This window comes from Dreissena polymorpha, chromosome 10, assembly GCF_020536995.1.
Source record: "Dreissena polymorpha isolate Duluth1 chromosome 10, UMN_Dpol_1.0, whole genome shotgun sequence".
NCBI classification, from domain to species: Eukaryota; Metazoa; Mollusca; class Bivalvia; order Myida; family Dreissenidae; genus Dreissena; species Dreissena polymorpha.
In genome coordinates, this window is record NC_068364.1 from 79,730,226 (window position 1) to 79,874,404 (window position 144,179).

General features: G+C 34.7%; 3 protein-coding genes across 4 annotated transcripts; 1 reads left to right on the forward strand and 2 right to left on the reverse strand.

Moving 5' to 3' along the window:
• Window positions 1-5,835: 5,835 nt before the first annotated feature.
• LOC127847006 (probable serine/threonine-protein kinase tsuA) lies at window positions 5,836-78,514 on the reverse strand. 2 transcript variants are annotated; one of them, XM_052378489.1, is made up of 6 exons: window positions 78,409-78,514; window positions 38,118-38,228; window positions 32,466-32,603; window positions 16,592-16,817; window positions 11,758-12,435; window positions 5,836-9,936 (listed from the first exon to the last, which is right to left on the reverse strand). In XM_052378489.1, the coding sequence occupies exons 2-6, from the start codon at window positions 38,223-38,225 to the stop codon at window positions 9,839-9,841; spliced, it is 1,248 nt and encodes a 415-aa protein (XP_052234449.1). In that variant the 5' UTR covers window positions 38,226-38,228; window positions 78,409-78,514; the 3' UTR covers window positions 5,836-9,838. The 2 variants fall into 2 exon arrangements, with proteins under 2 accessions (XP_052234449.1, XP_052234448.1); XM_052378488.1 differs by lacking the exon at window positions 78,409-78,514 and adding an exon at window positions 52,517-52,622.
• On the forward strand, window positions 61,634-88,081 carry LOC127847005 (uncharacterized). The gene is made up of 2 exons (XM_052378487.1): window positions 61,634-61,879; window positions 86,729-88,081. The coding sequence occupies exons 1-2, from the start codon at window positions 61,669-61,671 to the stop codon at window positions 87,772-87,774; spliced, it is 1,257 nt and encodes a 418-aa protein (XP_052234447.1). The 5' UTR covers window positions 61,634-61,668; the 3' UTR covers window positions 87,775-88,081.
• On the reverse strand, window positions 83,199-92,131 carry LOC127847004 (uncharacterized). The gene is made up of 2 exons (XM_052378485.1): window positions 91,911-92,131; window positions 83,199-85,902 (listed from the first exon to the last, which is right to left on the reverse strand). The coding sequence occupies exon 2, from the start codon at window positions 85,899-85,901 to the stop codon at window positions 83,250-83,252; it is 2,652 nt and encodes an 883-aa protein (XP_052234445.1). The 5' UTR covers window position 85,902; window positions 91,911-92,131; the 3' UTR covers window positions 83,199-83,249.
• Between the last annotated feature and the right edge of the window lie 52,048 nt (window positions 92,132-144,179).

The window sequence follows — 144,179 nt, forward strand, 5'->3', positions numbered from 1 at the left end:
ATGTGGCAAAAAATTCCCAATTGCCAACACAAAAAAAATAATTTTTATTTTTTTTTTTAGAAAGAAGTCTTATGTGTACTTTATCTCAATTTTAATTCAATTACATCTAACAAAGTATTATATGATTTTTTTCTTTTAATTTGAATGATTATAAAGAGTTAAATCAAATTTAGTATTTCCCTAAGCAGTGGACTTTTCGTGTGAAAAAAAGGCTAATGAATTTATTTTCCCAATTTCATGAAAATGCCGATAAAATTCCCAATTCCAAAACCATGGGTTATCTTCCCAAAAAGTGGAAAAAAAACCTGTGAGTTATCATCCAGAAACCATTTTACTATTTCAGGTCACCTTGACCTTTGACCTGAAAATCAATAGCGGTCATCTTCGAGTCATGATCAATGTACATGTGAAGTTTCATGATCCTAGGCATAAGCGTTCTTGAGTTATCATCTCGAAACCATTTAACTATTTCGGGTCACTGGTGACTTTAAACTTTGACCTAGTGACCTGAAAATCAATAGGGGTCATCTGCGAGTCATGATCAATGTACCTATGAAGTTTCATCATCCTAGGCCTAAGCGTTCTTGAGTTATCATCCGGAAACCATTTTACTATTTCGGGTCATCGTGACCTTGACCTTTGACCTAGTGACCTGAAAATCAATAGGGGTCATCTACGAGTTATGATCAATGTACCTATTAAGTTTCATGATCCTAGGTATCAGCGTTCTTGAGGTATCATCCGAAAAAAAGTTTAACTATTTTGGGTCATCGTGACCTTGACCTTCGACCTAGCGACCTGAAAATCAATAGGGGTTATCTGCTAGTCATTATCAATGTATCTATGAAGTTTCATGATCCTAGGAATAAGCGTTTTTGAGTTATCATTCGGAAACCAATTTATTGCTTTGGGCCACCGTGACCTTGACCTTTGACCTAGTGACCTGAAAATCAATAGGGGTCATCTGCGAGTCATGATCAATGTATCTATGAAGTTTCATGATCCTAGGCATAAGCGTTCTTGAGTTATCATCCGGAAACCATCGTGACCTTTACCTTTGACCTAGTGACCTGAAAATCAATAGGGGTCATCTGCGAGTCATGATCAATGTACCTATGAAGTTTCATGATTCTTGGCATAAGTGCTCTTGAGTTATCATCCGGAAACCATCTGGTGGACGGACGGACCGACATGAGCAAATTAATATATCCCCTCTTCTTTGAAAGGGGGAGGGGGCATAATCAGAAAACTGCCCCCCTCACAGCAGCCATGCCATTCAACTGACCGGAACCATTTTTAAACTCAACTCTCGTATCAAGGAAACAAATGTTCTGGGCAAATTTCATGAAAATTGGGCCAAAAATGTGAATTCTACTGTGTTCACATGTTTTCACTTTATACATATAGAGAACAAGATGTGTTTGTGAAACACAATGTCCCCCTATATGATGTTTGACCTTGTAGGATGACCTTGACCTTGTGAAGGATGACCTTGACCTTGACCTTTCACCACTCAAAATGTGCAGCTCCATGAGATACACATGCATGCCAAATATCAAGTTACTATCTTCAATATTGCAAAAGTATTAATAAAATAAGCGATTTGGGCCACATATATTTGACCTCTGACCTTGAAGGAAGTCCTTGACCTTGACCTTTCAACACTTAAAATGTGCAGCTCCATGAGATGCACAGTGCATGCCAAATATCAAGTTGCTATCTTCAATATTGCAAAAATATTTATAAAATAAGCGATTTGGGCCACATATATTTGACCTCTGACCTTGAAGGGACCTGACCTTGACCTTTCACCACTCAAAATGTGCAGCTCTATGAGATACACATGCATGCCAAATATCAAGTTGCTATCTTCAATATTGCAAAAGTATTCATAAAATGAGCGATTTTGGCCACATATATTTGACCTCTGACCTTGAAGGATGACCTTGACCTTTCACCACTCAAAATGTGCAGCTTCATGAGATACACATGCATGCCAAATATGAAGTTGCTATCTTCAATATAGCAAAAGTTATTGCAAAATGTTAAAGTTGGCGCAAACAGACAGACCAACAGACAGGGCAAAAACAATATGTCCCCCACTACTATAGTGGGGGACATAAAAATGCCCCTCCCACTGGCGGCCATGTTTTTTAACCGATCCCGACCCTTTTCAAACTCGTCCGAGATATCAATAATACCAATGTTTTGACCACTTTTCATGATGATTGAGCAAAAATTGCGACTACTAGAGTGTTTACAAGGTTTCTCTTTAGCCAAATAGGGAAAACTGCCACTCTATACATTAGAGAAAAATGCCCCGCCCACTGGCAGGCCATGTTTTTTCACCGATCTCGACCATTTTCGAACTCGCCTGAGACATCAAATGAACCAATGTTTTGACCAACTTTCATGATGATTGGGCAAAAATTGTGACCTCTAGAGTGTTTACAAGGTTTCTCTATATCCAAATAAGGAAAACTGCCCCGCCCACTGGCGGCCATGTTTTTCAACGGATCGGAACCACTTTTGAACTCAACCAAGAAACATTAAGACAAACATTTTGACAAAGCTACATGAAGATTGGGCATGAAATGTGACTTCTACAGTGTATAAAAGGTTTTTCTTTTTTTGACCTAGTGACCTAGTTTTTAACCCGGCACAACCCAGTTTCGAACTCGGCCGAGATTTCATTGGGACAAAGCTTCTGACCAAGTTTCATGAAGATGGGACCAGAAATGTGGCCTCTAGAGTGTTTACGAGCAAATGTTAACGGACCGACGGACGGACGGACATACGACGGACAAAGACCGGTCACAAAAGCTCACCTGAGCAATCAGGTGAGCTAAAAACCTTGGAGAAGACTAGAATTTATTTTTTTTTTAACTAGGAAAAAACTAGAAAATGTAGGAAGGTTGAAACAAAAACTAGGAGTTACGACTAAGAAGTTTATTACCTTTGTTACTTTTCTCTACTTGATTACCACACTAACTGTACACATTTGGTACAACAGGACTGTTACGCTGACTAATGGCTATATTCTAGAATGTCACTCAACCTCCACCTCGACTCAACCTCGACTAAGGAAGGCTCGAGGGCGCCTTTGGTTAGTTTGAGTCAAGGAAGAGATTGGTATTGACAGTGTTTACATAGTCGAGGAGAGCTGGAGGAGTGAACAGAGTGTGAATGTGTCTTGTTGAGCATCTATTGTATACAATCCATTCAATAACAAAATGTCAAAATAATTGGTTTATTACATGTGTAATTTACATTTTCCTAAGGTGTGAACAAATTTATTTTGAATAACCCGAGCAACCCTATTTTTTGTTGCGACCCTAAAACTTGTTTTGCTATTTCAGACCAACTTTGTAGCAGAAAATTGTTTTGGGGCATTTTCTTATGTCCAGCTTTACATACTTAGAAAGGATGTTGCATAGACATCATGAAGATTTCTGTCTATGGATATTGTTGGTGCATTATGAAGTAGCTTGTTTTTAAGTAAAAAGGCTGAATGAAAAACAAACAAAAATATGCTTACCTACCTACCCTTATTATTTTTTTCGATTTTAGTGGAAACAATCACCTTTTTTATCATATACTAGTTATATATTACAATCAAATATTTTTATATGAACACAATTTCATTAATGATTTTGTTCAATATGGTATGTGACAAATGTTAATGCTATGTTATAATAACACAGCTTGTTTTCTGAATTAAATATCCTCCTAAATTCACATTTTCTGAAACATGTTCTTCTGAAAGGGTCTCCAAATTAATAATGAACTGCATGTATATAAACTTTCAAGTTTATTTTTGATGAACAAACATTTGTCAAGATCGTGCAAACTCGCTTTAACTGTGAACGTCGTCGAATACATGACCATAGTTGTAAATATGCATCATTATACTATTATAAGTAAATGAGAGGCTATATAACATTAAACGCAATTAATTTTAAACGACACTAATTGATAGGCAACAATCCTCGCATTAAAATATTATCATTTGAAACACTAACTAAAAATCTCACCTGAAAAAATGTCACAAAAAGCGATTGTTAGTACTGACATAAGTGGGTTTCCTCAAATTAAATGTTGTTTACTATATTGTACTTCATGCGCACAAGATTCAAGTGGTATATAAAATTTAAAAAAAGAGCCATCACCAAAGTGCTTCAGAGTAAATATTATATCCATTAACACAAGATTGTGTGGTTTCAAATCCGCGATGCAGCATATTTTTCAGTTTACCCAAGCTTTGAAATAACTAAAACTAACAAAATAAACATATAGTTGTACGAGCTTTCTGTTTCGGTATAAATAAAACACGTTGAGTGAGGCTCGAGGAACAACTTCACTACCTCACCATATCCTCCCTCAGTCGAGGAACCTCGAGCTGTCCTACGTTTGTGAATACCAATGTGAGTGAAAGAGGGGACCATTAGATAAAATCACGTGCGTAATAATTAAACTGATCGGATTTAACTGAGTTTGGGTTGAGTGGAGGAACGTTTCATTATATAGCAATAAGTTTTCATTTGTAGTCATCACAGAACACAGTACAACCTTCAGGTATCACCTATGAAGGCTAGACTATGTGACCAGTGACACCAGACCACACAAAGAATACCAAATACTGTCAGCTCAACAACCTGAAGGTCCTATTTTGAAACAAAATCTCTAAAACACATTAAAAGAAAGTTTTACCTTCTCAAAAAAAAGTGCCAAATTAATGAAAAACTAGGAATACATGTACTAGGAGGTTTTTGACAAAACAAGGAAAACCTAGGAGCACATTTAAAAAACTAGGAAAACTAGGAAATACTAGGAACGCTATAAAGCCTGGAGTTTACAAGGCAAATGTTGACGCCGCACAACGAACAACGCACAAGGGACAGAAGGCGATCACATTGAGCTAAGGTGAGCTAAAAACGCAATTTTTCGATGATTCAAGGGCCGTAACTCAGGAGTGTCTGTGTCAATTTGGCCGATTATCAAACTTGACCAAGATATTATTACCTTACACATTTTCATGAAGTTTAGTGAAGATCTGATGACAATTGCTCCTGTTATTTAGCGGTAACGAGGGAAAAAAAATACGATGATTCAAGGGGCGTTACTCAGGAGTGTCTTGGTCAATGTGGCTGATTATCGAACTTGACCTAGATCTTATGACCTTACACATGTTCATGAAGTGTGGCGAAGATCCTATGGCATTTGCTCGATATATTGAGCGGAAACTAGATTTTTTTTCTGACGATAATTCAAGGGCTGTTACTCAGGAGTGTCTTGGTCAATTAGGCTGATTATCGAACTTGACCTAGATCTTATGAGCTAACACATGTTCATGATAGTGTGGCGAAGATCCTATGACATTTGCTCGAGTTATTAAGCGGAAACGAGAAAATACGCAATTTTAAGATGATTCAAGGACCGTACCTCCAGAGTGTCTGGGTCAATTAGGCAGATTTTCAAACTTGACCTAGATGTTATTGCCTTACACATTTTCATGAAGTTTGGTGAAGATCCGATGACAATTGCTCCAGTTATTGAGCGGAAATGAGAAAAAAACCAATTTCACTGATGATTCAAGGGTTGTAACTCAGGAGTGTCTTCGTAACTTTGGCTGATTATCGAACTTGACCTAGATCTTATGACCTTACACATGTTCATAAAGTGTGGCGAAGATCCTATGACATGTGTTCGAGTAATTGAGCATAAACTAATCCGGAAGGACGGATGGACAGACAGACAGACAGACAGACTTACTAACGGACTGTGCGACTTTAATATGCCCCCAGATCCTATGTTCTACATCGAAAACTCTGAAAATTCCCTTTGAATTATAATATGCATTCTTTGATATCGTAATTTACGTAGAAACAATTGCATGGGACCCAAAAGGTACGATTGTTCTTAACAATAGTTACAGAGCGTTTAAGAGCTTTCACATGAAAGGAAATGTCAAGAGTCTGCTTCTACTTTGATTTCACCGTCGTCACAAACTTTGTAAATTTGGACAACGTATTGTCCAGTTGTGACATCGTCGACCAGCAGTTCTTCTTTGAAAATGGAACTATTTAGCCAGCTTAAAGAATCGTGTGAACTTTCACTCACATGAGTTGAATTCAATTGATCACTTGTTTCGACAACAGCATTCTTTGTGGTTGACGAAATGGCTTGGGCATACATACCCGATTCAAATGGTTCAGTTTTAACTGGCAATATGTTCATTGCACAAGATAAATCGCCCATTGGCGACACAATCGATGGCCTAAACATACTTGTTTCAGATGTTTTGGAACATTCAGCAGTGCTTCCGTGTACGTTTAAATAGCTTTCTTTTGATGATGAAATACTTGTATTTGATTTCTGCTCATCAACCACAGTTGGTATATATCTCATGGCAATACTACCATTTAAGGCATTACCCGTTCTTGACACAAATGATGGCACCAACAAACTTGTTTCAAATGTTGATAAAATACTTGTTTTTGAGGTTTGCTTGACAATCTTAAAGGTTTCTTCTCTCATATTAATACTATCATGTGCGTAATTATCCGGTGCTGACTGTGTAGATAATGTATCCATACGCAGTTCGATGGAATCTGCGTCCACACAAATCAAATCAGGCGTACTAGAGAGACTATCCGTCAATGGCTTTATCATGTATATTTTTATGGTTTCCGTTTCAGTCGGATTGACGTCATTATGCGGTGGTTGCGGCATGACAGAGTTAGACGAAGCGGTTGCTACAAGCTTATTTGCCCTTGAGCCAGATGTAACCACATCAACCTTTGCATTTGCTTGTATGTATCTCAAGTCATTAAGAATCGACTTATCTTCTAATAGATTTATTTGTTCATTTTTACGAATTTCACTTTTCTTCGGAGTACGGGAAGGTAAGGTTGACAAACCTGTTGTTACGAGCTCAAATGCACTTGGGCCATTTGTTACTGCACCAACTTTTGCTAAAGCTGGTTTGTTGCCCGGGCCACAACGGAACTGACCTGTTTTCTATTTGTTTCATCACATTTTTTTTAAGCATTTCAATGGTCCCCCGAGACGTTTTACACATGTTCACCTGATGGACAGTAGAAGCAAAAGTGGAGGTAATGATTAATTGTCGTATAACCAATCCACCGTATTTCCATTTGTTATATGGGTAGAAGAAAACATGTACTATGCTATCTGCAATACAACACCTCCAGTACTCATAGACACGAACAACTTTATGATTGTTCAAAAAGTGCTCTTCGAAAGCCAGTCTGATTAAATGGACCTTGACTACATACCGGACATAAAGTTGTTTCACAACCGTCAGAACACTGTTTAAAAATATAAACCCGTAACCGGTTGTTATTTTTACTGATTTTACAAACATTTCCATGAAGTGCATAATGCTGAAACGTTCTTAATTTTATATCACATGCAGTACAAACAAAATATGAGTTACATGATTTTTCACAGTGATTCTCATCTTTTACAAATGAGTAATCATGCTGTTCGCTGTGAGCTTTCAGTTCTTGTGGGAAATGGTCAGACATTGAAGGAAGAAAACGAAGGAAGTTACAACCTCTCACATTGCAGTAAAACATGGACTGGAAAGGATAAAACGTTTTTTCATACATCTGAGCCACTGCATCCGCGTTAAGGCAAGAATATGAACATTTTGCAGATGGATGCTTATCTGAATGATGACTATCATGTTTTATCTCTGAGCCAGACAAATTATTGCAGTTCCTAACAGTACACAGGAAGTTGGGTTGGAAGAAGGACTTTCGGATTGCGCTTGGAATTAGTCTGTAAATATCGTCATATGTTACACCGTCTATATCAGACACTCCCTCATAACAATGCTCATCAACCTTCATAAAGCGGGGTATCTTCATATGTTCAGGCAAAATTTTTGGATAATTTTCAGTGTCTTCTTTGGATGATGTTGATCTGATGTCCATGACACTCTTTTCGTTTAACGATCGTTGTTTCACAGATTGTTGCTTAGGACTATTGTTAAATCCATTCTTTACATTTTGCACACTGCTAGTCTTCACAGTGTTACTTTCTTTTACTGATCTATGTACACTTTGCTCCAAAGTTATATCTAAACCAAAGGGAGAATCAAGTTTAGTTTTCGCATTCAGATTTTTGTCTGCATATTGGTAACAAGTGACTTCTAGTTGTTGTTTATCAATTTCTTTTTCTTGAAGATCCTTAGACACTGCATTTCTTAATTGTTTATCATTAATTTCATTGCAAACCAGTTCATTATCAGGAGTGTCCTGTAAAATTGTTCTGAACCGTTTGATTGCTCTCTTTTTGTTGAGTTGTAACATTCAACGTTTTTTCGTCATCAGCAGCTGTTGTTCCTGCTTTGTCAGTGTTCTGGATTGTCGCCTCTTTCGAAGCTTGTTTTGTGCCCGATTGTTCATGTTGATCATGTGATGCAGATGTTTCACTTTGCACAGAGCCAGTTTCCTGTACTGTTTCAAAAACCGTTTCTTCCAATGATTTACAAAAGCTTGTTGTATATTGACAAGCCAACCTACTCTTGGGATCTATGTGCATCAGCTTAGGTTTTTTCCAATAACACTTGTGGAACAATGAAGCTTTGCAAAATGTGCAGTATCCCACACTTACATGCTGATCTAGGTGCTTGTACCAGTCAGCTTCAGTTTTGAAAATTCTATAACAGTCATTATTTATCCTGTCCTTTTCATCAAAATTGCACTGGAAAAGTTCTTGAAAGTGGCATGTGTTCATGTGAATCCGCAAGAATCGTTCGTCAAAACAAGTAAAATCGCAGTCTAGTTGCTCACAGTTATAAATTGACGGTCGAGGGGTTTTAAAGTCATGATCACTACTACGATGGGAGTTATAATCTCTTTCATATGAGAATTTATGGCCACAGCACAAAACATGGTTTGGATGAAATCCAGAATTTCTGTGTTTCTCTAGCTCTAATTTAGTTTCAACAATTTTGTCGCATGCACCACATCCATAAAGCTGTTTTTGCACTCTGACGCTGATACCATGGTACTCTTTCACATGCATATTCCAATCAGAACAGGGTCCAAATGATTTACTGCAGTTGTCAAACGGACATTTTAAATCCTTTTCACAACGACCACGCTTAAGGTGAGAATTGAATTCAGCTTGAGAAAGTAAAATAGATTTGCAAGTACATTCCATTACCTCAAAATCAACTTGCAACTTCTTAAACTGTTCACTCAAATACTTGCTGTCAAAAACAGGTTCGTAATCTATCATCGTATTCAAGCACTCATTCTGCAAGTGTATTTCAATTGCTAGATGGTTAGAAAAAGCTTTAATCATAGAGTATTTCTCATGACAATTTTTACATTCTAATTCCTGTTCTTTCTGTTGCAAAAGTGTACCGTTCTGTTCAGCTGAGAAGCTACTCAAAGAGACTTTACTCAAACAGGTTTGATTTTTGTTCATCGAATACGCAACTGCTGCATGGGATGAAGGTTCTGGTGAGGCAGCAGACTGAACTTGTGTTTTTCTAGTATCATATTTCCGTTTCAGAGCAATTTTTGTTGGAGGTGTGTTATTGATTGGCAATGCTTGGTTGACAATTTTATCTGATTCCCCAATAGTGTTAGGCATTATTTCAACAGAGTTATATACATTTGGTATGACTTGCAGTTGTTTCTGACATGTACTGACACTTGTATCCCCATTTATTGTCACAATTGATGTATTTGCTTCTGTCACAAGTTCACTGGAGCAAATTGCACTAATATTTACATCCTTTGCTTCATTTATTACTTCATATGAATAACTGCCACTGTCCTGTTGGAGCATTTTAGCTTTAGGCTTCGCCAGAATCTGAATCTGAATTACCAGCAGTAAGGTTATAAGTATTCACATCTTGCCAATTGTTTTGTCCAGCTTCAGTGCATCTTCTCACTGAAAAACAAACAGTGTAGCCTGTAATATATTATTACATTATATATTATTATATAATAATTACTTATAGCTCAATAAATGGCAGTGACAGAACTCTGCTCCATAATTTCCCCAGTAACACGATACAGGTTTAGTTTTTTTAAATATACTCAGTTCTCACCTATGAGATCTTTCTACCAATCAAAGTTTTCAAGGTTAACCCTAAACAAAGTTAAAATAATAAATACACCATTGAAGGCAACAACGTATGAAAATATGGAAGCAAGCATTGTGACTTCTGAGCACCGCACATACCTTCCATAAGATGTCAAAGATGTATATACCTACAGAAATTTTCATGCAATTTAATTTGAATTTTACATGTACCACATGCAGCACAATTTTTCTTTAATTACTGGTTATAAGCCTTCACCAGTGGCCTCACATGACGATCAGAAGACGTGTGTGACGTGAGTATCTGTAGCTGTAACCTACATAGATAGGTATTTGTGGCATAAAAAAACTTAGAATTTTATTTATTTAGGGCTTGGCTTAAGCTGATTGTTTAAGTACAAACGTTTGCATAATACTGCTGAAGGGCTGGTCAGTTAAAGGTCTTGTTAATTAAAAAGGCAATTAACACGTATGTGCAACTTAAGGTCAATAACCATGTTCGATGTCTTTGTGTCTTTGCACGGACTGACAGTTGTCCATTATGAATCCAGTTAAGCCCTTCTACTGTGGTGACGGGAGTTAAATATTTATGAAATTAGAACTAAATTTGTATCAAGAATTAGAATGTTAACACATTGAAGTTAGTAGCATGCTAAATGTTCATAACTACTAAGCATGTAAATTAAATTAAAATTTGCTATTAAGGTACTGTGTATTTTTTTTTAATATTCCCACTTAAATGTGTACAAGTGATATTTCAAAATGTCAAAAGAGTACAAGTAATGCAAGCATTTCAAAATGTAAACATTTAGTTTCCAACTATTATTACAGTACTTGATACAGAAACGTTACGAAATGTCATATTACTAATATTGTACATTGAGATTAAACATTATGAATATAAAATTATGTTTAATACAATCAAGGGCTGTTTGTAAAACATGCATGCCCCTCATATGATTGTCAGTTGTAGTGGCAGCCATTGTGTGAATACGTTTTTTGTCACTGTGACCTTGACCTTTGACCTAGTGTCCTGAAAATCAATAGGGGTCATCTGCCAGTCATGATCAATGTACCTATGAAGTTTCATGATCCTAGGCCTAAGCATTCTTGAGTTATCATCTGGAAACCATTTTTCTAAGTTGAGTCACTGTGACCTTGACCTTTGGCCTAGTGACCTGAAAATAAATAGTGGTCAATTGCCAGTCATGATCAATGTACTTATGAAGTTTCATGATCATAGGCGTAAGCATTATTGAGTTATCATCCAGAAACCATTTTAATATTTGGAGTCACTGTGACCTTGACCTTTGACCTAGTGACTTGAAAATCAATAGAGGTCATCTGCCGGTCAGGATCAATCTATCTATGAAGTTTCATGATCCTAGGAGTAAGCATTCTTGAGTTATCATCCGGAAACAATTTCACTAATTCAAGTCACTGTGACCTTAACCTTTGTTCTAGTGACATGAAAATCAAAAGGGGTCATCTGCTAGCCATGATCAATGTACCTATGAAGTTTCATGATCCTAGGCCTAAGCGTTCTTGAGTTATCATCCGGAAACCATCTGGTGGACAGACTAACCAACCGACGGCCCGACATGTGCAAAGCAATATACCTCATCTTCTTCAAAGGGGGAGGGGGGAATAAATATAAGTTCAACTTACTGTAAATGTATCCCTGCTGCCCCGTCATGTCTGCCTGGGAACCAGTAGCACCAGTTGGGTCAAAGTTTGTTCCCATGGAAACATTAGCACTCCAGTCCTGGGGTTGCATGGGCTGACCCCCCTCCACACCCTTGATTTCTAAATCATTATCCACTGCTTCAAGCTTCACTCTCACATTTGAATCACTTTCACTCTTCCCAGACATGAAGTTGGTGAAATCTGCCCCTAATTCCAGCCCTTCTTGTTTGATATCACCCTGACTATTTGCCATATTTGACGTGACCAATCCCGATAAATTTTCCTCATTCACTGACTCAGTTTTCACGTTTATATTTTCTCTCATTAACTGATTACCCGTATTCTCAGCACTTTGATTTGAAATGTCATCTAATTCATTTTTGACACTTGTAAGACTGTTGTTAGAAGGTCCGTTGTTGCCGTAGTTAACAGGTCTCTTATAAGGGTCAAACCTAACCCCAGAGTTTACCCCAGGACTGCCCAGCCCCACTGGACCCTGATGCTGCCGGGCCATGTTCCTAGGACCTCGGGGACTGTACCCTCCCCTGGCGACGCGAGGTTGATATAGGGGCGTGCTCTGTTGCTGAAGTTGCATAAGAGCCTCGTCTTGTTCTTTGTGTTCCTTGGCCTTTTTTCCCTCCTGCTTTTTTCTATGATGAGCTGTAAAACCAATAACAAATTAATAATATACACCAAGCCTTTTTCGGATTGGGATTTTTTTCCCCTGAAAAAACAACTGATTTGGGGAAAAAAAATTACATACAAGGGCTGTTTGTAAAACATGCATGCCCCTCATATGGGCTGTCAGTTGTAGTGGCAGCCATTGTGTGAATACGTTTTTTGTCACTTTGACCTTGACCTTTGACCTAGTGACCTGAAAATCAATAGGGGTCATCTGCCAGTTATGATCAATGTTACTATGAAGTTTCATGATCCTAGGCATATGAGTATTCTTGAGACATCATCCTGAAACAATTTAACTGTGTCAAGACACCGTGACTGTTGCCTTTGGCCTAGTGACCTGTAAGTTAAATGAAGGTTATCTATGAGTCATGATCAATGTACCTATGAAGTTTCATGATCCTAGGCGTAAGCTTTCTTGAGTTATCATACGGAAACCATATTACTGTGTTCAGGTCACTGTGACCTTGATCTTTGACCCAGTGACCTGAAAGTTAATAGGGTCATCTGCGAGGCATGATCAATGTACCTATGATGGTTCATGATTCTAGGCATAAGTGTTCTTGAGTTATCATCCGGAAACCATTTTTTAAGATCAGTCACCATGACCTTAACCTTTGACCTACTGACCTGAAAATCAATAGGGGTCATCTGCGAGTCATGATCAATGTACCTATGAATTTTTATGATCCTAGGCATAAGCGTTCTTGAGTTATCATCCGGAAACCATTTTAATGTTTCGGGTCACCGTGACCTTGACCGTTGACCTGAATATCTATAGGGGTCATCTGTGAGTCAAGATTAATGTACCAATGAAGTTTCGTGATCCTAGGCGTAAGCGTTTTTGAGTTATCGTCTGACAACCATTTTACTTGTTTGAGTCACCATGACCTTGACTGTTTTACCTAGTGACCTGAAAATCAATAGGGGTCATCTATGAGTCAAGATAAATGTACCAATGAAGTTTCATGATCCTAGGCGTAAGTGTTCTTGAGTTATCATCCGGAAACCATTTTACTGGTTCGGGTCACTGTGACCTTGACCTTTGACTTAGTGACCTGAAAATCACTAGGGGTCATCAGCGAGTCATGATCAATGTACCTATGAAAGTTCATGATCCTAGGCGTAAGGGTTCTTGAGTTATCATCCGGAAACCATTCTACTGGTTCGAGTCACTGTGACCTTGATCTTAGACCGACTGACCTTAAAATCAATCGGGGTCATCTGCGAGTCTTGATCAATGTACCTATGAAGTTTCAAGATCCTAGGCCTAAGCCATCTTGAGTTATCATCCGGAAACCATTTTTCCGTGTCGAGTCACTGTGACCTTTGACCTAGTGACCTGAAAATCAATAGGGGTCATCTGCAAGTCATGATCAATGTACCTATGAAGTTTCATAATCCTAGGCCTAAGTGTTCTTGAGTTATCATCCGGAAACCATCTGGTGGACGGACAGACCGACATGGGTAAAACAATATACCCCTCTTCTTCGAAGAGGGGCATAAATATGAAAGCAATATGTCAAGGGACATGGAAAGTATTTGGGGTAGTAAGCAAACTTTTACATATGCTGCACTATTCGAAGTAGAAAAGGGGCAATAATTATTACAAAATGCTTGATAGAGTTGTCTGCTCTTGTTTATAGGTTGGGGAATTGTTGGTAAAGAAGTATTCAAAATATGAAATCAATATGTCAAGGGACATTGAAAATATTTGGGGTAGTTCGCAAAGTTTAACATTTGCACGCTCACGCTAACGCAAACGCTGGGATGAGTAGGATAGCTCCACTATATATATTTCATTTATAATAGTCGAGCTAAAAATAAAACATTTGTTGTTTCTTTAACATAGTAAAGCTAAACAGATTTAAGACAAAGCGGCCAATATTGTATATCTTCCAGCATGATCATTCCTACATTGTAAAGGTGACTTCGAGATATCAAAATGAACAGTAGTAAAAGACATTAAATTAAGGTTTAAACAAGATGATACGTTAAATAAAAGCTGATGACCCCGGTGAGTCTCGACAATATTGATTTATTGGTCCATTTGAATAAGTCTTAGTTCAAGCTAAGGTCCATGTCAAGGTTTCAAATGAGGTCATGTAGTGTGGTTGTGCAAAATGTTGAATGCAAGTATCAAAGCTTATTAGTACAAAGCATTGATGTTAAGTCAATGCTCATTTTGGGTTAATGAAGAGTTTGGAAATTATGACTTAGTCATAAAGTATGTCAAGGTCAAAATGAGGCCAGGTAGTGTGGGTGAATTGATAGTGATGTGTTCAAAGAGATCATCCATCAAAGTATAAAAGTTATATATGGACCCAACACATCATTTTGGTAAAACAAGGACTTTCACCCTTCTGAATTATTCCAACAGTTAGTCAATCACATGTCAAACCATGTTTGTTTGATGTGGGTGTGTTGAGAGTGTTCAAACACATCATCCAATACAAGTATCCAAGTCTTGTAGAAAGCAGTATTGATTTTAGACGAAAGCATCAATTTGGCCATTCTTAACTATTCTAAAAGGTCAATACACTGCAACTCCGATATATCGCGGACCGGTATATCGCGCTGTCCAATATATCGTGCTTTGGCTATGGCTCCCAAAAATCCGACGAGCATGATCACTAAATGACATGTTTTAATCTGAGAATTCGCTAAAAGCAAAAAACCGGTTCTAGCTAGTATTAACACCCTATATTTCGTGGCTAACTATTGAACGCAGTGAAGCGTGAAAAAGTGGAATAGTGACAGTGTTGTTTACACAGGGCTGAGGTTGTTTTTAACACTTAAGAAATAACCAATTATTGTCATTGCAATGGTAATAATGGCAGTTTACTGGTATATAAATCGTTAAATTTCGGTACTGGTCATTAATTTCTTAGTCCTGATAAAAAGCGCGCAAAAATTGGCATGGGTGTACTTATTTGTAAATAAACATTTCGTAGCGGGTACAACATTGAGATCATTTAATTTCCATTAAAAGTTTCGTTGAAAATGTCACCTAAAGTACCGCGGTATCTTGCGAATTATGTGGCATTGACATTTCCTCTTAATAAATTATCATTCAAACATGCTGTATATCATTATCGTTACCGTTACGCTGTTTCAATTCCTTCATTAGGACTATTTATAAGGGTAAATTCAAATCTATGCACAATTATATTTTAAACGTTTTTTTTAACGGCAAAAAATTCTTCTTTTTAGCTGATTCGCGAGCGATCGTAAATGAAAATAAAAAATATTATATTCATTTTGTATTTTATGATAAATACAGATACGTATGTAGTTATGAAAATGTTTATTGTAGAATTGGTTTGCAACTATTACTATACAAATATGTAGCAGCGCCATATATAAAATGAAAACATTGGGGAAATTTGACAAATTAACCGCAATACAATTAAGTTAGACATTTCCCGAGTTATATCGCGTGCATATATCCCGCTTGCGATATTTGGACCCCACCAACCGCGATATATCGGCCTTGCAGTGTATCAAGGTCAAAGTGAGGTCATGTGATTTGGGTGTGATGAGATTGCTCTTAAATAATTTCCATGCAAGTATCAAAGCTTTGTAGAAAAGATTATTGATGTCATATGAAAGAAGTCATAAAGGGCTATTCTGGTACAGACAGAAGTTCAAATGAACATACTGACCATAGGCTATTTGCCTCTCTGCATCACTCCATGCCAGAGGCTTAACCACATTCAACCTTTCAGTGTGATCTTGACATTGAGTTGGAGTGCAAATTACCATGCCTTCAGTACATCATCTCAATGACATTATAATTTGAGTTAATTTCATTAAAATCCTCTTTTGGACATACACGAGATATTGGATTGGATGCGAATTGGTGGCTTTAATGAATGCCTTCAGGTGTGGCCTTGACCTTCAGCCAGCATAACTTCTCATGCCTTCTGTGTCAAAAATTTAATGGAATAAAATAAGAGCCATGTTTCATGTAATCAGTTGTTGACACTTTTTTTAATCAGTTAAGAAACAAACATAAATTTTCCCAGAGGAGCTGTATGCATACTGACCAAGATCTACCAAAAACCAAAACATACATTTAAAAGAAAGAAACCGCCACACTCCATCAAGATCAAGATTCTCCACTACGTCTCACCTTGCTGAGCAGGAGTCGCCAGCCTTGGTGCCTGCCCTGGCGTGCCAGGCTGCTGCTCTGTCCACTGCTGCTGTTGTTGTTGCTGCTGCTGCTGCTTCTGATATTGCTTAGACAGGCTCTCATTAAAGGCTATTTCTGCTGCCTCCTGTTTGTCCTGATGTTCTTCATTAATCTTTCTAGCCATGTCCTTATACTTTTCCTTCTCTTCTTTGTCAAGGTTTTGCCACTGGGAAAACATTATTTGACAAATTAACATGGATGTGACACATTAGCAGTAATGTGACACATTAAACAAAGGCAGAACCTTGAATTAACAGATTAAAAATTAGAAAAATTATGTGACACATCAACAGAAAGGAACCCATGAGGTGACACATAAGCATGGAAAACATGATGTGACACATTTACATGGATGAAAAATGATGAGACAGAGTGATCTGATGTGACATATATCAAGGAAACGATGATGTGGCATAAAACATTGAAAACATGATGACATACAAAACTTGGAAAAGGAGAATGTGACACATAACAGGGAAAGCATGCAGTGATATCAATAGGTTATTGAAATATAAACAGAAAGGACCAAGTGACATGTAAACAGGGAAAAATGTGACATGACATATTGGATAAGATGTTGGGCCACATAAACAGGGGGTGAAAACAAGATGTGATGAATTTACATTGAAGTGACATTTTAACTGGAGGACAAAACAAGATGTTACAGATAAACAGGCAGATACAAGGGCAAAAACATGACAGATACATTAACAGTGGGGAAATATTACATGAAAAGTTTAGGAGAAAACCACGTGACATTAACAGGACAAAAATATTGCTGAACATTTACAGTAGGAAAACAAGACGTGACACATAAACATAGGTAAGCATGAATTGACTCATTAACAGAAGAAATCATGATGTGACATGCAAACAGGGGGGAGATTAGGATGCGACACATTAAATGGAAGAAACAAGCAGGCATGAAATGCCCAAAGTCACTCACCTGAGATACAAAGGAACTGACCTGTTCATGCAGTCTAAGATATCATAAGAACAAATGTTCTGACCAAGTTTCATGATGATTGAACAATAAATGAGACTTTCTGATTGTTAACAAGGTTTCATCATAACCAAGTGCTCCAGCTAAAATTTAAAAAGGGCAGGGTGGCTTTTTTGCCAAAAGGGCACTTTCGATGCGCAAAATTTTGTAAAAAGGGCACTTTGAGTGCGAGGACTTTTCTGGAATGCTTGTAATGTAATAAGAGATTTATCAGTTATATGTAAAAAGAATTATTTTTTTTTTTTTTTTGGGGGGGGGGGGGGCAGGGCACCCTCAAATTTAGGCCTAGCTGGAGCACTGAATTAACCATTTAAGAAAGAAAGCCCCGCCCTGTGGCAGCCATGTTTTTACAACCAACTGGAAATTTTTTAGAACTCATCCAAGATTTAATATTCTGGCAAAGTTTCATGAAGATCAGACAATAAATGTGGCTTCTGTGAAAAAGGTTTTACATTAGCCATATACCAAGGAAAAATGCGCAGCCCCCTGCTAGCCATGTTTTTCAACCAACAAACACCATTTTTGAACTCATTCCAAGTATCAATGGGACAACTTTTCTGATCAAGTTTCATGAAGATAATGGGCAACAATTGTGGCCTCTAAAGTGTATACAACGTAAATGTTGACGCCACAGGACGCATGGCGTACAAAAGGCGATCACAAACGTTTACCCCATGAGCACATTGTGCTCAGGTGAGCTAAAAATAAAGACACATTCAGATGAAATCAGACATTTCAACATAACAAAATCTGTGTAAAATTAACATTTTTATCCTACCTTAATTTCAAATTACCTATTTAAAATTATAAACATAATTAACTTTAAAATGTTTTTATTTTGCAATACATGTAATTTGTTCAAGACTTGATATCTTACCCATATTTTTATTTCAGAATCAGAAGTAAAGAAAGAGCATCATGCGCTTGAAATGACAATTGCCTGCAGGGTAAATGATATACAATGATACAACATGCATTTTTTGGGTGTAAAGCATATCAATGATAAGGAACAATCACAGAAAATTTGTCAATACAACTAGAGCTTTGTCACAGACGTGACGAATACCCCCTCATGCCGCATTGACACATACTATTTTGCATGTCGTCTTCACAAAAAACAGCGGACACCATGCTCAATTTTTAAAACGCACTAAGTGACCCCTTGACCTAGTTTTTGACCCAGAAAGACCCATGTTCTAACTTGGCCTTAAGACCATCTCCATAAAACTTCTGTCCAAGTTTGGTGAAGATCTGATGTAAACTTCTTGAATTAGAGAGCGGACACCATGATGAATGTTAAAAAACGCACTAAGTGACCCGTGCCCTAGTTTTAGGCCTGGAATGGCCCATGTTCAAACTTGTCCTAGAGATCATTAAGATAAAACTTGTGACCAAGTTTTGTGAGGATTGGATGAAAACTACTTGAATTAGAGAGCAGACAACATGGTGAGGTTTAAAACGCACTAAGATACCCCGTACCCTAGTTTTTGTCCCGGCATGACTCATATTCAAACTTGCCCTAGACATCATCTAGATACAATTTCTGACCAAATTTGGTGAAGATTGGATGAAAACTACTTGAATTAGAGAGCGGACTACATTGTGATGTTTAAAACGCACTAAGTGACCCCGTGACCTTGTGTTTGACCCGGCATGAACCATATTTAAACTTGCCCTAGACATAATCAAGATACAACTTATGACCAATTTTGGTGAAGATTGGATAAAAACTACTTGAATTAGAGAGGGGACAACATGGTGAGGTTTAAAACACACCAAGTAACCCCGTGACTTAGTTTTTGACCCGGCAAGGCCCATGTTGGAACTTGACCTACACATAATCTAGTTACAACTTCTGACCAAGTGTGGTGAAGATCGGATTTAAACTACTTGAAATAGAGAGCGGACACCATGCTCAATGTGTAAAACGTACTAAGTGACCCTGTGACCTAGTTTTTGATCTGGCATTGCCCATGTTCAAACTTGGCCTTCAGACCTTCTAGATAAAACTTCTGACCAAGTTTGGTGAAGATTGGATGAAAACTACTTGAATAAGAGAGAGGACACCATGCTTAATGTTAAAAAACGCACTGACCCCGTGACCTAGTTTTTGACCCGGCAAGGCCAATGTTTGAACTTGGCCTTAAGATCATCTAGATACAACTTCTCACCAAGTTTGGTGAAGATCGGATGAAAACTACTTGAATTAGAGAGCAGACAACATGCTGAATGTTTAAAGCGCACTAAGTAACCCCGTGACCTAGTTTTTTACCCGAAAAGGCCCATGTTCGAACTTGGCCTAGACATCATGTAGATACAACTTCTGACCAAGTTTGGTGAAGATCGGATGAAAACTACTTGAATTAGAGAGCGGACAACATGCTGAATGTTTAAAACGCACTAAGTGACCCCGTGACCTAGTTTTTGACCCGGCAAGGCCCATGTTCAAACTTGGCCTAGACATCATGTAGATACAACTTCTGATCAAGTTTGGTGAAGATCGGATGAAAACTACTTGAATTAGAGAGCGGACACTTAATACGGACTGACAGACAGACCGACTGACCAACAAGTTCACTCCTATATAATCCCCTTAACTTCGTTTGTGTATAATAATTTAACACATACATATGGAAAAAAAAACTTCTTTTTTTATTGAGTCGTCTTTCATTTTTTTTTTATGAAGGTTTCATTGAATTATTTAGTTTTACTCACAATATTTTGTCTTAATAAAACAAGTAAGATTATGTTTAATTTAATAACATCAACAAGCACCATGAGAAACTGCATTTGCACATTCTATGGTTTAATATTCCTTGTTAATTTCCTATTAAAACCTTATTCATGAGATTGAGCCTTCAGGTTCGACAATGTGTCAAGTTGTTGATTTGTTTTTGAAAGTAACCACCTAATTGTTTAAATTTCATTCTTATCTTGGTTTTCAACTTTTATTTTGCCTTGATTGCATATAGCATGCCCTTGGCGTTTTGAGACAAGTACCTCATGTATTGCGGGATGCTCTGAATGAACTGTCCATAAAGGCGATCAAACTCATTACATTCCGTTTGTTATGCACACTCACTATCCACTATGCCCAAGGCCCTTGTGACAAATAATATTACCAATAAGGACCAATTTTCAAACTTTGTCAAGGTATAGTTTAATTGAACAGCAGTGCTTTTCAACCAAGGCCAATCGTATTCAAACTCAACTGAGATATTCAAAACATATGGCTCAAGGTTTTCTTCAACAACAGCGATTTTGACCCATATATTGACCTTGAAGGATGACCTTGACTTTTCACCACTCAAAATGTACACGTGCATGCCAAATATGAAGTTGCTATCTTCAATATTGCAAAAGATATAGCAAATGTGAAGTTTGACACAAACCAACAAACAGGGCAAACTCAATATGTCCCCCAGTATAAACTGAGGGACATACAAATGTTATGACAAAAGGAAATCACTAAAACCCACCATAAGCATGCTCAGCTGATGTCAGCATAGAGTCAATGTTTTCAGAATATTTATTCTGATAATTTATTTACTTTACAATGAAAACATACCTAACATGTTTAAACATTTTACATGAAATAAACAGAAAGGGCTGTGAACACAACACACACAACATAAATCATAGTACTGACAGTACTGGTATGACGATGCTTTTGAAGAGGATGGATACAAAAGCATCAATTTAAGTTTATCTACATCACCACAATTGTGTATGTGGGCAGAGGTCCAGATAAGATGTGTATTTGCGTAAAATACGCATGCACAAAAAGAAAATACGCATGACCTAAAATTTTGTTGAGTAAAAAAACTCCTGGCTAAATTCGGATTACGCATCGTGTGCAATTTCAATGCGTATTAGCCGTTTATACATGCATATAAATTCATGTAAACATGACTGGTTCCTGTCATTGTGTCCACACTGGGAAAAACGTAGTGACATTACCATCTATGTGGTTCCCGACCTAATTTACTCCTCAGTTAGAACGGTATCATTTAATGTTGGCCCACGATAAAGGCCGATGTTGAAACAACGGGCTCCCCGCTGCACAATCCCCACGCAGAGTTGTCGTTTCATGCTCTCACATTCAACCTCTGACATCAAAAGAAAATCCTACCAGATTCGGTAGGATGTTGTTTTTTTAAGTATTATATTATGAAAAGGAGTATCATTTTATTTTATATTTTAAAAATAGTGTATAAGTTTAGGTTCATAATAATTAAATTAAATTACTTTAATTAAAAAAGTAAAAATTACTGTTTACAAATTTAAAAATAACCGTTGATACTGTAAGACGCCCACGTGGTTCGACTATTATGACTTAGTTGATAATAACGGCAGGGAGATTAGATCATTATATATATATATATATATATATATATATATATATATATATATATATATATGGGTCTTATTTTCAGGTTAAACATAAAACTCTCGTTTTAACAAAGGAAACAATTCTCCGGCAAATTCTTTTTCGGCATTGTTTTCTATGCCGTTGATACTGTTAGACGCGATTATTGTATCACGTGGCTCAGCTATCATCACGTGGTTTTGTATGATGGCAGGGATTTGATCCAGCTATGCAGGTTCCAGTCAAATTTCTGCGCGGAGGTTGCCCGCTGCATTGTTGAGAATCGATGTACGCTTATGGTAAAAACATTTGACATCACATTCGATGAAACCCGAATCGCCCAACGTCAAGCATATACATTTTTTATATCAGTTTATCTCTTGTGTGGCACTAAAGAAAAATCTTTTTCCTTCAAGCACTTTTTAAATGGCAGCCAAAATACACATATAATAAAAAAAAGTTTTACAGATACCACCCTCTTACCAGATAACGTGACTTAGCACATGTTTAACCCGTTAAGATATATTGAATCCGGTTCGCAATCAATGAATCCACTTGAATTATAATGAAATGCGAAAACTTGCTGCTTGCTTGTTTTTCATATGACTGTCACGATCTGTGCCGTCCTGACCGGCAGTCTCTGTCCCGAAAGCGCCTTTCATTTTGTGACGTATGCCGCAGCGTCTGCTTGTGTTTGTGTTTTATTGTCATGTATATAAAACAAAAACTAATGGCGAACCAGTTAAAAATGGTCGATTTAAGTCGACATCATCAGTAGTAACATCGGAAATAATATTACGCCATTTTATTGACAGTATATTAACAGATGTTATAAAATCGGTGCAGAGAAAGAAAACATGACGGAAATAAGGTCACAGACAAGACTATTTCTAATTGGAAAGTAAGTTTTCCGTGGCTCAAAATTGAAACGGACGGCGATGCACGTGTAAGAAATTGAACATAAATACTCCTTAAAATTATTGGATTTTGATTTTTACTCATCAATTAAAAATTTCGTGAGTGAAATACCCCTTGGCTGAAAAAATTATCTGGAGCTCTGTATGTGGGTACGAAAATTTTCGGTCTGAAAAAAAATTGGGACGAAAATTTTGGGTATAAAATTATGCCCAAAACAAATTGGGTACGAAAAAAAAGAGGGTAATTTGGGTACGAAAAAAAAAGTGGGTACGAAAAAAAAAATGGGTACGAAAGCAATTGGGTACCAAAAATTTGGGGTAGGAAAAAATGGGGGGGGGGTACAGGGAAGTAGTACCAGTGGGGAATTTGACCCATATAGAGAAACTGGGAGGCGGGATCAAATATTGCATGGTATATCTTTAAAAAGATATTTGACGTGTATTTTCTGTACCACTTATCTTAAAAAAAACGTTCTGTTATAGTAAAACGTTTGTGGGTTATAAAATTACTTTACTTAGCAGATATAATTCATAACTTGACATGCTCTTTAATTCCACCATGCTCTTTAATTTCACATGTATATCATAACAAACTTTATATTTTGTTGTTTCCTTTCCAAAGTTAATGATGTTTAAATATATTGAAATAAAATATTCATATAGTGCATAAATCTTATTTTGCAAAAAAAGTTACTTTACAATTGCTCAATATTTAAATATCAAATATCTTTCAAAGCATCCACAAAGTTTCAAGGTGTTTTGATTTGGAGTAGTAAAACCAATATGTTATGTATGCATATGTTCATGGCTATATGCATAGTGTTAAAGCACAAAATTAAACAGCCACACATGCCAAGTTTTGGTAGGTCAAACTGAATGTACCACTACATTGCAAAAATAACGCAGGTTTCATCAAGTGCAAAATCAAAGAGTTGAAGTTTTATAAAGTCCTCACATGATACATGATTGCATGTTTGTTAACTTGTTTTCATGTGTGTTTTTCCATTTTTAGCACTTACTCAATCATGCACTAACATGATCATATAATTTAAATTTCATGGCTCAGTATTACACATGTTGTTTTTCAATATTATTTAAAACGAAATAGTTAAAATGATATAAATATTATAAAATTATACATAACAATTTTTGATAACATGTTTGACTTTGATCTGGAATGTTTGCCAAAAAATTTTCTAATAAACTACTATTTTTTGGTGTTTATTCTTACATATTTTGTTAAATTCTAAAGGCACCCCAGATAGTACTGCTTATGTTAAACAAGAGGGCCTGAAAGGCCCAAAGTCGCTCACCTGAGATATCAAGATAGTATTGGGGAAATCTTCTGACCAAGTTTCACGAAGATCGGAAAATAAATGTGGCCTCTAGAGTTTAAATATGGTTTTACTTATAATAGCCATATAAGAAAAATGCCCCACCCCCTGGCAGCCAAGTTTTTCATCCAACCGGCATTATTTTTGAACTCGTCCAAGATATTATCGGGATTTATCTTCTGACCAAGTTTCATGAAGATTGGACAGTAAATGTGGCCTCTATAGAGTGTTAACAAGATTTTACTAAAGCCATATAAGGAAAAATGCCCCGCCCCTTGGAAGCCATTTTTTTCAAGCAAACATAATTATTTTCGAACTCATTCAAGATATCATTGAGACCAATCTTCTGACCAAATTTCATGAAGATTGGGCAATAAATGTGGCCTCTAGAGTGTTAACAAGGTTTTACTATAGCCATATATTGCCATATCAGGAAAAATGCCCTGCCCCTGGTGGCCTTGTTTTCAAAGCAACCAAAACCATTTTCGAACTCATCCAAGATATCATTGGGACAAATCTTCTGACCAAGTTTCATGATGACCGGAAAACAAATGTGACCTCTAGAGTGTTAACAAGATTTTACTAACAACTAACAAAGTTTTACTATAGCCATATAATAAAAATAGCCCCACCCCCGTGGTGGCCATGTTTTTCAACCAACCAGCATCATTTTTGAACTCCTCCAAGATATTATTAGGATGAATCTTCTGACCGAGTTCATGAAGATCGGACTATAAATGTGGCCTCTAGAGTGTTAACAAGATTTTACTAAAGCCTTATATAGCCATGTAAGGAAAAATGCCCCGCCACTTGGCAGCCATGTTTTTCAAGTAAACGTAACCATTTTCAAACTCATCCAAGATATCAGTGAGACAAATCTTCTGACCATATTTCATCAAGATTTGACAATAAATGTGGCCTCATCAAGATTTGACAATAAATGTGGCCTCTAGAGTGTTAAAAAGGTTTTACTCTATTTAGACATATAAGGAAAAATGCCCCGTCCCCTGGCGGCCATGTTTTTCAACCAACCGGCATCATTTGCGAACTTGTCCAAGATATCATTGGGATGAATCTTCTGACCAAGTTTCATGAAGATTGGACAATAAATGTGGCCTCTAGAGTGTTAACAAGATTTTACTATAGCCATATAGCCAAATAAGGAAAACTGCCCCGCCCCTTGGCAGCCATGTTTTTCAAGCAAAGGTTACCATTTTTGAACTCATCCAAGATATCAGTGGGACAAATCTTCTGAGCAAGTTTCATGAAGATTGGAAAATAAATCTGGCCTCTAGAGTGTTAACAAGGTTTTACTATAGCCAAATAAGGAAAAACACCCCGCCCCCTGGCAGCCATGTTTTTCAACCAACCGGGATCATTTTCGAATTCGTCCAAGATATTATTGGGATAAATCTTCTGACCAAGTTTCATGAAGATCGGACAATAAATGTGGCCTCTAGAGTGTTAACAAGATTTTACTATAGCCTTATATAGCCATATAAGGAAAAATGCCCCGCCACTTGGCAGCCATGTTTTTCAAGCAAACGTAACCATTTTCGAGCTTATCCAAGATATCATTGAGACCAATCTTCTGACCGAATTTCATTATGATTGGACAATAAATGTGGCCTCTAGAGAGTTAACAAGTAAAATGTTGACGCCACACAATGCACGATGGACGACGGACAAAAGGCGATCACAAAAGCTCACCATGAGCACGTAGCCCATCAGGCTCTAAGGCGCTCACCTGAAAGCCAAAGGATCTATACTATTCTGAAAAAAATGCAAGCTGATTCATGAAGATTATTTTGGACCAAAAAAAGTGACTTTTAACATGTTTTTTTTATATTTGACCTTGTGACCTAGTTTTTGAGCTCATATGACCCAGCTTCAATCTCTGGCAAAATTTCATTGGGACAAATGTTCTGACCAAGTTTCATGAAAATTGGCCAATAAATGTGGCTAATATAGTGTCAACAAGTTTTCACTGAAGCCATATAAGGACAACTGCCCCCCCCCCTTGGCGGCCATGTTTTTCAACAAACCATAATCATTTTCAAACTTACTCAAGCTATTGTTAGAACAAATGTTCAGATCAAGTTTCATAAAGATTGAATAATAAATGTGACTTCTAGAGTGTTAACAAGGTTTTGTAGTAAATAGCCATTTAAGGAAAAATGCCACGCCCCCTTGCGGTCATGTTTTTTAACTGATCTCAACCATTATTGAACTTAGCCCAGATATTATTAGTTCAAATATTCTGACCAAGTTTCATGAGCATTGGACCACAAATGTGACTTCTAGAGTGTTAACAATGTTTTACCATACAGTAAAGCCATATAAGGAAAACTGCCCCGCCCCATGGCGGCCATGTTTTTCATTCAACTGGAACCATTTTCGAACTCGTCCAAGATATTATTGGGACACATGTTTTGACCAAGTTTCATGAAGATTGGACTAAAAATGTGACTTCTAGAGTGTTAACAAGGTTTTACTATAGCCATATAAGGAAAACTGCCACGCCCCCTGGCAGCCATGTTTTTCAACCAACCATTTTCGAACTCGTCCAAGATATTATTGGCACACATGTTCTGACAAAGTTTCATTAAGATTGGACTAAAAATGTGACTTCTAGAGTGTTAACAAGGTTTGACTATAGCCATATAAGGAAAACTGCCTCGCCCCCATGGTGGTCATGTTTTTCAACAAACCGGAACCATTATCGAACTTGTCCAAGATATCTTTGGGACACATGTTCTGACAAAGTTTCATGAAGATCGGACAATAAATGTGACTTCAAGAGTGTTAACAAGGTTTTATTATAGCAAACTGCCACGCCCCCTGGCGGCCATGTTTTTCAATCAACCGGAACCATTTTCGAGCTCGTCCAAGATATTATTGGGACACATGTTCTGAGTAAGTTTCATGAAGATTGTACAATAAATGTGGCCTCTAGAGTGTTAACAAGGTAAATGTTGACGACGCACGACGGACAAAAGGAGATCATAATAGCTCACCATGAGCACGTTGTGCTCAGGTGAGCTAAAAAAACAACAACAAAGGAATAAGAACGAGTTTTAGATTTTGTCTCAAACATAAGCAAAACTACCAAGCTTTGACAAGTGTTAAACACCTGTACATGTACAAAATCAAAACCATAACAAAAATAAATACAAGAGAGAAACAAGAGCACCGCCTTGAGGGTGCAGACCGCTCATCTATTTTTAGCTCACCTGATTTCTCAGGTGAGCTTTTCTGACCGGTCTTTGTCGGTTGTCCGTTCGTCTGTCCATCCGTCCGTTAACATTTGCTTGTAAACACTCTAGAGGCCACATTTCTTGTCCCATCTTCATGAAACTTGGTAAGAAGCTTTGCCCCAATAAAATCTCTGCCGAGTTCGAAACAGGGTTGTGCCGGGTCAAAAACTAGGTCACTAGGTCAAAAAAAAGAAAAACCTTGTAAACACTGTAGAAGTCACATTTTATGTTCAATCTTCATGTAACTTTGTCAAAATGTTTGTCTTAATGATATCTTGATCGAGTTCAAAAGTGGTTCCCGTCTGTTGAAAACATGGCCGCCAGTGGGCGGGGCAGTTTTCCCTATTTGGCTACAGAGAAACCTTGTAATCACTCTAGAAGTCACAATTTTTGCCCAAATATCATGAAAGGTGGTCAAAACATTTATTTAATTGATATCTCAGACGAGTTCGAAAATGGTCCAGATTGGTGAAAAAACATGACCGCCAGTGGGCGGGGCATTTTTCTCTCTATGTACATAGTGGCAGTTTTCCCTATATGGCTATAGAGAAACCTAGTAAACACTCTAGAAGTCACAATTTTTGTCCAATCATCATTAAAGTTGGTCAAAACATTGCTTTTATTGATATCTTGGACGAGTTCTACAACGGTTCGGAATGGGGAAAAAACATGGCCGCCAGTGGGCGGGGCATTTTTCTCTATATGTATATAGTGAAAACGTTAACACTCTAGAAGTCACATTTCTTGCCCAATTTTCATGAAATTTGGTCATCTGACCACATTTGTTTCTTTGATACAAGAGTTCAGTTCAAAAATAGTTTCAGTCAAACCTTGTGATTGAACACTATGAAAGTCACATTTTTATGCCCCCCCTTCGAAGAAGAGGGGGTATATTGTTTTGCTCATGTCGGTCCGTATGTCTGTCCACCAGATGGTTTCCGAATGATAAGTCAAGAACGCTTAGGCCTAGGATCATGAAACTTCATAGGTACATTGATCATGACTCGCAGATGACCCCTATTGATTTTGAGGTCACTAGGTCAAAGGTCAAGGTCATGGTGACCCGAAAAAATAAAATGGTTTCTGGATGCTTACTCAAGAACGCTTATGCCTAGGATCATGAAACTTCATAGGTAAATTGATCGTGACTCACAGATGACCCCTATTGATTTTCAGGTCACTAGATCAAAGGTCAAGGTCACTGTGACCCGAAACAGTAAAATGGTTTCCGGATGAAAACTCAAGAACGCTTATGCCTAAGATCATGAAAGTTCATAGGTACATTGATCATAACTTGCAGATGACCCCTATTGATTTTCAGGTCACGAGGTCAAAGGTCACGGTGACCCGAAATAGAAAAATGGTTTCTGGATGATAACTCAAGAACGCTTATGCTTAGGATCATGAAACTTCATAGGTACATTGATCATGACTTGCAGATGACCCCTATTGATTTTCAGGTCACTAGGTCAAGGTCACGGTGACTCAACTTAAAACAAGAGCACCGCCTTGCGGGTGCAGACCGCTCATCTATTTTTCTTTTTAAAGGTGTAGGGACCTATTTCAATTTCAATCACAAAGGAGGGAGGGGTGGAGTGGAAAAGGGTGTAAATCGTGGGGGTCTGGTCATTTATTAAATGATCTTCCAAAAATGCAAAAAAATGCAAAAAAAAATATTATTTTTTTAGGTGGGGGGGATTCTTGGGTTGGATGGTTGGACAGTATTTCAAAAAAAAATTATAAAAATAAATATCTGTTTTTTACCATGTTTGAAAAAAACAAGAGATGTGTTTGTCAGAAACACAATACCCCTATTGCACCTCTTTGAATTTTTTTTTTTTTACCTTTGATCTTAATGGATGACCTTGACCATGAACTTCCACCACTCAAAATGTGCACCTTTATGAGAATGCCGCTTTGAAATTATTATTTTTTACCTTTAACCTTGAAGAATGACCTTTACCTTGAAGGATGACCTTGACCTTGAACTTCCACCACTCAAAATGTGCAGCCTCATGATAAGGCCGCTTTGATATTATTATTTTTTGACGTTTGACCTTGAAGGATGACCTTGACCTTGAAGAATGACCTTGACCTTGAACTTCCACCACTCAAAATGTGCAGCTTCATGAGAACGCTGCTTAGAATTATTTTATTTTATTTTACCTTTGACCTTGAAGGATGATCTTGAATGACCTTGACCTTGAACTTCCATCACTCAAAATGTGCAGCTTCATGATAACGCCACTTTGAATTTTTTTATATTTTTTTTAACCTTTGACCTTGAAGGATCCCTTGACCTTGAAGGATGATGTTGCCCTTGAACTTCCACCACTCAAAATTTGCAGCTACATGATAACGCCGCTTTGAATTTTTTTTTTACCTTTGACCTTGAAGGATGACCTTGACCTTGAAGAATGACCTTGACCTTGAACTTCCGCCACTCAAAATGTGCAGCTTCATGAGAACACAGATTTGAATTTTTTTTTATTTGACCTTTGACCTTGAAGGATGACCTTGACCTTGAAGGATGACCTTGAATTTCCACCACTCAAAATGTGCAGCTTCATGAGAACGCCGCTTTGAAATTTTCTTTTATTTTTTTTACCTTGACGGATGACCTTGACCTTGAACTTCCACCACTCAAAATGTGCAGCTTCATGAGATACACATGCATGCCAAATATCAAGTTGCTATCTTCAATATTAAAAAAGTTATGGCCAATATTAAAGTTTTCTGACGGACAAACGCCATATATTTGACATTTGACCTTCAAGGATGACCTTCACGTTCATCTTTCACCACTCTAAATGTTCAGCGCCATGAGATATATCAAGTTGCTATCTACAATATTGAAAAAGTTGGGGGGGGGGGGGGGAATTGGGGGGGGGGGCGTAGGGAATGGTTTGGGTGGAGTCTATTGTGGTATGTCAGGTAAGAGTTGTTTTGACAAAGTATCAATCAAATCTAATCATAAATAAAGAAGTTATGTCAATTTTAGCTAAATTTAATAATTTGACCTCGAGAGTCAAGGTCATTCAAAGGTCAAGGTAAATATCAACTTGCCAGGTACGGTACCCTCATGATAGCATGAAAGTATTTGAAGTTTGAAAGCAATAGCCTTGATACTTTAGTAGTCAGTGTTTTTTTTTTCACAAATAGGGGAATGGTGGTGGGGCCCGACCAAAGGGGAAAAACGCGTTGTTTTTTAGAAAAAGGGAAAAATAATAAAAAAATCACTCTTTTATATGTTATGATATTTATTATATGAATACACATGTTTATATGAATGTAATATTCACAGCTGAATTTCTCTGTCCTTTTTCTTAAATATATATATATATATATCAATGATTTTTTCAACACTAGTTTCAGACATTTCAGCCTTCATGCACAGTCTCAGTTTTCCTAGCCATATTGAGTCTAATCCGGATTTTTTAATCAATAAAATGGCAAATTTGAGCATTTTTTTCAATAAAATGGACCAAAGTGGAATGTTTTTATCAACAAATATTGACACAATATAGATACATCAGGCCTTTTCCTGACCATTTTGGGAAAAAAGGCAATTTATATGAAAAGTCCAGTTTTGGGAAAAAATAATTTAATATAACTCTCCATAATAATTCAAAAACATATTAATTTGTTATATACTTTGTTAGTTGCTTATGAAATAAATTTGAGATATATTAATCATTAGAGAGTTCTTTCTAAAAAAAAATAATATATATATATATTTATTTTTTTAACTTCTGGAGGGGATTTTTTCTACAAAATAGGGGGAAAATATACTCTTTTTTGAGGGGAATGAGGCCCATATTGCCATAAAAAAACACTGGAAGTTAAGTGGATCTATACACAAAATTTAACCATTCAAAGTTACTAAGTCAAAAAAGGGCATAATTACATAAACATGACAACCAGAGTTATGCAACTTGTCCTTTGCTGTCCCCTTATGATAGTTTGTGAGTGTTACAAGTCTGAAAGCAATATCTGTGATACTTTAGGGGTAAAGTGGACCAAAACACAAAACTTTACCAAATTTTCAATTTTCTAAGTATATGGGACCCATAATTCCGTCAAAATGCCAGTCAGACTTACATAACTTTGCCTGCACAGTCCCCTTATGATAGTAAGTAAGTGTTGCAAGTATGAAAGCAATAGCTTTGATACTTTAGGAATAAAGTGGACCTAAACACAAAACTTAACCAAATTTTAAATTTTCTATCTACAAAAAGGGCCCATAATTCCGTCAAAATGCCAGTCAGAGTTACATAACTTTGCCTGCACATTCGCATTATGATACATGTTGCAAGTAAGTGTTGCAAGTATGAAAGCAATAGAAAGAACATAGTGTTCCTAAACACAAAACTTAACCAAATTTTTAATTTTCTTATTATAAAAAGTGAAAATAATTCTTTAAAACATGCACGCCAGAGTTATCTAACTTTGCCTGCCCTGTCCCCTCATGATAGTAAGTAAGTGTACCAAGTATGAAAGTAAAAGCTTTGATACTTAAGAATAAAATGAACCTAAACACAAAACTTAATCAAAATTTTCAATTTTCTAAGTATAAAAAGGGCACATAATTCCCTCAAAATGCACGCCAGAGTTATCGAAATTTGCCTGCCCTGTCCCCTTATGATAGTTTAAGTAAGTGTACCAAGTTTGAATGCAATAGCATTGATACTTTATGACAAAAGTGGATCCAAATGCAAAACTTAACCGGACGCAGACGCCAAGGTGATGACAATAGCTCATAAATTTTTTTTCAAAAAAATAGATGAGCTAAAAAACAACATGCAGAACTCATGCCATCTCTCGCAGATACAGGGGTGAGTGGGGTATTCTTGTTGCAATGACAACACAATATACACAACAGCAGGTCACATGACCCCATATCTTGTGTCATATGACCACATCCAATACCGTACCTTTGTGCCCACCAGGCGGCTAATTTCGCCAAAATCACATTCGGGGTTTTCTTGTTTAACAATTTTTCGGAATTCCCGAGAAAATACAATGTATCCCCTGGTCTGGCTGCGTCTAACATCAGGGATTTGGAGTTTTCCCTAGAAATAAAGGATTGATTAATAAATCAATGGAATACTAGATCCCATAAACTGTCTACAATATAAAATGACAATCTGCAATCCAGAATCTGTGAAACAAAAATTAGATATTTTAAATATTTTAAAGGGCTGTACCAAACACACTTTCAACATAAGTTGTTTTTTTCTTGAAAGATAAACAATAAAGTATTTGAATAGTAAATTCAAGAAATTAGAAAAAATATTTTCAACGTTTGGTATAGTCCCCTTAAATATGAATGCTGACAATGAAAACTTGAGACACTAAAATAAGACATTTCTCTGCTTTAATCAAATAACACTACATTACAGGGACCAGTTCACAGAATGACCAATTCATCAATTTAAAACTTAATTTTCCCAGGTTCCAAAATCAACTAAGATTTTGATCTTATACATGTACTTGAACTCATTAGTAATGATACTTGAATTGTTATGTCAAAACATTTGTCATTTTGGTCATTTTGGTACCTCTGTCCACTAGCCCCTTTCAAGGGAAATACAATACAGACAAGAGGGCCAAGATGGCCCTAGTTCGCTCACCTGAAAGGAGTCGGTTCATTCAATCTTTATCAAATGTCAAACTTGACCTAGATATTGTCCAGACAAGCATCCTGGTCAAGTTTCATCATTATTTCATCTGCCAGTCATGATCAATGTTCCTATGAAGTTTCATGATCCTAGGCGAAAGCATTCTTGAGTTATCATCCTGAAACCATTTTTCTGAGTTGAGTCACCGTGACCTTGACAGCCTTTGTGTGAATACGTTTTTTGGCACTGTGACCTTGACCTTTGACCTAGTGACCTGATAATCAATAGGGGTCATCTGCGAACCTAGGCATAAGCGATCTTGAGTTATCATCCAGAAACCATTTTACTATTTCAGGTCACTGTGACCTTGACCTTTGACCTAGTGACCTCAAAATCAATAGGGGTCATCTGCGAATCATGATCAATGTACCTATGAAGTTTCATGATCCTAGGCCCAAGCGTTCTTGAGTTATCATCCGGAAACCACCTGGTGGACGGACTGACATGTGCAAAGCAATATACCCCCCCCTTCTTCGAAGGGGAGCATAAAAATATTAAGAACTTTTAAAGTTATTGCAGGATCCAGAAAAAAACACCATTATCAGCACTATTTCTAATCTATTTGTTGCCATAGCAACCACAATTTTTGACATAGGAACAAAATGAAATGACGGGCATAATGTCCATTATGCCATCTATCCATGTTCCAAGTTTCATGAAAAAATATTAAAAACTTTAAAAGTTATCGCAGGATCCAGAAAAAAACACCATTTTCAGCAGTATTTCTAGTTTATTTGTTGCCATAGCAACCACAATTTTTGACGTAGGAACAAAATGAAATGACGGGCATAATGTCCATATTGCCATCTATCCATGTTCCAAGTTTCATGAAAAATATTCAGAACTTTTAAAGTTATCGCAGGATCCAGATAAGTGTGAGGGATGGACAGAGACAAAACCATAAGTCCCCTCCGGTGAAACCAGTAGGGGACTAAAAAACACCTTCGCTATTTGCTCAAGACAAGAAGACTATGTTAGTTGTCCGTTTTTTAACCCATTTTTGGGACACGTGACCTTATTAATTTACAAACTGGAATGATTTGAACAATTTTTATAGAGGACTAGGCCACGACTTTTTTTTTTATTGGTTTACAAAAATTATTTTGAAAATGGTCCATCGGGCGGTCGAAAAAAAAAAAAAAAAAAAAAAACATCATTGGAAAAAAAAGTTAATGCTAACATCAGAACAAAGACAACATATCTTTTATAACCTTAACACAGAGACAAAAAATCAAATTATGCAATGAAACACATCTATATCTTCAAATGAAATGAGTCACCTAAAAGCACCTTTTGTAACATCAGGCAATTTTAAACACTCCATTAAATGACATGCGTTCTTCTCCCATTAAAACGAAAAACCGCGCTTCATTTCCGTAATTCGATGCGCACCATTACGCAATGCGATGCCCGTTGCATAAATCTTATATAAGATAAACTACTCATACACAAAGTTTGTGTTTGCTCTTATTGGACTTATGACATCGTCCATGAAAAAAAATCGAGGTAGATCGATCCCCGCGTCGTCGCGGTAATGTTTGTTAAAGTTGTTGTTGTCGTGAAAACTCGTTGATTTACAACGCAACACGTCTTTTTTAAACTGACGCGAATTAATACAATCATATTTGTCAACTTGGCTTTTGCTTTATTTTGATAATTTAAGGTAGTGCACCTCTAATGATTTCCCGCGATTTCTTCGAAGGTTGAAGAGCCTACTATTAGGTGCCGTAGCCTAGTGGTTAAGGCGATAGACTAGAAATCTTTTGGGATATTCCCGCGCAGGTTCGAATCCTGCCGACGACGTATACTTTTTTGCGACGCGTTTGATTTATTTTCTAACGTAATTTGATTTAATATGGCATATAAGCTATATTTATTGTTAAATATGTTGCAATTTTTATGCACATTTTTCAATTATTAAAATTAAAACAACGTTATGGCGAAATTGGGTGATTTACTGTTGAAAATACGAACCATGCATGTTGCATTTTTATTTTTATTTCAAAAAGTAAACGGTAAATCTGTCTAGTTCTTGGTATTTTTGCTGTATATAGTGTTTCTATAAAAACTAAGTTTAAAATATGACTTAAATGATACTATTTTGAATTTTATGACACTTTGTTTTTAACCGACCCAATTTTTACTTGGCTGAAATCACTTACATTTCATGGTGCTCTTCCATAGATAAAAATTTGTAAAAAATAAATGTCTGTAAAAGAATACTTATTTCATCTTGTTTAAACTTTAAACACCTTTACAGCATCTGTACACACCAACTGCATGCCCATATTTGGAAATTTGAATGAATTATGGAACTTTTATATACCCCAGGGGTGAAAATAAACTGGACAAAAGCCGAGCGTGGGGGTGGTTTTGAAAAAATCGGTATATTTTTTTTTAAAGCATGGAAAGCCTACCTACAAATTTGCATGTAGTTCAGTGAAATGATGCTGATTAAGAAAATAATTAATTAGATTATATTTGGATATGTGCCCATTAGAGGTGCACTACCTTAATCCAAAGTTTAATGTTAGCAAGTGTTTTTACTGGAATTGTAAACAAGGAGCCAGTTAAAGTCTTCTGAAAATGTGCAGTCTGTGTGAATTGACAGTTTGACGTCATCAAAGGAAAGCCGCTTGCTGTCTGAAGCAATAAAGCGACGAATTTCGCGCCGACAAAATTGGCTTCCTTTGTCTAGCAATCAACATGCCGAACCAATCGTGCGTTTGTTTCTCAATTGCAATCCTCCAATTTAATAATAGCACGTGCATAGCTCCGCCTTCGAATCTTTTGCAGAGAACGGAGGCGGAGTTTAACGGTTAATTGAGCTAGTATTTTTAATACGCAAGTTGAGTTCCGATTTGCCGAAATTTCTCGGCCCTAAGCATTAAAACGACAAATACATTTATCAATGATTTTCCGAGATATACCGATTTGTTCCGATTTCCAAACTTTCTGTACAGTTCCTATAAACTATGGCGGACGTGTGTACAAAATTCCTAAACACATATATCGTAAATAATGGCAGTGTTTTATTGGATTATTTATACTAATTATCAAATTGCAAGGTAATACTTTTTTATCTACTATAATATCGGGTATGTTTAATATAATAAACATGTTAAACAATATAGTTGCGTCACAGACTCGGAAATAAATTTTGATGCGGTCGACATTTTACTGACGCTGATTTTCCTATTGTCTGTAATTAAATAAATTTTGAGAAGTGCCCATAAAAGGACTGGTACATACTGTGTCACATTGAAAAATATCCCGATCTCTGTAATATATGTGAACCAATCGTTGATTGTACTTACTTGATTTTATTCGCAACCGTACTCAAACCGGGTCGTTTTTTTTTTTCTCGTTTCGCTCGTTTTTTAGTGCGGTCGGGAATAAAATATATAAAAAAAAGACGATTTTCCGATTTTATTTTTTTTCCCATTTTCCAAAAATTAGGGTCGGCGGTTTTGTAAACCAAGAAATATAAAAGTCGTGGCCCTACCTAATCAGCAATTTTGTTTGTCCTATTGGGAAAAGTACCCGTACTGGTCCAATTGGGAAAAATTGAGTCGTGAAAACCTCAAAATTGGGGAAAATTGAGTCGTGAAAACCTTGAAATTGGGAAAATGCGCCATGAAATCTTCAAAATGGGAAATAAGTGTATTTGATTTTTTTGCTAACAAATACCTTAAAATTGAGAATAACTGATGTCAAGTTATTAATATTATATTTACTAAGGTTCTAGCCATAGAGCTGCATAAGTAAATTAATTAAAGTTCATTAAAAAAAAATATTTAACCTTCATTTGGGAAATATGTAATTTTTCCCAGATTGGGAAAATGCAGTTTTCCGGTACTTTACAAAGAAGGAAAAAAATCGCTGCTAACGAATACTCCCATTAAGTTTTGGCACATTATGCCCTGCCATTGAGATGTTGTTTTAAAAAAAGATGTCAATTACACTGACACACGAATGGTCTGCAGGCATCACAATATCCCCTGAGCAAAACATGAGCTAAAATAGCTACTTTAAGAGAAAAACAGGAAAATTGTCCCCTTGAATTTAGAGCATTCTACAAAAGCTGACAACAACAGCTCAACATTTTATTTCCTAGAAACATATAGATTATAAGAACTTTGACCAACTTCAGCTGCTGATCCCAGATTTAATGATTACATATTATTAAATAAATGAGCTAGAAGGGTACAGCTGTAAAGTATGATGACAGCAATTACGCTGAAAAGATTACTTGACTTTTCCTGTTTGTCTACCTTCACTTATTATGATTGTTCATAAACTTCTGTGGCAACTTTGTACAAAACCAAAGGGGCAGGCCATAGGCAGCACCAAAGTAACCTTTAACACTGGAACAACAATTGGGATATTGATTATCTTTTGCAGCGACTTAATGCAATGGATACATCTGTACAGGATAAGTAGAGTACATGTGTATGATCAAAGAAAAATATATAAGAAACATCAATCTTTACTGCAAATTATAATCATGTTTACTATTATATCAATAACAAGAGCTTGCTTTCTTTCCTTAGACTGATTTCTGACAGAAGAAGAATCATCAGCTAGAATGATTTTATCAGAAGCATACAAAGTGTAGAACCAGAGATTGATTTCCCTTTTGAAAAAGTACCTGTACTGCACCAATTAGGAAACATTTGCGCAAAAAACTATGATTTTGGGGAATCAAGGATTTTGGAAAGAAACTTTGCCTCCTTTTGGTCATTACTCTGATGACAATTGTGATTTTTTTCTCCATTGGAAATGTGCCATTTACAGATGCTTTATAAAGAAAGAAGAAAATCACTGTGAACATCACTGTCACCATGGAGAGCAAGCTGGTTGCATCACGATGATCCGCATCAGTTACTATGGTAACTTATGTACCTGATACTCAGTGGTGACCATAGAAGTGGCAGTTGATGAGGTAGGGATCATCACTCTCATCCGCTTGGATGGGGGTTGCTGGCCATGTGTAGAAGCTGAATCATTCATCGTCTATAATCATACAAGTCAGCAAAGTTTATGCAAGTTGTTAAGACATTTCCTGAGTATGTCATACATTTCTTAATTTTACAGATTTGAACAACAGGAACTAAACTTAGGCTCTAAAATGTTAAAGTAAAACAAGAGGAGTCTTTGTTTGGACAAAAAACTGTGTATATCTTAATTATATTAATATCTGTTACACTAAATATCAAAGCTCTATACTTTTGTATTGCTCAGTAGAATTTTCAAGTCATTAATTTTAAAAGGATTTAAAATCAAGATGTGTTTGTCAAACTTTGTGAAACACTATGCCCACCAGTAGGTATCCTGGCTTACTTATGATTACTGGCACTCAAAATTTGCAGCTCCATGAGTTACACATGCATGCCATATACCAAGTTGCCCAGTTTCTATGTTCAATAAAGCAAAAGTGTACATTAAATGAGCGATTTTGACCCATATCTTTGACCTTTGACCTTGAAGGATGACCTTGACCTTTCGCCACTCAAAATGTACAGCTCCATGAGATACACATGCATGCCAAATATGAAGTTGCTATCCTCAATAGTGCAAATATGAAGTTGCTATCTTCAATATTGCAGATTTTGACCCATATATTTGACCTTTGACCTTAAAGGATGACCTTGACTTTGCACCACTCAAAATGTGCAGCTCTATGAGGTACACATGCATGCCAAATAACAAGTTGCCAAGTTGCTATGTTCAATATTGCAAAAGTGTACATTAAATGAGCCATTTTGACCCATATATTTGACCTTTGACCTTGAAGGATGACCTTGACCTTGACTTTTCACCACTCTGACTCAAAATGTGCAGCTCCATGAGATACACATGCATGCCAAATATCAAGTAGCTATCTTCAATATTGAAAAAGTTATGGCAAATGTTAAAGTTTGACGCAAACAAACAAACAAACACACAAACAAACAAACCAACAGACAGGGCAGAAACAATATGTCCCCCAATATATACCCGGGACATTAAAAAGTCTTCCCAATAAAAGGGTTGTTTGTAAAAGTTAAAACACGCATGCCCCCAAATGGGCTTTCACTTGTAGTGGCAGCCATTGTGTGAATACGTTAGAAACCATTTTACTGCTTCAGGTCACTGTGACCTTCAACTATAACCTAGTGACCTGAAAATCAATAGGGGTCATCTGCCAGTCATGATCAATATACCTATGAAGTTTCATAATCCTAGGCCTAAGCATTCTTGAGTTATCATCCCAAAATTTTACTGTTTCAAGTTACTGTGACCTTGACCTTTGACCTAGTGATAGTGGCAGCCATAGTGTGAATACATTAGAAACCATTTTACTGCTTCAGGTCACTGTGACCTTTGACCTAGTGACCTGAAAATCAATAGGGGTCATCTGCCAGTCATGATCAATGTACCTATGAATTTTCATGATCCTAGGCATAAGCATTATTGAGTTATCGCCCAGAAATTTTACTGTTTCAAGTCACTGCAACCTTGACCTTTGACCCAGTGACCTGAAAATCAATAGGGGTCATCTGCCACTCATGATCAATGTACCTATGAAGTTTCAAGATCCTAGGCGTAAGTGTTCTTGAGTTATCATCCAGAAACCAAACTGGTGGACGGACCGACCGTCAGACAGACAGACTGACATGAGCTAAACAATATACCCCCTCTTCTTTGAAGGAAGGCATAAAAATATGAAGAACTTTTAGAGTTATCGCAAGATCCAGACAAGTGTGACGGACAGACAGACTGACAGACAGAGCGCATACCACTGAAACCAGTAGGGGACAATAAAAACATGTGTTAAGTTGCAATTGAATACCTGTGGTAGAATCAGAGTATAGTATTTAGTGGTTCCTTCACCTGATTTAAAAAAAGGGCCATAATTCTGCTAAATTAAAGTTCAGAGTTATGAAACTTCGTAGTGACCCCACACAATGACCCTGAACACATATTTTAAGTTCCAAATGTATAATTATGTAGTAGCAAAAATCATATGTAGATGTTGAATGTTTTTTTACCTAAGCATTTTGCATACGCTTACAGAAGAAAAGCCTGAATTATTTAAAAAATGACCAAGCCAAAATTTAGAACGGCTATTTACTCTTAAATTATGTCAGCTTGCAAATGTAAATATTTAAACAAAAGAGCCAAAATTCACCTTTTTGAACTCAACCAACATATCATTAAGACAACCACTTTGACAAAGTTACATGAAGATTGGACATGAAATGTGACTTCTACACTGTATTATGAAAACATTAATAGTCAAAGGGGAGTAACTGGTAAACTTAAATGCAATATTTAGAAGAGTTGTCACCTATGTTACATGACCTTAATTCATGATTCAAGCCTTTTTTACTATTTAAATATAAGGAAAACTGCCCATTCCCCCTGGCAACCAATTTTTTCAACAGAGCGGAACCATTTTCGAACTTAACTCACGTATCTAGGAAACAAAAGTTCTGACCAAATTTCATGAAGATTGGACCAAAAATGTGACTTCTACAGTGTTCACATGTTATCACTATATACATATAGAGATAAAAAGCCCCCCCCCCCCCAATGGCGACCATGTTTTTTCGACGATCTGGACCATTTTCGAACTCGTCAGAGATATCAATAAAACCAATGTTTTGACCAACTTTCATGATTATTGGACAAAAATTGTGACTTCTAGAGTGTTTACAAGGATTCTCTTAATAGCCAAATAGAGAAAACTGCCACTATATACATATAGAGAAAAATGCCTTGCCCACTGGCGGCCATGTTTTTTCACCGATCTGGACCATTTTCAAACTTGTCCAAGATATCAATTAAATCAATGTTTTGACCACCTTTCATGATGATTGGGCAAAAAAATTCTAGTGTTAACAAGGTTTCTCTATAGCCAAATAAGGAAAACTGCCCCGCCCACTGGCGGCCATGTTTTTCAACAGACCGGAACCACTTTTGAACTCAATCAAGATATCATTAAGACAAACATTTATACAAAGTTACATGAAGGTTGAACATAAAATGTGACTTCTACAGTGTTTACAAGGTTTTTCTTTTTTTTGACCTGGTGACCTAGTTTTTGACCCGGCACAACCCAGTTTTGAACTCGGCCGAGATTTTATTAGGGCAAAGCTTCTGACCAAGTTTCATTAAGATGGGACACCAAATGTGGCCTCTAGTGTTTACGAGCAAATGTTAACGAACGGACGGACGTACGACGGACAAAGACCGGTCAGAAAAGCTCACCTGAGCAATCATAACTTGACAGCCAGCTGGGGGGGGGGGGGGCCGGGCCCCTGGGCCCAGTGCCTGGGTAGGGGCCTGAGCTTGATACTAAAACGCATATATAATTTGTATGCATGACTGTGAAAACACCACATTGATTAACTGTTACCTTTCTCTCGAGTTATATATTTAGCACATTTCATAATAGAATAAGGTCGGGTAATATTGTCCGGTAGTATTTATCGAACACATTTAAATTATTGTTATTTCTATTACGTATTTGATAAAAATAACGTCATTTATGATGACATCATACATCTAACATTTTTTCGAAGAGCGACTTCTACCGGTTCCATTCAGCGCTTTTTGTTTTCAGACAATGAAAATCACACCTTATCTTATTGTGAGAGCTTTATCAACATCTGTAAGGTAGGTACCAAATCATTGTTAGTCATAAAACACCTGTTTAATGCTATAAAGTGCTGAAATAGTTAGAAATGATAGGTTGTATCCTTAATATAATGATTGTTAATCGTTAATGCCAAAAAAATCACTGTTGTCTGTTTACTTGAATGGTCGAAAATTGCCACTCAGAATTGTCAATTGCGGGAAATATCGTCCATGCTGAAGTAAGTATACCCCAACAGGGCCGACTATATATTGCCTCTTGTATTTTGCAGAATCATGGCAAGCAACTACAAGCATCAAACAAGATGTGTTTGTGAAACATGTTACTTTTTTTTATCTTTGACATTGAAGGATGACCTTGACCTTTCACCACTCAAAATGTGCGGCCCCATGAGATACACATGCATGCCAAATATCAAGTTGGTATCTTCAATATTGCCAAAGTATTCATGAAATGAGTGCTTATGGTCACATATACTTGACCTCTGACCTTGACCTTTCACCACTCAAAATGTGCGGTTCCATGAGATGCACATGCATGCCAAATATCAAGTTGCTATCTTCAATAATGCAAAAGTATTCATAAAATGAGCGATTTTGGCCACATATATCTGACCTCTGACCTTGAAGGATGACCTTGACCTTTCACCACTTAAAATGTGCAGCTCCATGAGATACACATGCATGCCAAATATCTAGTTGCTATCTTGAATATTGAAAAAGTTATTGCAAATGTTAAAGTTGGAGCAAACAGACCAACGTACAGACTAACAGACAGGGCAAAAGCAATATGTCCCCCACTATAGTGGGTGGGGGACATAAAAAGCGACAAACATATTTAGATGCCAATTAAAAACTTGCTATAACTATGGCAAAGAGTGGCGCTTTTTCGAAGCAGAAGGCAGTCAAAATATTCGGGATCCCTAAATCCACTCTAACGGACAAACTTGCAGGTCGAACACCAGAGCATAGAGCAAGACCTCGCCCTTCCTGACAGCAGCCGAAGAAAATGCATTGGTTAAGTACTGTACAGGGAAGGCATCCATCGGTTATCCAGTAACACGCAATAAACTTTGCCCTGAGGTAAAAACAATCCTTGTGATGGTCGCGCAAACCCCTTTCGAAACAATACCCAAGGTAGAGATTGGTTTAATGCATTTAAAAGTCGGCACACTGAATAAACTGAAAGAACCCCTATGAAGCTTGGAAATCAATGAACTGAATGCATGCCCGGGTTGTCATCCGTCGGTGAGTGGATTCGCTCTAATTCCTGTTGATCCGCACGACATATTACCTGCACAGGGGACGCAATAACCTAAGAGATACCCGCAGAGCAAGTTTGCAACTACACATTCCTCTGCAAAAGATGCATGTAACTGAATCGTCCATTGTAAGGGAGTTCAGGGGGGTAAAGATATTTCATTTAGATGTATTAAAGACAGTAATTTTCATGTAGGGCTATTTTTAACGAGCACAACAGTACATACCTCATGAAAATCGACCAACAACTCTCTGAGTTGCGGGATTTTAAGAACATTAGGGGTACGCATATTTTGGTGAAAAAAAGACCCATGTCTTCATTAACACAATCACATATGCTTCCATTATGGCACCAAAATAGACAAAACACACATAATTTATGCTGTATTGGTCCAAATTTTACTTTAAAACCCATCTTAATATTTAAAGGCCCTATAAAGGTGACAAATCCAATTACTGTTAACGTATAGAAATTCGTCTGTATGAAATTTCGTGGTTTAATAAAAAACAAACTAATTCGTTGACACATAATTTCGTTGATTGCAAATTAAAAAAAACAACTTATCGTTGAAACGTAATTTTGTGGATTTCTAATTTTTGGGAAAGACTGACCGTCATAATAATTAAACTGTTATTAAAACAACCAGAGTTATAACGAGGCATAATCTGCTAATCTGTGTTGTCAGCAAGACTTGAGGTTAATGTGCACTGAAGCATTAAAGTGTTGCTGCTAATTGTCGATAAGAGCGATAAAGCGGCGCACTGGTGGGGCCCCGCTCGCGTATTGCAATCAATGTTGTTTTGACAATATTTGCAATTCACGGCGCAATCGGTACCCTAGTAGTAATAATTGAGTAATAAGGTCCCCAAAATACATGTGTGAAAAACGTTAAGTCTCTTAACTAAAATTGGCACGAATTGACATATGTGAGAAATCTGCAAACTGTTGACGATGATGAATACAAAAGAAAAACTCATAGATATAGTGTAATGTGACCTACTGAAGTTAAGTAAATATTACAAAAACAAATATCTCTGATAACAGACAACAAAAGAAAATGTCCGAAATGGCATTAGGAATGTATAAATAATCGTTGGTACTTGAATTCGTGGTACAGCAGACCAACGAAATCCACGAACATTCACACCACACGAAATTTAATGGTTTTACAGTATTATGCATATAAACTGATCTAATTTTTACCGGATTTCAGTTACTCTTGCATAGGAAATGCTAACAACACAGCTTAAGTGCAACGTTGTCAAGGGTTATGGAAGATTTACCCATTTCATTATTGGAATAAATGTTTACAACTTTGCAACTAACGTGATGTGTAGCCCCAAAGCGGTGACATATGCTAAAAATAGCCAAAATAACATTCAATTTTAATTCTATTTGAAACAACTTTTTTACCAGCAGAAAGTAACTAACTAGATCACTACAAACGTTTTAACCATTTAGAAGAGACCTACATTGTGAGTGATACCGGAAAACGTTGAAAATCAACGATATAATAAAATAAATAATATTTTTGGTGACCTGAGTCACTTTCACTTTCCCGAGTAAACAGCGATGTAAATAAACTGATTGTTTGTAAACACGATTGACTTGGAGGACCCTGTATTTTGAGCTCAAAACAAGTTGTATTGCTCATATTTTTATGGTAATGCCCAATAGCATAAATATACTGTTTCTTGATAACCTTTATAAATAAAATGTGGAAAAAATATTTTAAAATCGGTAAATGATTACAGATCATCACCTTTATAGAGCCTTTAAAAGTTATATCAGTGCTCACGCTGCTGCCAGACATTATCGCCAATGGCGATTATTTAATCCAACTGGCTATTATTTCTTAAAATTGTCTAGAAAAAATGGCGATTATTTAATCCGCTTACATCAAAAATAAATTTGCCTCTACAAGTTTTCCGGCGATATGAAACGCCTGTAAATCGGACCATCATACAGGAAAAATCGATAACGCGATTACCCATGTACACAATCAACCCTGTGTATTGTCAGACGCGCGTCAATATCTTCCGTGACATCACCTAGAGCGTTTTTCTAAATCAGTGTCCGACAGAAGTGATATATTTCGGGAAAAAAACGTCTTTAATCTACCAGTTCTTAACAAATTATCGGTAACTGTTAGATTTTCGTTATTTTTTCGCCAATTATTATTTAAGTGTCATTATTGAAAATCACCGCAAATAATGTCGGCTGGTTTACTTTTTCACACCATTTTTTTCTGAAATTAGATTACGTTGAACATTTCTTGACTAAATTATTGTTTAATCGACATCAACTTATTATCACCGTCATTACCGCTATCTCTCGTCTGCTTCAATATTTCTTGATGTGTGATAATGATTTCAATTTTTTTGTAATTATTTTGTTAATACGTTGCTCAAATGATACCGTAATTGCTTTAGTCAGCGGGCGCTAATTGTCGTCTGCTTTAATTATTATAAAGAAGCCGATTTTGTTATTTTTCTATAATGTGAATTTTGTCGCTCAAAATACTAATTAGCATTAAAAACATTTGACACTTCTCAAAGGTTTTAAGTAAACTTGAGTTTTGCAATGTTTGGAATTTTCAATTGGTCTTTCATGACCCCAATCGGTCTAGGACCAACAAAACCAAAAAAAATATGATCCCTGCATATATATATATATATATATATATATATATATATATATATATATATATATATATATATATATATATTTTGATAAAAAAATACATTAAGATAAAAAAAGAAAGAAAATCGTGAAAATAAAAATTATTGTCAATTGATACACATTTTCCACCAGCGTAATAATCCAGTAATATAATTATAAATGAAAGTCGCGGATCTGATCGACAGAACAGCTGAAAGTTATTTTTATGGGCGGAACTTCACATAAAATAGTACACAAGAAAAATAATATAAAATAATATACAGTAACATTGAATAAATCTTTAGTAAAACCATGTTAGAATTGTTGTTGAATAACTCACGACCGGGAAATTAGATGCGTGGTTTCAATTGCTTCGCTCTCTTGATTAAATCCCTACGCATCTAAACTATCGGACGTGGGTTATTTGACAACAAATTATTTCTTAATTATTTGGTTTGTTGTTGTCAGTAGCCAACCTACGCACAGACATTTTGTTTGGTTCAGTGCATGTTTGTAAGCTATTATCGAGTCGACAACAATTTAAAACATTGGTATAGACTTACACAGATTAATAATATTGACAACGATGAAAATAGTCTGATAAAACAGCACACGAAACAACACTGAAATACCAAATGATAAAACCAGCTGAGAAAACTCGTTCCGTTTATAAAAATATGCTTGAGGGAATTTTACTTGTACATGTATTATACCACCTTCATGAATGGCAAAATCAATGGTATATATTTTAACGTAATTTGTCATGATTTCGGATAAACATTTTCGGATACTTTTCCCCATTTATATACTGAGCGATTGATGTTGCGGGAAAATATGATCCCTGTATATATGTATATATATATTTATTTTTTTTCTCTCATAAATTCAGTATTTTTTACAAATATATCCTATTACATGCATCATCATACTTGTGCTGTACAGTAAAATGTCGCTAGTAACACCATAATTTTGCCAGGTCTTAATCATGAAGTTAATGGCGAAGTAGTCTTAATATCAGTCATTTTTTAATTAATAAACCAAGACTTCCAAATTCTAAAAAAAAGTTCACTTACTTATGAAATATCTTATAAATTGTCTTAGTAGCAACATTTTACTGTGTTCATGTAGCATTTTTATACAACTACTAGTACTACTGCAATATGAGGTCTCCATTTTTTAAATCTACCAACAAGAGAAAAAAAACACACATCCTCATCTGACTCTAAGTATCTAATGTTGTACTCAGTTTTCATAACCTCTTCTGTCCTCTCCCATACTGAAACCACTACACCATCTAACCATTCAGTTCCCGATTTTACTTTCAGTTTGTGTCTTACTGACTTTCCTACCAGCATATCTGGCTCCTTCAGAAATTTTGAAAGATTATCTTGTGAATTTTTAACAGTAACCTTATCCAGAATCGTTTACCCATCAGTAACAAGTAAAATGGCTGATAATAAAAAAACACGAAAACAACGAACACAACTCTAAATAATTCTGAAACAGATCAGGGTTTCTTTTTGTTGTTGGAGCGTGTCATTAAATTTTTCGAGAGAAGTTTCCGAAATTTGAAATACGATTTACGCATGATTATTTTACCCCGACATTGTTTTTCAGGACATTTGGATTTTGTCATTAAATTGCAAGTTTTGCTGCTAAATGTTGTTATAATTTTATTTTTCGTTATAAATTGAATGACATCTTTCTAAACAACAAGATGAATTGAATGGTATTAAACCTATCCAGAAAATTAAAAAAAACAAAACGCTGTGACTGCTTTCTTACATAACTGTGATTAACACTCTCACAAACTGGCACAAACTTTATTATCTGAACTCGGCAAATATGTAGCCGCATGCAAAAAATAATTTCCCCAAAATAAACTTGATGTTAGGATATTAACTTCTTGTGATTTGTTGTACCTGACAACTACATGTTGACTTAGGACAACTCTTATTCACCTTAAAATAAAAACATCACAAGTCTTGACAGGGACTACCCTAGGCCTTAAAAATAGGGAGAAGTGACTTCTCCCTTTTTCTTTAACAGGGAGAAGTTTGGAAAATCAGGGAGACGTTTGTGCGAACAATATAAAAAACACAACATGTTCATTTCACAACTATTATTATTTCTATCATTATACTATGTTTATTTGTAAAAACAATAAATTCTCATTAAAATCTTTTTCATCATAACACATTTAAGTCATTTAACACATTTAAGTAATTTAAGATATGTACCGGTAGCGCCTTTTCATTTCTTAATGCATAGAACATCTAGTATATCTATTACTGTTTATCCGAATACTATACATGTCCGAAATATGTACACTTGAGAATGCCTTACCTGTTTAACTTTAATAATCCAATTTTTCCTTGTTGTTATCTGGTTTAACAATATAAAGAAGTGAAACTCCAGCTGATGGAGCAGTATTGAATTTTCATTAAAAACAATTAGTTGGTCCTTTATTTAAGGCAAGTGACCGATTGCCCAAACAGTACAAAACAGCACAATACAGCACAATACAAACCAACATAAACACAAAATATGAATAAAGCTGGGGTCACCGCCTTGGAACGGTCAATGCAAAGCATTGGGGGTTTAAACCTGGTTATAGAGCGCTCAACCTCACACTTGGCCCAGCAATATTCATAATACATTTAAGTGTAAATAAAATTTAACGTCATAGCATTGTAACTCAAATTAAACAATAATAAAAGGGAATTAAAACGCATTCAATTTAATTACTATTTAATTACTCAATTGCATTGAAGATACAAGAGTAACAGAATTACAACTTTTTGACGAACGATCAAATAAAACTATTAACAATTGTCAACTACATTCCTTCTTTATAGAAAAGATTTGAGAATGTAGAATCATAGAGTTAATATCTCAGATAATCATCGCGCAGATACAGGAAGAAGCAGCAATAATGGGTGTAAAAATTCCATATTACATAGCTTGGTTGTTTATGTGACTGCTAAACAAATTAAAAATAATTAAATCAAACAAGAAACGCCTATCAGAGAGAAAATATAAATAAAATGGAACATTATAAACCCAATGACCTATGCATGTAGATTACAATTATCAAATGTTTGTAAAATCCAATTAATGCTATCTCGATTATTGAATCACCATTACTTGTAATTTGAATCGCCAGCTTTGAATTGAACGCGGGTTGAATGTTACAATACGTCCGCCATTTGCAATGTCGAAGGTAATGACGTAGCAATTTAATTATACTCGGATAATTATATCTAATCGAGGAAATGTGTTTTCTCAATGTTTATAAGTAGTATTATGACTTGTTAGAATAAAATGTGATTCCGGTTTATAAAGATCGGTTTTTAATACTCGTAATTATCAACGGATTAACAAACTGACAAAACTCGCTGGACTTTCTTTAACCGTGCCGTCTGCTAAAAAACTTGCGATTATCAGATGGTCAATCAATTATAACCTTATTATACAACTTACGGCACGCACGAAGAAGCACAAGTGTGTTGTTATAGCAACCAATATTAAGGGACTGCTTTGTCACGGTCAATAAACGATCCGTGCGGGTGGTAAATTGTGTAACCGTTAAATAAACAAAAAACAATGAACTTGCTAATCGCCTGCAGGAGGTAGCACGCTTTAGTAAAAATAATCGGGCGACTTAATTTTTGCTTTTCTGGTCTTGTTTACTTTTTAAAAAATCGGGCGACTTGATCTTCGCTTTTCTGGGCTCGTAGGGCGACATCACGGGCTTTAGAGCGAAATTATTGCTCTAGTCACCCGTAGGGTAGTCCCTGTCTTGAACCTCTATATTGCATAATAGTATGTATTTTGTGGAAACAGAATATTAATCTTAACAAACTGGCGTGGTATGGCTCATTGTGACAAGTTGAATGCGCTGTCATGACAGTGCTTTCCACAGGATTTTTGTCAGGCGCCCCGGGGCTGATAGGGGTAGTTCGGGAGGGGTGTCCCCTCCCGACGTTGATTTTTTTAAAAATTTAACGTGTCAATTAACGCTCTGTGGTGCGTTTTAACTCAAAGAAAAACAGCGTCGAAAGACGTCATTTGACGCGCCATGACTCTTTAAAAAATCCCCCTGTCATTTAAAAATATATATACCTTTTTATATTGTTTAATTGTTTTAAAACTTTCCCGTACTGACAGTAAAATCCTGACTCGAACGATTCTCCAATACATCCGTTTCAACCTGACTCTATTACTGCATACTTACTACTATTCAAGTTTCCATTTATTATCCGATAATCCCGTTTATTCCGTTTTTATAAATCACTTTCTGGTAAATAATTAAGATAAAAGCTCTCAATTATTTCTTTTGAACAAACCTTGCCATTTTTCTATAGTATCAAATAAATTTTAAGTGACTATTTATAGATTTGATGAAATATTGCCTCTGAACATGCGTCAATGCTCTGACGTGTTGTGTGCTTGTTAAAACAATACACGCGACGCTGTACATGCTGCATAATTTTTCGCGCTCTTTTTAATTGAGAAAAAGATTCGACACAAAATAAATTTGCACTACTAATTTGGAGCAAGAATATTTTAACGGTGCGGTAACATTTACATTCGAAAGTGTGTTTTGGATTAAAAACGCGTTAACGTCGACATACGTGAAAGGGTTTCGGATGACAAATTTAATTATTCCCATTTGAGATTTCAATAAATATTAATAGTTGCATTATGAATTTAACGATAATTTGTTTAAACACTTAAGTCGAATAAATGTTTTGACGGAATTATGCATGAAATTCACGAGGATTACGACCGGTTGCCACCATCAGTCTTCTAAGTATCGATTATCGGACAAAAAATTTACTAGTGTGCGCAATTAATTCAACGAAAATTTGTTAACGCATTACTTGTCGAATAAATGCCAGCAAAACGTTATAAATGGACATGATGAAATATACATATACTGCAATTAAATTGTTATCGCATAATTGTAACCCGGAGTTATTTGCACAACTTACTCGCTATAAGTAATTATTTCTTTACCTCTTTCAGTTAATTTCCTGTATTAATAACAAGAGTCATAGGTAACACTTGTTTACACAGGGGACAAAAATATTTCTAAACTGCACTCGTCCTGCAGGACAAGTGCATTAAAATTTTCACTCGTCCTGCAAACACATGATCTTGTCCTTCAAATATGTGTGAAATAAAGATTGCAAAGGCTGATATGACTAATAAAGTTTCTTATATCACTGCTAAAATGCTGCTTACTCAGTTATTCATGCCAGCTGATCGCAAAAGCAGTGAAATAAGTTACTTTATTTATGAGGAACACAAATTAATAAATGAAGAAAATTTTGTGTTTTCCTTTTTTCTAATGCTCGTGTGCTTTCCGTTTCGGACGTTTGAACATCGCTCCCGCCAACTTTAAAGAACGCTCGTTTGTCAGTCCTTTTCTGACGATATTCAGACTGGTTTAAAGCCGTTCTTCGGGGTTAAATAATTCTTTAAAAATCAATACTTACAGTGAATGCAGTCGGATGGTTCCCTGTCAACATGGACGCGCAAAGTTTACACCAAAAAGTCAATATTTACTCGGGACACAGTTTTGCATAACAACGAGCACCTGCTGTATGAAATTTACAATTGCAATTTCCGGTTCATTCGCGTTCTACTTTCGGAATAGATATGCTTTAAGACAATGATTTTATTTAATGAAAACAAGTCTTACTTGTCAGTAAATACATATTGTATTATCAGCTAATTTTCACTCGTCCTGTAGGACAAGAGCTTCAGGAAAATCCACTCGTCCTGTCAAGATTTCACTCGTCAATACGAGCGGACGAGTGATATTTTTGTCCCCTGTTTACAGTATAAAGGTGTGATGACAATGCCCGAAACCGTCTTTAATGTACATTTTTATTACGTAAATGGTACAAATTCTTGCTAATCAAGCTGCGATAAACTTGCACATCGTGCCCAACCTCAATCAAAATTAATGGTCAATAGATAACCCCGCCCTCATAAGCATTCGCATAACCGATTGGACGATGAACATGACAGTTTGACGACTGGAAAGTTACCTGATACATCCTTGTCAGCATTTAAATGACTGTGTAATGTGGCTAGAATAATCTATATATTCTCTTATCAGTGGATTATTCATTACCCCATGTGGTGTTTATGGCGATTACTTGTGAAAGAACGTACCGTGTGCTCTTTTAAAACAGGGAATATTGATACACTGATAAGAAACCTTTGTTTTTTTTTACAATCTCCACTTTCTTTCACTGAAAAACACACATGTCGGAAAATTTCAAGCGCCCCGGGGACTCTGATTTCGAAATTCAAGCGCCCCGGCAAGGGGCGTTTAAATGGCCTGGGGAAAACCCTGCATGATTAAAAATCACCCCACCCATCGTTTTTATATGCTGACAAAACTGTAATCGGCCAATCTGGGATAAAAACATGAATGCTGCTAAAAAAATATGTTTGTAAAACTAGTATATTTCCTTTTTTTAATGATAGAACAGAGCATTGTTGTCGAAGCAATATCTTTCAGCTTCATATCGGCAATAATTTACCAAAATATTTTGCGAGTCGGCAGATGACGCCATTTTGATTTTTTTGTCAGATTACAGGGTAAAGTTAAATCTCGCTCCTGGGCATATTTCAATGAAAATGAATAATCTAAGCGTGAAAACAAATATGACAATGGTGCCTCTAGCGATCTAGACCATGGCCACTCAATAAAACTTACAACGTCGGGATGTTTGCTAGCAGTTTATTTTTGTTTACATTATAACTTTTCTATTTTTAATCCGACAAGGTCAGCCAAACAATCGTCTTGAAGCGGTGAATATCCGGTTTAGGTCCAGAAAGGCCGAAAACCAGAAAGGCCGCATACTATAAAGGCCGCAATCTGAACGCATCGGACAGTGGGCTACACCACACCGTCTCTCTGATGTACGTAGGCGGCCGTCATATTGGATTTGGAACTACTTTTGAAAACAAGATGGCGGCCCGACGGTTTCAAACCTGGCGTAAAGAAGAAACATTTAAATGTGTTGTTTGTAGCTCGTCTGTTTCAAGATTACATTCCTTTAATAATATTAAGTGTAGATCTGTTTATTCCCACAACATAATTACACTTGTTTAAATGGAAAGTTTCCAGTATTGACATTGACTACTCCTACAGTATTAATTATCAATGATGACTTCATGTAGTCAATATAAATTGCAGCAATAGTCTTTTGATAATTTCTATTTTGGCAGACTCTTGGCTCAGATTTATTCTGAACGCGAATAATTTCAGCTATCCTTGATTTTCAACTGGCACCTTTAAATTGACTGTTTTCGTTATAATTTGTGACACTACAAGGATTGCTTACATCAAGTTTAAAATACATCACTCATTGTATACTTTTTTATTTTATTAAATTTTATTCTTGTGTTTTATTGGAGCTTTTTAGATCGAATGTTTACATTTATCAATATTGCATTTAATGACACAAATAATTTGGGAGAGTTCTTTTTTTATTGTTAAGTTTGATTGTGTGATATTTCAAGGAGTGCTTATACATGTATAAAGTATAAAATAAACCACTGACTATGGAAGCACTGATAGCCCATTGGTTTAAGCGCTTGACTTTTACTCCAAGGGTCAGTGGATTGAGCCCAGTTAAGGAAGACTTCCTTTTTTTTTTCAGCATAGCTGTTTAACGTCACTTTTGACCGTAGTTTACCTTTAATCATGACCAGTCAAATTCATATAAAAATTCCCGCCAGTAGGTCCCAAATGATTACATCCGAATTGTACATTAGCTAATAATACAAAAATCACTGTAAACAATGGATGCATATCATTTAAACAGAAATATGAATATATTTTAAAGAACATGTACATGTTAATTACAATAAATTAAAAACATAATTAAAAACATTATCTAAACATTACACCGAAACGTTTTTCCTTAGTTTAAGAAGCATTATAGCATTAATCACATGTCTCTAAAATTAAAAGAAGCTATTGTTTACATGCCGTAACGCTCACACTAAACACTACAAAAACACACACTCAAAGTGTAGCAAAGGTACACAAAGTCAAACACATGCTGCAAGGTCCAATAAACCCACTGTAACTCTTGGATTGCCTTCGTTATACCTTGCCTGGAATTATATTCCCCTAATAGTCTTAAATTTATTAAATAAAGGATACACTGGTTAACTTATTTGTGTTTTGATCTGACTTTACTTGTCTTTGTAGCCTTTGCTAGACTGTGTGTGTCTTTGCAGTGTTTAGTAAGACCCACTCTTACTGGTATCTAAATTTGTAAACAGCATAGTTAAACATGTCAATGTATCAAGTCAAAAAATGTAATAATTTACACTAGTGTTAGTCTATTGCAAGATTTAGTTCACTGATATATTAATTTAATGTGTTATTACTATTAATCACTTCAAGTGGCATAATAATCAATCAGTTGTGTATTGCGCATCAGACCCAAGAAAGAATCAACGCTTGCTGAAGAACTTTTTATTTCAAGATGGTGAGCATAATTAATTGTAAATTTCACCAAGCGCTTATTATATCTAGTTCTGCGGGTTTTTAAATGTACATTACATCAATAGCTTTTGCTGCCATTTTGTTTATCGGATGCAATTTAGTTCAAACACCCATATGCCAAACGATTGACTGCCCACAAAATTTACCTTATTCTTGATTATGGACATTTTATGAGCAAATTATCGCGTTATATAATTGTGTTGATACCAGTGCAGCAAGGGCCCATTTTTTTCAACAACGATATGTTAAGTCATTGAAACTTTTAAAGTGTTTTCTGTTGAGTTCAGTAACAATGTTTATATGTGAATATCTGTAATATTATATATATATTGTGAAGTGTTTTTTTTATTAAGCTAAACTTATCAGTACATTATACTTTCTTGAAGAAATTTTGATGAATGAATCCCAGAACTTTCCAAGCATATGTTCGATGTACATCTTTTTTTCTTTATCTGTTTCTTTTACATTTAAAATACTAGTTGGAAACTGTGTAGAGCTATGATTGTCCCAATTTTGTACATGATCTGATGAACATGACCATTCCAAAACTCTATTTTACTGTCTGTTCATGTCAATATACTATCTAGTCAATTAATATTTCTGTGTTTTTTGTTTAAACTATTTGGGATTATTTTGATGCATGTTACATCAATTAAAAAGTGTTATTTCTTACCGTACAAGTAATCAAACGTTTTATCTTGTAAAATGTTGCAACTCGGCCCTGTTTGTAAATAAAGTTCATTGAACATTATATGGATCTTAATAGTTAGTGCAGCCCAAAATGTCATATTTTGTTATTCTCATTATTTGCTACTTAATTGCTAGCATAAGAAACATACCATTGTAGTTATTTGAATATTTGTTTCGATTTAGTTGTTGCAGTTTCTTACCGCCTCACTGTCACATGTACCAACACATGTACTCACAGATGTAAATAAGCAAACACATTTTCAACAAGTTGTTGGGTTATGTGTCCAGATTTTTATGGGGATCAATAATCTATTGAAATAAAAAAGGCATTTAATTGTTTCTATAACAAAAAAAGTGGTTTTAAATAATCTTTTTCTAATTTCAGGTTCAGTGCTTGTGGAAAAACATGAGTTCCTGATCCAGAGTAGCTTTAAAGGCGTGCCCTTATGATACATGTCATTATCAATGTGACAGTTGCCTTAAAAAATTGATGGAGAATAAATTGTTTTTAAAAAGCTTAAAATGTTTATTTACACATTTTGTGTCAAGACTTAATTAAACAATTAATATAGTTGACAGAAATAATTGTAACCAATATTATTGCTGTTAATTGGAACATCCTTATAGTGTAAGCAAACACACCTTTCTATATGGAGAGGAAATCCAGGTTCAAATCCTGGTGGGGATCCCATATTAGCAGCAACTTAGATTATGTTCATATTGATTATACAAACAATACTTTTTGTTGTCAAAGTGTGTTGTATTTAATATGCAAATAAAATTTTCATTGTTTTTTGATAATTTTCTCTATCTCACACACACTTACGCAGTAATTTTGTTTTGTTTTACTTCATGTTATGTATCATTCGTATTAGAGCACCATTCTTTGGTTCACAAGATATCAGATGTCAAAAACAAAGGCCCATAATTATGTCCTGGCAATTTATCATAATTATAAAACTTTTACTTTGAAAAGAAAAGGGTTCTTCTTTGTTTCTACTACAGAATCAAATAAAAACGTTATTTTTTTGTACTATATTACAAATCAGGATATACGCCGAATATCTTTTTAGCTCCACTGGCCAAAGACCAGCAGGGCTTATGTCATGGTTCTGTGTTCGCTGTGTGTGCGTGCGTCCGTCTGCGTGTTAACTTTTCCTTTAAACATCTTTTATCTTTAACATGAAGTACAAAAAAACAAGTACCAAATTTTAATTGTTTTGTCCATAGTCTTAAACTAAAAATCCAGATTGAGAAAGAAATAGCCCTCAGTAATGACACATTACAAATCTTTGAACAAAAATGGAATCTGATAAAATTCTCATCATGTTTGTCCACTTATATACATTTTACTCTAATGTTAGTTTATCTTTCTAAAATATTTGTGTATATTTTTTTTCAATCTTATAAGATCATTGTGAACATACAACAAAACACACAAGTCCATTATGCTTTCTTCCCACTTTATACAACTCATCATTTTTCATAACTGTTCTTCTGTTGTTCTTTTCTTTTCTCTTTAAAAAAAAACAACACCTATCACAAACAACCAAAGAAAAAACATATTAACCCAGATTTTTGTTTTTGTTTTTTTCTAAATCTTAAGGAAACCAAAAAAAGTATATATATTAGCATATCTTGTATAACATGTCTGAACTTTATTGCTTTGTACAATCACTTTGTTGTATGATCATATACATGTATACATTGTATGTTCTATATTGAATAAAAAAAAATGTAAAAAAAAAATAAAATAAAAATTATTATAAAACTTTTACTTTGAAAAGAAAAGGGGTCTTCTTTGTTTCTACTACAGAATCAAATAAAATTGTTATTTTTCGTACTATATTACAAAATCAGTATAAACGCCGAATATCTTTTAGGCTCCACTGGTCAAAGACAAGCGGGGCTTATGTCATGGTCCTGTGTTCGTCGCGTGTGCGTCCGTCCGCGCGTTAACTTTTCCTTTAAACATCTTCTCCTAAACTACTGGTCCAATTCTGATGAAATTTTTCAGGAATGTTCCTGGGGTGAACCTCTTTCAAATTTGTTCAAATTATGCCCCTGTGATCAAATTTGACACTGCCCCAGGGGTCACAAAATTGAAAATTTGCTTATATAAGGTCTATTTTGTGAAAACTTTCAAAATCTTATTGTCCATAACCATTGAGCCTAGGGCTATCTAATTTTGTATGTAGAGACATCTAATAGTCCTCTACCAAATTTGTTCAAATTATGCCCCTGGGGTCAAATTTGACTCTGCCCCGGGGGTCACAAAATTGAACATATGCTTATATAAGGCCTATTTTGTGAAAACTTCAAAAATTCTTGTCCATAACCATTGGGCTTAGGGCTACCAAATTTGGTATGTAGTGACATCTAAAATAAACCTCTACCAAAATTGTTCAAATGATGCCTCTGGGGTCAACTTGGACCCTTCCCCGAGGGGTCGCAAAATTGAATTAACGCTTATAAAGCACCTATTTTGTGGTATCTTTAAAAATCTTCTTGTCGAAAACCATTTGGACTATGGCTACCAAATTTGGTATGCAGTAGCATCTTATAGTCTTCTACCAACTTTGTTCAAATAATGCCCTTTGGGTCAAATATGACCCTGACCACCGGGTCACAAAATTGAACATTATATACGCTTATATCTTGCTTATTTTGTGAAAACTTTTAAAATATTCTTGTCCTTAACTCTAGGACCTAGGGCTACCACATTTTGTATGTAGTGAGATATAGTAGTCCACTACAAAATTTACTCAAATTATGCCCCTTGGGTTAAATGTGACCAGGGGGTCACAAAAGTGTACATGTGCTTAAATAGGGCCTATATTTAAGTATTTGCACATGCCGAGAATACTTGTTTCAGCCTTTTTTTCAGCAGTGGAGCGATACAGGGCCATCATGGCCCTCTTGTTTAATAATTAAGACTATAAATGGTTTAAAGTTTGTGTTTGACGTGCTTGCATCTGGAAAGCAGAACTGTTTAGGCATAAATGACTACCCTTTTTTTGTTAGAATCAACATTGATGCATTATTACTTAAGCAAAGTTGAACTCTTTAAAAACTCAATGACTGGGGGACTGAATTTTTCATGTTTGTTGCTTATAATTTACTGAATATATAAATGTTTATGGTGAACAAATGCCATCTCTCTTTACAGGGAGATGGTGTTTTTTCATAAATATCCAGGTTATTTTGTATAAATAAGACCACATAACATATTTATATAGTATAAAATGAATTCTGAGCTATACATCTATGATGATGCCATTATGTGTTTCGCTGTAAAAAAAAAATACAGAGAAAAAAGACTACAGGTGCATGTCACAAGAGTTGTTAAAGGGCATTTTGACAGTATTGCCCTGGACTTTTGCCCATCTTGAAGGATAATCTTATAAAAAACTGATTCTTGGTTTAGCGTGCATTATAAGGGGATGGAGGAGCTTTTAATGGTGCCTTTTAAAAAAGTTGTTTCATATTGTGGAAAATTGAGTTTTAAAATGTTTACACGATGCCTTAAATAAGTCAAATTCCAACAATGTCTTTGGTTTTTCAATTAAAAACAAGAGATGTGTTTGTCAGAAACACAATACCCCCTATTGCGCCGCTTTAAAGCCATATATTTGACCTTTAAGGATTACCTTGACCTTTCACCACTCAAAATGTGCAGCTACTTGAGATACACATGCATGCCAAATATCAAGTTGCTATCTTCAATATTGCAAAGTTAGGGCAATGTTAAAGTTTTCAGACGGAAGGACAGACAGACAGACTGACGGACAGTTCAAAAACTATATGCCACCCTACCGGGGGCATAAAAAACTGTATTCTTAATTTGTTTATCGGTGTTATTGGTGTCTCCACAGTATTGGAATAACCAATTTACACTTAAGGCTAAAACAAGGCTGATCCATTATATTCACCACAAGGTTCATTAAAATGCTTACTGGGTCAAACATGCGGCATGGGGATACGCGTCGGCCTCTGCCGCGCCACTTCTAGTTACAATTGTTGCCTGCACAGTTGACCATATTAAGTGTTTTGGTTGCCCAGCTAAAGAGTATCGGCCTGGCCAGAATAACAGCATCTGAAATTAAGTTGCCTAGGCTAAAATATAAAAAATATCTGCCGGAAGTACTGTATGGTTGCCATCATCAAATGCACAGAAAGAATTGTTTTTCAAATTCAATCAAGCTCTCCACTTATTCCATCCTGCGAAACCCTTTAGGTGTCTCAATACTGGTAATAGTAAACCCCACTGAGAGCCATATGGCTTTTGTCTGTATACAGTTTGTGACAGCTTGGCTTGTCACTATAATTATGTTGTTTTTTTGGGGGGGATCTAAGTGGATTTTACTATTTCTTATATTACACCGAAGAGTTTTCCCTGTACCACTGTACAGTGTTGTACGATTGTTTATGGTATAGAACCTAAACATATGGATAAAATCTCAAAGTTTGTCGCCCTGCAGAACATCCGCAATGTTGTACCGATAATTAATGCAATTTAAGAAATACTGGTTCTTTAAGTTTGAATAATGGTGTTGTTTACCCTCAAGAAACAACTAATTGGCTTTCTAAACATTTAATTAACATTTGAATATTTTGTATGTAATGACAACTAATGTTTAACAATAACAGAAACAAATATTCTATTATATTACTCCTCAGAGATATTGGTCCTTCTATATCTATATTATCAGTTAATTTAGTGCAAATTTAATGGTGTGTAACCCGAACTATATTTTCGGTGTAACATCTTCCGCCTAGAGGCGTTAGACATATCCTTCCACCAAATACACCCGAGAGACGATCGCCGATATGGCGGAATTGTCCGAGGAGTCCCGATTGTAAAGGCCGAATACCAAAAAGGCCTTGCCAAAAAAGGCCCCAAAGCGTACCAAAAAGGCCAAAAAATGAACCAAAAAGGCCTTAAAGCAACTATTGTAATTATAGGTTTCAAATTTTGTTTAAAAACAAATACACATAAATCAAAATGGAATAAGTCATAAAACAGGTATGAAGTTAATTATTTTCTTTATCTGTTGTTTACAGTATGTTTAAATATACATTTACGATATATACAGTCAATGTACAAGCACAATCACACAATTTATAGAACAAAATATACAGTTACAAGCAAACATTTACAGACGTTATATAGTCACACTGAAATAATACAACATAATTACATAATGATAGTGTTAAACACGTGAATTCTATTTTTTATTTAATCAAATGGCGTACGACATAAAACATGTATGAAGTTTTTTATTTTCTTTATTACAAAATATACAAAATTTCAATAAATTTCAAATACATAATAATATTGTTAAATATGTGAATTCTATTTCAATTCTATTATCAAAATGGAATACGAACTTTCGAACTTTTTTTATTTTCTTTCTAAAAAAAAAATACATTTACAAAAAAAATACATAGAGCATACAGTGAAGGTGACAAAATACAACAGAATTTAAACAGGGACCTATACAAACAAAGGGATTAGCAACCTCGCGATATCCCGTTACAGCACGCAAAATAAACCGGTGCGCGAGATCAGGGACCTATACTTTAATCTCGATCGATTGGTCCCGGTGCAGCGATAATAAACCGGTGCGCGAGATTTGATAATCTCGATCGATTGGTCCTGTGTAGCGATAATGCGGCTACACGATATCGATTGCGAGGGATTTCGCTTATTAAACGCGATACGTTTTTTCGGATTCAAATTATATTATGTTAAATAAACAAGTACGTATTCGTTTAATTGTTGTGTTGTTGATCTCAAAATCAATCATTAATTAGTCTTATTATTACGCAGTATGTCGAACGGGCACCCAATTATCGGACTCTTTGATGAATATTAATTGCCGGTTGTTTCGCCAGGGTTAAATTGCCGTTGTTTATCGCACGTACATGCATGTACAAAAGACCGGTCTTTTAATAGAATTAAAATGTTACCATGTTTTGTTTAAAATAGCAACATTATCAAGACATGTTAAGTGCAAACAACTCAAAATGTATAATTGTTCTTTTAACCTCCGACGCAGCAAATTTTCGAATGTCATTTTAATATTCATATGGACTCCCTTAAAGGGGCCTTTTCACAGATTTTGGCATTTTTTAAATTATTCATTAAATGCTTTATATCGATAAATGTAAACATTGGATCGTAAAAGCTCCAGTAAAAAATCAAGAATAAAATTAAAAAAAGGAAAAGAATATTGCCCGGACCAGGTTTCGAACCAGTGACCCCTCGAGTCCTGCCAGAGTCCTGAAGTAAAAACGCTTTAGCCTACTGAGCTATTCCGCCGAGTACATATACATGAAGTATTTTATACCTTATATAAGCAATCTTCGTAGTTTCACAAAATTTAACGACAAAAACAGAACTCTCCAAATTATTCAATCGTTTCGCGTTGCAACGCTTTATAATTTTTAGGTTTTAAAATCGTCAAAAGATGCATATAATGGCTATATTAGACCATGGTAAATGTTCAGTATTACTGTTTCCTCACAAATATCATAACTAAAACGAAAATTTGCGAATCTGAAACAACTTTTTTCAATTTCGTCAATTTACCAAAGCGTGAAAAGATCCCTTTAAGTCATAGTGAACGTCGGATTCATGGAATTTACTGAAAATGTCTTCTAAACATAAAGATTTCCTTTCATGGGATGACGACATAGATTTAGATTTGGTATTAGGTGATTATACTGATGATGAGGCAAACAATAAATCGCAAGCAAGCACGAAAGAGCTGTGCTATATTTGTCCTGTTTGTGGCGCGGAGTATAAAAGTGTATCAGGATTTCGAGGTCATGTCATGAAAAAACATCAACAGAATTTACGAGGTAATAAATATTGGATGCATTTTTTAGTTCTGCATTTTGCGTACAAACCAGACAAAAAACAAGAAAGGTTTTCGTGTTTTAGTAGTTCTATATATATATATATATATATATATATATATATATATATATATATATATATATATATATATATATATATATATATATATATATATATATATATATATATATATACTCATGTTTTATTCGTTTTATTATCATATATATCTCGAACAATCAATAAATAAAACAACATTAATAAATCAAATCCTCGCACATGCAAGTAAGATATCCAAAACAGTGGACACATGATACGGTGTAATAATGATGAGACAATTGAATCTGGCATTTACAGTTACTACTAAATAGTGTGTACAAAGGAGTTTAGTGTTTTATTCCTTTAATTATTTTCAAAGAAATGAATATAAAACGTGTTGTAGAATGGTTTTGACAAAATTATGGACAAAGATTTAAATGCAGTTAATAGAACATAAATGTTTATTCTGACTTAAGCATATTAAGCTAATCGTCATTTACATTACATTTACAATAACAGCATGCTTTTGAAGTAAATACAAATCATGCATCACTTCGAAAAAAGTTCAATTTACAATATAAGGAATAAACATGTTTTCGTGAGAATGTTAATATTGTTAATACATAGTGACCACATAATGTCAAATGTAGTTTAATAATAACAACACTTATACTTGTATAGGTCCCTGTCTGTACCAAAGTTCATAGGTGAAAAATATAATTATTAAATGATTTTTTTAAAACAAGAATTACATACATTAATATAAAGTTAGGACATATATAATTGCATAAAGTATATACTTGCATTGTTTTTCATTCGTAATTACAAAATTTTAGAAATATAGAATTGAGTAATACTGACAATGTAAAAGCTGTATGATATAAATGATACCTCTACCTATGCTTCACTTAATTGTAGTTAAGTATAAGTAATATCCTTGTGTTGACAACCTATACTAAAGCAAAACTATAGTTTATGTATAGCGATATGGTTCCTTAGAGTATATAAAGTACAATCATTTTATTTAGAGAGCAATCGATAAGTAAAATTAATAACTCCATCTATACAAACTCGTTAATTTCATTTATCTATATCCCAACATCGACTATCTATGCGAAAAAAATATATAGATGAGCTAGAGGGATATATTTGCTCGTAGGAAATTAAATAATATTGTACGTAGGAAATTAAATAATATTGTTAGCTTTAAAAAACAAATACGACAAAATAACATGTAGTAAATATTATACAAATTATATGGTAAGTTATTTTTTCGCATTTTTTTTTTCAAATAGTACACTATTTTTTCGTTTCATACATACAATATTATTTAATGTACAATACCTTCAAATAAAAAAAACAACAACAAAATAACTATACATAAAAAACATACACATGTTACATGAACATTCAACAATACACATGTTATACTAGTTGGATGTAATGTTTCAGTAACTAATCACTTTCGTTAAATATAGTACAAGTGTACAACATGTAAAAACATGGATCCATAAGATAAGACATATGCTTTAACTATACCGCACATTACTTTTACATAAATAGGCACGTAGTCTACATTCAGTAATCGCACTTGAACAAACTGAATACAATCAAATAAAAGATTCATATTATGTACAACATATAAACAAATCCAATACTTGTTATACCCAAAAAATCCAATACTAGTTATTCATTCAATGCGATCAATACCTTTTGCAAACTAAATTATTCAAAGTTCTTTTGAGTCTGCAGTGAGAACAAATTTCTTAAAGAAAATGTTAATATTCAAGTAACATTGATGCTACATACAGAACCAGTGATTAAGCAGTATTTGCATGGTTTTAGGAACTCAGTTTATAATAACATGACAATATAAAAGTAAAATGTGCAGCTCCATGAGAAACACATGCATGCCAAATATCAAATTGCTATCTTCAATGTTGCAAAAGTAATGACCAATATTAAAGTTTTCAGACGGACGGACTAACTGGCGGACAGTTAAAAAACTATACACCACCATTTGGGGGCATAAAAATTCATAACATATAACACCGAAATTTATTTAATGATTTATCCTTGTCATTTAAATTGATCAATAAGTAAAGTTCACTGCATTAGCTAAAAAATATTTATAGGATACAAGTTACTTTTTAAAGATACCAGTTTTGTTCTAGGACTTATGGCAGATATTTTATAATGTACAGAAATAAAAAAAATTACATCATCGAGTGTATGAGGTTCATGTATTGTGCATACCATCCCAGCACTGACAAAAGTTAAATTTACAGAAAAGGTTTACATGAATTATCTATGCATACAAATAAATCTGTATGATTGGTTTATGGAAACTTATGTTAATAATCTGTAAACATACATTTCCATAAAAAAAGATTTATTTTTATGCAAACATAATCAGGGACCTATACAAACATATTTGTATAGGTCCCTGACATAATTAACCCATTTATGCCCAGTGGACTCTCTCATCTTTCTAAATTGGATCAATTTATTTCCAAAATTAGGGGTGTCAGTATATTTATATCTATATTTAGAATATTTCATAAAGAAATTCATTTAAGCAAACAGCGCAGACCCAGATGAGACGCCACATTATGCGGCGTCTCATCTGGGTCTACCCTGTTTGCAATGTTTTTAGAGTCTTTATAGCTTTTCATAGTATAATTTTTATTATGAATTTTATGTTCTGTTAAAATACTGTGATACATTTTTAAGTCTTATGATCAATAAGATGCAAGGATCTCATAATTATTCTTTAACTTATAGTATGCTACAAAGTGTGTTTATTAACTACCTATGCAGTGTGTAACTTTCTTATGCAACTTCTGTGATAATAATGAACATGTGATTATATTTAATCATTCTTAATCAGTAATATACTTTATTAAACAGTACATATTTGATACATATACATTATTAAAATCTAATACATGACTGTTTCATGGTTACTGCCACCAATAACAAGGACCACAATGGAAATAAGTGAAAATCATTTTTCTCTTTTTTGTGTTATCCTTGGTATTGTGTGTGCATTCCATGGTTTGCTATGTATATTGCTGTGATAATATATTTTATATTGTCTGCATTATGTAGTAACTATGTAATGTTCATATGTTTACCAAATAAAATCAATCAATCAATCAATCAATGTTCTTTTTCTCAGTACGCTAGGCATAAATGGGTTAAAGTCAACCTTTTCTGTTTACTTTCGTCTTTTTAACTTGGAATGGTCTATGTTTTCTTTGTCGACCGCACCCCTTTTAATGTTTCCCTGCTTTACTGGTACAGCCAAAGAGTCGACAGTTCTCATTGTTGTCATCACATTTCTGACCTCATAGACAGTTGGGTTATTATTTGATCCCGCTTTATGTCTATAGTGACCGAAATGTTGCTCAAGAGGATCCTGATTGAAATTATGGGTCAATACAAAATTAGCACCCTTGCTTAACATAAACTTCACACACTCGGTGATGGAATTTACAGATATTTTAAGTCCATCGAGAGTCTGGTGGCTTAAAATCATCTTGGCCCGCTGGGAATCATTGAAAATTCCTGGTCTACTTTGAATGCTCTCCTCCCACTTATTGATGTAACCAAAAAAATCTTTAGTCAGGAAGTTCAAGCGTTCATCATCCACACTAGTGTAAGGCAGTAAATTGTCATTGCGTTTATTTCTCCCTTCAAACAAACTCCTAACATTTAGACAGTCAAAAAATTTGTTGAATAGTTTCACGAACTGCACAGTTTCTGAGACCTCTGGACCGTACAACTCCTCAAGGGCAAGAGCTACAGAGTCGCTCAGAACCTGTGCAGCTAAACTGACCTTCATGTAGTTGAAGGAAAGCAGATCAATGTGTTTTCGCGACAACTTTGGGCAGGGAGAGTACAAGTTCATCTCGCAATGTTCCTCAAATAAACGAACTAGGTGCATCCATGAAATGTCTTTATCATTCCTCCACAGCATTCTTGATTTTTTGTGGGCATGTGAGTTACTAAAATTGTTCCTCACAGTCTTCAGAAGATGTGGAACATCTGATATAAAGTAAATGTTCTGGTCACTGTTGTGTGGATTTTCGGTCTTGTATACCACAGATTCAATACCCACTCGATGCATGTTGAAAAACCGTCTATTTGGTGATGCACCGTCACAAGTGAAGAACAAGACATGTAAATTAATTTGGGATAATTGTAGTAACGCTACTGTCTTCCACAGAATGGGGTACAAAAATCGGCTGTTATGCCTGTCGTTGCAAAACCAAACAACGGAAAACACCAGTTGCAAGACAAACTTCGCAGCATCACAACCAACATGTATTTTGCTAGTTCTTTTTTAGTTTCATTCTTTGTTTCGCTGAATTGCATCATTTCATTGGCAACATCGCCTAGATTGCAGTATCCGATGAGCTGTCCAGTGTGTTTGTCGTACACTAAATCTTCTTTAATTTTTATCTCATCAAAGAGAAGACCGACATAATTCCTCCACTCTGTGTCATACAGAAGTCTCTTCACAGCTTCCTCCTTCAACAAACCTAGAACATCTGCCTGGTGACCCATTTCACTCTTAAGGAAGTGCGAATAGTCAAATAATGTCCTTGTTGATGGCAAATTTACAAATCCAGTTTCGCGAAGAACATCATACGCTGTTTCTGACTTTTGTCGAAGGTAGAGACACCAACGAATGATCATGGGGTGCCAGCGCATCCCTCGACTGTCTTTCTTTTTGGCAAAAGACATCTGCTGTTCCCAAAACAGACGCTGTCGGCTGGTAGAAATCGGGAACGATTTTTCAAATTCTGTCTCACAACTTGCCATCAGGTCTTTCAGTTCATGATGTTCACTGCCTTCAACACTGATCCCATTTGCTGTGATGATCTTATCAAATTCCCTCCTTTGTTTCCACAACTCTGTTTGTAAATTTTTTATTTCATGTTTCTGCTCGTTTAATTTCATATTAAGTTCCTGTTTAGTCATGTCTCTATGTTTAAAGTTTGTGTGGCTGTATTTTCGGCACGAATTTAGTCTGCTTTCAACCCTATTTTTCCTGCTTTGTAATAAGTAAAAGTACTTTTTGCAGGCTGTACACTTTTTTGATGTGGACAGCATGTCACATTTCACAGATCTAATAGTGGAATTATATCTCTCTCCACTGGCATGTGTTGCGTTGAAGTCCCCTTCCCTGTACGCCACAATTTCTGGGGAGTTGTTGCTGGACAACCCTGATCCAATGGGAACTAAATTTGAAAATTCCACCTCAGGATTTCCTATGCAGACATCAAATTTTAACAGTCTTTCCAATAACACCAGAACATAAGCAACGCGATTGATATGTTGTGGCAGTCCAGTCCATATTTGGTGAGATCTCGGAATGCATTTCCGATGCACATAGACAGAGCATGTAAAATCACTCTTAATTTCAACAGATAGCTTGATTGCTGTCAGACTGTCATTTGCATACAACTGTAACATTTGAATTGATTGCTCTGATTCCTTTACAACGAACTGAGATGAAATACTTTGCAGTTTAAGTTCCACAGCAAAGTCTGAGAAGGTTGTCGTCTCCACCTCCATTTCTAGAAGCCCTGAACTACATTCCATCACATCAGCTTCAGGCTTATCAATGTTTGTCTCCTGGAAGGAGTCAAGCTCATATGTGGAGTCTTCATCAATAGCATAACTATGATCACTTGTGACCTGCACATTTTCACTTTCTGACTGGGTAGAAGTATCTGTTGTAGCTTTAATTTTCACCAGGGGTTCACTGGCAACATGGTTTTCTTCCTTTGGCTGTTCAGATGTTATGTAGTGGTACTTGCGTTTCACCGTAAGGGATCCTCTTTTGCGTTTTCTAGGCATTCTAAAAGCATAAAACAAAACATATTCTAAAAATCAGTTAATAAAATGTTTACACAGTCACCATTATTTATTGAAAACATGGCTTGCCACCATAGGAAGACTAATAGACTATGCCAACTTTTTCCACATTTTTCGCAACCTTAACGCAAAACCTTAATGCAAAGTGTGACGGAATTTCAGACGACCAGACAGATGGACATAAAAATGTACTTAGTTGTATCAACATATTAATAAAATTAATTGAAATATTTATGTAAGAATTCCGATTTTTTGCTGTAATTGAATAACAATTATCTACACATTTCAGAAATTCTTAATTGAAGCATTAACAATGTCGAAACAAACTCTTGAAAATATCTCAGAATAAATGTTTTCTCCAATGATAAAGAAATATGACCTTTGCAATTTTTCAATTTTTTTTCTAGGATATAAGTTATAAAATTTATATTTTAAAAAACATTGGCCAAACATTCTGTGAATGAGAACGATTATAAATTATGTCTCTTGTTTTGAGAAAACTTGGCATAATGCATGTGCGAAAGTGTCGTCCCAGATTAGCCTGTGCAGTCCGCACGGGCTAATAAGGAACGACACTTTCCACTTTTATGACATTTTTCGTTGAAATGAAATCTCTTCTTAGCAAATATCCGATTAAGGCGGAAGGTGTCGTCCCCGATTAGCCTGTGCAGTTACGCACTTGCATTATGCCCAGTTTTCCCAGAACACGACTCATATAATAATGAACACATATTATTTGCAGTCACATACTATAGTTTGTTCAGTGATGTAAAAAAGGATTAAACAAGTATCAACCTAACATTTTTCAGCATCAGATCACAAGAAAAACGACAACCAGAAGGGACAAGACAGTAATTGGCCCAAAGAAGAATTTACTAAGTTACAGACAATCTTCCCTCAAGCCTTCTCAAACAGCTTAAAAAACATCCAAACAAATGAGCTATACAATATTTTTGGAAAGTCGATTGAGGCTGAAATCGCCGAACAATTAGAGATGAACAAGGAGGTTGAGAAATATTTTGAAGAGATAATTACAATCTGTCACAAAAACAACAACCTATCTTCTACAGAAGAAAGGGAACTTCTCTTCAAAACAGTTCACCGTATAAGGACTGACAAGGAAATTGTTAGTAAAGGAGTGATTTTGATACAATCAAGTGTAAAAGCACAAAGTGCAAAAGACATAAACAACTTCCTCCAAATTATCATTTTAGAATTAATTGCTGAAGTTATTAAAGCAAGAAGGCAACTTGAAGAAAAAACATCTGCAGCAAAAGTATCTGAAATAAGTGACTCAGACAACAAAGTCCTATACTACATATCTGGGTACATTATCAAATATTTGGAAAAAAAACACTCAAAACAGAAAAATAAACAACTAAGGGACAGAAGTCTTAAAACAGTGTCAGCATTAACAAATTCTTCTGGTGCAGTATCCTTTACTGACAATTTTTCAGTGTGGTATGATAAAAAGAATCGAGGTGGACTCAAGAAGCCATGTGAAGACTTCTTTTGCATGATTCGTGAATTTGAGCGTGTTGTCAGGGAAAACCAATACACTGAACACAACATTGCCTCAAAAAAGGAAATCAAGGAAAAGGTCCTTGAAGCTTTCATGATTCAGCACTATGCCGACAAATTATTTTACTCTGAGTTTTCCTCTGAAGAGGATGTCAGTGACATGTGCTTTCTTGAAGACTGCCTTGAGATTTTTTTAACAATAAGAGGTTTTGCTATGGCTAGGGCCATTCAACGCACAATAAGTAGAGGAAAGATTTTTGACAAGTCAGCTCCATCAAAAAGTCTCAGAGGAAGTTTGAAAAGCATATCAGGCGATCAACTAAGCCGTAACTAAATACAATTGGTAGGTCAATAAAGAATATGAACTCCTGTACAAAATGTCACCAGGATTTGATGGCTTTGTAGAACTATTACATGTATTTGAGTGAAACTGAAGGGCAAGAACATTTAATGTTTCTTGTATTTGCTTGAAAGTAACAATTCAAAGTTGTGTTTCCTTCAATGTTTTTTTTCCCCTAAATGTTGATACATATGTTTCTAATTTTATACCAATGATATGTGAATTTTATATCTGGAAATGTTACTCTTTATTACATCTTTATCCTTATAACATATTATGTTCTATACAAATAAAATAATGCTTAAAATAGTTTTATTTTGATATAATCGCCATTTTCATTTAAATTGAGTTGCATAGGAATGTCACATGTTTGTTCACACTTTATATCAAACCGGCATTATAACACTTTGGATGTGATACAACTTTATTCAGAAAATGGATGTAGATGGAAGATGATAGTGAATATGAAGATTTTTCTATCGAATCGTGGATGTATGCGCCAGTATTTAGTTACTGTACTGTCAGTAAGATATTTCTGAATATGATTAGGACATCAAGTCTTTTGCATATTCTCAGGATTACAAGCTCTTTGAAAATACAGATTTGTGAACATATAATTGTCTTACTATGTTTAAAGCACAAAACACTATTTTAATGTCCTTTATTGTTATTCTACACTACAGTACAAGCGCGTAATAAGCAACACAGAATGGGTACTAAAACCAGTTCTGAATGGAAAGAATTTCTAAATTGACATTCAAAAGTATTAACTGATTTTGATTTTCATCTACAACACTGTTATTTAATAAATAAAACTAGTTTCATGTTGTGAAAATGTTGCTAAGCTTATTAAAGCTTCAAATACAACTTTATTAATCATGATGATGACATTAAAACAAGGACATGGTGTTTGTCCAAGGGGGAATGGGACCATGTTGTCATAGGGGCACCCCTTTGTCAGGCATAGGGATAAGGTTTATCATGCAAAGTTGACTTAATTGGGAAAGGGATATCTCTCATCTAATATCATACTGTGCCAGACATAATCAAATTGAGATAATCCCTTGATAACAGATAAGGTGCATATCAACACACTAATAGCCATAAACTGTATGACACAAAAGGCATTTATGTATGGAATAATATACAGCACTAGTAACTGGTGTCAATTTGAGACCTTCCTTGATTGGTGTGTTGCTATGGATATTTAAGATATTAGTACAGCAATTATCCTTCTATTTTTGGCCCTTAACTAATTGATTCCAGATTTTATCCTTACTAAGTAATGAGTCAAAGCTGTTTATTGTTAACTTAATGAATACCAATTTCTAATAAATACAATTTATGCGCAACCCTTAGCACTTGATATATTTATGCTGTAGGTTGCACTTGTCCTGTTTATGTCTTTTACCAATTCAATATTAGTCTTAAATAATAAGCGATTGCTTCAAATAACTGTTTCCAACGCATTCATGCATACATGCTCATGAAAATGAGAGAATTTTGAAAACTGAAGGCATTATGATGATGGATTTGCATGTTTCTAGCAACATAAATAACGAAGCAGTTTACAGAAATTGGAATTTGCCAATTAACAAAAAAGTTGTGCTTAAGAATCAAAATGTCTCTTTTTTAGGATTTCAATCAGCTTCGGATATATCTATTCATAAAATAGAATTTATCGTTTGAATACAACTATAGGTAAGTAAACTTTCATTCATCTTCTTTGAGCTATTACAAAGCTATGTGTTTTCAAAAAATGCATTTAAAATATGCACCATACATTTCATTGAAATGTAACATTGGTACAAACACAAACAATAATATAGCTTGTATTGACCAATCCATAAGAAAAAGCGGAGACAAATGTTAATCTCAATTGTTTTTTTAAATAATTGATTAAGGACTAATATTGTATCATCATTGAGCTTAAACAAATCAAGAACTTTGCAAATAATGCAAATTAAATGTACACCACACAATGCACTGAAGTGTACAATTTGTTAACCCTTAGCATGCTGGGAAATTTGTCGTCTGCTGAAGTGTCGTCTGCTGAATTTCTAAAATTAGCATTTTCTTAGATTTTTTTCACAGAATACTTTCAGAATAGCAAACAGTTTGAATCCTGATGAGACGCCACGTTCTGTGGCGTCTCATCTGGATTCAAACAGTTTGCAAAGGCCTTTAAAATTCGATTCCAGCGCTGAAAGGGTTACGATACCAACATGAATAATATAGGGCTAGTATTTACAGAGCCTTGGCCCTTACGCAAAAAGCAATGACATATGTATACAAAACTGAAAGCGGTCTAACAATTAAAAAATGACTAAAGTTGTATTGTCCTTGAGCTTATACAAAGTTATGAGTTAGTAAATAATGCAAATTAAATGTGAAACACACAATGCATTGAAGTGTCACATTTCTAAAGATACCAACATGATTATCATAGGTCAATTATTCACCGAGCCTTTTGAAAAGAGCATTGACATACACATTAAAAACCGAGACTGTTTAAAAAAATAAAATGACTAAAATTGTATAATCTCTGAGCTAATACAAAATTATGCCTTTGCAATTCATGTAAATAAAATGTGCACCACACAATTTATTGAAGTGTAACATTTGCAAAAATACCAACATGATCAAAATAGTGCTACTATTGACGGAGTCTATTGAAAAAAGCCTCAACATATGTTGATAACACGTTTAACTAAAAAAATTAAAAAATAACTGAAATTGTATCATCTTGGAGCTAATAAAAAATTATGCCTTTGCAAATAATACAAATAAAATTAGCATCACACAATGCGTTGAAATGTAATGTTTGTAAAGATACCCATAAGATTAATATAGGGCTAGTATTGACTGAGCCTTTCGAAAAGAGCCACGACATATGTTGATCAAACTGATAGTGATTACAAAATAAAAAAAATGACTAAAATGGTATTATCTTTGAGCTAACACAAAATTATGCCTTTGCAAATAATGCAAATTAAATTTGCACCACACAATGTATTGAAATGCAACGTTTGTAAAGACACCAACATGATATATATAGGGCTAGTATTGACTGAGCCTTTCAAAAAAGAGCCACGACATATGTTGATGAAACTGATAGTGGTAAAAACATAAAAAAATGACTAAAATTGTATTGCTTTTGTGCTCATTCAAAATCATGAATTTGCAAATAATACAAATAAAATTAGCATCACTCAATGCGTTGAAATGTAATGTTTGTAAAGATACCAATAAGATTAATATAGGACTAGTATTGACTGAGCCTTTCGAAAAGAGCCACGACATATGTTGATCAAACTGATAGTGATTACAAAATAAAAAATGACTAAAGTTGTATAATCTTTGAGCTAATACAAAATTATGCCTCTGCAAATAATACAAATAAAATTAGCATCACTCAATGCGTTGAAATGTAATGTTTGTAAAGATACCCATAAGATTAATATAGGGCTAGTATTAACTGAGCCTTTCAAAAATAGCCACGGCATATGTTGATGAAACTAAAAGTGGTAAAATATAAAAAAAATGACTAAAATTGTATTGCCTTTGTGCACATTCAAAATCATGAATTTGCAAATAATACAAATAAAATTAGCATCACTCAATGCGTTGAAATGTAATGTTTGTAAAGATACCCATAAGATTAATATAGGGCTAGTATTGACTGAGCCTTTCAAAAAGAGCCACGACATATGTTGATGAAACTGATAGTGGTAAAAATTAAAAAAATGACTTAAATTGTATTGCCTTTGTGCTCATTTAAAATCATGAATTTGCTAACAATACAAATAAAATTAGCATCACACAATGCGTTGAAATGTAACGTTTGTAAGAATACCAAAATCACGCATCTAAACTATCGGACGTGGGTTATTTGACAACAAATTATTTCTTAATTATTTGGTTTGTTGTTGTCAGTAGCCAACCTACGCACAGACATTTTGTTTGGTTCAGTGCATGTTTGTAAGCTATTATCGAGTCGACAACAATTTAAAACATTGGTATAGACTTACACAGATTAATAATATTGACAACGATGAAAATAGTCTGATAAAACAGCACACGAAACAACAATGAAATACCAAATGATAAAACCAGCTGAGAAAACTCGTTCCGTTTATAAAAATATGCTTGAGGGAATTTTACTTGTACATGTATTATACCACCTTCATGAATGGCAAAATCAATGGTATATATTTTAACGTAATTTGTCATAATTTCGGATAAACATTTTCGGATACTTTTCCCCATTTATATACTGAGCGATTGATGTTGCGGGAAAATATGATCCCTGTATATATGTATATATATATTTATTTTTTTTCTCTCATAAATTCAGTATTTTTTACAAATATATCCTATTACATGCATCATCATACTTGTGCTGTACAGTAAAATGTTGCTAGTAACACCATAATTTTGCCAGGTCTTAATCATGAAGTTAATGGCGAAGTAGTCTTAATATCAGTCATTTTTTAATTAATAAACCAAGACTTCCAAATTCTAAAAAAAAGTTCACTTACTTATGAAATATCTTATAAATTGTCTTAGTAGCAACATTTTACTGTGTTCATGTAGCATTTTTATACAACTACTAGTACTACTGCAATATGAGGTCTCCATTTTTTAAATCTACCAACAAGAGAAAAAAAACACACATCCTCATCTGACTCTAAGTATCTAATGTTGTACTCAGTTTTCATAACCTCTTCTGTCCTCTCCCATACTGAAACCACTACACCATCTAACCGTTCAGTTCCCGATTTTACTTTCAGTTTGTGTCTTACTGACTTTCCTACCAGCATATCTGGCTCCTTCAGAAATTTTGAAAGATTATCTTGTGAATTTTTAACAGTAACCTTATCCAGAATCGTTTACCCATCAGTAACAAGTAAAATGGCTGATAATAAAAAAACACGAAAACAACGAACACAACTCTAAATAATTCTGAAACAGATCAGGGTTTCTTTTTGTTGTTGGAGCGTGTCATTAAATTTTTCGAGAGAAGTTTCCGAAATTTGAAATACGATTTACGCATGATTATTTTACCCCGACATTGTTTTTCAGGACATTTGGATTTTGTCATTAAATTGCAAGTTTTGCTGCTAAATGTTGTTATAATTTTATTTTTCGTTATAAATTGAATGACATCTTTCTAAACAACAAGATGAATTGAATGGTATTAAACCTATCCAGAAAATTAAAAAAAACAAACGCTGTGACTGCTTTCTTACATAACTGTGATTAACACTCTCACAAACTGGCACAAACTTTATTATCTGAACTCGGCAAATATGTAGCCGCATGCAAAAAATAATTTCCCCAAAATAAACTTGATGTTAGGATATTAACTTCTTGTGATTTGTTATACCTGACAACTACATGTTGACTTAGGACAACTCTTATTCACCTTAAAATAAAAACATCACAAGTCTTGACAGGGACTACCCTAGGCCTTAAAAATAGGGAGAAGTGACTTCTCCCTTTTTCTTTAACAGGGAGAAGTTTGGAAAATCAGGGAGACGTTTGTGCGAACAATATAAAAAACACAACATGTTCATTTCACAACTATTATTATTTCTATCATTATACTATGTTTATTTGTAAAAACAATAAATTCTCATTAAAATCTTTTTCATCATAACACATTTAAGTCATTTAACACATTTAAGTAATTTAAGATATGTACCGGTAGCGCCTTTTCATTTCTTAATGCATAGAACATCTAGTATATCTATTACTGTTTATCCGAATACTATACATGTCCGAAATATGTACACTTGAGAATGCCTTACCTGTTTAACTTTAATAATCCAATTTTTCCTTGTTGTTATCTGGTTTAACAAACATTATCAAATGTTTGTAAAATCCAATTAATGCTATCTCGATTATTGAATCACCATTACTTGTAATTTGAATCGCCAGCTTTGAATTGAACGCGGGTTGAATGTTACAATACGTCCGCCATTTGCAATGTCGAAGGTAATGACGTAGCAATTTAATTATACTCGGATAATTATATCTAATCGAGGAAATGTGTTTTCTCAATGTTTATAAGTAGTATTATGACTTGTTAGAATAAAATGTGATTCCGGTTTATAAAGATCGGTTTTTAATACTCGTAATTATCAACGGATTAACAAACTGACAAAACTCGCTGGACTTTCTTTAACCGTGCCGTCTGCTAAAAAACTTGCGATTATCAGATGGTCAATCAATTATAACCTTATTATACAACTTACGGCACGCACGAAGAAGCACAAGTGTGTTGTTATAGCAACCAATATTAAGGGACTGCTTTGTCACGGTCAATAAACGATCCGTGCGGGTGGTAAATTGTGTAACCGTTAAATAAACAAAAAACAATGAACTTGCTAATCGCCTGCAGGAGGTAGCACGCTTTAGTAAAAATAATCGGGCGACTTAATTTTTGCTTTTCTGGTCTTGTTTACTTTTAAAAAAATCGGGCGACTTGATCTTCGCTTTTCTGGGCTCGTAGGGCGACATCACGGGCTTTAGAGCGAAATTATTGCTCTAGTCACCCGTAGGGTAGTCCCTGTCTTGAACCTCTATATTGCATAATAGTATGTATTTTGTGGAAACAGAATATTAATCTTAACAAACTGGCGTGGTATGGCTCATTGTGACAAGTTGAATGCGCTGTCATGACAGTGCTTTCCACAGGATTTTTGTCAGGCGCCCCGGGGCTGATAGGGGTAGTTCGGGAGGGGTGTCCCCTCCCGACGTTGATTTTTTTAAAAATTTAACGTGTCAATTAACGCTCTGTGGTGCGTTTTAACTCAAAGAAAAACAGCGTCGAAAGACGTCATTTGACGCGCCATGACTCTTTAAAAAATCCCCCTGTCATTTAAAAATATATATACCTTTTTATATTGTTTAATTGTTTTAAAACTTTCCCGTACTGACAGTAAAATCCTGACTCGAACGATTCTCCAATACATCCGTTTCAACCTGACTCTATTACTGCATACTTACTACTATTCAAGTTTCCATTTATTATCCGATAATCCCGTTTATTCCGTTTTTATAAATCACTTTCTGGTAAATAATTAAGATAAAAGCTCTCAATTATTTCTTTTGAACAAACCTTGCCATTTTTCTATAGTATCAAATAAATTTTAAGTGACTATTTATAGATTTGATGAAATATTGCCTCTGAACATGCGTCAATGCTCTGACGTGTTGTGTGCTTGTTAAAACAATACACGCGACGCTGTACATGCTGCATAATTTTTCGCGCTCTTTTTAATTGAGAAAAAGATTCGACACAAAATAAATTTGCACTACTAATTTGGAGCAAGAATATTTTAACGGTGCGGTAACATTTACATTCGAAAGTGTGTTTTGGATTAAAAACGCGTTAACGTCGACATACGTGAAAGGGTTTCGGATGACAAATTTAATTATTCCCATTTGAGATTTCAATAAATATTAATAGTTGCATTATGAATTTAACGATAATTTGTTTAAACACTTAAGTCGAATAAATGTTTTGACGGAATTATGCATGAAATTCACGAGGATTACGACCGGTTGCCACCATCAGTCTTCTAAGTATCGATTATCGGACAAAAAATTTACTAGTGTGCGCAATTAATTCAACGAAAATTTGTTAACGCATTACTTGTCGAATAAATGCCAGCAAAACGTTATAAATGGACATGATGAAATATACATATACTGCAATTAAATTGTTATCGCATAATTGTAACCCGGAGTTATTTGCACAACTTACTCGCTATAAGTAATTATTTCTTTACCTCTTTCAGTTAATTTCCTGTATTAATAACAAGAGTCATAGGTAACACTTGTTTACAGTATAAAGGTGTGATGACAATGCCCGAAACCGTCTTTAATGTACATTTTTATTACGTAAATGGTACAAATTCTTGCTAATCAAGCTGCGATAAACTTGCACATCGTGCCCAACCTCAATCAAAATTAACGGTCAATAGATAACCCCGCCCTCATAAGCATTCGCGTAACCGATTGGACGATGAACATGACAGTTTGACGACTGGAAAGTTATCTGATACATCCTTGTCAGCATTTAAATGACTGTGTAATGTGGCTAGAATAATCTATATATTCTCTTATCAGTGGATTATTCATTACCCCATGTGGTGTTTATGGCGATTACTTGTGAAAGAACGTACCGTGTGCTCTTTTAAAACAGGGAATATTGATACACTGATAAGAAACCTTTGATTTTTTTTACAATCTCCACTTTCTTTCACTGAAAAACACACATGTCGGAAAATTTCAAGCGCCCCGGGGACTCTGATTTCGAAATTCAAGCGCCCCGGCAAGGGGCGTTTAAATGGCCTGGGGAAAACCCTGCATGATTAAAAATCACCCCACCCATCGTTTTTATATGCTGACAAAACTGTAATCGGCCAATCTGGGATAAAAACATGAATGCTGCTAAAAAAATATGTTTGTAAAACTAGTATATTTCCTTTTTTTAATGATAGAACAGAGCATTGTTGTCGAAGCAATATCTTTCAGCTTCATATCGGCAATAATTTACCAAAATATTTTGCGAGTCGGCAGATGACGCCATTTTGATTTTTTTGTCAGATTACAGGGTAAAGTTAAATCTCGCTCCTGGGCATATTTCAATGAAAATGAATAATCTAAGCGTGAAAACAAATATGACAATGGTGCCTCTAGCGATCTAGACCATGGCCACTCAATAAAACTTACAACGTCGGGATGTTTGCTAGCAGTTTATTTTTGTTTACATTATAACTTTTCTATTTTTAATCCGACAAGGTCAGCCAAACAATCGTCTTGAAGCGGTGAATATCCGGTTTAGGTCCAGAAAGGCCGAAAACCAGAAAGGCCGCATACTATAAAGGCCGAATACCAAACAGGCCTTGCCAAAAAAGGCCCCAAAGCGTACCAAAAAGGCCAAAAAATGAACCAAAAAGGCCTTAAAGCAACTATTGTAATTATAGGTTTCAAATTTTGTTTAAAAACAAATACACATAAATCAAAATGGAATAAGTCATAAAACAGGTATGAAGTTAATTATTTTCTTTATCTGTTGTTTACAGTATGTTTAAATATACATTTACGATATATACAGTCAATGTACAAGCACAATCACACAATTTATAGAACAAAATATACAGTTACAAGCAAACATTTACAGACGTTATATAGTCACACTGAAATAATACAACATAATTACATAATGATAGTGTTAAACACGTGAATTCTATTTTTTATTTAATCAAATGGCGTACGACATAAAACATGTATGAAGTTTTTTATTTTCTTTATTACAAAATATACAAAATTTCAATAAATTTCAAATACATAATAATATTGTTAAATATGTGAATTCTATTTCAATTCTATTATCAAAATGGGATACGAACTTTCGAACTTTTTTTATTTTCTTTCTAAAAAAAAAATACATTTACAAAAAAAATACATAGTGCATACAGTGAAGGTGACAAAATACAACAGAATTTAAACAGGGACCTATACAAACAAAGGGATTAGCAACCTCGCGATATCCCGTTACAGCACGCAAAATAAACCGGTGCGCGAGATCAGGGACCTATACTTTAATCTCGATCGATTGGTCCCGGTGCAGCGATAATAAACCGGTGCGCGAGATTTGATAATCTCGATCGATTGGTCCTGTGTAGCGATAATGCGGCTAAACGATATCGATTGCGAGGGATTTCGCTTATTAAACGCGTTACGTTTTTTCGGATTCAAATTATATTATGTTAAATAAACAAGTACGTATTCGTTTAATTGTTGTGTTGTTGATCTCAAAATCAATCATTAATTAGTCTTATTATTACGCAGTATGTCGAACGGGCACCCAATTATCGGACTCTTTGATGAATATTAATTGCCGGTTGTTTCGCCAGGGTTAAATTGCCGTTGTTTATCGCACGTACATGCATGTACAAAAGACCGGTCTTTTAATAGAATTAAAATGTTACCATGTTTTGTTTAAAATAGCAACATTATCAAGACATGTTAAGTGCAAACAACTCAAAATGTATAATTGTTCTTTTAACCTCCGACGCAGCAAATTTTCGAATGTCATTTTAATATTCATTTGGACTCCCTTAAGTCATAGTGAACGTCGGATTCATGGAATTTACTGAAAATGTCTTCTAAACATAAAGATTTCCTTTCATGGGATGACGACATAGATTTAGATTTGGTATTAGGTGATTATACTGATGATGAGGCAAACAATAAATCGCAAGCAAGCACGAAAGAGCTGTGCTATATTTGTCCTGTTTGTGGCGCGGAGTATAAAAGTGTATCAGGATTTCGAGGTCATGTCATGAAAAAACATCAACAGAATTTAAGGTTTTCGTGTTTTAGTAATTCTATATATATATATATATATATATATATATATATATATATATATATATATATATATATATATATATATATATATATATATATATATATATATATATATATATATATATATATATATATACTCATGTTTTATTCGTTTTATTATCATATATATCTCGAACAATCAATAAATAAAACAACATTAATAAATCAAATCCTCGCACATGCAAGTAAGATATCCAAAACAGTGGACACATGATACGGTGTAATAATGATGAGACAATTGAATCTGGCATTTACAGTTACTACTAAATAGTGTGTACAAAGGAGTTTAGTGTTTTATTCCTTTAATTATTTTCAAAGAAATGAATATAAAACGTGTTGTAGAATGGTTTTGACAAAATTATGGACAAAGATTTAAATGCAGTTAATAGAACATAAATGTTTATTCTGACTTAAGCATATTAAGCTAATCGTCATTTACATTACATTTACAATAACAGCATGCTTTTGAAGTAAATACAAATCATGCATCACTTCGAAAAAAGTTCAATTTACAATATAAGGAATAAACATGTTTTCGTGAGAATGTTAATATTGTTAATACATAGTGACCACATAATGTCAAATGTAGTTTAATAATAACAACACTTATACTTGTATAGGTCCCTGTCTGTACCAAAGTTCATAAGTGAAAAATATAATTATTAAATGATTTTTTTAAAACAAGAATTACATACATTAATATAAAGTTAGGACATATATAATTGCATAAAGTATATACTTGCATTGTTTTTCATTCGTAATTACAAAATTTTAGAAATATAGAATTGAGTAATACTGACAATGTAAAAGCTGTATGATATAAATGATACCTCTACCTATGCTTCACTTAATTGTAGTTAAGTATAAGTAATATCCTTGTGTTGACAACCTATACTAAAGCAAAACTATAGTTTATGTATAGCGATATGGTTCCTTAGAGTATATAAAGTACAATCATTTTATTTAGAGAGCAATCGATAAGTAAAATTAATAACTCCATCTATACAAACTAGTTAATTTCATTTATCTATATCCCAACATCGACTATCTATGCGAAAAAAATATATAGATGAGCTAGAGGGATATATTTGCTCGTAGGAAATTAAATAATATTGTACGTAGGAAATTAAATAATATTGTTAGCTTTAAAAAACAAATACGACAAAATAACATGTAGTAAATATTATACAAATTATATGGTAAGTTATTTTTTCGCATTTTTTTTTCAAATAGTACACTATTTTTTCGTTTCATACATACAATATTATTTAATGTACAATACCTTCAAATTAAAAAAACAACAACAAAATAACTATACATAAAAAACATACACATGTTACATGAACATTCAACAATACACATGTTATACTAGTTGGATGTAATGTTTCAGTAACTAATCACTTTCGTTAAATATAGTACAAGTGTACAACATGTAAAAACATGGATCCATAAGATAAGACATATGCTTTAACTATACCGCACATTACTTTTACATAAATAGGCACGTAGTCTACATTCAGTAATCGCACTTGAACAAACTGAATAAAATCAAATAAAAGATTCATATTATGTACAACATATAAACAAATCCAATACTTGTTATACCCAAAAAATCCAATACTAGTTATTCATTCAATGCGATCAATACCTTTTGCAAACTAAATTATTCAAAGTTCTTTTGAGTCTGCAGTGAGAACAAATTTCTTAAAGAAAATGTTAATATTCAAGTAACATTGATGCTACATACAGAACCAGTGATTAAGCAGTATTTGCATGGTTTTAGGAACTCAGTTTATAATAACATGACAATATAAAAGTAAAATGTGCAGCTCCATGAGAAACACATGCATGTCAAATATCAAATTGCTATCTTCAATGTTGCAAAAGTAATGACCAATAATAAAGTTTTCAGACGGACGGACTGACTGGCGGACAGTTAAAAAACTATACACCACCATTTGGGGGCATAAAAATTCATAACATATAACACCGAAATTTATTTAATGATTTATCCTTGTCATTTAAATTGATCAATAAGTAAAGTTCACTGCATTAGCTAAAAAATATTTATAGGATACAAGTTACTTTTTAAAGATACCAGGTTTGTTCTAGGACTTATGGCAGATATTTTATAATGTACAGAAATAAAAAAAATTACATCATCGAGTGTATGAGGTTCATGTATTGTGCATACCATCCCAGCACTGACAAAAGTTAAATTTACAGAAAAGGTTTACATGAATTATCTATGCATACAAATAAATCTGTATGATTGGTTTATGGAAACTTATGTTAATAATCTGTAAACATACATTTCCATAAAAAAAGATTTATTTTTATGCAAACATAATCAGGGACCTATACAAACATATTTGTATAGGTCCCTGACATAATTAACCCATTTATGCCCAGTGGACTCTCTCATCTTTCTAAATTGGATCAATTTATTTCCAAAATTAGGGGTGTCAGTATATTTATATCTATATTTAGAATATTTCATAAAGAAATTCATTTAAGCAAACAGCGCAGACCCAGATGAGACGCCACATTATGCGGCGTCTCATCTGGGTCTACCCTGTTTGCAATGTTTTTAGAGTCTTTATAGCTTTTTATAGTATAATTTTTATTATGAATTTTATGTTCTGTTAAAATACTGTGATACATTTTTAAGTCTTATGATCAATAAGATGCAAGGATCTCATAATTATTCTTTAACTTATAGTATGCTACAAAGTGTGTTTATTAACTACCTATGCAGTGTGTAACTTTCTTATGCAACTTCTGTGATAATAATGAACATGTGATTATATTTATTCATTCTTAATCAGTAATATACTTTATTAAACAGTACATATTTGATACATATACATTATTAAAATCTAATACATGACTGTTTCATGGTTACTGCCACCAATAACAAGGACCACAATGGAAATAAGTGAAAATCATTTTTCTCTTTTTTGTGTTATCCTTGGTATTGTGTGTGCATTCCATGGTTTGCTATGTATATTGCTGTGATAATATATTTTATATTGTCTGCATTATGTAGTAACTATGTAATGTTCATATGTTTACCAAATAAAATCAATCAATCAATCAATCAATGTTCTTTTTCTCAGGACGCTAGGCATAAATGGGTTAAAGTCAACCTTTTCTGTTTACTTTCGTCTTTTTAACTTGGAATGGTCTATGTTTTCTTTGTCGACCGCACCCCTTTTAATGTTTCCCTGCTTTACTGGTACAGCCAAAGAGTCGACAGTTCTCATTGTTGTCATCACATTTCTGACCTCATAGACAGTTGGGTTATTATTTGATCCCGCTTTATGTCTATAGTGACCGAAATGTTGCTCAAGAGGATCCTGATTGAAATTATGGGTCAATACAAAATTAGCACCCTTGCTTAACATAAACTTCACACACTCGGTGATGGAATTTACAGATATTTTAAGTCCATCGAGAGTCTGGTGGCTTAAAATCATCTTGGCCCGCTGGGAATCATTGAAAATTCCTGGTCTACTTTGAATGCTCTCCTCCCACTTATTGATGTAACCAAGAAAATCTTTAGTCAGGAAGTTCAAGCGTTCATCATCCACACTAGTGTAAGGCAGTAAATTGTCATTGCGTTTATTTCTCCCTTCAAACAAACTCCTAACATTTAGACAGTCAAAAAATTTGTTGAATAGTTTCATGAACTGCACAGTTTCTGAGACCTCTGGACCGTACAACTCCTCAAGGGCAAGAGCTACAGAGTCGCTCAGAACCTGTGCAGCTAAACTGACCTTCATGTAGTTGAAGGAAAGCAGATCAATGTGTTTTCGCGACAACTTTGGGCAGGGAGAGTACAAGTTCATCTCGCAATGTTCCTCAAATAAACGAACTAGGTGCATCCATGAAATGTCTTTATCATTCCTCCACAGCATTCTTGATTTTTTGTGGGCATGTGAGTTACTAAAATTGTTCCTCACAGTCTTCAGAAGATGTGGAACATCTGATATAAAGTAAATGTTCTGGTCACTGTTGTGTGGATTTTCGGTCTTGTATACCACAGATTCAATACCCACTCGATGCATGTTGAAAAACCGTCTATTTGGTGATGCACCGTCACAAGTGAAGAACAAGACATGTAAATTAATTTGGGATAATTGTAGTAACGCTACTGTCTTCCACAGAATGGGGTACAAAAAATCGGCTGTTATGCCTGTCGTTGCAAAACCAAACAACGGAAAACACCAGTTGCAAGACAAACTTCGCAGCATCACAACCAACATGTATTTTGCTAGTTCTTTTTTAGTTTCATTCTTTGTTTCGCTGAATTGCATCATTTCATTGGCAACATCGCCTAGATTGCAGTATCCGATGAGCTGTCCAGTGTGTTTGTCGTACACTAAATCTTCTTTAATTTTTATCTCATCAAAGAGAAGACCGACATAATTCCTCCACTCTGTGTCATACAGGTGTCTCTTCACAGCTTCCTCCTTCAACAAACCTAGAACATCTGCCTGGTGACCCATTTCACTCTTAAGGAAGTGCGAATAGTCAAATAATGTCCTTGTTGATGGCAAATTTACAAATCCAGTTTCGCGAAGAACATCATACGCTGTTTCTGACTTTTGTCGAAGGTAGAGACACCAACGAATGATCATGGGGTGCCAGCGCATCCCTCGACTGTCTTTCTTTTTGGCAAAAGACATCTGCTGTTCCCAAAACAGACGCTGTCGGCTGGTAGAAATCGGGAACGATTTTTCAAATTCTGTCTCACAACTTGCCATCAGGTCTTTCAGTTCATGATGTTCACTGCCTTCAACACTGATCCTATTTGCTGTGATGATCTTATCAAATTCCCTCCTTTGTTTCCACAACTCTGTTTGTAAATTTTTTATTTCATGTTTCTGCTCGTTTAATTTCATATTAAGTTCCTGTTTAGTCATGTCTCTATGTTTAAAGTTTGTGTGGCTGTATTTTCGGCACGAATTTAGTCTGCTTTCAACCCTATTTTTCCTGCTTTGTAATAAGTAAAAGTACTTTTTGCAGGCTGTACACTTTTTTGATGTGGACAGCATGTCACATTTCACAGATCTAATAGTGGAATTATATCTCTCTCCACTGGCATGTGTTGCGTTGAAGTCCCCTTCCCTGTACGCCACAATTTCTGGGGAGTTGTTGCTGGACAACCCTGATCCAATGGGAACTAAATTTGAAAATTCCACCTCAGGATTTCCTATGCAGACATCAAATTTTAACAGTCTTTCCAATAACACCAGAACATAAGCAACGCGATTGATATGTTGTGGCAGTCCAGTCCATATTTGGTGAGATCTCGGAATGCATTTCCGATGCACATAGACAGAGCATGTAAAATCACTCTTAATTTCAACAGATAGCTTGATTGCTGTCAGACTGTCATTTGCGTACAACTGTAACATTTGAATTGATTGCTCTGATTCCTTTACAACGAACTGAGATGAAATACTTTGCAGTTTAAGTTCCACAGCAAAGTCTGAGAAGGTTGTCGTCTCCACCTCCATTTCTAGAAGCCCTGAACTACATTCCATCACATCAGCTTCAGGCTTATCAATGTTTGTCTCCTGGAAGGAGTCAAGCTCATATGTGGAGTCTTCATCAATAGCATAACTATGATCACTTGTGACCTGCACATTTTCACTTTCTGACTGGGTAGAAGTATCTGTTGTAGCTTTAATTTTCACCAGGGGTTCACTGGCAACATGGTTTTCTTCCTTTGGCTGTTCAGATGTTATGTAGTGGTACTTGCGTTTCACCGTAAGGGATCCTCTTTTGCGTTTTCTAGGCATTCTAAAAGCATAAAACAAAACATATTCTAAAAATCAGTTAATAAAATGTTTACACAGTCACCATTATTTATTGAAAACATGGCTTGCCACCATAGGAAGACTAATAGACTATGCCAAGTTTTTCCACATTTTTCGCAACCTTAACGCAAAACCTTAATGCAAAGTGTGACGGAATTTCAGACGACCAGACAGATGGACATAAAAATGTACTTAGTTGTATCAACATATTAATAAAATTAATTGAAATATTTATGTAAGAATTCCGATTTTTTGCTGTAATTGAATAACAATTATCTACACATTTCAGAAATTCTTAATTGAAGCATTAACAATGTCGAAACAAACTCTTGAAAATATCTCAGAATAAATGTTTTCTCCAATGATAAAGAAATATGACCTTTGCAATTTTTCAAATTTTTTTCTAGGATAATAGTTATAAAATTTATATTTTAAAAAACATTGGCCAAACATTCTGTGAATGAGAACGATTATAAATTATGTCTCTTGTTTTGAGAAAACTTGGCATAATGCATGTGCGAAAGTGTCGTCCCAGATTAGCCTGTGCAGTCCGCACGGGCTAATAAGGAACGACACTTTCCACTTTTATGACATTTTTCGTTGAAATGAAATCTCTTCTTAGCAAATATCCGATTAAGGCGGAAGGTGTCGTCCCCGATTAGCCTGTGCAGTTACGCACTTGCATTATGCCCAGTTTTCCCAGAACACGACTCATATAATAATGAACACATATTATTTGCAGTCACATACTATAGTTTGTTCAGTGATGTAAAAAAGGATTAAACAAGTATCAACCTAACATTTTTCAGCATCAGATCACAAGAAAAACGACAACCAGAAGGGACAAGACAGTAATTGGCCCAAAGAAGAATTTACTAAGTTACAGACAATCTTCCCTCAAGCCTTCTCAAACAGCTTAAAAAACATCCAAACAAATGAGCTATACAATATTTTTGGAAAGTCGATTGAGGCTGAAATCGCCGAACAATTAGAGATGAACAAGGAGGTTGAGAAATATTTTGAAGAGATAATTACAATCTGTCACAAAAACAACAACCTATCTTCTACAGAAGAAAGGGAACTTCTCTTCAAAACAGTTCACCGTATAAGGACTGACAAGGAAATTGTTAGTAAAGGAGTGATTTTGATACAATCAAGTGTAAAAGCACAAAGTGCAAAAGACATAAACAACTTCCTCCAAATTATCATTTTAGAATTAATTGCTGAAGTTATTAAAGCAAGAAGGCAACTTGAAGAAAAAACATCTGCAGCAAAAGTATCTGAAATAAGTGACTCAGACAACAAAGTCCTATACTACATATCTGGGTACATTATCAAATATTTGGAAAAAAAACACTCAAAACAGAAAAATAAACAACTAAGGGACAGAAGTCTTAAAACAGTGTCAGCATTAACAAATTCTTCTGGTGCAGTATCCTTTACTGACAAATTTTCAGTGTGGTATGATAAAAAGAATCGAGGTGGACTCAAGAAGCCATGTGAAGACTTCTTTTGCATGATTCGTGAATTTGAGCGTGTTGTCAGGGAAAACCAATACACTGAACACAACATTGCCTCAAAAGAGGAAATTAAGGAAAAGGTCCTTGAAGCTTTCATGATTCAGCACTATGCCGACAAATTATTTTACTCTGAGTTGTCCTCTGAAGAGGATGTCAGTGACATGTGCTTTCTTGAAGACTGCCTTGAGATTTTTTTAACAATAAGAGGTTTTGCTATGGCTAGGGCCATTCAACGCACAATAAGTAGAGGAAAGATTTTTGACAAGTCAGCTCCATCAAAAAGTCTCAGAGGAAGTTTGAAAAGCATATCAGGCGATCAACTAAGCCGTAACTAAATACAATTGGTAGGTCAATAAAGAATATGAACTCCTGTACAAAATGTCACCAGGATTTGATGGCTTTGTAGAACTATTACATGTATTTGAGTGAAACTGAAGGGCAAGAACATTTAATGTTTCTTGTATTTGCTTGAAAGTAACAATTCAAAGTTGTGTTTCCTTCAATGTTTTTTTTCCCCTAAATGTTGATACATATGTTTCTAATTTTATACCAATGATATGTGAATTTTATATCTGGAAATGTTACTCTTTATTACATCTTTATCCTTATAACATATTATGTTCTATACAAATAAAATAATGCTTAAAATAGTTTTATTTTGATATAATCGCCATTTTCATTTAAATTGAGTTGCATAGGAATGTCACATGTTTGTTCACACTTTATATCAAACCGGCATTATAACACTTTGGATGTGATACAACTTTATTCAGAAAATGGATGTAGATGGAAGATGATAGTGAATATGAAGATTTTTCTATCGAATCGTGGATGTATGCGCCAGTATTTAGTTACTGTACTGTCAGTAAGATATTTCTGAATATGATTAGGACATCAAGTCTTTTGCATATTCTCAGGATTACAAGCTCTTTGAAAATACAGATTTGTGAACATATAATTGTCTTACTATGTTTAAAGCACAAAACACTATTTTAATGTCCTTTATTGTTATTCTACACTACAGTACAAGCGCGTAATAAGCAACACAGAATGGGTACTAAAACCAGTTCTGAATGGAAAGAATTTCTAAATTGACATTCAAAAGTATTAACTGATTTTGATTTTCATCTACAACACTGTTATTTAATAAATAAAACTAGTTTCATGTTGTGAAAATGTTGCTAAGCTTATTAAAGCTTCAAATACAACTTTATTAATCATGATGATGACATTAAAACAAGGACATGGTGTTTGTCCAAGGGGGAATGGGACCATGTTGTCATAGGGGCACCCCTTTGTCAGGCATAGGGATAAGGTTTATCATGCAAAGTTGACTTAATTGGGAAAGGGATATCTCTCATCTAATATCATACTGTGCCAGACATAATCAAATTGAGATAATCCCTTGATAACAGATAAGGTGCATATCAACACACTAATAGCCATAAACTGTATGACACAAAAGGCATTTATGTATGGAATAATATACAGCACTAGTAACTGGTGTCAATTTGAGACCTTCCTTGATTGGTGTGTTGCTATGGATATTTAAGATATTAGTACAGCAATTATCCTTCTATTTTTGGCCCTTAACTAATTGATTCCAGATTTTATCCTTACTAAGTAATGAGTCAAAGCTGTTTATTGTTAACTTAATGAATACCAATTTCTAATAAATACAATTTATGCGCAACCCTTAGCATATTGTACTGTGATTTTTTCACTATAACATACATTCTGAATAGTGGTTCATACTTTGTGTGAGCGACTCATAACTTGATATATTTATGCTGTAGGTTGCACTTGTCCTGTTTATGTCTTTTACCAATTCAATATTAGTCTTATATAATAAGCGATTGCTTCAAATAACTGTTTCCAACGCATTCATGCATACATGCTCATGAAAATGAGAGAATTTTGAAAACTGAAGGCATTATGATGATGGATTTGCATGTTTCTAGCAACATAAATAACGAAGCAGTTTACAGAAATTGGAATTTGCCAATTAACAAAAAAGTTGTGCTTAAGAATCAAAATGTCTCTTTTTTAGGATTTCAATCAGCTTCGGATATATCTATTCATAAAATAGAATTTATCGTTTGAATACAACTATAGGTAAGTAAACTTTCATTCATCTTCTTTGAGCTATTACAAAGCTATGTGTTTTCAAAAAATGCATTTAAAATATGCACCATACATTTCATTGAAATGTAACATTGGTACAAACACAAACAATAATATAGCTTGTATTGACCAATCCATAAGAAAAAGCGGAGACAAATGTTAATCTCAATTGTTTTTTTAAATAATTGATTAAGGACTAATATTGTATCATCATTGAGCTTAAACAAATCAAGAACTTTGCAAATAATGCAAATTAAATGTACACCACACAATGCACTGAAGTGTACAATTTGTTAACCCTTAGCATGCTGGGAAATTTGTCGTCTGCTGAAGTGTCGTCTGCTGAATTTCTAAAATTAGCATTTTCTTAGATTTTTTTCACAGAATACTTTCAGAATAGCAAACAGTTTGAATCCTGATGAGACGCCACGTTCTGTGGCGTCTCATCTGGATCCAAACAGTTTGCAAAGGCCTTTAAAATTCGATTCCAGCGCTGAAAGGGTTACGATACCAACATGAATAATATAGGGCTAGTATTTACAGAGCCTTGGCCCTTACGCAAAAAGCAATGACATATGTATACAAAACTGAAAGCGGTCTAACAATTAAAAAATGACTAAAGTTGTATTGTCCTTGAGCTTATACAAAGTTATGAGTTAGTAAATAATGCAAATTAAATGTGAAACACACAATGCATTGAAGTGTCACATTTCTAAAGATACCAACATGATTATCATAGGTCAATTATTCACCGAGCCTTTTGAAAAGAGCATTGACATACACATTAAAAACCGAGACTGGTTAAAAAAATAAAATGACTAAAATTGTATAATCTCTGAGCTAATACAAAATTATGCCTTTGCAATTCATGTAAATAAAATGTGCACCACACAATTTATTGAAGTGTAACATTTGCAAAAATACCAACATGATCAAAATAGTGCTACTATTGACGGAGTCTATTGAAAAAAGCCTCAACATAATTATTTTATTATGTTGATAACACGTTTAACTAAAAAAATTAAAAAATAACTGAAATTGTATCATCTTGGAGCTAATAAAAAATTATGCCTTTGCAAATAAAACAAATAAAATTAGCATCACACAATGCGTTGAAATGTAATGTTTGTAAAGATACCCATAAGATTAATATAGGGCTAGTATTGACTGAGCCTTTCGAAAAGAGCCACGACATATGTTGATCAAACTGATAGTGATTACAAAATAAAAAAAATGACTAAAATGGTATGATCTTTGAGCTAACACAAAATTATGCCTTTGCAAATAATGCAAATTAAATTTGCACCACACAATGCATTGAAATGCAACGTTTGTAAAGACACCAACATGATATATATAGGGCTAGTATTGACTGAGCCTTTCAAAAAAGAGCCACGACATATGTTGATGAAACTGATAGTGGTAAAAACATAAAAAAATGACTAAAATTGTATTGCTTTTGTGCTCATTCAAAATCATGAATTTGCAAATAATACAAATAAAATTAGCATCACTCAATGCGTTGAAATGTAATGTGTGTAAAGATACCAATAAGATTAATATAGGACTAGTATTGACTGAGCCTTTTGAAAAGAGCCACGACATATGTTGATCAAACTGATAGTGATTACAAAATAAAAAATGACTAAAGTTGTATAATCTTTGAGCTAATACAAAATTATGCCTCTGCAAATAATACAAATAAAATTAGCATCACTCAATGCGTTGAAATGTAATGTTTGTAAAGATACCCATAAGATTAATATAGGGCTAGTATTGACTGAGCCTTTCAAAAATAGCCACGGCATATGTTGATGAAACTAAAAGTGGTAAAATATAAAAAAAATGACTAAAATTGTATTGCCTTTGTGCACATTCAAAATCATGAATTTGCAAATAATACAAATAAAATTAGCATCACTCAATGCGTTGAAATGTAATGTTTGTAAAGATACCCATAAGATTAATATAGGGCTAGTATTGACTGAGCCTTTCAAAAAGAGCCACGACATATGTTGATGAAACTGATAGTGGTAAAAATTAAAAAATGACTTAAATTGTATTGCCTTTGTGCTCATTTAAAATCATGAATTTGCTAACAATACAAATAAAATTAGCATCACACAATGCGTTGAAATGTAACGTTTGTAAGAATACCAAAATCAATAGTATAGAGCTTTATTTGACCAAGCCTTTTGAAAAAAGCCACGACACACGTTTCTCGGATTATGGAAGTGTAAACAATGATACGCATGATTTGGTGAAAATACCCACCGTTGTTTTATAAGTAAATACAAAGCATAGTCGAAAACAAATGAAACAATAAGATGTATCAAACTCAACAAACCTTTGCAATGAATACTTCTGTGTTGGCAACACTTGGTTAATTTGTACTCTTATTATTTCTCGATTGCTTTGTCATGGTCTCGCTTTGTCAAAATGGCGGCTGTTAAAATTTGCCTCGAAGCGCGAAGTCTCGTTGGGTCGCAAGTCTCGTTCCCTTTTGCGTAACAACGCGATAGCTTGTTCTTCGGTTCAGTGAGTGTCTCATCCCTTTGTTTGTATAGGTCCCTGATTTAAACAATATACATGTGCATTACTCCAGCACAACACCCAATCGCACATTCTCGGCCCTTTCCGTCAAACATCGGATAAGTACTATTATGGTAATCTGCGAGGGGTACCGAATGCACAACACCGTGCACTTGACCGACCTTGGCCGGGAACTCGGAGGTGGTGCATTGTTTCGCCTTATACTTGTCACATCAATAAGAGATCGAACGCGGTCGTTATAATAAGATACTACGCAAACATAAAAAATGTAAGTTTTTGCAACGGACACGCTATAAATCAAAGCACTGAAGGCACTAAATTGCATAATTTAACATGCAATTCATTTTTTAAAATCAATCGCAAGTTTGAAATGAACACACGCCATTCAACTTTATTAAGTGTGTGTCATAGCGCACGGGTCGAGTTTTGTGTGCACTTTTTATCATCCTTATTATTTCATAGAAATAACTAAGACAAAATAAAAACAACATGCTTTTTGGAAGTTCTGAAAGCATAGAAAGTATGATGAAAATGGTAATGATAACTTAATATAAAGAAAATTTGCAGTCACCATCATATTTAAGGAATATTTTTTTCTAATATCAAATGACTATCTCACCAAGAATATAAATTCATAATGAAAGTTCCGTGTACAGAACTTTTGATTTTTGACACCATATACCAATTCAAAATATACAATAATCTTCGTATCTTGTATATGGAGGAATAAAAGTATAAAACATTGCTGTTTATGCTTTACTTGTTACCCGAGCAGTTCACACGGTGTCAACAACGCTAACATAAACATAGGTATAGAGCACTAATGCGCTTTTAGGCGTAGCTGTTTCAGTTTTCATCTTAGTGACTTTTACATAACGCCAACAGACACGCTTCAACATTTTCGAATATTTAATAAGCTGATTCGAGATACAACCTCTGAATTTTTGCTACATCACTGCGTATGTGCTCAATTCAAAGGATGTAGCACTGTTCAGTGTAAGGAATTCCGGACTACTCTCTGTATGCTCAAACGACACAAATTGTGGCCCTGTTACAATTACGCGTTACAATCCATCTCGCAGAATTTCACTTTCGCCTGAAGATGAGAAAACAATCATTAGCGAAATAGTATAGTGTCACGATAAGAGAAAATCGTTTAATTATCATACCACAATGTTTGCCGTACTTGGTCAGCACGTCTGAAAATCATTCCTTAATGTTTGGATAGGCTGCCATTATTAACAAGTTTGCTATTTTCAATTCAATTTTGTATCAAAAAGCATTGTTCTTAAATGTGGCATTTTCAATTCGCAATGAGATTTGTAATGACCCTCGTCATGCGAAAATGGGTCTTATTCCATATGCGCCCATCATATAAATAGCCCAATCAGCTATCCCTCCTTCTGGTAAGGAGAAACATAACATATTGAGTGATTTTAAAGCGAACAGCATCGCCTATGGCCTCACTGCGCAAAAGCACATGTTGGGTTTAACAAACGCTTGCCGAAACGCATAAGACCCATTTTCGCATGACGGCGCTATTGACGAGTGATTTAAATGTGTCGAAAGAAAACTGCGTTTAAATCAAATATAAACATACGATATATTTCGATAGAGAAGAAAGATACTCATAACAAGGCATATGAGGACACATATGAAGTGCTCTCCCGTAGTATATTTTTTATTTACTCACACTAATGTGTGGTTTGACAATGCTAACACATATTTCATGCGGTGAATATGCAGCTTACAAGTGAAAAACACAACACAATAGTTTAACTTTTGTTTAATTGTATTTAATTATATAGAAAAGTAAATTGCTAACTTTATTTCAAAGTCAGCGTATACGCCGACTGCATTTTTAAAAGACATTTATTGTTATAAATATATTTAATATAATATATTAAGTTGTTTTCAGTTTAAGCGATTAAAAAGCATTTTCGAGGTTGCCTCGAGTATGCCTGTAGTAATTGATGAACTCATATCCAACTGTCTATGTATTGAGAACTGTGAATATAAACAAGCTTAACCGTCTATTAACCTTCTACTATTGCATTCGTATTATTATTATAAATTGTTTGTTATATTCGGGTAAAGCAATTATGAAACGTTTTTTTGTCTATCGTATCGCTGAAGTTATTGTTGAACTTATGTTCAACGTTTTATAAATTGAGAATATAAATAAGCGTAAACTTTTTCCCGAATCTCTCAATTTACGACCTGTACTACGTCATTGAGTTGTATGCGAGAGCGTAACCTATTGCGTTGTTATAACCCGTAAACTTTCCTTTGTTTATCGACAGGCGCATCTATTAATAGCCTCATATCATGAATGCCAAAACACCCGCGAAAAAGAACCACGTGACCCAATAGGACGCAAAACGCAAATACCATGCGACTACGACTTTTATTATGTAAGAACGCTCCGCAATTCCTTTGACGCCGGAGCCTTGTGATTACTATTACGTAAATAATTGACCTCTAACTGAAGTAAGCAAAGGAAACGCAGCACCTAATTGACCCATTCCTTCTATGTGCGAAGGCAGATTGAATTTTACTAATGTATGGTTTGCCTATTATAACACACATTATAATGCGGTAAGTATGCGACTAACAAGTAAAAAACACTATAATTAACCTTTTGTTTTGAATTAAGTTATTTAGAAAACAAAATTCCAAACCTTATTTCAAAACAGCAAGACTACATTTTTTAGAGAATATTATTGTTATATTTAAATGATTTTAACAGTTTCAGCGATAATGAAACATTTTTTTATGTTGTCTATCGTATCTCTGTAATAATTGTTGAACTCGTTGTCAACGTATTATTAATTGAGACCTGTGAATATAAACAAGCGTAACCTTATACTATTGCGTTATTCTCACACGGACTCCCGTTTGTTTATCGCCAGCCTCAGATTTATGAATGAGCTGAGCGAAAATACTACGTCACGCACACGCAGCAGAAAGTGGACTATTTTAATCATTCATAAACAATCTCCTCCGCGACACGTACAATACGATCATTGTTTATTGATTCTTTTCTATAAAACACCGTTCGAAAATATTGAATGTAACACGCTATTAATATAATGTTTCCATTTGTGAATACACATAATTTGAGAACTCAAACCTCTTGCATAAATTATACAACTCTTTCTTGCACGGATACGCAAGCGGGTATTGGGTTAATCATACCTAGGCCGTATCGACCTGAATTTATCATTAAGCACTTTAGACGGTCGCTAAAGCGACCATCTAAAAACGAGTGTCACTTTGTACTTGTTTGTCCTCTATATAGAGAAATTAGAAAGGAATATTTAAAACTATATTTTCAAAGGTGGCCAACGTTAAATAAATTTGACATTCTAATGAAGTCGGCTAATACAAAAGACATTATAAACTTTGCTTATTATATTTTTAATGCTAATGAAATGCGTAATAATATATCTGTTATAATTTTTAATAATATCACATAGAATAAAGCATTTTTATTTATTTCGGTTAAAGCCTTCCAAATTAAATGAAGCTAGTTTTATATCGTTAAAAGTTAAGAAACTATTTTAAAATGCGCAAGTTATTTTCAATAGGTGCCAATAAGTGTCATTTTACACCATATGTTGGCGTTCTACTAATCTGTTATCAAAACAGATGCCGCAAACTGTGAATGACCCTTGACACTTGGATACCCGGTCTGATTAGCGAGGTTTTTTTGTACATGCAAATTCTTTGAACTTCTTATATTTCAACACACAACAAATTAACACTCGGGAAGAAATTCGTATAATTTACGCGATTTAAAAACACTATTTCAAACGCCAAATAAAGTCCGGTATGCTTACCAATATAATGAATAAAACAAAGCAACTACTATAGACAACTTTGACACATGAACGGGTTATATATTTCTCAATAATTCTGGACCATATATATTTGGCCGCCACCTAAGTTTACAACACCTTCATTACTAATTGGTTACACTTTTAGCTGCAAACAGAGAGTTCAGAGAAAAATAAAAGTTTCTTAAACGGATTATTCCTTCGTGCTTATTGGCGATAAGTATGCCGACTTTGATTACAAAATTAACGGCTCTTAATTAAAAAACTGAAACATCTATTACTCAACGACAAATATTGTGACTAACGAACACTTCATACTGTATGCGAAAATTCGCGATATTTTTTCCGACATTGATTATAAAATTAACGGCTTTTAAGTTGACTAATGAACAAGTTATGACTATTCAATAGATATGATGATTATATTCAGCATTACTATTCAATGATAATACAAGATATTGTATGGCCTTTCTGGTATACCATGAGGCCTTTTTGTTCACTTATGCGGCCTTTTTGGGAAGGCCTTTTTTGTAAACGGCTTTTCTGGTATTATACCGAATATCCTCTATCGTTCTCATTGGTCAATAATCAGATTTATTTATGTCTAATATGCGGAGAGCTTTTTAAATAGCATGGGTGTCCAGGTTACGCTTGCGCAATTAATTTCCATCTATATTGCGTATAAAAAAGTTGAAGTTCGATATCAATCTTTACCATGATCAAGCGCATACCCACTATATCATCATACACCATTGGACAGATAGATGCATAATATTTATTAAAAAAATGCATGTCATTAAATTCTATGTGTGCTAACTCAAAATATTTACCTTAGAATAGGCACACCGATTTTGACAGCTGTGCAGACAACCGTTTTGGGCTCAAATAGTATGACCTACTTTCAAAGCCGGGAACCATCAACACAAAAAGTAGAGCACAAAAATGGCTTTTTTTCTTATTGCTTACAAATATACCTTCAAGTTGATACCAACATCAACCATTTGCAATGTATTTGACAAATCCTAGGCAGCATGCACTGAACAATGTGTGCTTAGTTTCAAATTGACTGCATGTAACCCTGAAAACAGGAGCTCCGGTTTGGGGTTACATGACCTCCAAGGCGTGTGCCTAAAATAGCGCACCGCGTGGAAGTACACTATTACGCATGATCGCTTTCACAACAGCGACGTCACGTGACTGAACTGCCTAACAATGTTTCTTTAAGACACAAGATACAAGAATCTTTATTTAACGTCGGATGTGAATAACAATAAACATTAGCTCATGAGATATTTCCCGACAAAAAAAATTGTATATATATATAACATATGTATAGTGAGCTGAAAGAAAGAAAGATTAAGCATATTATATAAGCAATTATAGTACAAGGACATATTTAAAGCATATAAAACACAAAATTAAGTAAAAATGTTCATTAAAAGCATAATATTTTGTAAGTATGTCCAGCCGTCAGTCATAATTATGCTAACCTTCGGTTAACCCCGCCCTACACCAATCAGCATCCAGCGTTGCAGACGCAGCGTGTGTGGCGCGTGGCCGGGGTTCGTTCGTAAGGATTCTCAAATGTAACGCTGGACTGTATGTACATGTATTTCTCTGTGTGTGTGTGTGTGTGTGTGTGTGTATGTGTGTGTGTGTGTGTGTGTGTGTGTGTGTGTGTGTGTGTGTGTGTGTGTGTGTGTGTGTGTGTGTGTGTGTGTGTGTGTGTGTGTGTGTGTGTGTGTGTGTGTGTGTGTGTGTGTGTGTGTGTGTGTGTGTGTGTGTGTGTGTGTGTGTGTGTGTGTGTGTGTGTGTGTGTGTGTGTGTGTGTGTGTGTGTGTGTGTGTGTGTGTGTGTGTGTGTGTGTGTGTGTGTGTGTGTGTGTGTGTGTGTGTGTGTGTGTGTGTGTGTGTGTGTGTGTGTGTGTGTGTGTGTGTGTGTGTGTGTGTGTGTGTGTGTGTGTGTGTGTGTGTGTGTGTGTGTGTGTGTGTGTGTGTGTGTGTGTGTGTGTGTGTTTGTGTGCTAATAAATATATATACTCCGTCTTTATATTATCCATCCCTATACGGGTCTGAAACATTACATTGGCGACGAGGATTAATGTGTTAACATGGCTCTTCCGAGTTTTGATAGATTTTCAGTGTCTAGTGACAGCTATTCCGTTGGAATACGATGGGACAAATATGTAAACAAATTAGAAAACTTGAGCATCGAGTCAAAAAAGCGAAGGAAAGCTGTGTCACTACATTATGCAGGTGACGAGGTGTATGACATTTACGAGACTTTGGATTTAGAAGGCAACGATTCAAATTACGATGAGACGAAAGCGGCACTAAAACGACATTTTTCGTCAAATACAAACACGGAATTCGAGAAATTCGAATTTCGAAACCTGATGCAGCAGCAAGGTGAATCGTTAGATCAATTCACGACACGTCTCCGTCAAAAAGCAACGAATTGGGGCTTCGCTAACAACAATGATGAAATAAAAGCCAATTTATCCAAGGTGTATTGTCACAGAAACTGAGAATCAAATGTCTCGAGTCTTCCCACAAGCCTCTGTCCGATCTGTTGAAAATTGCAAGAACGATGGATTTAGCCAAAGCCGAAGCAGAAAGTATGTCTCGCGACCAGCATAGATCACATCATGGATCACATGAGCATGTAGATAAAATTCACAGGCGACCAACGACGACATCAAAGCCGAATCCGTCTGAGCGAAATACACATACAACCACACATCGCCAAGAAAACTCAAGTCAGATACGTAGGGCATCGTCTTGCAGAAATTGTGGTGGACCGTATCCACACCAGAACGGTCGCTGCCCGGCAATCGGATCTAAGTGTAACTACTGTCACAAGGATAACCACTTCATTACAGTGTGCAGAAAAAGGTTACAATCAGGCCAACGACAAGTGCGTGAGATTTATGCAGAGCTGGATTCCGAGTCCCTGGGCCGAGACTCGAACGCGGAAGAGGAGTACCTATACGGATTATCTGTAAACGCTATCGGCAATAAAAAGGTACCACTCTTATAACTTATAATACAAGGTGTTAAAACAAATGTACTGGTAGATACCGGAAGTAGCATCAATGTGGTGTCCGAGTAAATTCTGTCAAAAATGACACCGCGTCCGAAACCCCGAAAAGCTTAAATAAAAGCATACGCATTCGGTCAAAATATATGTCTGCCGGTTCAGAACACATACACACTCACCATCGAGTCCGAAAGAAATTCGCGACAGCGGTGTTCCATACCATTAAAGACACATCAGAAACTTTAATAAGCTATGAAACAGCCGTCGAACTCGGTATAGTTCCGGTCATAAATTCGGTATAATATTGTGACTACGCAGAACTCTGCGACAAGTACAAATCCGTATTCACAGGTCTCGGAAAATTGAAAGACAAACAAATAAAATTCCATATCGACGAAAATGTTGTGCCGTCAAGCCAGCCGGCTAGACGGATCCCGTTCCACGTTCGTGAGCAAGTCGAACAAGAGCTCAACCGGTTAGAGGAGCTGGACGTCATCGAAAAAGTCGACGGACCAACGCCGTGGGTATCAAACCTAGTGGTAGCTCAAAAGCCGAATGCACCCAGGGAAATTCGTCTATGTGTCGACATGCGCAAAGCCAATCATGCACTAAAACGAGAACGTCATGTGACGCCAACTATCGACGACATAGTATCAGAATTAAACGGCTCAACGGTGTTCTCTAAGATGGATCTGTACAAGGGATTCCACCAGCTGGAACTCTCCGAAGAATCAAGAAATATGACAGTTTTTGCTAGCCATGTAGGCCTACGGCGCTACAAACGTCTCAGCTTTGGAGTAAGCGTTGCGCCAGAAATATTTCAGATCGAAATCCGACAGGCTCTACAAGGTTTGAAGAAAACGTTAAATATCAGTGACGACATAATCGTGCACGGCAAAACAAGACAAGAACACGACACAAATCTGGAAGCGCTTCTGCAAAGATTGCAGGAGAAGGGTCTCACCCTCAATGGACGAAAGTGTGAATTCGGACAATCAAAACTCATATTTTACGGATACATATTTTCACACTCTGGAATCTCTCCAGATCCAGAAAAAGTCGTGGCAATCCAGAACATTGACAGGCCGAAAAATCAAGCAGAAATCAGGTCGTTTCTCGGCATGACAAATTATGTTTCGCGATTTATCCGCGATTACTCAACAATTTCCGAACCGTTAAGACGCCTCACTCAAGATAAGGTCGCGTTTGAGTGGACACATAAGCAAGAGACCGCGTTTAGACAGCTCCAAAACGCACTTTCAAGTGATCAAGTCATGACATACTTCGATCCTTCTAAGGACACAGAATTATGGGTAGACACCAGTCCTGTCGGTGTTTCTGGAATACCAATTCAGGATAGTAAGATAATTGCATACGGAAGTAGGTCACTCACCCTAGTCAAACAGCGCTACAGTCAAACAGAACGAGAAGCTCTCGCCTGTGTTTGGGGATGCCAACATTTTCATTTATACTTGTTTGGCAAAGCATTTACCTTGATCAGCGATCATCGGTGTCTGGAGTCCATTTTTAACAACACAAAGCAGATCCAATCAGCCCGTCTTGAACGATGGCGTTTAAGATTGACCACATACAATTTCAAAGTGCTGGAAACCAAATGATCGCCGACTACTGCTCCAGACATCTGATTCAAAAATTCAAAGCAGACAACGTAGCAGAAGAATACGTTAATTTCCTCGCGAGCAATTCAGTGCCAAAATCGTTAACCCTCTCAGAGGTCGCGCGTGCCACCCAGGCAAACTGTGTGATTCAGTGTGTAATTCAAGCTGTTAAATACAACACTTGGGACAAACAAAATTGCTCGCAGACAGACAGCTATCGCCGTTATCTAAACGTTCGCGAAGAACTGACCGTGGTATCACTCTCAGATGGACATATTTTATTGCGTGGCACCCGATTGTGTATCCCAGAATCATTGCAGCATAAGGCCATTAACCTGGCACACGAGGATCACCAGGGTCGAGTCCGTTGTAAATCATTGCTGCGTGAAACCTGTTGGTTCCCATTCATGGACAAACTCATAGACGACAAATGCAAAAGTGTATACCTTGCATGTCCGCATCAAACGAAACAGTACAAGAACCAGTTAAGCCAAGCCCGTTGCCTAAGCGACAGTGGGATGAAATTTCGGTTGATTTATGTGGCTCAATGCCCTCTGGGGAATACTTTATGGTAGTTATTTGTGACTACTGTAGATATCCAGTGGTCGAAAAACTCAACAGCGTAGCTGCACAAGCCGTCATCCCATTGCTAGAGAGAATCTTTGGACTGTTTTCCATACCAAACGTCGTCAAAACCGACAACGGATCGCCGTTCAACAGCCATACATTCTCAGAATTTGCCGCTCAGCTCGGGTTCAAACACAGAAAAATAACACCCCTTCACCCAAAAGCCAACGGTACAGCAGAGGTTTTATGAAACCTCTATTTAAATGTATGAAAACAGCACTGGAGTCCGGACAAAATTACAAATCAGAACTTACCAATTTTCCTATGAACTACAGAAGCACCCCGCACCCAAGCACAGAGTTTCACCATTTGAACTAATGTTCAACCGCAAAATCAAAAACAAAACTTCCGCAATTTTCGGTAACGCCAAGTCGTAACCGAAAATATGTCGAGGAACGTGACACGAAAGTCAAGCAGAAAAACAAATACTACGCCAATAAACGGAATAAAGCAAAAGCATATGCTTTACGGCCAGGAGACAAGGTTCTGGTCAAACAGCAGGTGCGAAACAAACTCGATACACCGTTTTCGCCAGTTCCCGGAAGTGTCGTGTCGCGCAAGGGTTCCATGGTTACGGTTCGATATAAGGATCGAATCCTAACACGCGACGCCTCTCACCTCAAGCCTGTGCTGGCTTTACCGCCATCTCACGATGACATCGTACGCCAGGAAATAGCCTTCCATCAACCCGTACAACAACCGCTCAGACGTTCGAGTCGTGAAAGAAAGCCGCCGCAAAAATACGACAATGACTAACAAACAGCGAAATGTGCCGCGTGGTACTATAGTATGTGTGAGATAAACGTGCGCGCTAGTGTATTATTCATGAATGGATTTATTAATAATGCTCATTTAAATACAGACCGGACTATAAATACACGTTTAATAACTGCATGCATATGATCAAATCTGCGCCTTATATACATATGTGTGTAATTAAAGTGATACAGGTAATAATAAACCCTGTAAATCATAATATTATTGTGAAACAAATGTGCCAACAACGATCTGCTGCAACTATATTTTATAATTGGTTGAAAAATGCCTAAGATTTGCTATAACTCATTAAGTCTGTTCTCATACCTTGCCAGAGAAAATCAACAAAATTTATTGCAGAAAGCCTGTTCGCACATTTGTAAGTAATTAGTGCTTAATCGCATTTTCACATCGGATAATGGTTTCATCAGCGCCGTTCCCGTAAATTCAAGACAATCTGACCGAAAGCTGACCTATGTCATCAAGGAAATTAACTTTCTATCTCGGATCAGCCGCCAGCTCGTGGATTAATGACTGTTTTCCCAACAAGACTATCAACGTGTTAAATTAGTTCCATTATACTCTTGTTTTGATAAACAATTTGATAGCATGAGATAGGCAGTTCGAAAATATTTTGTTTTTCACAGGAAGGAAAGGACACGCTCCAGACACTCTACTTTTTAATCTAAATTTACTTTATGTAATAATTTGAAATATGCATTTTGTTATTTTGAAGATAGAAGGGATGTAATGTCCAGCCGTCAGTCATAATTATGCTAACCTTCGGTTAACCCCGCCCTACACCAATCAGCATCCAGCGTTGCAGACGCAGCGTGTGTGGCGCGTGGCCGGGGTTCGATCGTAAGGATTTTCAAATATAACGCTGGGCTGTATGTACATGTATTTCTGTGTGTGTGTGTGTGTGTGTGTGTGTGTGTGTGTGTGCGTGCTAATAAATATATAAACAAACTCCGTCTTTATATTAACCATCCCTATACGAGTCTGAAACATTACAAGTTACACACAAATACAACAAAGGGAAATATACCTAAAAACTATATTGGAGCTGTTTTTGCATAGTTCATAATTAAAAAATATATTATACACTTGTTGTACAAACAAAGCATTGCAGACCTGTATTAAAATTAAAGATATTAAAAAAAGTATAGCATACAATTCATGTTTAAAAGCATATACAAGCACATGCACAATAACTACATAGTACAACAAATAAATAGCACATATACACACACACATATATATATATATATATATATATATATATATATATATATATATATATATATATATATATATATATATATATATATATATATACATATAAATACATATATACATATATATTTAAGCACATGAAAAAACAACTACATAGCACATATATACACATATATACATGTTTATTTTTTATTTTTTTAAACACATAAGAAACTCATATACACTTTGTACAAGGATAATACTTTGAATTGCTTTTTGATTTTGTTCAGAACAAATTTTGTGAAAGAAATGAATAAAAGAAATCGTCTATTTCAGTACAAGAATTTGATTTGTTTAACCTTGTAAAGTGGACGATAACTACCTCAAGTGTCCGAAAACTACCAATTTACACTTTGTATTTTTGTTAGTGCATTCATGCATCAAACACATTAAAACTATAGTAAGCATATCGGTATTTTCACGTTCAACTGCAAAATAACCCAAGTGTACAAATTGATTGCGAATAAATTGCAAGTTAGTAACATTAAATGCAACAACAATGTTAAATGGGCGATCACTACCCACATAACTCTATCTGTGTGAAAATCTTTAACTTCTTCAGACAGTAAGAATTACGTCGCACAGTACTCGAAAGGTTACACTATACTCTTCTACCCCCGCGCCGAGATTTGACCGGATCCAATAATACCTAAAGTGGTTTCATTCTGGAAACCATTTTGTATCCCTCCCTTATAATAATAAGTTATATATATTTATGCCCCCCTTCGAAGAAGAGGGGGTATATTGCTTTGCTCATGTCGGTATGTCGGTCTGTCGGTCTGTCGGTCTGTCGGTCCGTCCACCAGGTGGTTGTCAGATGATAACTCAAGAACGCTTGGGCCTAGGATCATGAAACTTCATAGGTACATTGATCATGACTCGCACATTGATTTTGAGGTCACTAGGTCAAAGGTCAAGGTCACGGTGACCCGAAATAGTAAAATGGTTTTTGGATGATAACTCAAGAATGCATGCGCGGCCAACAGGTTGAACTCTGAATAATATAACTGAAGCAACTGGTCTGTAATCCTAAATCTATAATTATCAGTCCAATGAAACATCATCCTTTGAGTAAAATAAAGTGGATCAGTAAAAATATTATCAGAATATGATTTTTTTTGTATATTTTGTATATTAAATATTGTGTTAATGTTTAATTTTGTTGATGAATATAAATATAAGCAGGACAGGGGAGGTAATACACTATTATATCTTTCTTATATACAGGGGAAACAAATGCAATAAGTTAATATTTCATGTTTAATGAATAGAGGATATCACCCCACAATTTTTTTTAGACATCATCTAATAAATTACCACACCCCACATTAAACCCCCCTCTCACCCCAAACCCTACCCCCCCACCCCCCTACCCCCCAACCCCCCATTTTCTTTAAACATCTAATAAATAACCCCACCCCACATTATACCCCCCTCTCACTCCCCGCTATCCCCATCCCCCAATTTTTTTAAACATCTAATAATTACCACACCCACATTATACCCCCCTCTCAATCCCCCCTACTCCCCTACCCCCCCTACCCCCACCCACCCCCACCCCCAATTTTTTTAAACATCTAATAAATTACCACACCCCACATTATACCCCCCTCTCACTCCTACCCCCCCCTACCCCCACCCCCCACCCCCACCCCCAATTTTTTTTAAACATCTAATAAATAACCCCACCCCACACCATTACCCCCTCTCACCCCCACCCCCCCTAACCCCCCCCCACCCCCACCCCCCAATTTTGTTTTTGTTTTTAAACATCTAATAAATTACCCCACCCCACATTTAGTACCGCCTCTCACTCCCACCGCCCCTATCCCCCCCCACCCCCACCCCGACCCCCCCCCCAATGTTTTTTTTAAACATCTAATAATTACCCCTCCCCACATTATTACCCCTATCACCCCCCCCACCCCCACCCCCACCCCCCAATTTCTTTTGTTAAACATCTTATAAATTACCACACCCCATATAATACCCCCCTCTCACCCCCACTACCCCCCCCACCCCCAACTCCCCACCCCCCCTACCACCCCCACCCTCCCCAATTTTATTTTTTTAAACATCTAATAAATTACCACAACCCCATATTATAACCCCCTCTCACCCCCACCACCTACCCCCCCCTACCCCAACCCCCCAATTTTTTTTTAAACATCTTATAAATTACCACACCCCACATTATACCCCCCTTTCACCCCCAAACCCCCTACCCCACCCCCCCACCCCCTACCCCCCCCCCACCCCCTACCCCCACCCCCCCTACCCCCCCCACAACCCCACCTCCCCAATTTTTTTTTTATACATCTAATAAATTATAACATCCCACATTACACCCCCCTCTCACTCCCCCCTACCCCCCACCCCCACCCACCCCCAATTTTTTTTAAACATCTAATAAATAACCACACCCTACATTATTACCCCCTCTCACTCCCCCCTACCCCCCACCCCCACCACCCCCAATTTTTTTTGAAACATCTAATAAATTACCACACCCCACATTATTACCCCCTCTCTAACCCCCCTACCCCCCCCCACCCCCAACATTTTTTTAAACATATAAATTACCACACCCCACATTATACCCCCTCTCACCCCTCACCCCCCACCCCCACCCCCCCAATTTTTTTTTAAACATCTAATAAATTACCACACACCACATTGTACTGAATACAATGCTAAACATACTTGTAAAACTAATGGTTTGCGTATTTTTCCTTTCATTTTTGAGGGTCATTTATGTATGACTTTTGTATACGTTTATAAGTTGCTAAAAACTTACTATTGGAGAAATACTTTGATTCAAAGAAATTGCATGCATTAAGATAACTTATCAAGAGGCGCACTATTTCACAAATGAAAATGAAAATATAATTGGAGAGTTAACAAAGAGAGTTTATCGTGTCATAGAAACAATGCATACACGAATCGAAGCTTTGTAATAAGTGGAATTTATCTTTAGACAGAACGCATCATTTGGGTTAACCAATAATAAATTCCTTGTAAATAAGTTACAGTCCAAAAGTAGGTCAATGTCAAAATAAAATTGAAGACAGGAAATCTGTTGGTTGTGTTCAAAGACATATTCCATGAATGGATCATGTATCAAAGCTTTGCACGAAGCATATTTAATGTTTGACAAGATGCATCTTTTTGGGTCAACCTCGTATGGACGATTGGACGGAAGGACGGATAGACTGACATGCCAATCGCAGTGTTCCGCTAAGATTCTGGGTGTTTACGAACTATCTATATAGTTAAATTATCCAGTTAATGCTTACAACGATAATAGGTTTTCGTCAAAATAATTTCACATATAATACAGTGTATTAGTCTTGAATGGTTGAATACACAAAGTTATATTTATTGCGTCTGTTAAGGGGCACAAATTGCAAAAAAAGCGTGACCATAACAAAATTAAGATCTCGAGTTGGTCATTTCGGGAAAAGCAAATGTAAACGAAAACTATATCGAAACATTGAATGAAAACGCTGTACGGTTATTAAAAAAAATACCCAGGGAAATATGACCCACTCGTTTACCTTTCTTTTTGAAATGTAAGACCCTTTGAAAGATTAACACGTATACACATTTTTAAGTTGAAACTGCATACTGTGAAACCATTTATTTTCGACAGCACAAACTTTCGTCATTTTTATAAAAATGACGATTTCGTCAGCACTTAAATTCGCCGATTTCTGATTTTGATATTTAAAAAAATGCGTTAGTCAATATCCGATTTGTGTGTAATACATATTCGCGATCAATCGCAGTTGCGAAAAATCGTGGTACGAATGCGGGAACACACTAGAGAATCACTGCAGTAGGTGGGGCCTGTTTGTCACATGCCAATTAACTACCGGTAGTCTTTTGTTATCAAGGGACAGTAATGGACCCTCTTTATGCATGTCATTCACACGTTCATTGTTATGATTAGCGGACAAGTGGGATCTAACTGGTATGATTTTTATTAAAATGCTGTCAATACCGTTTTAAAACTGTTTGTGTTATACGAAAGAGGTTCCAGTTTGTTAAGTATTTTTTTTTCAAATAAAATGCTTTTTTATTCTGATATCAACATTAAAATTATAAACTCTATGTGTGTGTTTGTTCTTAAAAAGTAAACTACCGGTATATAAATCAATGATGTCAATAATTTAAAAATAAATAAATTGATACATATAAAATAGTAATAAGTGTGGTTAAACGCAAACAATCAAACAACAAACAGCAATTAAAATATTCTTTATTAATTTGTGATAAATACGCATGTTGATCACACATCGTCATCTTTTTATTTGGTTTATTGTCTTTCATCGGCATTCGCTGCGTGATGGCTAATATGCAACACCCCTGAAAAACACAATGCACCTAATGGGTAATAAAGTTATTAACAATTAGCGCTAATTCATTACCAATCTACATAAACGAAGTCAACGCATTCGATACAGCTGTAATGCACACGCGTTTTAAAGAAGTGTAACGTGTCAGTTAAGTACCTTGTGTAATCTACATCCCTTTGTGTCAAAACCGGATTAATCTTGATTACGAAACAGCAGTGAATGTGTGCATGGATTATGGTGGAATTTAATGCCTCATGTCTACGGTAAAGTTTTAAAATATTGTTCAACTTAGTGTTTGTTTTTGTTCAAACATAGAGCATGATTGTTCGTTAGGATCTTAAATTCGCCGATCTGTCGACTGACGAAATTTATGAAAATTAATGCCTGACGATTAATAATGGTTTCATAGTATATTTGTTGTACACTCACATACGTAACAGGTATAAAACATTAACGCAAACGTTCAAAACACAGACGTAAACAATGACGCAAACCATAGATATTCGAGAATACGTTAACACATTACTTTCTTGGACAAAAGCCTTGGGTATGTATCACGTTCATGTACTGAATTTGAAGATTTTGGTGAAACTGGTGTGAGCTGCCTGAATAGCATTGTCATTTTTGTCAAGTGTTTCTCGACCATTGACATCATAGTCACCGTCAAGTGTTTCTCGATCATTTACATCATAGTTAGCACCTTAGAAACGTCATATAATGCGAGGTGATAACATGGTTCGTGCGTAATTGAGATCAATCGTAATGTTTATCAAATTATTGTTTCAAATGTAAATCGTACATATGTACAAAAGCTAACATATATAAACACTGCTTTGAAGTTTTATTTGATGCTACGTGTTATATACAAAAATACATTTCAAGATGATTAGGTTTATATCAGCTAAGATAATTTTGTTTAAGAGACTTGGCGAAAGTCATTTCCGCAAATGAAGAACAAGACATCGTTCTCATTTAAGAACTTCTATATTATAATAGTAACTGATTTTCAAACCACCTTTGCAAGAGTTATTAACACAGACCTTTAAATAATCATTTTCGTTATTGTTCTCTGTGGGAAATACAGACAACATTGTTACGCTTTTGACGAATTATTCGTCATTACATTTTCAAAATCTACAAGCCAATCGCAGGTTAACAACTAACGTTTTTGCAACATGTCAATAATTATGCAACATGCGGTGATTCAATTCCAAAAAAAATACAGCTTCTTTCCAACTAGCAAGATGTAAGGGAAGGTTGGAGAACACTACCCTGATACTTTTAGAGTTTTATGAGCACCCTATTATAAACGCCAACAAAAGCTAGATAGTGGTGCATTTAATTTTTTTATTTATTTAAACGGTTCGAAATTTACAGGGGTTACGGAAATGTATTTCTGCGAGTAATTGTATTCTAATTCAGCAAGATTGACATGTGTTGATTAAATTATACGGGTGCTTCGGGGTTTGGTCGTCTTCGGCTATTGAGCCTCGAACAATATACAGTATAATTATGTATATGTTTAAGTATATATGTGTATGCCGGTGTCGGTATTTACGCATCATTTTATGATCTCATTGGAGCGGAACGAACTGGCGATATACGCTCATCTTATAATTATAGCGGCAATTGCATAGACACATGAATTTCATATGATAACTTAATTAGATTTCGTGTTTAAACGAAGTCGGACAGACAGATGGAAGGGGCGATAATTAACGAGATGAATTTTTTTTTTGGAAAGTTGATTTTCCCTATCCGTTAAATACAATTAGATCAAACTTAGGATTTAAATAAATCCTAGAAAATTAGTAATAAACTAGAGCATAATCTAAGCAAATTAAATTGGGTTATACGAATGACACGCTCTGTAGTAAGATCGAAATGACAACATACGTTCTCTGCTTACATTACTGCAGCACAAAGCTATTACTTAACGCCTGCTGGTCTTCTTTAAATTCGCACATCAATGGCGGACAATAGATTAACTTTTCCCAATACATTCAGCATATTCATATATAGATATGTTCATATGTACATATGTTTAATACGAAGACACTAAATATTTTAATTAATTTCAGATTATATAAATAAATGAATAAATAAATAATATATACATATATATATATATATATATATATATATATATATATATATATATATATATATATATATATATATATATATATATATATATATACATATATATATATATATATATATATATATATATATATATAATCTAGATTTTTTAGGCAAAATGTTATTTTTTGTAAATTTAACATGCTTCCTTTTGGAAAGGAAATACAGATTGTATATCTACTTAAAAGGTCGCGCTTAAATAATTTACCTTCTAACGTGAGTATCACGCTATTTCTAAAAGACAGGTAAGCGTGACGAATTTGAGTATGATATGGTTTTGCTTTATTAAACGAATGTTTGTGTTGCTTCCGAATGAATGTTTTCGGTATATTTACTTATATTGATCTCTTTGGCTTCAAGAAGCCAGTTGTTAAAAACCAACAACACGTACATAGTTGACATCTGAATCGATTTTCATGGGTGCCATCTCATCCTGTGAGATTAATATTGATGGGTTAAATCATAGAACTTTAGAAGGGTTGCCGTAATTTTGCGACTTTTTAAGAGAACCGCTGCAAGAATTCTGTTTTCTAAGTGTGTGTTGCAGATATAAGAGAGTTGGCACTCCGTCTCAACTTCTATGGGTGTTATATGATGTTAAGCACCATTTTAATGTTTCTGTTTATATTTTAACGAGAAGCACGCTATTCCTATTTTTTAAAATTAGTTCAAGGTTAAAGATCTCACGTTAAAACATTATTTTTATGTACAAATGCACGAAAATATTCTAGTTCAGAAAAAAATAACATTCTTCCGCGGATTACATTTTTATTGTATGCACATTTTCCAAAATATGGAGTGTGTGCTTAAAAATCTACATAGATATCGGATGAATGTAGTGACGTTATATCTCTATAAATATAATAAGAAGTGGCATCTATTCAAACAACATTGCCGTTTAGATGATCTAAAAACTGTTTAACTAGCCTTCCAATTTTCACTGAAATCTATGTAAATTGGACATAGCAAACGTCTTTTCCGGTTCATAGCAGTAGAATATGAATCACAGCGAAGTCGACATGGATTTTAATATTCACGTTTTTCAAAACCAAAATAACTCTTCTCAGAGGTTGTAACCTTGAGCGAGTATCCATATAAGGTCGTTGCCTAGGGTTAGAATTGAAGCGTGATAATGCATGGGTTGTATTGCATCGCACATCTTTTACTTTTATCTTATATATCCATAGATGAGCAATTACCCGGTTACGACATATTTCAATGAAACTCAATTCTTATTGAAAACGTTATTAATCCAGTCTATATTGCATGAGGCCTATTTGAGATTGAACCATTAAACGTGAAGAATAATTTTGAGTTAGATTGTGATTATGCTCTCAATAACGTCCAATAATATGTTTGTAAATAAGTTGTTGCAAGAAACTCGACCGTGAATGAACTGCTTTTGCCTATCCGGAATCTAATTCTGAAGAACGCTGGAGAAGTCTTGTGTCAAAATTCGAATATAAATTGTAACTATAAGTTACAAATTATTGCTAAAAAACGCAAAATAACGTCATTGAAAGGTTGTTTTGTACAGACCGTACCAGATACCACGTCAACCACGTGGAAAAATCGAACACATTCTAACTTACTTCTTTTTATGGCCATGACACTGAATGATGTGAAGGATTAAATATAAACATCATGTAATCATATCCAGCCTTATTGTTCCCTATATTAATATAAAATATTTTATTATTCAGCGGAGTTTCATATAAAGCGTTGCAAAGTTTCAAATCTCCTAGGCAACGTCTTTGACGTTTGATCATTAAAACAAATATAAAATATGTTCCATTCACAACTGCTTGATTATGATCGACCATTTGAATAATGAGATAAAAAGTTAAAGTCAAGTTTAATGTCGCTTATTCAGAATTTAGCATCGTATCGTTTTCTTCTATGGCATGATTATAAAACCCAAAGCGTTATTATTTGTTCGAATTAATTTGAGAAACATTATCAGACACAAAACACAACAGCTTATACCTCCTTTCTTGTTCTTTAAAGCAACATATAACATATTTGTAGAAACAATGTAATTCAGACTTTAAACCGATTTTTGGCGAATGTTTTAATAAACTTTCGGAGAGTCAAACTATGAGTGAGGATGAACACGTACACAAGTCCAGATTTGGGAGGATTTACCGCACGAAGAACATTTGTTCACATGTGCAAAGTCGACTTGAGTGCCCTTTTGGCTTCAATGAAGGTTTAAATCAGTTATATGGTTCAATGATAAAAATGTACGTCGGTTGATTCCCCCTTTTTTCCGCAATACTGAATTACCACTTATTTGCTACAAATATAGTAAACCTGTAAGAAGTATCGTTTTTAATTATAATTCTATTTCCACAGATATAAATGTAATAAGAAATTGTCCTACATTATGTGACTGTTCTAGTTCCAAATATATATATGGTCCAGTTGGACATGTTATTACTGGGGACCTTAATTTCATTAAAAAAATAAAAACGTTAAAAATTTACTACGCAGATGCCCTGAGTACAGACTACCTATTCCTGTTGATTTTGATGACTGCATTAAGGAAATCGTAACATCTTTACAGGATTATTGCACTTAATGGTGCAGGAAGGAAAATGCAGAAATAATTGCACTCAATGATTGGAAAACAAAAATATTTAGTATGGCCATGAATGAAATATGTTTTTATAATACAAATCCATTGGCCTTACCACATTCACCTAAATTTAATAAACAAAATCTCTGTAAATTGCTTGAAGACTTAAAATCTAAATTGGTCATAGTTCCTGCTGATAAGGCTGCTAATAATGTTATAATAATATGACGAGTGTTTTATGTTCAAACTATTTCACAAGAACTTTCACAAACTACATCATATTGTGGGTACAATAAGCAACCTAATGAAATCATTGCCGACCATATTTCCCAATGCAAAAAACTAAATGTAATAGTCCATATTACTGAAAAGAAATTGCCATCACTTTACTGGATACCGAAATTACATAAGACGCCATATAAAAGTCGTTTTATCGCTAATTCAGTGTCTTGCACCACCAAACAATTATCAGTGTATCTTACATCTGCATTGAGTGCTATTAGATATCATATAGCTTAATTTTGTAATAAAGTTTATGAAAATAGTAATATTAACCTGTTTTGGTCAATAAAAATCTCCTTAGAAGTTATTGATAAAATTGAAAAGAAAAAATATAAGGTGTCACAGGTAAGTACTTTTGATTTTTCTACACTATATACAACGCTTCTTCACGCTTTAATAAAATCCAAACTTGTTTCTTTGATTGAAACAACTTCTGCTAGAGAGAAGTGTTTGTATCTAGCTTTAAACACTAAAACAGCTTTTTTACTAATCAAATATTAGATAATTACATCATTTGGACTGGTCTTGACTTTTATGCAGCACTTACTTTTCTTCTGGATAACTTGTTTGTTGAATTCGGTGGTAAAATATTTAAACAAATTATTGGCGTTCCTATGGGTACTAATTGTGCGCCACTTATAGCTGACCTTTTTATATTGTTATGAAAGCGAATTTATGTTAGAATTATCTAAAACTAAGCAAGTAGATTTGATTCCATGTTTTAACCTTACTAGTAGGTACATTGATAACATACTTAATTTAGATAATCAATTATTTGAACAATATATTCGCAAAATCTACCAAAAAGAACCTGTCTTAAATAGTTCGTGTATATCCTATACAGACGCTGCGTATTTAGACTTACATTTAACTATTAATAATAATTTGATCAAAACTAGTTTATACGACAAACGGGACGACTTTAACTTTGAAATTGTGAATTTTTCATTCCTAAATGACAACATCCCTAAAGGACCTTCCTATGGTATTTACATTTCGCAGTTGGTACGTTATGCCAGAGCATGTTCATGTATTAAAGATTTTAACGATCGTAATCTAATATTAACAAAAAAATTGCTAAAACAAGGCTTTTTGTATCATAACCTAAGAAGTAAATTCGCTAAATTTTACTCTAAGTATGGTGATTTAATTTCAAAATATAATGTTTCTTTAAAATGGCATTTAAATAATGGAATTTCCCATCCATCATTTTATGGAGATGTTTTGAAGCGTGTCCGCAAATTTAAATATGTTAAACCAAATGTTCTTATTAAATTTTTCAATTTAATTAACTTGTTTTATCAAAAGGATACGATGCTTATGTACTTAAAAACGCGTGTTTGATGGTTTTCGATTCACTATATCTTTCTTCTCTTAAAATTTTGAATCATTAGTGATATTAAAGGCATTTTTCACTATTGAACAAAATTGTGTCTTTGTATCGTATGCACAAATCTGCATGAATACTACATTTGGACTCACATCGTACATCAAATCATTTCTGTCGTCAGTTGTCAAAACACCTATATACTGTTTGATTCTAATAATGTCGCTTTAATGGAATTGCCATTTGTATACATTTGATTCTTAGTATTTAATCAACTAAACTTGTTTTATTAGTAGTTCAATTTTGCAGTAGCCCCCCATTAATAGTTTTATTATTACTTTACAGTACTGCCCCTGGATTTTGTTCACGTCATTGTGTCTCCGCTTGTCAATTACGTCATAACTCTTTCTCTGTTCCTGGGTACATGGATTTTTTGACGTCATACGATCAACTTTCCAGTTGTAATCTACATGCATAGGTCATTGGGTTTATAACGTTCAATTGTATTAATATTTTCTCTCTGATAGGCGTCTCTCGTTTGATTTAATTATTATAATTTTATTTTTTAGTAGTCACATAAACAACCAAGCAATGTTATATGGAATTTTTACACCCATTATTGCTGCTTCTTCCTGTATTTGCGCGATGATTATCTGAAATATTAACTTAATGACGCTATATTCTTAATTCTTTTCTATAAAGAAGGAATGTAGTTGACACTTGTTTGTAATTTCATTTGATCGTTCGTCAAAAAGTTGTAACTCTGTTGATCTGGTTTCTTCAATACCATCGAGTAATTAAATTGTAATTAAATTGAATGCGTTTTAATTCCCTTTTATTATTGTTTAATTTGAGTTACAATGCTATGACGTTAAATTTTATTTACACTTCAATGTATTATGAATATTGCTTGGCCAAGTGTAAGGTTGAGCGCTCTATAACCGGTTTAAACCCCCGATGCTTTGCATGGACCGTTCCAAGGCGGTGACCCCAGCTTTATTCATATTTTGTGTTTATGTTGGTTTGTATTGTGCTGTATTGTGCTGTTTTGTACTGTTTTGGTAATCGGTCACTTGCCTTAAATAAAGGACCAACTAATTGTTTATAATGAGAATTCAATACTGCTCCAGCAGCTGGAGTTTCACTTCTTTATATTGATAAAATTGCGAAATTCAACGATCGTCTTCTAAACAAAATACACGTGATCATTTATTGCTTCATCATTTTTTCACATCAGAAGTGAATGGAGTTTATTCACAAAACTTTCGGAATTAAGATTTTCCGCGTCAAGTTAATTCCCCATGCATGGACTGCAAGAGGTAGTCAGGGTAATTTATATTAGTAAACCCTTTAAAAGTAACACAGTAAAATTGAATGATGCTCTCATATTACATATTCTGTCAAACAATAAGATGCTAAGTAGTAATATTGTGCAAACGTAAAGCGTATGACCATGATGTTTTACTTCGTGGTCCTATACATTGGCGGTGCTAAATATACCATATATATACGGTGACCCTAGCTTGCATGCTTAGCCTGTTTCATGTTATGCTGAAAGTTTTGTTCAGTATAGATTAAAGATTAAAAAAAACGTATGTTGATATAAGTAGGTTTAATGTTATTTTAAAACTGTGTTCCTGTACAGACAATTAGCAACTTAGACAAAAGAAGATTAGCTTATGTTGGCAATATTTTTTAGCATAATGTCTTTAAAGCTTGCTTATTCTTATATGTTTTAAATGTACACCTTACAATGACACTCGGTACACCACTTCTATAGAGCCGAATTCCAAAACATGCAGAAAGTGCATTTTGTTTACCGAATGACTTAGATGTTAGGCTTCTCCTAACATTTGTACGCCAGTAATTTCAGGTAAGTGACCGCCAGTTTGGTATTTTAATGCCAACGATGGTCAAAAACACGATTTATAGTGTTTGACCAAAGTGTTGATTTTCGTGACTCTAAAAATAACATGCCCAATAATTTTCTTAGCATGGCGTCAATGGTCAAAACATGTAACACGTTTGGTTTGAAAGTGGTTGACCTATATTAGTCTTTGGATATTCGATTTGTAAACGGCACTATCGATTATGTACTAGAACGTGAATCTCGCTTTACTCTGATCACTGATTTTGCCGTGTTAAATTGTAACCAGTAGAGCGAGCATGCGCCACTGCATTTTGTTGTCAAATGTTATAATAGCCTATCGTCAAAATGTAAATATAATGAAACAAAATATAGATGAATGCGGAAGTAAAAGGTGATTTTAAAATGGCTTATTGTCGATTGCTGAACAATGAGACAATTTAACATCAAATCATCTTGTAAAAATGACGTTTTATGTAAGTTTTAATGCTAAGCATGCAGAATGGTTTGATAGCGATTGTTTTCAAGCCAGATTAAAATATGAAGAATCTTTGCGCATCTTTAATCAGCGTATGATGCCTGTTTCTCGAGAACATGTTTGTTATTGCAAAAGTCATGATAAGAAATTATAATAGAAACACAATTTTGAGTATTTTTTTTTTAAAGGATATCGACATTTTTGTTAAAGAGCAAAACAAGAGATTTTAAGAAATAATTTTAACTAAAAAGAAGAAAAAGATCACGTCGATGGCTATATATATGGCGATTTTTATAGATTCTTTTCAAACCTAGACATTGATATTCTTCAGTCGTCCAACGAAACTGTCACAGAATAAAGCTTTTAAGCGAACCACGACTCTAATGCGGATGGAGATTATAATGGAGAATTAGATTGTTCAATAACGGTTGATGAAGATAAGAAAGCAAATACAAAATTAAAACGTAATAAGGCATGCGGCATAGACTGTTTATTTAATGAGTATGTCATTGATTTTATGTATATTCTCTTGTCGTATATTTGTAAAGTATTAAATATGATTTAGTTTCGGGTGTTGTTCCGGACAAATGGGCGGATTGATTAATTTGTTTTTCAAAGTAATTTCTGCTATATTAAATGTTAGAATAACGTCGTTTTGTGAAAATTACAACCTTATTTTTCCACTATGTATGCCATATTTTAATTATTGACTGTTGTCCGACATTATCATAACAACAATAAACGGCAATATGTAGCATTTATTGCTCTTAACAAATGCTTTAATTGTATATATATCTAAATGCACTTTGATATAACTTATACAATGCTGTTATACTTGGAAAGGTTTTCCTTACTATTAAATCAATGGTGACATATTTCTGTTAAAATATGACCTGAAGAAATGTACCACGGTTTTATTTTATTCAATCACATTATTTTTTAGTTGTTTACTTTGTACGGATCTCAAATAAAACGCTTGTCTTGTCTTGCTCGTAAAAATTCTATATAATATCAAACGGCCAAGCAAAACAAGACATGTCATACGATTTAGAGTTTGTTTAATTTGTTTTTAGAGTTATCAACTATTATACATAGCTAAATAATAAAAGTGTTCACAAAAACAATTATAAGTATAATTCATGTTAATATATTCATTATTTGAATGTTTTAATTGTATTTTTGTTTGCTATACACATATATGTTCATATGACGGAACATATAGTGCTATTCCATTTTACATCTCTTTCAAAATTAAAATCATGATGCTATTGTAATAAGAATATTTACATTTCATTTTATCATCGAATTCGACGTGCACTACTAAGCCATGATACAGCAAATGTAACAAAGCACGTAGTAGCTAAGGTGCTTATTGTCGCATAATGTGCCATTGTCTCAAAACTCTAACATATACATCCAGGTATAAGGCATCAACTATCGCATGACTAGATGGAGCCTCGTGCAGCTCAAGCAAATTATTATTGATGTTGGTGGGTGTTTTGTTGTTGTTGTTTGATAGTAGGGGCTTTTGACCTCGGGATTTTCCTAAGGGCGAAAAAAAACGAATTGTATATTCAAATTTCTGAAATGTGTTGTCAACAAATGTGTTTCTGTTATTTAAATGTGCATCAAAAGTAATTTTCTCTAAAATAAACTAGATATGTGAAATATAACGTTGATAAAAGTACGAGTGTTAACGTATATAAGGATGTTGTATTGCTTATCCATATCATTGAAAGGAATTCAGTTAACAATACTTAAAAGACTTCCGTTCAACATTTAAATGTAAGAGAATATATTGACATATCACCCTTGAAAGACAACCAACTGAACTTGAACAGTTTTGTTTAAATGCATGTTTGAATTCTAGGTATTTCCAATATACTCCTTGAATCGATGTCTCCTGATTCCAATTATTGCCAGTCACAGCAACTTACTAATGCTTGGTTTAACTTCATTCCTTATTTAATCAGTTGGTCTACGATTCCGATCGAAGACATCACGAGACCCGACAAGGATTTTCTATCATATTACATTCCTCTTCTATATCTGATTTTCCTGAAAATAAGAATTTTTAAAATAATTAAGGGCATTTGGTATTTTATTATGTATTTTTTTGTAGGCTATCCTGACGTTCAATATAAAATATTGCAATTTATTGAATATTGTTCAGAAGATGCTCCACAGAAACAATTTGTTATTCGTAGTCATGCTACAATTACCTTGTCTCGGTAAAAAAAGAGGGATGCGTATGTACAGTTATAGGCGACAATGCTTTTACCAACGCATAAAAGTGTTTGTGTCAAAACACATGTATTGTGGCATCAAAGCATCACATGCTTAATATTATTATATTTTTCTATTAGATTAAAAACAACATACACAAGTCTTATAGTTTCAGCGCAACATTGACAGTGTTTCATATGAAGCGTTCTATTTTAAAGACTCGTTTTTCCGCATGTAAATTTCCAAGCCGTCTGACACATCGTCAAGGCGCTAGACATATCGCACATACAAGAAAACATGAAAACACGGAAAAAAGGAAGTTGTGAAGAGGGGGGGGGGAGAATACTTCAAACGGTCTAAAACAGAAGCCAATCCTGCAGAATGAAGCAGCACAACGTGCCAAACTACCCTCAGCATTTAGCATTTGAACCTTCGTTTTTTCAAACTATTGATGCGTTAAAACCTTTTTTTGTCGACCGAATGTTTGTACACTCATGTTTATCTCATATGTGTGTTTTGTTATCAATTTTTATTACAAAATTGAATATGTTGTTGAAACGTGTAATCTGATTGTCTGTCTGACGGTCTGTCTGACTGTCTGTACGCCCGCCCGTCCGCCCGTCCGCCCGTCCGCCCGTCCGCCCGTCCGCCCGCCCGCTCGGGCATGGGGGTTACGTGTTAATGTGTGTAACCATTTCGTTTTTATCAATAAATTATTGCGACATGTTAATGCAGAAGCTAATATCGCACAGTGGTTATTGAAGGGGACATAATAGTTTAGATAAACCTAGGTGTGTGTTATAAAACAGTCTGCACATATATTGTTCAAGTGTACTGTAAAAATAATATATCATGTTTGAGAGGAATAAATGTTTCCAACTGCATGAGTTTCATTACCTTGGTTAGAAGAGCCATGGATGAAAAGCTTGTTATCAGGACTTTGGACTTTAGAGGTTGTTTTGTAGGCTCAAATACCTCTATTTAATTTTTTTCCTGGAAATGGGTTAGGGGGTAGGAGTACAGTGAGATAACTTACAAAGTGTAAATACGATAATTTACACATTAGGGTCATTCAAGTAAAAACAAGGTAATCAGTGTACACATCAAATCTCTGTATTAATGTATTTTTAAAAATCAACACCTGTGTATCTGCAAAAACAATAAATAAACATATGATGCATAGGAATTCAAGTGTTAAAATAGCCACGCATCTGATCGAAAAGAATGTGGTTTTTTAATATGCTACAAACATGTGAACATTATTATACTTTCAACAAGACAACGAATATTTATTTTGTATTGCTTGTGTGTAATCAATTTCACGTGGAATTAAGTGTGACATTATTTCTATTCATAACGACCACAAAGTCAGAAAACCATTTTCGTGCCGTTAGCACGTGATTATATTGCTCTTTTTTTTAGTAAAAACAGAACATATAGAATTACAAAAGTGATGTTTTTTTTCATTTTAACGATGACACATTGCCATTGTTCACGGAATGAACCTAAGGAAACATTCGACAGCACGATTTGTTATTGTGTTATATGAATAAACAGCTAGCCCTATTTAAACGAACAAGGTTTATTTATGTAAGCTGACTAGCCTTCGACACATTTGTCTCGATGTGAAAGACATGTAAGATAAGTTCCAGTTAAGAAAACATGAGCTATAAAGCGGTCATTAAACATTCAACCTTCAACTTGACATTGGCCTTATGTTCTTGTGACTGAATTTTTGTAAATACTTTTGATAAGAGTTTTTATGCGAAAACCTTTTACGGAAAATATTCCGAAGGTCTATATTATACCATTGTTTTGATTGGAATATGTGCAAAATTTAATTATGTAGGCGTTCTTTTATTGTCTAGCCGTTCTATGCTTAAAATGGCAGAAAACATATCTTGTAAAGCAAAACGTGTAATTTTATCTATGCTTTCGTCCCCTTACAACTATATGCCGTTGCTATATCTTTGTTACTCTAAGATTGTTGATGCTAAAGTGATGCCTCTTTTATTATATGGATCGTAAATATGGGGGCTAAAATATTTTGAAGTTGTAGAAAGAGTTCACACATATGCATGTAAATGATTTATGTCAGCACCAACGTACTCTGGTAATAATGCTATTTTAGGTGATTGTGGCAGATATTCAGTACATATTTATTAATCTATAAGAGTTATAAGATATTGATTACGAATACTGGATATACCTGACTCCCGTCATATTAAAAAGTGCTATGAAATGTTAAAATGCTTTGATGGCATAGGCCATGTAAACTGGGTCACCTTAATACACAATCACTTCCAATCCATAGGGTTTAGATATGTGTGGGAACAACAAGCGGTTGATTTAGAAGTAACTTTGATTTTGAGGTATATTTATTTGTTTAACAATTCGTTAATTTGGAAATGCATATGTTTGCTTTCAAATTTCGTCCCATAAGCTCATGATTGAAAAGGACCGCTATTTGAATATGGACAGGGACCGAGGTTCTGTCATTTTTGCAAAACTTATATTGAAAATGAGTTTCATTTTCTATTAATATGCACGACATATTTTCTTCGAGAAAGGTATATACCCATTAAGTACTATACACCCGCTACTATTAATAATTTTAATACAATCATGAGCTCCCGTGAAGAAAAATGATCAGGAGTACTGCTATGTTATTGTATTATGCTTTTAAAAGAAGACATGATTTACTGAATAGCAGTTAATTATAAATCGCTGTACCATTACACATGTATGTTTGCTTATACATTGTCGGTGTATTGAATTTTTTTAGCGATACTATGTAATTTGTACTTGCAAGGGTCGGAGGCCACATAGCAATAAACATTGAATCTTGAATCTTGATTTAGACTGCAAAAACATAAAATAAAACAAAACAATATCCTGTTTAAAGGTAACATAATACAAGCATGAAGTCAAACAAAACACATTTTTTGTTTTATTCGAGCAATCATGACATGATTATACTATCCCAGCCTTAAGTTACCAATCTCCTCAATATATGTGTGATGATTGTTTTGCAAACAATTGATTAAAGTATTCATAGCATATACCTTTAGATAGCATAATAGGGCTGTTCAGAGCCAGATCGAAGTATGCGATTGTCACCAGCTTCTATTGACAATACAAACAATACTACCAATGTTAAAAGAAACTTAAAATTGTCAAGGTAGTAAGGAATATCCCTGATGATGCATGGTATAGCATTGGGCAAGTTGTTACAATATTAAACAAGAACGTAAATTGTCCCAAGTCACCCACATAATACCCGAAGGAATTGTTTCAATCACCTTTTATGAAATCTCAAGAAACAGTTATATCTCGGGAAAAGTATCCTAAACACAGATATTCTGAGCAAGTTTTTATTTTTATGAAAAAATGAACTTTAGAGTTTTTGAAAGCGTTTTTATTAATTTGAACTAGTGACCGAAGTTTATTAACCCAGTTTTATCGACATAGATATCATTTGTTTTAATGATTTGACATTCATGAAGATCTGGAAATTAATGTAGCCTCTAGAGGGTTCACAATTTGGAACTTTTAAATTTCGGATAAGTTTTATTTGTGGCGTTCTTTTACCTACATACTAGAATTTAAGCATTGCGATTATAGAGTATGCCTTCATTATCATCATGTATATAAACAAGTCTTGGGATCAGATACCACTTATTTTATTATAAAAGCTCATTCATCTCAGTAATTTAAACCCAGTGTAAGCTACATATGTGTAGCCAACCGTTTAAATGATGACATAATAAGAGCTTAAGACGCGAAACCATAGATGTTCGAAATGCTGGATTGCAATGAAATAATACTGGAATATGTTTAAATGTATAGATCGACCATATGTGCTTGCATTTTTGCAATAACACAAATACGAAGTGAATGGAATAATGTTTATAGTTGATGCAAAATTTGCGATTTAACGCAAAAATATTAACTAAAATTGTTGTCCACTGGTCCTTCACGAAAATAATCGATTACGTTTAATATGTACGTCATCACTTAATCGGTAGATGCATTTCTTAGTCCAACCTTTATTTCTAGATACATTTATGTCTGGCATGTTGCAAATAACATTAACGAAAAGATGCGGTAGTTACAAAAGTAAAACATTCCGTAATATTTATGATGAAGAAATACATGCAACTTGCAAGCGATCATTAGCTAGTTATACTATCGAAACGTTTAAATTTGTTAGATTGCCAAAAAAAAAGTTGTCCAAATATTATTTTACTTGTATTCATTCTTAAAATTCGGCTTGTTGAAACTGCATGTGTATCTCAAAACAATTATTACAACTGATATGCTGATGCCAAAAGTCGATTTCATTTTAGAACCACTGTCACATCGATTGTGGCGTAGCTGGACGAGTCGTTGGCAAAGTCTTAATCCCACACAAATACTGCGCTTTTTTGAGTCAATGCTTTATTGAACGATATGGATGCTTTATGTAATTTTAACTATATATTAGAAGGGTCCATGAACAAAATGAAAATATAGGTAAACAACATGCCCTGTATTCACGTTCGTTGATTAAAATGGCTGAAGGATAGTGGCAACCATAGTAACCAATGTCCATTGATGAAGCTTAGCTGCGGTCATACTTTTAAATATCTGAACGCTATGCAACTGAAAGACCGCTCGCACTTTGCTGTGTATAACATGCAACACGAAGGCTTATGATGTATAACATTTGTACCGAGATATCAAAAATGTGTTTTTATATGCAAAAGCATACACATGAATTTTAAGATGATGTCTGAACTCTAAGTGTAGCATTTACTTTAAGGTTATCAGACGGGCGTTAGACACGATGCGTCGTCTTTTGATATTAGACAAGATAATTTTAAACTCAATCATATATATAACACATTTATGGCTTAGACGGGAAATTTCAAACACACTGAAAGACACATAGATGTACACACGGTAATGCGATTTTTACGCGCCGCCTTCTTTGAAGGGAGAAGCACAACAGTAATGTTAAATACATTGATTTAAAATTTCTTCCAATAAAACCTTAAACGAAGAACAGATTTGGCTTTAGTATGATATGGATCGGCGGATGGTTGTAATTAAAAAAGTATCTGCTAATTATTAAAATTATTTGTAAAGATTTGAACTCTTCATTTTCATGTGATAGACACTAAAAACAAGTGATATGTGGTACACGTTTGTTTCGTATTTTGAATTCCCAATATTTTTTTTAATATAGAAAGACAGTGTAATAGGCAAACATCAAATGTATATGTGAATTATTATTATTTAGACCGTTAGGAAACATAGTTTTTAATTTATGTATCCAAAATGTTCCTTTGCATAAACAGTCTAGATTGTTTTCAACAACATCAATAGGTACAAAAGGGAATTCAGATAAACTACAATCATTGTGAGTAGAAAATGTGTAGCAACATGTGAAATAGGATTTATTGAACAGTGTGTTATATCAAATATATTGCTATTCATTCTTTTGGATACATTTTGATAAGTTTGTCCGACATAATGTTTACAGCATTTTTTACATTCTATCAGATATATAAGATTACGTGAAGTACAATCAATATCATAGTGTGAATCACAGGATAAACCAGTAACACTACTATTGAATTTTGAACATGTTAATGCACTTTAAGAAATACTCGTAGTATTTTATAGATGTAAATCATACACCATATTACTGAATGTGTATCCGGTAACTGTGCATTTGATATAATAATGTTAATACTTGTATATATATATATTATTAATAAGACGTCATTTCGACATTTAATTGCCACAATAAGTTAACACTTTTTTCTCTAGAGTAAATTTGATAAATAAAATGACAGCATGTACTAGATTATGAAAGGTACTTGCTTTGGCATTAATATATACTCGAAGGTCAAATAACAGCGTCGCTGAAATAGGAAATACACTGTTAAAGAAAATATTGGATACGACCAAGCTAACGTTAGAAATACACAGGTCAGTTGTTGTAAAGATAGAATCTGGACCAACACCGCACATTTAGCACGAAAAAAATGACATACTATCAAGGACAATCATGCTTACATTCCCATGATAGTTTTCGAAAAAGATAAATTATGTTAACAGTTATTCAATTGCGCACATATACAATTAACAACAAGAAACCACCAATAATATTGTTTTAGAAACTTGCTTTTTTGTTTCAATGAGATTTGTTCGGATATGCTTTGTAAAATTGAATTCAAATATGTACATGTTTATAAATGTAACGATTTCACACCAAAATACTTATTGTTTCATATTTACAACACAAAACTTGATGTTCTTATGATCTTATAAAATATCGTAACATATATATATTTATCGATTATAATGATCATCATATTATACAGTTTCTGTATTCCTTTTTGGAAATAATTTCTTTTTAACAACATGATTTATGTAAATTACAAGCTATGGTCCGCTGTATGGTATATGTAAATCACAAGCTATGGCCCGCTGTATGGTACATGATTTATGTAAATCACAAGCTTTGGTCCGCTGTATGGTATATGTTTTATGTAAATCACAAGCTATGGTCCGCTGTATGGTATATGATTCATGTAAATCACAAGCTACGGTCCGCTGTATGGTATATGTTTTATGTAAATCACAAGCTATGGTCCGCTGTATGGTATATGGTTTATGTAAATCACAAGCTATGGCCCGCTGTATGGTATATGATTTATGTAAATCACAAGCTTTGGTCCGCTGTATGGTATATGATTCATGTTAATCACAAGCGATGGTCCGCTGTATGGTATATGATTCATGTAAATCACAAGCTACGGTACGCTGTATGGTATATGTTTTATGTAAATCACAAGCTATGGTCCGCTGTATGGAATATGGTTTATGTAAATCACAAGCTATGGCCCGCTGTATGGTATATGATTTATGTAAATCACAAGCTATGGTCCGCTGCATGGTATATGTTTTATGTAAACCACAAGCTATGGTCCGCTGTTTGGTATATGATTTATGTAAATCACAAGCTATGGTCCGCTGTATGGTGTATGTTTTATGTAAATCACAAGCTATGGTCCGCTGTATGGTTTATGATTGATGTAAATCACAAGCTATGGTACGCTGTATGGTATATGATTTATGTAAATCACAAGCTTTGGTTCGCTGTATGTAATGATTTATGTAAATCACAAGCAATGGTCCGCTGTATGGTACATGATTTATGTTAATCACAAGCTATGGTCCGCTATATGGTATATGATTTATGTAAATCACAAGCTATGGTCCGCTGTATGGTATATGATTTATGTAAATCACAAGCTATGGTCCGCTGTATGGTATATGATTTATGTAAATCACAAGCTATGGTCCGCTGTATGTAACATGAGTTATGTAAATCACAAGCTATGGTCCGCTGTATGGTATATGCTTTACCGCTATATATATATCTCCGCGTTGTTATATAAAAATAAATAAGTAGTCCAATATCTCGCATTAAGTGTCAATGCTAGAAACAAATCAAAATCGATCAGCATCTATTTGTGGGAACAAAAGCACTTAAAAACATAACGGTCACATTAACCACACGTTTAATTAGTATTATGCTCTTTATACATATTGATGTATCCTTTATCTATGTGGCCATTCACGTTATAAAAGTGTCCACGAATTAATCTTAATCTGGTATTTAATGTCGATTATTATAAGTTTAAAAAATCAACTTTTCGTGTGTTAAAAAAATAATTACGATTCGTTTATATGAACATACGCGATATATTACATTAATTTGAGACATAAGAATCGAACACCCCGTGAGTATAAGAGTTTAATCTTCCTACTTGTCAACAAAATAGTCGTGATACTTTATCACTTGCTCGCAAGTGAAAAAAGCAAAAACAAGCTGATATTTAACACGCTCATGTGGTTATACCGGTATATATAATTTAATTAATATTTTATCTGATACAAAGTTAACGCAATAAAGGGACCTTTTCATAGATTTTGACATTAAATGCTTCATATTGTTTTTAGAGTATGGTAAATGTTCAGAAGGACAACTTTTACAATAGGCTATCAACAACCATCATACAAGACAGACCAAAGAGAAACCTCATCATTTTTATGGGTGACTTCAACGCCAAGATCGACAGTGACAACCGAGGATATGAGGAGGGAATGAGGAAGCAAGGGTTGGGCGAGATGAACGACAACGGGGAGAGATTCGCCGACCTGTGCGCCACAAGTAACCTAGTCATCGGAGGAAGTGTTTTCCATCACAGAAAGATACAGAAGGCTCGATAAAGAGTTAATCGTAGTATGGTTGATTGCATTGTTTTCATAACTTCTATAATTTAAAAAGTTACTAATAATATTAAACTTTACATTTATAGAATAAGAAAAAAACACATGAAATAATACGCATTTAGGGTATAATTGATTAAATCGGGTGAAGATCAAAGAAGCTTAATATAATTAAGTAAGTCAATCAACATGTCATATCGTTTGTTGAAGATACTGATGAAAATTCCTTCTCATAATTTTTTCTTTGCATTGACCGTTCCAAGACGGTGACCCCAGCTTTATTCTTCTATGTGTGTATGTTGTTTTGTATTGTGTTGTTTTGTACTGTTTTGGTAATTGGTCACTTGCCTGAAATAAAGGACCAACTTATTGTTTATAATGAGTATGCAATACTGCTCCAGCAGCTGGAGTATCACTTATTTATATTTATTTTGATATTAAATTCATTGTTAGGGGTCAATTAAGGGACGCTTCTTTCTCATCTACTATTTATATTGTTCATACATGATGTCGATCATAATTTTGAATTTTAAGAATCTCAAATGTCAAGATATGTAGAGACTTTTCTTTTTCATGTTCTTTGTTGCGCTATTTACAACAAATTCTTCTATCTTACCAGAACAGGTGAATAGTACATATACTTTCTCTCGAAAATGGAGTCCAGAAATAAATTTTAGAAAACAAATAAAGTCGGTATATTTCAATGAAGGATTATGTTTATTGAACAGTGCAAATATGTACGTTGCAGCAATATTAATAAATCACAGCACTGGTAAATAAAAACTAAATCATAACTTAAACGAACGTAGAACGCTGAAAGTAATTTTCCGATTTCGATTATCTCGATAATATCTTCTATTCGCAATATATGTAAAATTTACAATATTCCGATTCAATGTTACGCACGATCGCTTTCTTTTTGCAATATATGTAAATTTTACAGGTTTATTATGTAAACTTTTCCCATAATTTGAATTAATGCAACGTACGACCTTACGATTCGAAACACGCCATACTGCAAGAATTTTCATCGCACTCTTCAGTTTGCCATGCAATGAAATTGGTTTGATAGAAATAAAACGCCTCGACAAACCGGTTTATTTTAATACATACCAGTTTATTGATCAAATGCACGGGTATATCGAGTTAATTGTTACCAATCAATGACAGGTTGGATTTCGAGGGGTAACTTAAACTACAAGTGACTACCAATATCTCCATTAAATGGGTTTTCAATGCCTCTAGATAAAGTACTTTGTTTTTCTTACTGTTAACACTGCATAGCATTATTTTGTAACGGTCTCTTGTTGGAAGTGATCGATGTGAACATTAAATGTTACCTAAATTTATGGACATAGGTCAGTTTTAATGCAACCTAAATGTTATTGGTAAGATTTTGAAAATGTTTTGTATCAAATTATTATTTGCAATATTAAAATGACTCAACGATTATGCATATAATACAGTAAAAAGTATAAAGCTTACCACACCACCGTCAGATATGAATCGTAGAATACGAATCAACACAGTGTCTACACTCACATTATATTATGTCACAAATCAGCGACGAATCCGTGATACTGTTATGTTGTAACGTTCTATATGAAGCAGGGCCCTTACAACGCTAAGTACCCTATGATTCAGGTAGATCGATGGTACCGGCTAGGAGGTCTGCTATACCAAACGTGCGCGCTGTCCTAATTAACCAAACATCAGTAGAATCGTGTGTGTGACGACATAGTCTCGTCGGGCCTAGATACGCCTCTAAGTTGGCTCGGTGAAAATAAACAAGTAGTGAATTCCTGTCATAGTGTATAAGAATGGATAAAACATACTCCTGTTTTTACAAATCTTAATCCTTAAAACAAAGTGGTTAACAGTAGAACATCAGCAGACCAAATTTCAGAACCCGACTATAAACCTTAGTTATTCGCAAGCGAACAAATAAAAACGAGAATTTGAACTCGGGTCGACACCTTTGAAAGCTTAATGAAAATCGTTTTTGGTTTAAACCGGTTGGAGGTCATGTTAGACATCACACTATTAACTTTAAAGTAATAGCAACGCAATACATTGTTTAAAAGCTATACATGATATTAAGCATTTGATTAAATTTCAATGTACTTAAGGGGGGGGGGGGGGTGCGTAGACTGGATCTTACTGGGTTTAAGAGAGGTTATTTGGAACATACTTCAAAGATAGCGTCGTTTCCGTGTTTTTTCGTGCTGAAGTTGCGGTAATTTTCACCTAGTAAGCCACTTTATCTGTCTTTTTCGTTTAAATAAATACTCCCTTTCGGCTCTACGGTGTTTGTGCTTCCCATGGTTTTTTGTTTCAAGATCGTAGACGTCGGGATAAATTATTTAAGACAAATCGCCCATAAACATGTTGTCTACTACGTGACGTGAGAAATTGGGTAACTTTCAAATTGCTTATTTGATTTTCTGAAAACCTTTTTCGTGACGTAGGAAACATTTTTATTGTAAGCTTATAATTATATTCCGGTTAAATTATTCACCAGACGATCATTTAGTTGTTTCTTAATCGCATTATTTTGCCAGACCGTATTTCCAATTACAGTACAATATCAATTTATTTCCCGTCTTGTAAAAGGAATCTGATGTCTGATACGCGTCCAAGAAATTAAACTTGACATTGTTTCGCTTCACGTCTGCCTCAGGAGACATGGCCTATATATTATGCGAAAGCAACTAACCTGTAATTTGCTATTCAGCGCTGTGCGTAATTCACAGGGCGAGAATTGCAGACGTGCATTGTAAACCCATTTATGCCTAGTGAACTCTCCCATCCTTCAAAATTGGATCAATTTATTTCCAAAATTAGGGATGTCTTTTATATTTATTTCTATGTTTAGAACATTTCTTACAGAAATTCCTTTAAGCAAACAGCGCAGACCCTGATGCGGCGTCTCATCTGGGTCTACGCTGTTTGCCAATGCCTTTTTTTTTCTAGACGCTAGGCATAACTGGGTTAATTCGTTGAATAAAGGATGGAAGAAAATTACAATATTAGTTTATCAGTCCGCTCTATTCTTGTTTACATAATCAATGGGCTTCTAAAGTAATGATGTCCGTTTTGTTTAAGTTTTAAGTCCTTTAGTATTAGAATAATGCTTTCAAAATGTAAAACGATTATTTGATAGGTAAGTTGTAGACATTTTATTGTAATTTATTTCCGCTATGATATTTTTTATATTAAAATAATATATTTCACAACATAACTACGGGTAATGATTTAACACCCTAATTAGTGACAGTGGTACTCGTTACCTAAGCATAAACGTATTATATGCCGAAATGCCTTTAGGTATATGAAAGACGGACGTTTCTACTTTGCCAAAAATGGCTGATCATTTATTGGCAGTATTATAAACTTGCATACAGTTTTCAATACCCATAAGCTGCACAGCGAATCTGACACGACACTTGACACACATGAAAACAGCCGTGTTTTCAAAGAGCCTGACTTATATGCAATCGGTGTAGTAGAATAAAATGATATATGGTAATCTTATGGGGAAAGTGGTATATAAATTACACTTCCAATGTGGGAATCGAACCCATGACTTCTCGGTTGGTAGACGGACACCATATTCATTACACCTCCGCGACATTTACATAAGGCGTTAATGATTATGATTACCAAACACACCAAAACTTCTCTGACTGGTAAATACATACTCCTGAGCTTACCGAGTGCAATGTATTTGTGTTCAAAACAAATATTATAAGTAATATCAAGTGAATTTAAATGTTTTCCCAACATATAGTTTACTGTGTTGCAGAACCTCAAATAACAGATATAACAAAACATGCGATGTATACAATGCAAATTACGCTGCACTACACCTACAATAAATAGCGACAATCTCCTAAGAAAGGATTTTATGCAAAATGTGTTCCCCTTGCATAAATATTCATAACAATGAACGTGATCGTCGTTTCTGCACTGCAGGGACAACGTAATTTCAAATTAGATTTTCTGAAAACAATTTCGTGACATAGGAAACATTATCCTTGAAAACTAATACATATATTAGTTAAATTATTCCTCCAGACGGCCGTTATTTTTTTTTAATCGCATTTTGTTTGTTTTGCTAGACCGTATTTCCAATTACAGTACAATACCAATTAATTTCCCGTCTTGTCGAAGAATGTGATGTCGGTCACGCATCCAAGAAATTAAACTTGACATTGTTTCGCGTCTGCAAGAGCGTTCCTTATTCATCTCAGGAGACATGGCCTATATAGCATGCGAAAGCCACTTACCGATAATTTACTATTCAGCGTGATGCGTAATGCACAGGGCGAAACAGACAGCACGGACTGTCGACCATCGTACATTGTTTATTCGTTGCATAAAAGATGAAGTAAATTACAAAATTAGCTTCTCAGTCCGCTCTGTTCTTGTTTACCTAATCAATGGGCGTATAAAGTACTGTTGTCCGTTTTTGGTTAAGTTTCTAGTCATTGGATAAAACAATAATGCTTTCAAAATATTTATTTTTTTCATTTGATAAGTAATGTGACGACATTTTTTGTAAATTATTTCCACAATGTCATTTTCATATTTTAATTAATATTTTTCACAACAGGAGCTCGGATTATGATCTGACGCCCTTATTAGTTACAGTGGAACTTCTAAATCAGAAACATAAACTTATTACATACCGGAAAACCTTTAGATATATTAAAGACGGACGTTTCTACTTTGCGAGTAATGGCTGATCAATTATCGGCAGTGTAGTAAAAATGCATGCAATTTTCAATACCAAGATACCCATTTAGTCCCTTATCACATATTGAAAAATTGAACTTCAGAGTTTTTGCAAGCTTTTAATTGATATGAAATAGTGACCGAAGTTTATTAACCCAGTTTTCTCGACAGAGATAGCATCTGTTTTTATGGTTTGACATTCATAAAGATCTGAAAATTAATGTAGCCTCTAGAGTGTTCACTATTTCAAACTTTAAAATTTCGGATATGTTTTATTTGTGGCATTCTTTAACCTACTTACTAGCATTTAATCATTGCGATTATAGAGTATGCCTTCATTACCTTCTTTTATATAAACAAGCATTGGGATCCGATACCACTTATTTTTTTTATAAAAGCTCATTCATCTCATTCATCTCAGTAATTTGAACCCAGTGTAAGCTATATACGTACAGCTAACCGTTTAAATGATGGCATATTAAGAGCTTAAGACGCGAAATCATAGATGTTCGAAATGCTGGGTTGCAAGGAAATAATACTGGAATATTTTTAAATGTATAGATCGAACATATGTGCTTGCATTTTCACATAAACACAAATACAAAGTATATGGTATAATGTTTATAGTTGATGCAAAATGTGCGATTTAACGCAAAATATTAACCATAATTGTTGTCCACTGGTCCTTAACGAAAATAATCGATTACGTTTATGTACGTCATCTCTTAAACAGTAGATGCTTTTCTTAGTCCAACCTTTATCTCTTGTTACATTTATGTCTGGCATGTTTCAAATAACATTAATTAAGAAATACGGTAGTTACACAAGTAAAACACTCCGTACTATTCATGATGAAGAAAAACATAAAACTTGCAAGCGATCGTTAGCTAGTTTACTATCGAAACGTTCAAATTTGTAAGATTGTCAAATAAAAAAGTAATCCAAATAGTATTTTATATTAATTCATTAGTAAAATTAGGCAATTAAATTGTGTTTGTATTTCAAAATCATTATAACAAATGGTATGCTTATTCCATAAGTCGATTTAATTTTGGATCCACTGTCACATCCATTGTTGCATAACTAGACTAGTCGTTTGCCTAGTCTTAATCCACACAAATGCTCCACTTTTTCCCTAAGTAAAATGCTTAATTGAACGATATACGATGCTTTCATTTAGTTTGATCATATATCAGACGGGTCCAAGTATACAATGAAAATATTGGTAAACAACATGTTCCGTATTCACGTTCGTTGCTTACAACTAAATGATGATGGCAACCAGTGTAAACAATATCCACTAACTAGTATATAATTGATTGGTTGGATGAATCTAAGCTGTGGTCAACCTTATAAATATTGTTTCGCATTGCAACTGAATGATCGCTCGCACTTTGCTGGGTAGAACATGCAGAACAAAGGCTTATGTTGGATAACAGTTGTATCAAGCTATCAAAAAATGTGTTTTTATATGCAAAAGCATACTCATGAAATTTTTATCTGATTTCCGATGTCTTAGTGTGACATTAACTTTTAGGCTACTAGACGGGCGTTGGACACGACACTTCGTCTTTTGATATAAGACAATCTATTTTAAAACTCTATGATATATATAAAACAGTAATGGCTTAGAAGGAAAGTTTTAAACAGACCGAAAGACACAAAGACGCATACTCGGTAAAGCGACTGCTACATAACACCTTCTTTGAAGGAGAAGCACAACAGTAATGTTAAATACATTTATTTAAAATTTCTGCAAATAAAACTGGAAAGAAAGTACAGATTTGGCTTTAATATGAGATGGATCGGCGGATCATTGTAATTTAAAAAGTCTCTGGTTATTATTAAAATGACTTATTAATATTTTTCGTATTTTGAATTTCCTACCTACATCGGTCGTTGAAATGAGTAATGTGCATATATGTTGAAAAAAAACAACACACGCGATTAGGCCGTTTATTAGAGAAACGTTCACAAATACAGTATTTAAGAACTGAAAGTACCATATCGCCTTTTAAGATTCAAAATTTTCAATTTAACATACAGAGCATTTCAGCTTAAATATGTATATGTGTATGCATATATATATATCATCCATATTGTTGAAACAACTTTACTTTTGATTCAAATTTCTAAATAAGTCGTAAAGCGTGTTAAAGAAAGTATGTTTATATACCAAAAAGCCCCACACGACTTTCATTTATAAAAAAATGTTATATATATATATCATTTTTTATTGTCTCATCCTTATGCTTAAAGTATTTACTAATTTCGACGATGATCTAGAATTTGTATTATATGATGCAATGAACGGATTTATCTGATACTTATGTTCTCTTTATTTCATCGTTTCTAAGAAAATTCCAATTATGTCGCCCTGGAGCAATGACGTAAATAATTTCTAGAACAAATACATACCACTTTGTAATTTCAGTATCCTTACGGTGCAGTTTAAGAAATACACCTAGTAATATATGGATATTTACCATACACCATTTTACTGAATGTGTATCAGGTAACTGTACATTTGATATAATAATGTTAATAATTGTTTATATAATAATAATAATAAGACTCATCGCGAAATTTAATTGCCACTATAAGTTTACACTTCTTTGGACTCGAGTCGAGACTATTTGATATAATAAATGACAACATGAACTAGATTGAGAAAGTGCTTAAAACCTATTTATGTTGGCTCTATGGCATCGAAAATTGTTGCTGCTTACTTAAAACGCTCTTGAGTCCGTTCCCCAGGCCTGTACTTGGTGTTTTTGGGGGTGAGAGTTGGTATATAAATAACGCTCCCAATGCGGGAATCGAACCCATGACTTCCCGGTTGCAAAGCGGACATCATATCCATTACACAACTTAATTAAAGGCGTTAATGATTACGATTACCAAACACACCATAACTTATCTGACTGGTAAATACGTACTCATGTACTTACCGAATGGAATTAGTATGTGTTCAAAACATTTAAGTAATATCAAGTCAATTTGAATGTTTATCCAAAATAGTGTTCACTGTGTTGCAGCACATTAAATAACCGATATAACAAAAACATGAGATGTATATAATGCAAATTACGCCACAGTACACTAACAATAAATAGTGACAATCTCCCTAGAAAGGATTTTATGTTAAATGTGTACCCTTTGCAACATTTTACAACAATGCACGTGATCGTCGTTTCTTCGCTGCAGTGACAAGCCAATTTCTAATTAGATTTTCAGAAAACAAGTTCGTGACATAGGAAGCATTATCCTTGAAAGCTAATACATATATTAGTTAAATTATTCCTCCAGACGGTCGTTAGTTTTTTAATCGCATTGTTTTGCTAGACCGTATTTCCAATTTCATTACAATATCAATTTATTTCCCGTCTTGTAGAAGGAATGTGATGTCGGTCACGCGTTCAAAAAAGTAAACTTGACATTGTTTCGCTTCACGTCTGCAAGAGCGTTCCCTATTTATCTCAGGAGACATGGCCTATATACCATGCAAAAGCCGTTAACCTGTACTTTACTATTCAGAGTGATACGTAATGCGCAAGGAAAATTTGACAGCTAGAATTTCAGACGTGCATGGTTAATTCGTTGAATCAACGATAGAAGTAAATTACAAAATTCATTTCTAAGTCCGCTCTGTTCTTGTTTAAATAATGAATGGGCTTCTAAAGTACTGCTGTCCGTTTTTGTTAAGTTTCTAGTCATTGGATAATACAATAATGCTTTCAAAATGTAAAAAAAACGATTAGTTGATGGGTTACTGGTAGACATTTTATTGTTATTGTTTCCTCTATGATATTTTTTTTATTTTCAAATAATATTTTTCACAACAGAACTACATTTGTACGGATAATGATTTGACACCCTTATTAGTTACAGTGGTACTCCTCACCAAAGCATAAACGTATTATATGCCAAAATGCCTTTAGATATATGCAAGACGGGCGTTTCTTTTTTGCCAGGAATGGCTGATCATTAATTGGCAGTATACATACAGTTTTCAATACCCAGAAGCTGCACAGGGTTAATCTTGGACGACACTTGACGAACATGAACAAGCCATGTTTTCAAAGGGCGTGATTTATATGGCAACGGTGTAGTAGAATGAAATGATACATGGTAATTTTAAATTTGAAACATATAAAAGATAGTGTGCTATTAATAGGTGTCTTTATCGCAAATGAAATTTATGGATTTGTACGGTAACGCAATCATACACAGTTTTACTTGAGATGAAATCCGATTGACAATTGACTTATTAATTAATACAGTTAGTATCTGGTTACTGAGACTGTTTTTTTAAGATATTCACATGTTAACTGTCCGCGGTTTCAGATCTGAAGTTACCTTTGATTCAAGTGGGTCAATTGCAAAATAAACACCTAAACACACTATGACAAACGCAGCAAACATATATTCGCAAAATAGGTTTAAACGTATGGCCTCTTTTTATACGACATACGACAAAATACGATATACTCTTCTCGCTAAAACGTTTCAACCTCCGACAACTGAGATTGTTTAGAAAAAAACATATTTTGAGACATTTTATACCAACTAAACAAGTGTCATTTTCCTAAGGACGAATTAATATACATGCAGACATAACATTAAAATATGCACGTATTGATTGAAATAATGCTCGAAAAATAGCATTTGTCTTTTTGCGGAACTAAGAGGGACAATCCTGGGTTTCTATCCTACAATTGCGTTGAGTTCAAACGTTATTCATATAATAACAAACGTTAATACTTATCGCGTTAAATGTTCTCCAATTATAGTTACTTTAATTACTTTTATTATCAAAAACATTTCGTTGCTTGTGAACTTTAAATCAAAATTGCCGTTTAGTACTTTTATATACTTTCGGGTAAATCCATGTACTTTTATGTACTTTCGGGTAAATCCGTAACTTTCGTGTCAAGTTCAATGACATCTGCCACCATTCTCAAGTTGTTCGCCCAAGGAAATATAATATACAAACATTTATTGTATAACCTTGATATTCAGAACAAAACCTTATTAAATTGTGCAGTTAATATAACAGTAACATTTGGTAATAACATGTGAGAACATTATATAAACAATAAAGAAACGATAACAACAGTAATTGGTGAATAAATGTTGCAAACCGAACAGGTGAGGCTTTGTTCGTGAACTCTGGCTTTAACCACAGACCAAGACCACTCCAAAATTGAAATCTTCCAGTTAAAACTTGGTAGCTTTATATTGTAGCTATAATTGAAAAGAATATTAACTCTTCTGAACTATTTTTGTGGGTTCAATAAATTGTCTTGTCCTCGTTAATAAGTGTGCGAAGATCGAAGGCATCCCACTTCACACCGTAAAGAGTTAATAGGCAATACATGCATATGTAATAACATTTCAACATTTAAAGCTTTAACATCACAATATAAACAGCATTTTTTAGGGTAAAACTTTACAAAAACAAAAACGTTATAAGTCCCTTATCACAACTACTAGAATAGCATTAACAATAAATTTCCATTCTTTACTTTGAAGCCTTTCACGAAAATAATTAATTTCGTTAAGTACATGGCGATTCAAACCTACGTACGATTTTGCTGCTTTTAGTGTGTCTAGTTTACTCAGTTTACAATTATAAATAAACATGTTTATGAAAACAGTTATAAGGGTCTATTTGTACTTGCATGTCCCAGTATGAAGGAAGGCATATTTAGAAAATTCTTAATATGACAACATCCCGAAAAGAATTCAGTTATTACCTGATTGACATTCTTACAAGCCATATATATTTGGTCAATAGTTTCAAACGCAGTTTGGCAGAAAGTGCAATTAGTAGAAGTGGAATATCAAATTATAAGTAATAAGGAGTTTGTACCTGTGATTATATGTACAATTCTATTTTGAAACAACCGTAAATGGATATCCCGCGTGATACAAAAAGGCGTATCAAAAATATGTCGCTTAACTTAAACACTTTCACGGGCATTAAGTATCGTTATTGTGATCAAATTTAGATTAATGTGTGGTTAAATTGTGTTGCTGTTATTTGGTGAACCTATTTTCCAAACCACGAACAACGTAGCTTTGCTCAGCAATTTTATTTATGTTTGTGTGTAGCGACTGCAAAAACGCCGAGTTGTAAATGAACATAATCGAGTGTTTTTCGCTGCAGAACGGTCGCTATCCGTCGTTGATAGCCTGGCAGACATTAAGGATCCAAAGTTTGTTAACTGGCACCCTTGAATTGCAATAAGGTTAATTTATCACACTAACTATCTAAATAATTACAACATGACACAAAAGAATCACTCTCACTTAATCACTCGTTTCCAATAATTAATTCACTTATTTGTTGCACAATAAATATTTACTTCATAAACAGAACCTGCTGAATCTTACACATACGACAAAGATAGAGTGATAAGCATGTTGTACGACCTTTTTCATCGCCAAAGATAAGAGGAGAAGAGGTGAGTTATCCATGCAGACAATTGCGGAGGTATGTTCACTCGATACTATTCGTGGTTTTGTCTTTATGTGCCATATAAACAGTTTGTAATCGCTAGTTTCATGTAAAATAATCAGCTGTATTAATTCGATGCAAAGCATGACATGAAATTGATAAATTCGTGTGATTAACCAGACAAATCAATAGGGTAGGGGGAGGGGTGAGTAAATGGCCAGGCAATGTTGAAATGCATCATTCACATGTGCAACTAATTCTTTGATATTCAAGGATTGGTTGTCATCTGTTTTACTTTAAGTTGGTCGGATATCTTACAAGTGTCGTAGATGAACCATTGGCTAGCCAAGTCTCCCTTTTACACGCTGTAATGGAATGGCATGTCTTGAAAGGTTTTAAGTCTCAGAAACATTTAAGATTCTGAAATTTACTTTTTTATGTTACCGTATCACTAAGTTTACGCATGTAACATATCGTTAATAATCGATTCCCGGAAATTGGTCGCTATGTTTTACAAGTTCACACCTCATGAGAACCGAAAAGAAATATTTGTAATGCAAACGGTATTGGCGGTAAAGTGCATTAGCTTTTAACAAGATCTTGTTCACAGAAAAAATGATAAAAGATTCCGACCAAATAAACCTTCTAGACGTGAGGCGATTACGTTATAGCAAATAATCAAATAAAAAAGTAAATAATCCGTATATTTTGCAGTAAAAGGAAACGTCTATCTGTGTCTTCCATTATTGCATCAACTAATCTTACATCGTTTGGCCTTCCTTATGTATTTTTCGAAAGAAATGTTCACTTAATGTCGCAAAAGATATAGAAGGCCACTTAAGTTCTGCCGCTGATGTTCAAGTGTTTGCAATTTACTATTAATCGAAGCATTTTAAACGAGTTTCTGTTAATGAATTCGTCATAAACAATTTCGAATTACGATGATGCTTTCCCATTTTTTAAATTGTGTGCTCTGTTTATTTACAACGTTGAAGGAGAAAGGTGTATTCCAGGCGTCTACATCATGTGTTGTTGACATGGTATTTAAATCAAAGTCTGCAGGGATGGAATAAGGGTATAAATGTGTAGTAATGTAATTATCTGTAAAGGAGTTAAAATACTATCCAAAATTTGGACTTTCAATTATATTGTTTTATTTATTTAAAATTTTAAGATAGTTTTATAATCTCAAGGGTTTTAGACATTATTTGTTACTCCATATTTATGTTTTATAATGAACGACTGGCCGTATCTAGGTGAAGTAATTTTTAATTGCAGGTGTATGTATTTTGGTATATTTTACGAGCATGATAATATTTACTTCTTCAAACTGAGACCCATACCATGGTTTAAGGGAAGCCTTCAGATTTGAATTATTTCTTCGCATTGTGTTATCAGGGAAGGATTACTATGCAGTCTGCGAATTGGAACACATTTGAGATTTTATGCATAATTTCATTGCGTATCTCATTTATTTCTGAATTATCTTTATTTGATAAAAACACGTTTTTATAAGATTTCTATTGAGGGGGACCATGTCGGTTTACTTTTAGTATCCGTTTCTGAGACTGAAATAAGGGTTTCATCAATATGCATTTTAAGTAAAAAAGATATTAGCCTAAGGCAACAAGATAAACGATCGTGACATTCAAAGATCTCCAACTCGTTTACTATGTCACGCACATTTGTTGACCATGGGGCATTATCAAACTGAGACATTTCTGAAACAATATAATCCACTATTTTTGTCCTTACTTGATACGGCCACCAATAAAAATAATCAATTTGCATATTTCTTATAATTGTATCCGGTTTAATTTACTTCATTAATGTGAGAATTACATAGGACATGGACGCATATTTTGGTTAAAATAGGTTTATTGTTAACAAGGGTTCAACGTGCCCTCGTCGGTTATAAAGTGATGAGAAATACAGTTCTTGAGGTCCGTAAAGTCGGTAAATTGTATGTGTAAATCGCAAGTTACAAGAAGTTCAGGAGTTACACGCATCTACAAGTGATTTATAGGATGAGGTTAATGTCAGATGTTGATTACATCGCAGGTAATTATACAAAAGAGTTGTTCAATTACTTTAAACCTTTTTACGTCGATTTGTATAATGGTGAACCTCAACATTAGTAAATAAACCCCGCTGTCAAATTCAAGAGATACGCTGTACTTTTTTCATCATGGTAACAAATCGCTTGACATTTTAACAAGTGCTTGCAATCTGTGATCCGACTGTTATTTTCATTTTGCTTTCGGCCAATCACTAAAACGTCAATCAGCTAATTTAGTATTGGCGCTTACACAAGACGTGGGTTAGATAAATGGGTTCCTTCACAACTTAATCCGATTGGGTCCAGATTTTCGGGCATTCATTGTATATCACATTCGCGCTTGTATAGGTCGACAAACAGTAACCAGACTAACATCAAAGATTAAAGGTTTTACAGCAATGCGAGTGCTACCAATCACATTTTCAGCCATCAGAGCTTATGTAGCCAAACCAAGCGTTCAACATGGAGGTGTATAAGATAACTGCACTTGTCACAGATCAATACCGATATAAACATATACGCACTGTAGATACAGCATAAATAACTTGTTTTAATTTACGGAAGATGTTTGCAATATTTTATATATATATAAAAGCACTACGAAATTTCTACGCAAAAGTCATGAACGTTCTCTGCGATACAAAATGTTGATTCACCATTCAACTATTAAAACCCACGCTTTCCATTAGGCGACGTTGTACACGAAGCGTTTTTTTTTCTCGCTTTACAACAACAACAACAACAACAACATTTATTAGCTGTTAAGCATTACAATTGCTTTTTAGCCAAATGCAAAATGCATAAGTGTGAAAACATGGGTGATAATAATTAGTAAAATTAAGTAATGGTAGAAGTCAACAAAGATTTAACTGATTTATAACATGTGATTTGTTCCTTTAACATAGATAATGACAGATTCTAATAAAAATAATGAAATAAAGAATACATCAAATTCTTAGGAAAATAGTATACAGAGATATATTAATCTGTTTCTAAACTGTTCCTTAAACAATTTGCATTATATATATATTTCGAAAGATTAATTATTTATTTTATAAGTCCAACTTATGGAGCGAGTTTTGCAAGTCAGTATAAGCTTAACTACGCTAGGCGGTGCGTCGTTGTATACAATATACAATGATATTGGCCAATGTGAGCGCACGCTTTGCATGAGCGACAGCACTCGTAGGCCTGCACTACCTCCAGTAAAATTATGCAGACGACAAATGAGTGGGAAACAGTGGTGTAATAATAGAACGCAGGCTTAGTGATCGAGAGATCCCTGGTTCGAATCCCGCCCTGACCACTGGATTTTTTCTGAGCATGAAATTTCCCACATTTGCTCCTCTCGTGGAAATTTTGCATTGCATGCAAAACACAGTTAAATAATTTATTAGATTTGTAAAGAATTTTAACAAATTATCAAATTGGCATAAATAAATTTGCAATCCAAAACATGCTTCTGAATTTTAATGTTAACGCGACATAAACAAATTCTAGCTTCAAATAAGCAGTGCTTCGTGTATTTCTGCTCTCAGTAAAAAGAGCGCGAAAATTATGCAGACATGTACAACGTCACGTGAAAAGTGTGGGTGTATTTATTGAACAGCAAGTCAGGCGACATACGTGTGTTCAGTTGGAAACCCCCGTCTCGATTGAACAGTATTTCATCACATCTTTTAATAGTCACATATGCCAAAATTCATTTGCTACTTAAGAAAAGAGGCGAATGTTTATGTTTATGAAATTCTTGAGTTTACTATTAAAAATTGAATATACGGGATAATCAAGCAATAAACAGCGACGTGAAAAGAAGTAAGTATGCAGTAATTGATAATAGTTTGGCTGATACGGATGCATTGGGGAATCGATCGAGTTTGGATTATGCGTAACGGACCAAAAACTGTCATAGATAACGGAGGGGGCTCATCTCCCTACCCCCCTCCACTGATGACTGCCCCAGGGCGTCTACAAAAATCCTGTGAAAAGCACTGCGAGTAAGTTGTGAAAATTTGATGCGGTTCCAATTTAATTCCAGTGCATGTATACTTCATCCTGTATATTTATAGAACTGATTTACACCTTTTTTACAGCCGCGTGATAATAACCATTCACTATATATGTATGCAATGTAAAATCCGTGTTTTAAGAAACAGCGTGAAATTATTGCTCAATCCAATTAAACATAGAATACAAATTGGGGACTGTGGATCAATTAGGCCTAGGAAATTAAACAATTCCGGCTCACAACAAGCCATAATGCATTAAAAGATTGTCATGTCGGCAAAATTGTTGCTCAATAATTTAAATAAAATAAATAAAGTATTAGATACACATAACACAACATGCACATGATTCTAGGCTTGTTGTTCTTTAGCAAGGCAACCAAAATTCTAAAGATGGTTGCCAGTGCTTCAAGACACACTCTTTATAAATTTAAATGGGTTGTGTTCATTTCAAACTTGCGATACAAAAAAGCTAAAACATAATTTTGAAAACTGAGTTGCGTCTAAGATTATTCAAAAGCGTATAACTTCATTGCCTTCAGCGCTTTGATTATTGTGTGTTCTTATTAACATATCAAACTTATTCAATGTAGACCATGCTTGATAATATTACTTTAAATATGTTTTTCTGATAACTTTGTAAATTTTGCATATAAATAAAAAATGATATTCACTTTCAACGACATTAAGATTATAAAATTTACAATTTCTGTTATCCCGAGCGATATTGTGGTATCGACCTCGCTCTATTTCTAATCTATGTGATGATGATGCTTTAAATGAGGTCAGAAATGTACATGAAATACATGAAAAATGTTTATTAGCATAGACGCATACAGTCAAAATCACACGATTAGTAAACATCAGCAATGATTTTCGGATATCAACAATTTTAGTAAATATATTTGAAAATACTTGTGAAATTATGTCTTATTTGAAGAATTTATTACACGCGGACATAACAATGCAATTGGTGCAACGACTAAACGGTTGGTAAATACCGTGTTTTAGATCGCTTAACTATGCTTTTGCAAACATATTTGCATAAATGACCTGACCAGTTATAACAAATCGCGATGTTATGGATCTGTGTATACGAATTTTAGGAAATCAAAATGTGAAAAATAATCGACTCTAAAAAGGCGGCATACCTTCCGCACCAATCCCCTTCCGCGCTGTCTTGCCGTTGTGCTTGAAAAAAAACCTGGAGGAAAGGATTTTTCCTGTACAAGCTGACGATGGTAGTCAATTATCGATAGGCTTGACTCACCAACCTATTCTTAAACTTAAGTTTTCGAATAAACAATATACTTAAAACTGTCACGTCAAATAACAATCTGATAGTAAAAATTGCAAAGCTTGGCATAAGCCGCTTCTTATTTCATCTATCTTTCTTTATTTCTAGATTTTTGAAAATAAACATTATCAGTAGCCTCCATTAAGTCACACTCTGAAATATGTTGTCTTGATTCTTAGTCTATTCTTTCTTCTTACTTTTAAGAATTGTTTGTTAAAGACGGGCCCTGATACTGCATAAAAACTTTAATTATTTGTTTTTTAAAAGGGTGATGAAAGAATCTAGGTATGGAGATGTTTCGTATGCTGTTACCGTACTTTATCTTATGCTTTCCGATGGTTTATATAGAACTATCAGTGTATTAAAACTGATATTTCACTGTTTCAAACAGTCAAAAATAACAGTGAAAATTATCGATAATTTTCATTGTTTTACCGAAACTATTTTTAGATATCGTTGTTTTCGCTTCCTTTTAACATACATGGGGGGGGGGCGCCCAACGGGGAATGATATTGTCCGGATGGCAAAAAAAATCAAAAAAAAATCATTTGTTAGCATAAAATAAAAAAGAAAATTTGTTCGATTTGGCGGAATATCAATTTTAAGTCACTCGTGATAATATATTTTTTTTTTAAATTCACTCATGGTTGCGCAACTCGTGAAAATATCATTTTCTATGATCACTCGTGAATTAAAATCAATATTCCACCAAATCCAACAAATATCCTCTACATCTTTGGTAACAAATTATTTAGCCATCGTCCTCTGTGTTCAGTCGAAACAAACATCTCAATATTTA

Coding starts and splice junctions, on each gene's coding strand:
- LOC127847006 (XM_052378489.1), bottom strand. CDS start 38,225: ATGAATGATTCAGCTTCTACACATGGCCAGCAACCCCCATCCAAGCGG. Junction 16,818..32,465: donor GCCGCCTGGTGGGCACAAAG/GTACGGTATTGG, acceptor ATGTTTTCCCAG/TGGCAAAACCTTGACAAAGA. Junction 12,436..16,591: donor GGCGACTCCTGCTCAGCAAG/GTGAGACGTAGT, acceptor TTGGTTTTACAG/CTCATCATAGAAAAAAGCAG.
- LOC127847005 (XM_052378487.1), top strand. CDS start 61,669: ATGTCTTCTAAACATAAAGATTTCCTTTCATGGGATGACGACATAGAT. Junction 61,880..86,728: donor ACATCAACAGAATTTACGAG/GTAATAAATATT, acceptor AACATTTTTCAG/CATCAGATCACAAGAAAAAC.
- LOC127847004 (XM_052378485.1), bottom strand. CDS start 85,901: ATGCCTAGAAAACGCAAAAGAGGATCCCTTACGGTGAAACGCAAGTAC.